The 117,523-nt window shown below is 44.2% G+C and overlaps 1 protein-coding gene across 3 annotated transcripts; it reads right to left on the bottom strand.

Moving 5' to 3' along the window:
* Positions 1–41,671: 41,671 nt before the first annotated feature.
* PACS1 (phosphofurin acidic cluster sorting protein 1) lies at positions 41,672–95,454 on the bottom strand. Of its 3 annotated transcripts, none has more exons than XM_075281593.1 (24): positions 95,252–95,454; positions 92,169–92,256; positions 90,332–90,421; positions 86,898–87,023; positions 85,844–85,988; positions 81,538–81,629; positions 79,103–79,183; positions 76,792–76,851; positions 75,297–75,451; positions 75,109–75,202; positions 73,560–73,613; positions 73,166–73,260; positions 72,948–73,068; positions 72,762–72,863; positions 69,256–69,362; positions 58,870–59,024; positions 58,425–58,535; positions 57,877–57,982; positions 55,092–55,134; positions 52,389–52,431; positions 52,112–52,253; positions 50,851–51,047; positions 47,441–47,560; positions 41,672–45,501 (listed from the first exon to the last, which is right to left on the bottom strand). In XM_075281593.1, the coding sequence occupies exons 1-24, from the start codon at positions 95,431–95,433 to the stop codon at positions 45,386–45,388; spliced, it is 2,625 nt and encodes an 874-aa protein (XP_075137694.1). In that variant the 5' UTR covers positions 95,434–95,454; the 3' UTR covers positions 41,672–45,385. The 3 variants fall into 3 exon arrangements, with proteins under 3 accessions (XP_075137694.1, XP_075137693.1, XP_075137692.1); XM_075281592.1 differs by having other exon boundaries at positions 52,118–52,253; positions 73,551–73,613; XM_075281591.1 differs by having other exon boundaries at positions 73,551–73,613.
* Between the last annotated feature and the right edge of the window lie 22,069 nt (positions 95,455–117,523).

Genomic DNA, 117,523 nt, shown 5'->3' on the forward strand with positions numbered 1-117,523 from the left:
TTCTCCGCTCCTTTCATTGTCCCTCAACCTGCCTCTCCACGTCACGATTCCACGAACCTAACAGAGGAGCATCTGTGTCCAGATGCTCAAACACTAGAGTCTCCTCCATCTCCGTTCGATTTGGTGGTGGATGACCAGCAACCCACCCTCATCGACGATGATGTGACGCAGTTGCCGTCAGGGCATCCAGTTGACTGGCGCATTGTGCGGGAGGAGGAGATGAGACAGGAGTTGGAAGAGGAAGTGGTGGATGATGAGGACACTGACCCGACCTGGACAGGGGGGATGTCAAGCGGGGAAAGTAGTGTGGATGTTGAGGCAGGTGCAGCACCAAAAAGGGTAGCTAGAGGCAGAGGCAGAGGTCAGCAGCTTAGGCGAAGCCAGGCCACACCCGGAATCTCCCAAGATGTTCCAGTTCGTACCCAGCCCCGAAAAACTCCCACCTCGAGGGCACGTTTCTCGAAGGTGTGGAGTTTTTTCAAGGAATGCGCCGAGGACAGATATAGTGTTGTCTGCACAATTTGCCTCTCGAAATTGATTAGGGGCTCTGAGAAGAGCAACCTGTCCACCACTTCAATGCGCCGTCATTTGGAATCCAAGCACTGGAATCAGTGGCAGGCAGCAACGGCAGGACAAAGGCCGCCTGCCGTTCACGCCACTGCCACTGCCTCTGCCTCTGCCTCTGCCACTGCCACTGCTGACTGTGCTGGCGATGCACTCCAGAGGACGAGCCAGGACACCACTTCATCTGCCTCCGCCACTTTGTTGACTTCTACCTCATCCTCCCCTGGTCCTGTCTTATCTCCTTCTCCTGCACCATCAAAGGCACCATCAGGCGTTTCTTTACAACAACCCACCATCTCTCAGACATTGGAGCGGCGGCAGAAATACACTGCTAACCACCCACACGCGCAAGCCTTGAACGCCAACATCGCTAAACTGCTGGCCCAGGAGATGTTGGCGTTCCGGCTTGTTGAAACTCCCGCCTTCCTGGACCTGATGGCAACTGCGGCACCTCGCTATGCCGTCCCTAGCCGTCACTACTTCTCCCGGTGTGCCGTCCCCGCCTTGCACCAGCACGTGTCACTCAACATCAGGCGGGCCCTTAGTTCCGCGCTTTGCACAAAGGTCCACTTGACCACCGACGCGTGGACAAGTGCATGCGGACAGGGACGCTACATTTCACTGACGGCACACTGGGTGAATGTAGTTGAGGCTGGGACTGCTTCCCAAACTGGCCCGGTGTACCTCGTCTCCCCGCCTAACATTCCTGGCAGGGACACGAGAAGAACACCCCCCTCCTCCTCCTCCTCTACCGCCTCCTCCTCCGCCACCGCCTCCTCCTCCGCCACCGCCTCCTCCTCCGCTGTTAGATTGACCCCAGCTACGAGTTGGAAACGTTGCAGCACTGGCGTTGGTAGACGTCAGCAGGCTGTGCTGAAGCTGATCAGCTTGGGGGACAGACAGCACACTGCCTCCGAGGTGAGGGATGCCCTCCTCGATGAGACGGCAATATGGTTTGAGCCGCTGCACCTGGGCCCAGGCATGGTCGTTTGTGATAACGGCCGGAACCTGGTAGCAGCTCTGGAGCTTGCCGGACTCCAACATGTTCCATGCCTGGCCCACGTCTTCAACCTAGTGGTGCAACGTTTCCTAAAGAGCTACCCCAATGTTCCAGAGCTACTGGTGAAAGTGCGGCGCATGTGCGCCCACTTTCGCAAGTCGACAGTAGCCGCTGCTAGCTTAAAATCTCTCCAGCAACGCCTGCATGTGCCACAACACCGGCTTTTGTGCGACGTCCCCACACGCTGGAACTCAACGTTTCAGATGTTGAATAGAGTGGTTGAGCAGCAGAGACCTTTGATGGAATACCAGCTACAAAACCCTAGGGTGCCACAAAGTCAGCTGCCTCAGTTTCACATCCATGAGTGGCCATGGATGAGAGACCTTTGTGACATCCTACGGGTCTTTGAGGAGTCCACAAGGAGGGTGAGCTCTGAGGATGCGATGGTGAGCCTTACAATCCCGCTCTTGTGTGTTCTGAGAGAATCCCTGATTGACATCAGGGATAACTCAGATCACACAGAGGAGTTAGGGATAGCATCCGATCCGTCACAGCTGGAGAGTAGGTCCACACATCTGTCCGCTTCACTGCGTTTAATGGAGGAGGAGGAGGAGGAGGAGGAGGAGGAAGAAGAGTTGTCCGATGATGTGATGGTGATACAGGAGGCTTCCGGGCAACTTCGAATCGTCCCATTGTTGCAGCGCGGATGGGTAGACATGGAGGATGAGGAGGAAATGGAGATTGAACTTTCCGGTGGGGCCAGAGGAGTCATGCCAACTAACACTGTGGCAGACATGGCTGAGTTCATGTTGGGGTGCTTTACAACCGACAAGCGTATTGTCAAAATCATGGAGGACAACCAGTACTGGATCTTTGCTATCCTTGACCCCCGGTATAAAAACAACATCTCGTCTTTTATTCCGGTAGAGGGGAGGGCCAATCGCATCAATGCTTGCCACAGGCAATTGGTGCAGAATATGATGGAGATGTTTCCAGCATGTGACAGTGGCGGCAGGGAGGGCAGTTCCTCCAGTAGGCAACCAAGTTCTCACCGGTCCACACAAACGAGGGGCACACTGTCTAAGGTCTGGGACACCTTGATGGCACCCCCTCGCCAAAGTGCCGCCACGGAGGGTCCTAGTGTCACCAGGCGTGAGAAGTATAGGCGCATGTTGCGGGAATACCTTTCCGACCACAGCCCTGTCCTCTCCGACCCCTCTGCGCCCTACACGTATTGGGTGTCGAAGTTGGACCTGTGGCTTGAACTTGCCCTATATGCCTTGGAGGTGCTGTCCTGTCCTGCCGCCAGCGTCCTATCTGAGAGGGTGTTCAGTGCAGCCGGTGGCATCATCACTGACAAGCGCACCCGTCTGTCAGCTGAGAGTGCCGACCGGCTCACTTTGATAAAAATGAACCACCACTGGGTAGAGCCGTCATTTTTGTGCCCACCTGTGTAAAGCACCCCAACATGAAACTCCATGTCTGTACTCAACCTCTCCAATTCCTCCGCATCCTCATACTCATCCACCATAAGCGTTGCACAATTCTGCTAATACTAGGCTCCCTCCAACATGATTTCCCCCAACTCTGCTGGTTAGAGGCTCCCTCCACCCTGATTTCCACCAACTCTGCTGGTTAGAGGCTCCCTCCACCCTGCTTTCCCACAACTCTGCTGGTTAGAGGCTCCTTCCACCATGAATTTGCCCAAACTGGGCTGTTTAGAGGCTCCCTCCACCATGAATTGGTCCAAACTGGGCTGGTTAGAGGCTCCCTCCACCATTAATTGGTCCAAACTGGGCTGGTTAGAGGCTCCCTCCACAATTAATTGGTCCAAACTGGGCTAATTAGAGGCTCCCTCCACCATGAATTGGTCCAAACTGGGTTTTTTAGAGGCTCCCTCCACCATGAATTGGTCCAAACTGGGCTGGTTAGAGGCTCCCTCCACCATTAATTGGTCCAAACTGGGCTGGTTAGAGGCTCCCTCCACAATTAATTGGTCCAAACTGGGCTAATTAGAGGCTCCCTCCACCATGAATTGGTCCAAACTGGGTTTTTTAGAGGCTCCCTCCACCATGAATTTGCCCAAACTGGGCTGTTTAGAGGCTCCCTCCACCATGAATTGGTCCAAACTGGGCTGGTTAGAGGCTCCCTCCACCATGAATTTCCCAAAACTTGGCTGTTTAGAGGCTCCCTCCACCATGAATTGGTCCAAACTGGGCTGGTTAGAGGCTCCCTCCACCATGAATTGGTCCAAACTGGGCTGGTTAGAGGCTCCCTCCACCATTAATTGGTCCAAACTGGGCTGGTTAGAGGCTCCCTCCACCATGAATTTGCCCAAACTGGGCTGTTTAGAGGCTCCCTCCACCATGAATTGGTCCAAACTGGGTTTTTTAGAGGCTCCCTCCACCATGAATTGGTCCAAACTGGGCTGGTTAGAGGCTCCCTCCACCATGAATTTCCCAAAACTTGGCTGTTTAGAGGCTCCCTCCACCATGAATTGGTCCAAACTGGGCTGGTTAGAGGCTCCCTCCACCATTAATTGGTCCAAACTGGGCTGGTTAGAGGCTCCCTCCACCATGAATTTGCCCAAACTGGGCTGTTTAGAGGCTCCCTCCACCATGAATTGGTCCAAACTGGGTTTTTTAGAGGCTCCCTCCACCATGAATTGGTCCAAACTGGGCTGGTTAGAGGCTCCCTCCACCATGAATTTCCCAAAACTTGGCTGTTTAGAGGCTCCCTCCACCATGAATTGGTCCAAACTGGGCTGGTTAGAGGCTCCCTCCACCATTAATTGGTCCAAACTGGGCTGGTTAGAGGCTCCCTCCACCATGAATTTGCCCAAACTGGGCTGTTTAGAGGCTCCCTCCACCATGAATTTGCCCAAACTGGGCTGGTTAGAGGCTCCCTCCACCATGAATTGGTCCAAACGGGTTTTTAGAGGCTCCCTTCACCATGAATTGGTCCAAACTTGGCTGTTTAGAGGCTCCCTCCACCATGAATTGGTCCAAACTGGGGTGGTTAGAGGCTCCCTCCACCATTAATTGGTCCAAACTGGGCTGGTTAGAGGCTCCCTCCACCATGAATTTGCCCAAACTGGGCTGTTTAGAGGCTCCCTCCACCATGAATTTGCCCAAACTGGGCTGGTTAGAGGCTCCCTCCACCATGAATTGGTCCAAACGGGTTTTTAGAGGCTCCCTTCACCATGAATTGGTCCAAACTTGGCTGTTTAGAGGCTCCCTCCACCATGAATTGGTCCAAACTGGGGTGGTTAGAGGCTCCCTCCACCATTAATTGGTCCAAACTGGGCTGGTTAGAGGCTCCCTCCACCATGAATTTGCCCAAACTGGGCTGGTTAGAGGCTCCCTCCACCATGAATTGGTCCAAACTGGGGTGGTTAGAGGCTCCCTCCACCATTAATTGGTCCAAACTGGGCTGGTTAGAGGCTCCCTCCACCATTAATTGGTCCAAACTGGGCTGGTTAGAGGCTCCCTCCACCATGAATTTGCCCAAACTGGGCTGTTTAGAGGCTCCCTCCACCATGAATTTGCCCAAACTGGGCTGGTTAGAGGCTCCCTCCACCATGAATTGGTCCAAACGGGTTTTTAGAGGCTCCCTTCACCATGAATTGGTCCAAACTTGGCTGTTTAGAGGCTCCCTCCACCATGAATTGGTCCAAACTGGGGTGGTTAGAGGCTCCCTCCACCATTAATTGGTCCAAACTGGGCTGGTTAGAGGCTCCCTCCACCATGAATTTGCCCAAACTGGGCTGGTTAGAGGCTCCCTCCACCATGAATTGGTCCAAACTGGGGTGGTTAGAGGCTCCCTCCACCATTAATTGGTCCAAACTGGGCTGGTTAGAGGCTCCCTCCACCATTAATTGGTCCAAACTGGGCTGGTTAGAGGCTCCCTCCACCATGAATTTGCCCAAACTGGACTGGTTAGAGGCTCCCTCCACCATTAATTGGTCCAAACTGGGCTGGTTAGAGGCTCCCTCCACCATGAATTTGCCCAAACTGGGCTGTTTAGAGGCTCCCTCCACCATGAATTGGTCCAAACTGGGTTTTTTAGAGGCTCCCTCCACCATGAATTGGTCCAAACTGGGCTGGTTAGAGGCTCCCTCCACCATGAATTTCCCAAAACTTGGCTGTTTAGAGGCTCCCTCCACCATGAATTGGTCCAAACTGGGCTGGTTAGAGGCTCCCTCCACCATTAATTGGTCCAAACTGGGCTGGTTAGAGGCTCCCTCCACCATGAATTTGCCCAAACTGGGCTGTTTAGAGGCTCCCTCCACCATGAATTGGTCCAAACTGGGTTTTTTAGAGGCTCCCTCCACCATGAATTGGTCCAAACTGGGCTGGTTAGAGGCTCCCTCCACCATGAATTTCCCAAAACTTGGCTGTTTAGAGGCTCCCTCCACCATGAATTGGTCCAAACTGGGCTGGTTAGAGGCTCCCTCCACCATTAATTGGTCCAAACTGGGCTGGTTAGAGGCTCCCTCCACCATGAATTTGCCCAAACTGGGCTGTTTAGAGGCTCCCTCCACCATGAATTGGTCCAAACTGGGGTGGTTAGAGGCTCCCTCCACCATTAATTGGTCCAAACTGGGCTGGTTAGAGGCTCCCTCCACCATTAATTGGTCCAAACTGGGCTGGTTAGAGGCTCCCTCCACCATGAATTTGCCCAAACTGGGCTGGTTAGAGGCTCCCTCCACCATGAATTGGTCCAAACTGGGCTGGTTAGAGGCTCCCTCCACCATGAATTTGCCCAAACTGGGCTGTTTAGAGGCTCCCTCCACCATGAATTGGTCCAAACTGGGCTGGTTAGAGGCTCCCTCCACCATGAATTTCCCAAAACTTGGCTGTTTAGAGGCTCCCTCCACCATTAATTGGTCCAAACTGGGCTGGTTAGAGGCTCCCTCCACCATGAATTGGTCCAAACTGGGCTGGTTAGAGGCTCCCTCCACCATTAATTGGTCCAAACTGGGCTGGTTAGAGGCTCCCTCCACCATGAATTTGCCCAAACTGGGCTGTTTAGAGGCTCCCTCCACCATGAATTGGTCCAAACTGGGTTTTTTAGAGGCTCCCTCCACCATGAATTGGTCCAAACTGGGCTGGTTAGAGGCTCCCTCCACCATGAATTTCCCAAAACTTGGCTGTTTAGAGGCTCCCTCCACCATGAATTGGTCCAAACTGGGCTGGTTAGAGGCTCCCTCCACCATTAATTGGTCCAAACTGGGCTGGTTAGAGGCTCCCTCCACCATGAATTTGCCCAAACTGGGCTGTTTAGAGGCTCCCTCCACCATGAATTGGTCCAAACTGGGTTTTTTAGAGGCTCCCTCCACCATGAATTGGTCCAAACTGGGCTGGTTAGAGGCTCCCTCCACCATGAATTTCCCAAAACTTGGCTGTTTAGAGGCTCCCTCCACCATGAATTGGTCCAAACTGGGCTGGTTAGAGGCTCCCTCCACCATTAATTGGTCCAAACTGGGCTGGTTAGAGGCTCCCTCCACCATGAATTTGCCCAAACTGGGCTGTTTAGAGGCTCCCTCCACCATGAATTTGCCCAAACTGGGCTGGTTAGAGGCTCCCTCCACCATGAATTGGTCCAAACGGGTTTTTAGAGGCTCCCTTCACCATGAATTGGTCCAAACTTGGCTGTTTAGAGGCTCCCTCCACCATGAATTGGTCCAAACTGGGGTGGTTAGAGGCTCCCTCCACCATTAATTGGTCCAAACTGGGCTGGTTAGAGGCTCCCTCCACCATGAATTTGCCCAAACTGGGCTGTTTAGAGGCTCCCTCCACCATGAATTTGCCCAAACTGGGCTGGTTAGAGGCTCCCTCCACCATGAATTGGTCCAAACGGGTTTTTAGAGGCTCCCTTCACCATGAATTGGTCCAAACTTGGCTGTTTAGAGGCTCCCTCCACCATGAATTGGTCCAAACTGGGGTGGTTAGAGGCTCCCTCCACCATTAATTGGTCCAAACTGGGCTGGTTAGAGGCTCCCTCCACCATGAATTTGCCCAAACTGGGCTGGTTAGAGGCTCCCTCCACCATGAATTGGTCCAAACTGGGGTGGTTAGAGGCTCCCTCCACCATTAATTGGTCCAAACTGGGCTGGTTAGAGGCTCCCTCCACCATTAATTGGTCCAAACTGGGCTGGTTAGAGGCTCCCTCCACCATGAATTTGCCCAAACTGGGCTGTTTAGAGGCTCCCTCCACCATGAATTTGCCCAAACTGGGCTGGTTAGAGGCTCCCTCCACCATGAATTGGTCCAAACGGGTTTTTAGAGGCTCCCTTCACCATGAATTGGTCCAAACTTGGCTGTTTAGAGGCTCCCTCCACCATGAATTGGTCCAAACTGGGGTGGTTAGAGGCTCCCTCCACCATTAATTGGTCCAAACTGGGCTGGTTAGAGGCTCCCTCCACCATGAATTTGCCCAAACTGGGCTGGTTAGAGGCTCCCTCCACCATGAATTGGTCCAAACTGGGGTGGTTAGAGGCTCCCTCCACCATTAATTGGTCCAAACTGGGCTGGTTAGAGGCTCCCTCCACCATTAATTGGTCCAAACTGGGCTGGTTAGAGGCTCCCTCCACCATGAATTTGCCCAAACTGGACTGGTTAGAGGCTCCCTCCACCATTAATTGGTCCAAACTGGGCTGGTTAGAGGCTCCCTCCACCATGAATTTGCCCAAACTGGGCTGTTTAGAGGCTCCCTCCACCATGAATTGGTCCAAACTGGGTTTTTTAGAGGCTCCCTCCACCATGAATTGGTCCAAACTGGGCTGGTTAGAGGCTCCCTCCACCATGAATTTCCCAAAACTTGGCTGTTTAGAGGCTCCCTCCACCATGAATTGGTCCAAACTGGGCTGGTTAGAGGCTCCCTCCACCATTAATTGGTCCAAACTGGGCTGGTTAGAGGCTCCCTCCACCATGAATTTGCCCAAACTGGGCTGTTTAGAGGCTCCCTCCACCATGAATTGGTCCAAACTGGGTTTTTTAGAGGCTCCCTCCACCATGAATTGGTCCAAACTGGGCTGGTTAGAGGCTCCCTCCACCATGAATTTCCCAAAACTTGGCTGTTTAGAGGCTCCCTCCACCATGAATTGGTCCAAACTGGGCTGGTTAGAGGCTCCCTCCACCATTAATTGGTCCAAACTGGGCTGGTTAGAGGCTCCCTCCACCATGAATTTGCCCAAACTGGGCTGTTTAGAGGCTCCCTCCACCATGAATTGGTCCAAACTGGGGTGGTTAGAGGCTCCCTCCACCATTAATTGGTCCAAACTGGGCTGGTTAGAGGCTCCCTCCACCATTAATTGGTCCAAACTGGGCTGGTTAGAGGCTCCCTCCACCATGAATTTGCCCAAACTGGGCTGGTTAGAGGCTCCCTCCACCATGAATTGGTCCAAACTGGGCTGGTTAGAGGCTCCCTCCACCATGAATTTGCCCAAACTGGGCTGTTTAGAGGCTCCCTCCACCATGAATTGGTCCAAACTGGGCTGGTTAGAGGCTCCCTCCACCATGAATTTCCCAAAACTTGGCTGTTTAGAGGCTCCCTCCACCATTAATTGGTCCAAACTGGGCTGGTTAGAGGCTCCCTCCACCATGAATTGGTCCAAACTGGGCTGGTTAGAGGCTCCCTCCACCATTAATTGGTCCAAACTGGGCTGGTTAGAGGCTCCCTCCACCATGAATTTGCCCAAACTGGGCTGTTTAGAGGCTCCCTCCACCATGAATTGGTCCAAACTGGGTTTTTTAGAGGCTCCCTCCACCATGAATTGGTCCAAACTGGGCTGGTTAGAGGCTCCCTCCACCATGAATTTCCCAAAACTTGGCTGTTTAGAGGCTCCCTCCACCATGAATTGGTCCAAACTGGGCTGGTTAGAGGCTCCCTCCACCATTAATTGGTCCAAACTGGGCTGGTTAGAGGCTCCCTCCACCATGAATTTGCCCAAACTGGGCTGTTTAGAGGCTCCCTCCACCATGAATTGGTCCAAACTGGGTTTTTTAGAGGCTCCCTCCACCATGAATTGGTCCAAACTGGGCTGGTTAGAGGCTCCCTCCACCATGAATTTCCCAAAACTTGGCTGTTTAGAGGCTCCCTCCACCATGAATTGGTCCAAACTGGGCTGGTTAGAGGCTCCCTCCACCATTAATTGGTCCAAACTGGGCTGGTTAGAGGCTCCCTCCACCATGAATTTGCCCAAACTGGGCTGTTTAGAGGCTCCCTCCACCATGAATTTGCCCAAACTGGGCTGGTTAGAGGCTCCCTCCACCATGAATTGGTCCAAACGGGTTTTTAGAGGCTCCCTTCACCATGAATTGGTCCAAACTTGGCTGTTTAGAGGCTCCCTCCACCATGAATTGGTCCAAACTGGGGTGGTTAGAGGCTCCCTCCACCATTAATTGGTCCAAACTGGGCTGGTTAGAGGCTCCCTCCACCATGAATTTGCCCAAACTGGGCTGTTTAGAGGCTCCCTCCACCATGAATTTGCCCAAACTGGGCTGGTTAGAGGCTCCCTCCACCATGAATTGGTCCAAACGGGTTTTTAGAGGCTCCCTTCACCATGAATTGGTCCAAACTTGGCTGTTTAGAGGCTCCCTCCACCATGAATTGGTCCAAACTGGGGTGGTTAGAGGCTCCCTCCACCATTAATTGGTCCAAACTGGGCTGGTTAGAGGCTCCCTCCACCATGAATTTGCCCAAACTGGGCTGGTTAGAGGCTCCCTCCACCATGAATTGGTCCAAACTGGGGTGGTTAGAGGCTCCCTCCACCATTAATTGGTCCAAACTGGGCTGGTTAGAGGCTCCCTCCACCATTAATTGGTCCAAACTGGGCTGGTTAGAGGCTCCCTCCACCATGAATTTGCCCAAACTGGGCTGGTTAGAGGCTCCCTCCACCATTAATTGGTCCAAACTGGGCTGGTTAGAGGCTCCCTCCACCATGAATTTGCCCAAACTGGGCTGTTTAGAGGCTCCCTCCACCATGAATTGGTCCAAACTGGGTTTTTTAGAGGCTCCCTCCACCATGAATTGGTCCAAACTGGGCTGGTTAGAGGCTCCCTCCACCATGAATTTCCCAAAACTTGGCTGTTTAGAGGCTCCCTCCACCATGAATTGGTCCAAACTGGGCTGGTTAGAGGCTCCCTCCACCATTAATTGGTCCAAACTGGGCTGGTTAGAGGCTCCCTCCACCATGAATTTGCCCAAACTGGGCTGTTTAGAGGCTCCCTCCACCATGAATTGGTCCAAACTGGGTTTTTTAGAGGCTCCCTCCACCATGAATTGGTCCAAACTGGGCTGGTTAGAGGCTCCCTCCACCATGAATTTCCCAAAACTTGGCTGTTTAGAGGCTCCCTCCACCATGAATTGGTCCAAACTGGGCTGGTTAGAGGCTCCCTCCACCATTAATTGGTCCAAACTGGGCTGGTTAGAGGCTCCCTCCACCATGAATTTGCCCAAACTGGGCTGTTTAGAGGCTCCCTCCACCATGAATTGGTCCAAACTGGGGTGGTTAGAGGCTCCCTCCACCATTAATTGGTCCAAACTGGGCTGGTTAGAGGCTCCCTCCACCATTAATTGGTCCAAACTGGGCTGGTTAGAGGCTCCCTCCACCATGAATTTGCCCAAACTGGGCTGGTTAGAGGCTTCCTCCACCATTAATTGGTCCAAACTGGGCTGGTTAGAGGCTCCCTCCACCATGAATTTGCCCAAACTGGGCTGTTTAGAGGCTCCCTCCACCATGAATTGGTCCAAACTGGGTTTTTTAGAGGCTCCCTCCACCATGAATTGGTCCAAACTGGGCTGGTTAGAGGCTCCCTCCACCATGAATTTCCCAAAACTTGGCTGTTTAGAGGCTCCCTCCACCATGAATTGGTCCAAACTGGGCTGGTTAGAGGCTCCCTCCACCATGAATTGGTCCAAACTGGGCTGGTTAGAGGCTCCCTCCACCATGAATTTGCCCAAACTGGGCTGTTTAGAGGCTCCCTCCACCATGAATTGGTCCAAACTGGGTTTTTTAGAGGCTCCCTCCACCATGAATTGGTCCAAACTGGGCTGGTTAGAGGCTCCCTCCACCATGAATTTCCCAAAACTTGGCTGTTTAGAGGCTCCCTCCACCATGAATTGGTCCAAACTGGGCTGGTTAGAGGCTCCCTCCACCATTAATTGGTCCAAACTGGGCTGGTTAGAGGCTCCCTCCACCATGAATTTGCCCAAACTGGGCTGTTTAGAGGCTCCCTCCACCATGAATTTGCCCAAACTGGGCTGGTTAGAGGCTCCCTCCACCATGAATTGGTCCAAACGGGTTTTTAGAGGCTCCCTTCACCATGAATTGGTCCAAACTTGGCTGTTTAGAGGCTCCCTCCACCATGAATTGGTCCAAACTGGGGTGGTTAGAGGCTCCCTCCACCATTAATTGGTCCAAACTGGGCTGGTTAGAGGCTCCCTCCACCATGAATTTGCCCAAACTGGGCTGTTTAGAGGCTCCCTCCACCATGAATTTGCCCAAACTGGGCTGGTTAGAGGCTCCCTCCACCATGAATTGGTCCAAACGGGTTTTTAGAGGCTCCCTTCACCATGAATTGGTCCAAACTTGGCTGTTTAGAGGCTCCCTCCACCATGAATTGGTCCAAACTGGGGTGGTTAGAGGCTCCCTCCACCATTAATTGGTCCAAACTGGGCTGGTTAGAGGCTCCCTCCACCATGAATTTGCCCAAACTGGGCTGGTTAGAGGCTCCCTCCACCATGAATTGGTCCAAACTGGGGTGGTTAGAGGCTCCCTCCACCATTAATTGGTCCAAACTGGGCTGGTTAGAGGCTCCCTCCACCATTAATTGGTCCAAACTGGGCTGGTTAGAGGCTCCCTCCACCATGAATTTGCCCAAACTGGGCTGGTTAGAGGCTCCCTCCACCATGAATTGGTCCAAACTGGGTTTTTTAGAGGCTCCCTCCACCATGAATTTGCCCAAACTGGGCTGGTTAGAGGCTCCCTCCACCATGAATTGGTCCAAACTGGGGTTTTTAGAGGCTCCCTCCACCATGAATTTGCCCAAACTCTGCTGGTTAGAGGCTCAATCCACCCTGATTTTCAAAACAAATGTTGGTGCCAACCTCAACTTACTACAAGGGCCAAATTCACTGCTGGTGACAAGCTCTCCTCACTGCAAGTGCCAAATACACATGTTTCAAGGTGTTTTCCTACTGTCAGAGAGGTGGTATTGAGTGTGTAAAGTGTGTAGTTGTTAGGCTGTGATGTTGGGGTAATAGAGGGTCTTTGGTGTGTTAGATGCCCCCAGACATGCTTCCCCTGCTGTCCCAGTGTCATTCCAGAGGTGTTGGCATCATTTCCTGGGGTGTCATAGTGGACTTGGTGACCCTCCAGACACGGATTTGGGTTTCCCCCTTAACGAGTATCTGTTCCCCATAGACTATAATGGGGTTCGAAACCCGTTCGAACACACGAACATTGAGCGGCTGTTCGAATCGAATTTCGAACCTCGAACATTTTAGTGTTCGCTCATCTCTAGTCATGATGTCCAAAAACCAAACCGTCCAAGTCTGTGCTCCAAAAACCAAATAGTGCTTCATCCCTTCAGTCCCCCGCTGTGCCCAAACAGCAATTTATACTCACAAATGACATTAAGTATGTTATCCTGGGTACACATGAGTCATACATGTGGCATAAACTGCAGTTTGGGGACACAGCAGGGTGCAGAAGGGAAGGTTTGCTATGCAGCTTTTGGAGTACATATTCAGATGTTTAGTATCTGGACGTCATGTCATCTTTGTAGTGCCTGTAAGGTACCAGAACAGTGGATTCCCCAAAGGAGCGACCCTATTTTGAAAACTGCACCCCTCAAAGAATTTATCAGGGGGTGTAGTCAGGGGCGTAACTACCATAGAAGCAGCGGAGGCGGCTGCCACAGGGCCCAGGCCATTAGGGGGTCCGGTGACACCCGCTACCGCTGTGATTTTTTTTAAATAGGCCGTTACCGGCCTTATTCACTTGCCGATCCTGGCTGGGCCGGGATCGGCAAGTGAAACCAGGGGCCCCACAAACACTATCATTATACTCGGGGGTCTTTGCAGACCCCCGAGTATAATGATCAGCGGACCGGGAGAGGTAAGAAACATAAAAAACTGTTACTTACCTCTCCGCGATCCTGCCAGGCCTCTGTCCTACTTTGTCCGACGTCACTGACGTCACATGAACTCGGCATGCTTCCCAGGTCATGTGATGTCCGACGTCATTAAAGAAGGACGTGAGCGGCGGTCGACAGCATAGGAGCCGGGGACAGGTAAGCAACAGTGGTTTGGTTTTTTTTAATGTTTTTATTCCCCGGGTCTCCGATTACTATACTCTGGGGTCTGAAAAGACCCAGAGTATAATAATTGTTTATGGGTGTTCACAGTGGGACATAATACTGTGTGCAGGGGCCACTATGGGGCATAATACTGTGTGCAGGGGCCACTATGGGACATAATACTGTGTGCAGGGGTCACTATGGGGGATAATACTGTGTGCAGGGGACACTATTGGGGATAATACTGTTTGCAGGGGCCACTAAGGGACGTAATACTGTGTGCAGGGGCCACTATGGGGGATAATACTGTGTGTGCAGGGGACACTATTGGGGATAATACTGTGTGCAGGGCTTACTAAGGGACATAATAGAGTGCGGAGGAGGGGGTCAGTCGAGGTCTTCAGCGTCAGTTGGGATGGGGGGGGGCCCATGTCAAAAGTTCGCCACGGGGCCCACGCCATGCCTAGTTACACCACTGGGTGTAGTAATCATCAGTATCCCAGACATAAATGCACGGCGAATGGTGAAGAGGGAATATGCAAACTGTACGCAGTATATTGGGAGCACCAAATTCCCTTCTATATCTGGTTTATATTCTTTCATAAGCTCTAAATCTCGGGTGTCTCCTGGTCTCAGCTTTCAGGAGACGGAAAAGTGTCCGCCCGTGATAATCTTCTGGTCTCTACGGCGAAACCATTTTTTTTTAACCGGACACAAAATCGGACATACAGGACTTTGTGTCGGTTAAAAAAAAACAAAACAGTTTCGCCGCGGAGACCACAAAACGCTCACGGGCGGACACTGACTGCCAGGTTTCTGTCTCCTGCCGGCAGAAGACGGAAACCCACAAAGCGGAGACCAGGCGCAGGTGTGAACCCGCCCTAACATGTTACCTTTATTCTTTGGGTTGGTACAATTACAGCAATACCTCATTTATTTTGTTTTTTATGCGTTAGTAATTCAGATCAAAAAATCACTTGGGGACATAAATCAATGATTTTTGCATCGCCATTTTCTGAGATATGTAATATTTTTATTTCTCGGTTGACAGTTATTTGGGGCTTATTTTATGCAGGACAACCTGTGCTTATTATTGGTACTGTTTTGGGGTACATAAGACTTTTTGATCAATTTTTATAGCATATTCTGTAAGGTGAGATGGCCAAAAATCATTACATTTGGTGGGTTTTTGCCGGGTTTTTTTTCCAATATTCACCATGAACTTTAAATATTGTTTCAGTGTTATTGTACAGGTTGTTACAGATGCGAAGATACCAAATATGTATTGTTATATATATATATATATATATATATATATATATATATATATATATATAATTAATTTTCTGTAGAAAAAAAGGAGATTTGGAGCTTTATAACTTTTTTCAAATTCTTTTTTTTTTTCACTTTTTTTTACTTTTTCATGTGTCCCTTTAGGACACTTGATTCAGCAATCATGTTATTGCTGATATAGTATTATACACTGCAAGACACAGCATGCTTGTTTATTGCATTCTATACAGGAAGTCAGCCTATGCAGACACATAGGAGGATTTCCTGAGGGCCTGGCAGGATTATCAGGTAATGTGGGGCTACAGGCAGCCTGGGGTCACTGGCCAGACTCCGGGCTGCATATTACAGATACCAGCACCCCCCAATCTTGCCTCTGAGGGAGCCAGCAACATCGCGGAAACCCCTTGGATGCCGGTGGATCAGATACGGCAGACCTGTGCTGTGGCCCCTCACTCGCCTGATTTAACCCCACTTGATTTTTTTTATTGTGGAAACATGTCAAGTCCTTTATGTACGCAACTAGAGATGAGCGAGTAGTGTTCGATCGAATAGGTGTTCGATCGAATACTACGGTATTCGAAATACTCGTACTCGATCGAACACTACTAGCTGTTCGAAGTTTAAGGTTCGATGCAGAACCAGCGTTGATTGGCAGAATGCTATACATTCTGCCAATCAACGCTGGTTCTTCTCTTACCTTTCCAAAGTCTTCTCCACACTGCATCCTCGCATCTTCTTCCGGGTGGAATTCACTCTGCCTAGGCATCCGGCCTAGGCAGAGCCGACTGCGCATGCGCGGGCATGCCCGCGCATACGCAGTCGGCTCTGTTCAGGTGTCGGGCTGGGCAGAGCCGACCGCGCATGCGCAGTCGGCTCTGCCTAGGCCCTGATGCCTAGGCAGAGTGAATTCCAGCCGGAAGACGCCGCGGGGGTGCTGCGCCGGGAGAAGACTTCAAGGGGAATGCAGCCCGACCGTCACTCGTGGACTTGGTAAGTATAATTGTATCGAATTTTGCCTACCCCTGAAATGAGCATTTCCCCCCATCCGTGTGCGGTCTTCAGCCTCCCCAGCCTTACCTGAGTCCTGCTCCTGTACCACTAGTGTTGTGACACATTTGTAATGTCTCTTTTTGTTGGAACCCTACTAAATTGCTGTGGAATATTTTGGCACTTTATAAATAAAATATATTATTATTATTAGATGAAGGATATCTTTCTAGTTTTCGATGTTTTTTGAAGGTCTTAAGACAACTTTACTTATCATCATCACATCTCATAACAATTGCTTTCCCTCCTTTATCTGCCATCTTTCTAATAATTGCTTTATTACATCAGACAACGATCTAGCCTCCTTTCTACTAAGATTAGGAAACATGACAGAATCTTTTGATACATTTAATAAAGCTTTGATATCCTTTTCAACTAGCATTTGAAATTGACCCAAAGCTGACACCCTAAATTGTATCAGGAAAAAACAAAAGTCCCTAAACTCATTAAGCATTGTTTTCTTCCAAATCATAATCTCTTCCTTCAGTACTTCAGGGTTTCTGCTTGGACTCATTCAACCTCAGTTCCAAAAATGTTGTCTAACTTGTAAAGAAAGTAAGAATGCAATGATTTGGAAATCTCTTATAGCCATATAATATTCACTGTAGAACATACAGCACATATCAGAAGATGAAAATTAGACATTTTTCAATTTCTTTTGAAAAAACTCATTTAGAAATGGATGGCTGGGATAAGATTATGTCAGCTATAGTGTAACATTTTAGAGAAATAGAGATGGGCTAACCTCTGGAAATTCATTTTATTTCATGTTTTGGTGGTTTGGTCCAAAGATTACTTTTGGATCAAACAAAGTTGGTAACATTTTTGGTGGTTCTATCCAAAGATTACTTTCAGATCAAATAAATTTCTAACTCTCTAGTCAAAACACAGCTGAAGTTATGTCAAAGAGGAAGTGACACGTATGTCTATGGAAAAATGAATGGTAAGCAGAGGATACAAAATGCTCCTTTAACCATACACTTCACTGCCTCTTGCTTTTTTTGTATGTTAACAATTAAAGCACTTAAAAAAATTATGAGGTGCATTCCGAGGTTTTTTTATATACACATGGTGGTTATAAAGGAAAATATGATTATCGCCGACTGTGCATGTGCAGCAGCCATTTTCCTGTGGCCGAACAGACACAAGAGCAGTTGGCGCTTTCGGTAGAAGACAAGACCATTTTTTTGTGGCCGAATGGACAATTGCATAAGAGACCACAGGAAAATGGCCGCTGCACATGCGCAGCCAGCGCTTTTGGTTCAAGACGCGGAGAAGAGGCTGTCTCAAGAAGAAGATGGAGGGCTTCCCTGAAGAGTCTGCAGGCAGCACAGGGGATGCCCCCAGTGCTGTCTGGAGACTCATTTGCATACAGTGAAAACCAGGAATATCACTTGAACGGAGGTGCAGAGAAGACATCTAAAGGTAGGGGAAGAATAGCCTTTCTTAAGGCTATTCCGACATGGTAGGCCTGAAAAAAGGGATTCTAATGATAGAATCGTTTTAAATGGAACACGATACAGGAAGACAGACACAATGGCAGATCTATTCAGTGGCATGAATCAGAGGTATGTGAAAATCCTTATGAATCCATGCTTGATTCATTAGAAAGAGGGTAAGTTTTTTTCCACACTTGCTGGTGGACAATTTGGTCTGCCAAGGTGTCACTGCATTACTGAACACCTTTTCTGTCATTACATTTATGGTTGGACAAGATAAAACCCCCATGGCAAACTGAGCCAGCTCCATCCACTGCTCTGACCATGGTTCCATGGGGTCAAAGTTTTCTGCTGGAATATAGGAGCACTCTGGGTTTGACTGTGTAGCCAACCAGTAACCTGCTGTGGATAATGTCAGGCCTGATTTAGTGTCATTTGGTTAAATAGTCTGGCTTGTGTAACACATGTAAAATAACTTAAAGGGGTTTGCCAGGCAAAAAAAAAAAATTTTCTTTAAAAAAAAAATAAATCTGTTAGTGCTGTTAACAGGTTAATAAGTGCAACCAAATACCTTTGGCAGTGTTTTGAGTGGTCTCTGGGTTTCTCTGGGAGCTCCTGGCATCTTCTGTATTTGTTTACATGATTATCTTCCAGTTCTGTTTTCCTATCACTACCATGATGCATTATGCTTCACTCAGAGCTGACTCACACCACCTCCCTCCCTCCCTCTATTTCTCACTTCCTTACACCTCCTCCCTGTTTCCATAGCAAGCCAACCCACTGCTAGCCCTTCTCAACTAACTAACTCAATTCATCCCCCTACCCCATCATACTTACTTGTCTTACTGTCCGGATCTTCTGGGCATGGAACATCACTTTCTCTGGGTGGCCGGCTCCTCCTCCTCTTGACGTCTGCTGGCACCCAGCAAGGAGTGCCCAGAAAGGAGTGATGTCCCGTGGTCAGAAGACCCAGACAGGAAGGCAGGTAAGTATGATGGGGTTTGATGTGGTTATAGGTGACTTTCCACTTCCAGAAATGAGGAAACAGAAAATATGGAAATGTGCCTGGGGCAGTCACATGACCGACTAGGTAAATATAGATTTTTTTGTGAATGAAATAAGTTAGAAGATAGGCGGGGGGGGGGGGGGGGGGGTGCTTAGATTAGAGAAGAAATTTAATTTTATCCCGGACAACCCTTTAAACTCCAAACAAAATTATACCTAACACTCACCTAACACCTCAAGCGCAAGTCATTTCGATTGTTCACATACTTCACATTTCTCACCAATATTTATTTTAAAAAAAAAGTCATATAATTTACATATATATATATATATATATATATATAGCTTTGGGGGGGGCATTTTGTCTTTTTTCTCCATTATGTCAGTTCCACTTACAATGCTAATGATGTATTTGTTGTTTGGGATAATTAGGACAATATCTAAAAGTGTCGTTTTCTTAGTAATAACCCCAGGGACCGTAAAATATGTTTTTGCTATCCATGTATAGAAACAAACGTTGTTATCTGGGTGTTGGAAACATTTAAAAGCCGGGTCGGAGTCAAAGCGAATCATAAGCAATGTCACAAGCGCATGAGCTAAGTAAAATATCGATTTGAGGTTTGGAAATTGAATAAGGGAGCGTTCACACTACCGTCGGTGTCTAAGAGCAAGAAATATTAAAACTCCAGTAAACATTTGCGTGGTAAGTAGAAAATTCTAATAATAATCATTTCTTTTTCAACCCTTTCTTATATTAAGCTCAGTGATTGAATAATATTACTTTCTATTAGTAGCAGTTATGTCTTTATGCTGAATTTTGTCTTACAAACAATGTAGAGGGACAATAAAATTTCTTTACAGAACTGGAAGCTAGAAGAGAAAGGCATAGAAAATAGTGAAGAAATAAATCAAATGAAATCAAATCAAGCAGGCTTTAATGGCACGTCCGAATAGATATTTTAGTAAAGTGGGGGGGGGGGGGCTGGAGTGGAGGGGGAGAGTATGAGGAGGTGGGGGGGTTGATTTGGGGTATAACAGTCCGTGGAGTCTCATATTCCTCTTAGTTGGTGGCTGCTATATGGAGAGGTGGGGTGAGGTGGGTCCGTGGGGTCTCATCTTCTTCTTAGTTGGTGACAGCTGGACACGTATTGGGCAGTGATCTCCATAGTGGCCTCTTCTTCTCCCAGTACGATGTAGAGTTTCCTCTTCTCGTCTGCAGATATGAAGTCAGGGATGTGGGCAGAGAGTCTTTGGAAGTAGACGGCCCTCACAGCTGAGTATTTGGTGCAGTGTAGCAGGAAGTGGGTCTCATCTTCTAGGGCTCCCTGGTCACAGTGCTGGCACAGTCTGTACTCCCGTGGCTTGTACGTCTGCCTGTGTTGCCCCGTCTCCATTTCCAGGTTGTGGGCGCTCAGTCTATACCGGCTCAGGGTCTGTGTGTGTTTGGGGTGGCGTATTCTCTCCAGGTAGGTGGCCATGGTGTAGTCCCTTTGCAATGACTGGTACACGGTGAGTTTCTTGGAGTTATTTATTAATACAAAAAACAGAATACAAAAACCAAAAATTTATGTATATACTAGAGTTGGGATAAGTACTCAAATGTACAGTATGCTTGAAATGAAGCTTTGTGGATACACATTTTTCTAAGTGTTCACTAATTATCTAGATGTTTTCACTTAATTTGTACGAGAAATGCTTACGCAAATATTTGCAAAGGCTTGCCATACAGTTGCCTATGTCTCCTTGTTCGCTCCCGTTATGTAGTGTACCACTCGATTACCTATGCTTTAAAAAGTTGCCCTTGGGATACTATACAAAAACCGCAAATACAGATGTGGAAAAGTTTAGGTTGACTTTCTGCAGCATTATAACCTATTGCAGCTTATTCACTTGAATGGGACTGAGTTTCAGGTGAAGCACATGATCAATAAGATGGGGTCCATGTGAAACAGCCATTCAGCTGATGGAGGGAGTGCTGGGAGTCGGACTACTATCCATCAATATTAATGAGTTATACAAATGCTAGGCTGAAGCCCCACGTTGCGGAAATGTAGCTTTTTTTGGTTGCAAATTTTGCTGCGGTTTCTTTGGATTAAATGATTGGAGTGGATTGAGGAGAAGGTAAAAATATAAGTACTTGCTTTAGATTTCACAATCCTTGCTTAGCCATTCTTGGCTCAAAAAAATCACAGAAAAACCTGAAACCTAAAAAGACACGTTTCTGTAAAGTGGGGCCTCAGCGGAGCAGAGATCAGGGGAGGGGCTTCCTAGCTGTGTTATTTGTAGCTCCGCCTCCAGCCCAGCAGGGGGCGCAGGAGCAGTCCTGACCTGCACATTACTTAGCATACAGACAATGTCTCCCGCCTCAGTCCTTAGCATACAGACAATGTCTCCCGCCTCAGTCTATCTTACTGTAGTTGAACAACGTGAAATGGCAGCTATTAGCTTTACAGCCAGCAAATACAGGTCAGTCTGCTGCAGCCAGGTGTTGTCAGTAGCAGATAAAGGGGTTTTCCCCCTAAAGCAAGTTATCCTTTATACATAGAATAGGGGATAACTTGCAGGTCAGTGGGGATCACTGAATGGAGCAATGATTCTGGGCAGCACATGTGGCTTCATTCATTTCAATAGGAGTGCCAAAGATAGCACTGCACTTCAGCCATCACCAGCACTCCCATTAAAATGAATGGAGCGGTGCGCATACTGCCAACCATCACTCCATTCAGCATTCTCCTGATCTATATGGGTCAGATCCCCACTGACCTGCAAGTTATCCCCCTATTCTATGTATAGGAGATGACGAAAACCCCTTTAGGCCGGGACCCCACAGGCCGGAAATGCTGTGATTTGCCCGCGGCGAAGAATGTGAATGTGAATCCCATGTCAACTTTGCCTTTAAAACCACAGCACAGACACTGTGATTTCCAAAACCGGCACGGTTTTGGAAATCACAGCATGACAATTATATCTATGGAAACGCCGGTGGTTTTCCCGTAGATATAATTGTAACAGAAAGTCAGCGGAGGAAAACTCTGTGAACTTTCTGTTGAAAGCGCTGCGGGAAGAATTGTGACGCATCCCGCCGCCTTTTTCCTGCAGGACTTTAGCGCTGCTTATTGTCCTGTGGGGCCTTAGCTTTAGATAATTATAGTAATGTGATGTCCCCTGCACTTAAAGCATCTTAAATGGTTAATATATAACACGTTGAGTCCACAGCCAGCAACAAATAAACAATATAATGTAGGATCTCCTGATGCACGGGTACTGCCTCCCGGGTAAGGACAAATATACAATGTACAAAATAGTAGATGTATCCAGCAACCACGGAACGATCCACATGTAGATAAAACTTAGCTTTATTCATTTCAAAATACAGTCCATAAAAACATTATGAGATACTGAGTGTGAGATAAAAAGATTATTTACAAAAACATACCAAGATGGAAAAACGGACCAACATGTGCATGGTTAATCGCTGACGCGTTTTATGGACTTATTTTAGCGGAAACCAGGGCATGTTCAACCTTTGAGTCCTAAGGCCTGGTTCACATCTGTTTGGTATTCCGTTCAGGGAGTCCACTTGGGGAACCCTTGAACAGAAACCTATACACATTAAAAAGTTGTGAGCAATGAAAGCACGCAAACCCCATAGACTATAATGGGATCCGTGTGTTTTCTGCGTGATGTGCGCACAAATCATGCGTAGAGTAAAGTACTTCATAGTGATTATGTGTTTTAGATTACTCCTTGGAATTTAGGGCCCCACTTGTAAACTTGCCCAGGGCCCCACTTTGTCTAAAATCGGCCCTGTGTCCAGATGCTAAAAAAAATGTCAATGAGAAAGGTAAAATTCTTAATTATAAAATTTGTTCTTGAAAACTGAACATTTCAGCAGCTTTTAGAAAACCATAAATGTCCATGTATTACTGTGATCTATCATCACTGACCTGAGCACAGTTCTCTGTTTCACATGTGATATTATGATCATTATTATGAGACCTTGATGGGACTTGTCAGCACTGTAAGTGACCGTCTGCTCCACCCCAAGTGTGAGAAGGAGCTATCGCAAGTCCTTCCTTCCAACCGTGACCAGGCTGTATAATCTACATCAGTCCAAGTGATGATCACTCCGCACAGAGAACTAATGATTCTGAAGTCTTCCTTCTTTCTCTTCTGTTCCTTAGCTGCTATGGACTCCTAGTATATCTTCTCTTCTCAGTATATGTGTGTCTACGTCTGTAATATATTACTGTGTATTATCCTGTATCTGTATTACTATGCTGCTGTAACATGCTAAAATTTCCCACTATGGGACTATTAAAGGATTATCTTATCTTATCTTGTTTTCTACAGAAACAGTTTTCATTTCTTTTCTCAGTTATTTTCATTGGTGACATTTTTAGAGACTGTTAGCAATGCAAAATCTGAACGTAGCCTTTACTGTTATTGGCGGTTTATGAAACTGTGATTATATAAAATACAAAAAAGCTGAAATTTCTAGAACTGAAGTTTTGCCACAGCTTGTACAGATCCTCCAGTCATAATACAATTTATATTCCAGGGTACCTAGAAACAAAGCTCAGTAAACTGTATCATTGAAGATCTACTTCTCACTGAATCCCTTATGTCTCCAGATTCAGCTCTTTTCAATGTGAAGAACAAAAAGATAATCTTATCAAACAAATTAATGAAATAATAATTGAATGTGGTGTGGAATTGTTACCACTCATTACTCTACCAACACGTCTATGACATCTGACATTGTAGTTTTACCAGACCTGATGGAAATTAACTCACGGAATTACCAGACTTGATTCTCACCCAGACATTGGATATATGTCTCTACTCCATTGGTGTTTCCAGGTAAAATGCTTCCAGACATAATAATAATAATAATAATAATAATAATAAATGTTATTTATATAGCGCCAACATATTCTGCAGCGCTGTACAATTTGTAGGCTTCAAATACAGACAGATACATAACAAAGAACGTCATTTCACACAATGGGACTGAGGGCCCTGCTCGCAAGAGCTTGCAATCTATGAGGTAGAGGGGGTGACACAAGAGGTAGCAGGGGCGGCATTGCTTATACAGAGGTCGGACAATGTTGTAATAGAGATTACTGGTCATTACACAAACATAAAACTTTATGAGCCGTCACTAGTGGTGTCCTGTAACATGTGGATGGAGCTTGGACATATAAAGTTAGCCTGAAATGGCATCATATCATGTGGGGAAATGTGGGAGCGGGGACAGAGGAGGGTAAAATTTTGGGGATTCTAATTATAGTACGGAAGGGTTTACATTAGGAATTGTGATAGGCTTGTCTGAAAAGATGCGTCTTTAGTTTGCGTTTGAAACTGTAGAAATTGGGAGTCAATCTGATTGCATACATACAGTATCTATTAAGATATAAGGAATGAAAATAGATTTACGTCACACATTGTCCATAATACAAACAGGGTGGCTCACAATGAGTATGATAAAATAACAGTATTACATATTAATCGTGAAAATCCTACCCTACTTAGTAAGAGGGATATCATACTTCAGTACTCAAGACCATATAACACACAATAATGCTAAAATATATAAACCAATAAATAAAATAGCATCTAGTAGTGTATACCCATATGAAAATATGCAGGTAAGAAACTGTATGCAGTTAGTAGCCAAGTACAAGTTCATACTAGGTATTGTATAATGACAACTAGAGATAAGCGAACACTATTCAGATCAGCTGTTCCGAATAGCACGCTCCCATAGAAATGAATGGAAGCAGCCGGAACGCAGACTTTGCCGGCGGCCGGCTGCTTAACCCCCCACGTGCCGGCTACGTCCATTCATTTCTATGGGAGCCTGCTATTCGAAACAGCTGTTTCGAATAGTGTTCGCTCATCTCTAATGACAACCTCAGGAACAAATGTCTAGACCTGCATTTTGTGGCTTTTAAACATCATCATCCTTGTTACTATATGCTTATAAGGTGCAATTTCATGCTGTCTCTGTTCACATCTGCATTGTGTAGTCTGATGTTCAGATCTGATGAAAGACCAGGACAATGGACAGGTGTAGCATTAAAACAGCAGACAACAACAGTGCCTGGTAGACCCCATCAACTACAGTGGGATCCATCAGGTGTCCGTTCTGTTTAACCGAAACCATCTAATGAAAAAGTCAGCAGCACTTTTTCATCCAGTGCTTTTTGAGCACACTGTGACAGAGTCTCTAAACCCAGCCTTATCTTATCTATATGGGTATATAGTTTGGAATGACACTTTTTATTTAATCCATATAGGGGTTTGTTCATATCCAGCGAGTCCTTTATTTGTCTATTTGTTTAAGAATCTGATATTTTGCATGAATTAAAGGGATATTCACACAAACAGAACCATATTTAAATTTATCGAAAACACAATATTCTCTAAACATCATAATGCTGTAAGTCTTGTATGGATTACTTACTAATGGATATGTCTATGGCAGGAACTTTCTGTGGGCTAGCAGTCATTATTTTCTTATTGTCAGGGACACTACATGTATGTATTGTAGCCGGAAACCGGCTACAATAAGGAACTCCTGGCTTGTTTTCTGACAAGTCTCAGACCATAGAAAGTTCCTTCTTTCATGGTCATATGATTGGCAATTATTAATAATTGCAGAAATGCTTACAATTTGCCATATGGTTGTCTTTGTAGGAAAACCCACACACATAACCCTATAAGCATTTTCCCATAATTGGTGAGTATTGCTTTCCTTCTTTCTTCTTTTGTTGGGTAAGGGTCCATTGTACTCTGATCCTAAGTTCTCGTAAAGGCCTTTTCAGATTATATTGTATGATGTCATGTTCACAATACACCAAAGTGTCCAGAGATAGAAACAGGAACCCCCAAGTGTTCAAAATATCCTGGGGATTCTTCCATATTAATAAGGTTGGAAACCACCCTTGTATTGAGTTCAGTTTCTTGTAATAGTACTGTAATTCTTTGTTACATTGTGTCAAAATTTCTTCCATACTGTCATTGTTTATCCTTGAATCTCATATGGGTTTTATATTGTTTCATCCTATAATAGGATCTGAAATATTGAAGTCCAGCCAGTATGTGTGAGGACAATCACACCGCTGTCGGTAAAGTGTTACTCCTTGGGTTCCAAAACCTTCAAAGCTTCAAGATCCCGCTGTTTGTGATATTACTATTTATTTATATCTTCATATTACTAGGGAATCTTCTGATAGTCCTGACAGTGCTCACTGCTAAAAGTCTTAGACACCCCATGTACATTTTCATCCAAAATCTCGCCCTTAGCGACATTCTCTTTTCATCTGTCACTGTTCCACAGTTGCTGTATGTTATTTTGTGGGAGAAGGGACAGATATTGTTAGTGGGTTGTATTTGTCAGTTTTATATGTACAGTTTCCTGGGGATAATTCAATCCTTCCTCTTAACTGTTATGGCCTATGACCGATATTTGGCCATATGTGACCCGTTACGCTATTCTTCTCTTCTAAGCGTCGGACATTGCTATCAGTTGGTCTATCTGTCATGGGCACTCGCCTTCATACTTGATTCGGCTGAAGTGGTTTTTATTTTTCAGTTGAAGTTTTGTGACTCAAACATTATCGATCATTTCTTTTGTGACTTATCACCTATTCTTCAACTATCATCTTCTGATCCTTTCATCATAATATGGCAAGATCTTGTTTTATCAGTTGTTACTATTTTGTTGCCATTTTTGTTTGTGCTGATATCTTACATATGTATCATCATCACCATTATCAATATTCCATCAAGTATTGGAAGGAAAAAAGCCTTTTCAACATGCAGCACTCATCTACTCCTTGTCTTCATATACTATGGAACTCTCATCGCTTTATATGTCGCCCCTTCAGGGGATAATTCTCACAATGAAAACAAGTTGAAATCTCTGATAAATACTGTGCTGACTCCATTCAGCAATCCTCTGATATACAGCATAAGAAACAAGAAGTTAGTAGGGGGATTCAAAAAACTAATTCAGAAACGAAAATGGGCTCAGTAAAGTGAATCTCCACCACTTACGGCTGGGCCCCACGTGGCAAAAACGTAGCTTTTTTGGCCACTGCTTTTCACAGTACCGGCAAAGTGGCTGGGATCCTGGATACGTGCGTATCACATTGAAAGCAATAGGTAAAAAAGCCTCCCATTGATTTCAATGGGTAGCGTGCGTATGCAGGCTCCCATTGAAGTCAATGGGATCTGTTTTTTACACCGCACACTCTAAACGAGTTTACGTTCAGAATGAGCGGAGCGTAAACTCCATGTGAAGGCTCCCTAAATCATATCGTGGTCAGGAATAGAGTTGATCCTCATAAACACATACAGCAACTTATCTTGAAAAGTCATATAAGAAGACCAGTAAAGAGCTTACGGCATACGGTCTTATTATTGAGCTCAATGTTGCAGTAAGTAACATTATTTAGTAAGTTTCTAAACACCTCTTAGTAGATATTGCAGGCTGCCAACATATTATCTACATGGAACTGTGTAGCAGAAAAATGGAGCTTCAACTGCTATGAGAAAGAGAAATTACCTAGTACACAGAATTACATGCAAAAGCTAAGATCACACCGCACATTGGGTCAACTTTCTGCCTATTCACTGTGAAATTCTCGCAATATATATTATATTATATTATTATTATTATTATTATTATTACTATTATTATTTATTATTGTTTATTTACATAGCACCATTAATTCCATGGTGCTTTACATTTGGGGGTTTACATACAATACACAAAATATACAGGTAGATATGATACTAACAGTGACCGACTGGCACAGTGGGGTAGAGGGCCCTGCCCACGAGGACTTACAATCTATATATGTCATATGGTAATGGTGATGGCAGATATTATAACCACATGTTGCGTACGTCTGGAACATCCATTTGCCAGACATGTGAACTAATCATAAATCATTGTAGACCTTTCCCCTATGGCAACCTTCCATTATTATGCAGACAGTTCGGCATTACAGGGGAAATATATGTGAGTTTAAAAAACACTATTAAAAATTCCGAAAAGACACTTGTTGAAACCAGTCTATTAACCTGTATATTTTGTTGTTTTTTTGTTGCAGATTTAGCTGAATGTTTTGTTACCAATGTCCGGAGTAGATTATGCAGGAAGTAGGGTTGAGCGATCAGTATTGGAAAAGATCGGATTCCGATCGCCGATCGAGTAAATTTCACGATTGCGATTGGAATTCCGATCCCAATCTTTTCCAGCAGGATCGAGGTTGGAGGTTATCTCAAGATCGGCTCAACCCAATAAGTGACTTTTCCCATAGAGAAGCATTGACTAGGGTTGAGCGATTGGGATCTTAAAGATCAGATTCCAATCAGCGATCGAGCAAATTTCACGATCGGGATCAGCTTCAAAATGATCAGAAATCGGTTTTAAAAACGATCCTGAAATCTCAAGATCTGCTCAAACCTAGCAGGAAGGAAAAGTCCCTCATTTATATTTCTCATTCCTATTGACTTCACCCCTGGGCTTTGGTTTTCAAAAATGTGCAAAATTTGCAACAAAAAAGCAAGAAAAACTCTGTCTGTCTTCAGCAAAATGCAACTATAAACATTACAGAAAAAACTCAAAACTGGAAATGCAGCCTCAAAAATGCTTGTGATTTAAACAATCTTTCAGCTGTGTTTTGCACTTTTGCATCCCCTTGTATAAATCAATAAGGAAAACGCAGCATTTTTTCATAATGTTGGGATAAGATTAAAAAAAATATCTAATTCACTTTTCTGGGACTGCAAAATACAACATATTTTCAGGTTCCATTTCTGCAACAGCCAAAACACTAAAACACTTCCTTTTCAAGGTAGTTTGTTTTTGCCTCAAAGTCCCATTTGTATGAGATGACTACAGCAACTCCTCACAGGCTCTTCACAAACAGTACATAACTGCATACCTCCCAACTTTTGAACAACAGAAAGAGGGACAAATGTGTGGCAAATGTAGTTCCGCCTACAGCCAAATTGAAAAATGGGGGGGCCCGGTTTTGGCCTGCCACCGTGTGCCGGCCCCCTGGCGCCCGCAGCAGTCATTGTATGTCCTATTTCAACTCAGATCTGCGTCCAAAACTGGGGGAAGATGAAGGAGAGGACGGCATGACACTGGGGGCAGAGATGTGGGAACATGAATCTGGGGACAGAGATGTGGAGACATGAATCTGGGGGCAGAGATGGAGGGGACATGAATCTGGCGGCAGAGATGGAGAGGACGGCATGACACTGGGGGCAGAGATGGAGGGACATGAATCTGGGGGCAGAGATGGAGGGACATGAATCTTGGGGAAGAGATGGAGAGGACATGAATCTGGGGGAAGAGATGGAGAGGACATGAATCTGGGGGCAGAGATGGAGAGGAAATGAATCTGGGGGCAGAGATGGAGGGGACATGAATCTGGGGGCAGAGATGGAGAGGACATGAATCTGGGGGCAGAGATGGAGAGGACATGAATCTGGGGGCAGAGATGGAGAGGACATGAATCTGGGGGCAGAGATGGAGGGGACATGAATCTGGGGGCAGAGATGGGGGACATGAATCTGGGGGCAGAGATGGGGGGCATGAATCTGGGGGAAGAGATGGAGGGGACATGAATCTGGGAGCAGAGATGGAGAGGACATGAATCTGGGGGCAGAGATGGAGGGGACATGAATCTGGGGGCAGAGATGGGGGACATGAATCTGGGGGCAGAGATGGAGGGGGCATGAACCTGGGGGCAGAGATGGAGGGGACATGAATCTGGGGGTTAGAGATGGAGGGGACATGAATCTGGGGGCAGAGATGGGGGACATGAATCTGGGGGCAGAGATGGGGGACATGAATCTGGGAGCAGAGATGGGGGGACATGAATCTGGGGGCAGAGATGTGGGGACATGAATCTGGGGGCAGAGATGGAGGGGACATGAATCTGGGGCAGAGATGGGGGGGACATGAAACTGGGGCAGAGATGGGGGCATGAATCTGGGGGTAGAGATGGGGGACATGAAACTGGGCAGAAATGGGGGGACATAAATCTGGGGGCAGAGATGTGGGAGGCATGAATTTGGTGACAGAGATGGAGGGGACATGAAACTGGGGGCAGAGATGTGGGGACATGAATCTGGGGGCAGAGATGGGGGGACATGAAACTGGGGGCAGAGATGGGGGGGACATGAAACTGGGACAGAGATGGGGGGACATGAATCTGGAGGCAGAGATGGGGGGACATGAAACTGGGGACAGAGATGTGGGGACATGAATCTGGGGCAGAGATGGGGGCATGAATCTGGGGCAGAGATGGGGGGACATGAATCTGGGGGCAGAGATGTGGGGACATGAAACTGGGGCAGAAATGGGGGACATGAAACTGGGGGCAGAGATGGAGGGACATGAATCTGGGGGCAGAGATGGATGGGGAGACATGAAGCTGGGGGCAGATGAAGGGTGTATATGAAGCTGGGAGAGAGATAGAGGGGGGACATATAATTTACGGGTGACTGTAGGAGGATTATACTGTGTGCGGGCAAATTAAAAATTAATGAGAATGGGCGGACTCAACATAACAATGGGCGGGGCTAAATTTGCAGCGCCGCACATTTTGTCCCTCTTTTGGTTCTTCAAAAGTTGGGAGGTATGGGTACAGGGGGCAATGGAAAGATGTTAGAAGGTGGACGGGGGGGGGGGGATTGATGGGGCATCGGGTCTGCGAAACTGTGGAGAGGGAACTGGGGCAATAATATATAATATATAAGTTTTTAGCTGGAGAACTACAAAGCACACAATACCTCCAAAGGTATGTGTGCTTTTTTATTAATAATGATGTAGGCTCCTATGCTACTAGCATAGCAGCCTGTTTGGGGGTGGGACTTTCACTTTAAAGGAGTGTTCACATTGCGTGTTTGGCCTCCCTTGCCGGGATACGTTGGTAACCAGTCACAATCAGCTACCCACATATCCCTGCATGGAGAACTGCAGGCCCCCATTTTTTTAATGGCCAGTTCTTCATGCAGGGATAAGTTGACAGCTGATTCTGACTGGTTACCAACGTATCCCGACAAGGGAGGCCAAAAACGCAATGTGAAAAAGCCCTGAGGATTTATTAGGAGGGCTCTTATAGATGGTGTTGGCTCTCTATAGGTGCTTTCACACGTAGCAGATTTTACCTGCAAATAGAATCTGATTAAGCCTTGTAATGCTGCTAAATAATAATAGGTAAATTTAATACATAATTGGTATGGCGCAAAATAAAGTAGTTTTAAAATGGCGCGGGGGGGGGGGGGGGACAGATACTTAGGCTGTATGGGGCCCCAAAATTCCTGATGGCGGCCCTGACCGCGGGACAGGGGTAGAAAAGCATGAGTGTCCGGCAAATACGATATGCGGAACTGACTGACCTCAACAGTGGCGTACTGTTTGTGAGGACAATGCAGCAGATTTATTTAACCTGTTAAGGACCAGGTCTAAAAGTGCCTTAAGAACCAGGCCTCATTTTTCTAAACTGACATATGTCACTTTGTATGACAATAACTTTGAGACGCTATAACTTACACAAGTGATTTTGAGGCTTAAAACAGAAAAAGACAGGACCCCGAGCGACCCCATTGCGTAATTCAATTAGAAAAACAAGATTGGTGAAAATATACGGAAGTCTCACCTGGTGGGGTTGTGGAAAACGACAACACCTCTGTGTGCATCAGAACCAATGTATCAGAGGGCATCAGGGGCGGATCCAGGGCCGGGCGAGCCGGGCAACCGCCCGGGGCCCCGCGCTTAGCGGGGCCCCGCGGCGCGGCCGGGACCTAACAAAATGGTCCCGGTCGGCATGTCCCGACTTCTACTGAGCTCAGCGTTAAAGCAGGAGCTGAGCTCACAGCTCCTGCTTTAAACGCCTATGTATTCGGCTCATCGGTGGTAGGACGCCGATGAGCCGAATGCATAGGCGTTTAAAGCCGGAGCTGTCACAGCTCAGCTCCTGCTTTAACGCTGAGCTCCGGCCTCCGGCATTTGTAGCCGCGATGTGATGACGTCATCAGATCGCGGCTACAATATGTGTATGAGGGAGAGAGCTGCGAGGGAACGAGGAATGGTGAGTGTGTGTGAGAACGGCATGACACTGGGGCAGATGGAGGGGCAGAACGGCATGGCACTGGGGCAGATGGAGGGGGAGAACAGCATGACACTGGGGCAGATGGAGGGGCAGAACGGCATGGCACTGGGGCAGATGGAGGGGGAGAACAGCATGACACTGGGGCAGATGGAGGGGGAGAACGGCATGACACTGGGGCAGATGAAGAGGGGGAGAGAACAGCATGACACTGGGGCAGATGAAGGGGGGAAGAACAGCATGACACTAGGGCAGATGGAGGGGGGAGAATGGCATGACACTGGGGCAGATGAAGGGGGGAAGAACAGCATGACACTGGGGCAGATGGAGGGGGAGAATGGCATGACACTGGGGCAGATGGAGGGGGGAGAATGGCATGACACTGGGGCAGATGGAGGGGGGAGAATGGCATGACACTGGGGCAGATAGAGGGGGAGAGAACAGCATGACACTGGGGCAGATGGAGGGGGGAGAACGGCATGACACTGGGGCAGATGGAGGGGGGAGAACGGCATGACACTGGGGTAGATGGAGGGGGGAGAACGGCATGACACTGGGGCAGATGGAGGGGGGGAGAACAGCATGACACTGGGGCAGATGGAGGGGGGGAGAACAGCATGACACTGGGGCAGATGAAGGGGGGAGAACAGCATGACACTGGGGCAGATGGAGATGGAGAACGGCATGACACTAGGGCAGATGGAGGGGGAGAACAGCATGACACTGGGGCAGATGAAGGGGGGGAATGGCATGACACTGGGGACAGAGATAGAGGGGGGACATGAAACTAGGGGTAGATGAAGGGTGTATATGAAAATGGGGGGGAGATATAATTTACGGGTGACTGTTGGAGGATTATACTGTGTGGAATCACATGAAAATTGAATGAGAATGGGTGGAGTCAACATAAAAGTGGGCGGGGCCTGATTTGCTGCGGCGCGCTGCGCGCGCCGCACGTTTTGTTCCCTCTTTCTAGTCTTCAACAGTTGGGAAGTACAGGTTAGAAGTGCGAGACCCCCAGTAAGTAGGGCCCCGCCAAAGTCAATTGCCCAGGGCCCCACAAACCCTGGATCCGCCACTGGAGGGCATGCAGCTGATTCTTTAACACCCGGAGGTGAACTAATGATAAATGGTGATGACAGAGCTGATTAACCTGTCTGAGCTGGTAAGGAAACAAATAAGAAAAAATAGAAAAAAAAATGACAGAAGAATTGGAACTATCAGGTTATGTTTGATTTGAAAACAGACAGTAGATGAACAGGTTTGAACTGTTTAGAACAGAACAAATACACAGTGATGATAAGACTGATGAAAGTTCTATCAGGTCAGTAAAATGGTAAGTGTATAATGCTACGTCTTGGGCCTATTTGTATCTCTCTGTAACTATGTATATGAATCTATGATCAGTATGCAGTGTACATGGCAAGGCTGGATTGTGTAAATAAGTTACCTGTTCTGTTGAGCCAGATGCATACTAGCCCAGCGGAAAACATACGGAGGCCATTCATTTGGCCGTTCAGACCACACTGTGCAGGGAAGCAGCTATGGCGTAACAAGGATTTGGGAACCTAATCCATGTTGCAGAGTGTGAGTGCTGGATGCAGCAGAGTCAAATCCAGATAGACATTCGTAATATAACAGGAACTGACTCTACTGGAACATGAGTGTAGTAAGTGAAGGTCTCCTCAATTCACATTTAACACTAAACACATAGGACGGACTATACCAACATAGCCCAGAAGCACAATAGACAAATACATTAAACAGAAACCCTTCTGGGATGCTGAATACTGACTATTTATCAGATCACTATTTATCTGGACATTGTGTAGAGTATTTCATTGACCATGTACAACACAATTTTTCTGTATGTTACTATCTCTGCACTGTTTATCTGAAGGCTGTATGTAACCTGGCTGGTATATGACTAATGATTTGGACACCGCATTGCAAATTTTATATGGCAGACCATAGCTTTTCTGAGAAAATCCCCAGTTTGTTTGGGTTTAACAAACGAGTATGTAAGGGATTGTTCATATCATGAATTCCCAGCGAAACAATATTTAGCGTGTAGAAACAAAAGCTTAACCACTTCCGGACCGCCCATAGACTATATACGTCCGGGAAGTGGTTGCCTAGTTCTGCCAGGACGTACCTGTACGTCCATCAGAACACAGCAGCTGCACGGAGATCGTGTAGCTGCTTTCACTAGGAGCTGGCTGTAACTTCAGCCGGAGCTCCCAGAGAGATGGCAGGAAAGATTTATTACCTCCCCTGCCTTCTCGATCGCTGTGTATACAGCGCTCAATGAGCGCTGTACACACAGGTATGGACGCAGCCATAATTCAGCTGCCCTCTGACCCGGCGGACACGTGATCCGCCGGTAGCAGAGTCTTACCAGAGCTGCTGGGTCCTACAGGATCCCAGATCAGCTCAGTAAGCTGTATATACAGCATGCAGGAGGCTGTATTCCTCCTGTATCTGAGGTTAAATGTAGCAGCCCCAGTTATAGGAGAAATCAGCCTCCAGTACAAAAAAATAAGTGCTCAAATGTCCCCAAAGGTCTCTTATCACCTTATGGGGACACAATGAAAAAAAATAAATAAAAATATAATAAAAAAGTTTTTAAAAAATGTAAATAAAATAATAAAAAATAAATAAATAATACGCTAATAAAACGCCGTTATTAAAGGTTATAGCCCCACCCCCAATGACTCCATGCAAAATAAAAATTAGCATAACGGAGAGGAAAAACTATATTATAAAGTTTTTCAGTGACACTTTGTGTTATTAAATTTAAAAAATAAAAAAAAAATGAAAACCAGACACAATTTCCCTCCTATTTTGTTTATATTTTCCTGGATATAAAAAAAATTAAAACACATCGAAAATAAAGATAACATAAAAATAAAGCCCTATGTGTCCCCGAAAAAAGATGCAAAAATTAGTTGACTGAGACATACGGGAAAAATGTTACAGCCCTCAAAACCGCACATACAAAATAAACCTAAAATGTGTCTGGTCCTGGACCACAAATTGGCCCAGTACTGAAGTGGTTAAAGGGATTCTACCATTAAAACTTTTTTTTGTGGATAAAACGTCGGAATAGCCTTTAGAAAAGCTATTCGTCTCTTACCTTTAGACGTGGTCTCCGCCACGCCGTTCCTCCAAAATACAGGTTTTTGCCGGTATGCAAATTAGTTCTATCGCAGCGATGGGGGCGGGCCCCAGCGCTCAAACAGCGATGAGGGCGTCCCCACCGCTGCCAGAAAAGTGTCTCCAAGCGCCACCTCCTTCTTCGTCCGCCGCGTCATGTTCAATGTCTTCTTCCGGCGCAGGCTCGTAACCTAGCAGAGCAGAGCAGACTGCGCAGGCGCACAGGCCACGGGAAAATGGCCGCTAACAATACTGTGCAAGCAGCCTTTTTCCCGTGACCTGTGCGCCTGCGAAGTGCTCTGCTCTGCTAGAAGTTACGAGTCTGCGCCGGAAGACATTGAAGATGACGCGGTGGACGAAGAAGGAGGCGGCGCTTGGAGACACTTCTCTGGCAGCGGTGGGGAGGCCCTCATCACTGTTTGAGTGCTGGGGCCGCCCCCATCGCTGCGGGAGAACTCATTTTCATACTGGTAAAACCCGGTATTTCTAAGAAACGGCGCGGCGGAGACCACGTCCAAAGGTAAGAGACGTATAGCCTTTCTAAAAGCTATTCCGACTTCTTATCCACAAAAAAAAGTTTTAATGGTAGAATCCCTTTAAGTAGAATATATGGTTGTGTTTTACTCAATAGTAATTGAATCATGGGCAATTATAATCTTGAACTAATTTAGTATCTTGAGACATCTGTTTACATTCATCATAATTTGTATATTGCTCCCAAGAGACCAATTATTTCACTACTACATACACTTTCTATATATTATTCCAAAGGAATATAGAAAATATTAATGATGAGAGATATGAGAAAGAAAAGCAATGGTAAGATAATTTAGGAAATAAACAGTGAATGAAATACAGTTCCTTCAAAGTTATCATCTGATGACGCCATTTAGCACATTCATTTTTGGGGATTTATGTTATTACGTATATATCATGTTACTCTATGTAAAAGTAAGCCTAAAGGCTGTTTCACACAGACATGACCTGACCCAGAGAAACAGTCCATGTAGTTCACCTGATGGACGCCTGCTGCTTTTTTTTTTTTTTTTTTTTTTTAAATGCCGCTACTTGCTGGTAACCCCAGCAGGTAATGGCCCTATTTACTTACCTATCCCTGTCCCTGCAGGGTAAGTAAGACAGCCGGCCCATGTCAAGAGTATTTGTTGGGTGAATCCCAAGAAATACTGGTATTATTGTACTCTGATGTCTCTTCAGACCCCAAAGTATAGTAATCAGAGGCCCAGAGAAGGTGAGCAAACATAAAAACCAGTGTTACTTACCTCTCCTGGGCTCCATGCTGTTTTGGGGCCTTTGTAGAGATCCGCCACCAATAAAACAATAGAAAAAAGCTGGAGAGAGGGGGGTGGTTGAGGATGTTGGCTGGGGAGAGGGGGGGGGGGGTTAGGGATCCGGGTTTGGGAAGGGGGGAATTGCTTGGGGAGGGGGGCGCAGGAGAGTAAGGGGGTGCCACGGGAGAGAAGGCTGGGGAGGCAGAGTCGGGGTGCAGCAGGAGAGACGGGGGGCCCTGTGAGGTTGGAGTCGCCATGGGGGTGCTGTGGTGGGAGGGGGCCCGGCCCATGCAAGACGGAGGGAGGATGGGGCCGCCAGGGCGGGAAGGAGCATCAGCCCAGGAGTAGAAGGGGACAGGTGCGTGGAATGGGAGTCAGAGGCAAGCGGTAGGTAGAGAGACCACGATGCCAAGCGAGGGGCAATGGGGGCTGGGGGCATGCAGGGGTAGGCACGTGTGCGCACCGCGAATCACTAGTGACAGCGATTGGCTAAATATAAGCGGCACAGTGCCACCGCCAACCCGCAGACGAAGTTGCGGGCAGATGCTAGTCTATAATAATTAGAAATCGCCACTCAGGCAAGAGCTCCAAGCTGACTTTTCATTGACTTTGTTGTCTTCTGTGATAAGCTATGACACTTCAGCTACAGTCCTATGAAAAAGTTTGGGCACCCCTATTAATCTTAATCATTTTTAGTTCTAAATATTTTGGTGTTTATAACAGCCATTTCAGTTTGATATATCTAATAACTGATGGACACAGTAATATTTCAGGATTGAAATGAGGTTTATTGTACTAACAGAAAATGTGCAATATGCATTAAACCAAAATTTGACCGGTGCAAAAGTATGGGCACCTCAACAGAAAAGTGACATTAATATTTAGTAGATCCTCCTTTTGCAAAGATAACAGCCTCTAGTCGCTTCCTGTAGCTTTTAATCAGTTCCTGGATCCTGGATAAAGGTATTTTGGACAAACAATTCAAGTTCAGTTAAGTTAGATGGTCGCCGAGCATGGACAGCCCGCTTCAAATCATCCCACAGATGTTCAATGATATTCAGGTCTGGGGACTGGGATGGCCATTCCAGAACATTGTAATTGTTCCTCTGCATGAATGCCTGAGTTGATTTGGAGCAGTGTTTTGGATCATTGTCTTGCTGAAATATCCATCCCCGGCGTAACTTCAACTTCGTCACTGATTCTTGAACATTATTCTCAAGAATCTGCTGATACTGAGTGGAATCCATGCGACCCTCAACTTTAACAAGATTCCCGATGCCGGCATTGGCCACACAGCCCCAAAGCATGATGGAACCTCCACCAAATTTTACAGTGGGTAGCAAGTGTTTTTCTTGGAATGCTGTTTCTTTTTGGACGCCATGCATAACGCCTTTTTTTTATAACCAAACAACTCAATCTTTGTTTCCAAAATGAAGTTGGCTTCTCCAAATGTGCTTTTGCATACCTCAGGCAACTCTATTTGTGGCGTACGTGCAGAAATGGCTTCTTTCTCATCACTCTCCCATACAGCTTCTCCTTGTGCAAAGTGCGGTGTATTGTTGATCGTTGCACAGTGACACCATCTGCAGCAAGATGATGCTGCAGCTCTTTGGAGGTGGTCTGTGGATTGTCCTTGACTGTTCTCACCATTCTTCTTCTCTGCCTTTCTGATATTTTTCTTGGCCTGCCACTTCTGGGCTTAACAAGAACTGTCCCTGTGGTCTTCCATTTCCTTACTATGTTCCTCACAGTGGAAACTGACAGGTTAAATCTCTGAGACAACGTTTTGTATCCTTCCCCTGAACAACTATGTTGAACAATCTTTGTTTTCAGATCATTTGAGAGCGGGCTGTCCATGTTCGGCGACCATCAAACTTAACTGAACTTGAATTGTTTTGTAAAGAGGAATGGTCCAAAATACCTTCATCCAGGATCCAGGAACTGATTAAAAGCTACAGGAAGCGACTAGAGGCTGTTATCTTTGCAAAAGGAGGATGTACTAAATATTAATGTCACTTTTCAGTTGAGGTGCCCATACTTTTGCACCGGTCAAATTTTGGTTTAATGCATATTGCGCATTTTCTGTTAGTACAATAAACCTCATTTCAATCTTGAAATATTACTGTGTCCATCAGTTATTAGATATATCAAACTGAAATGGCTGTTGCAAACACCAAAATATTTAGAACTAAAAATGATTAAGATTAATAGGGGTGCCCAAACTTTTTCATAGGACTGTATTTATCTTGCTGCATAAAGTCAGGTAAAATTTGCTTCATCTGAAAGCAGGGACTTCTGATTTATGCTTTCATATTCATATTATTTTTACCTTTTACCAAACTTTCATTAAACAGTATTACCTTTAGGGTGGAAAATGAGGAACGTTCTTTAATCCTTTTAAAACAATGTGAGGTGGAACTGCTCCGGAATTGGGGGCGGATTTCATGGCAAATTCCTCCATGTACACACCCTTATAGACTTCACTGTCTTATATATGCAATGTATAAAGATTAATAATAAATAAGGATATGTATAGGTGTGTATACTACACACAATAGAAAACAAACGATCCCTGCATAAACATCTTTTTTTTTTTTTTATTGTATTTTGCTTTTTCAGATACTTAACATTCTCTCTCTTTTGTAACCAAACACTTATAATCATGAAATAGTTGCAGGGTCATATATTGCAAATATTTCTCCAGGGAAATATACCTTGGTTTGTGTTTTTATACAGGCCACCATGATTCCTTAGGGGCTGATTTAGCTTTGCAGTTGGCACAACTTTATGTGTAAAGGGAATTGAGAACTCTCCCGGTTAGAGGAGAGTAAATAATAAATGTTTACCAGCACAGAAGTTGCCGGCAAGAAAGCATTTTGTGCACAAAGCTGCAATTGTGTTTAATTGTTGAATGAGCATACAAAGCAAATTTAAGGGGATTAGGTAGAATTAAAGTATAAAATTAGCGAGGACTGGATTTCTACATGTACATTCTACATACAATTATACATTCCTGACCCAGACTTTATGGCAGAGCCCTATGTTTCAAATCTGTTGTGTATGACTTGGTAATGATTTGGAGATTGCTTTTTCATGACATGGTATCGTCTAGTCCTTTACTCACCTAATCCACCCACTTCCCAGAAATAACGACACAATACAACAAGGTGGATTTTAAATGGCCACAGCAGCCATATTTATTAACAAACAAATAATAAATAATCCTGGTCACGTTCCTGAGCCACCAGTAGAACTAGGGAGATCCTCGGAGCCCACAATCCGGCCTAGAGTCCGCTCTTGTATTTACCTCCAGCCGTCCGCCCAGCTCAGAGGCAGAAACTCACCATAGCCAGGTGAGATAGGGGAATTAAACTATTCCCCAAATCTAGGCCCTTTCAATCCTTTATTAACGATGACATTAATTGGGGAGTCCAGAGCCCCCATGGCTCCCACCCCAACCAGATCACCATATCCAGCCATCCAACTCCGAGGAGCTCCCGCCAGGCTGCCGTGACAAATCATTGGCCACGACGGAAATCCCTCCTCTCCAAGCGACTCCTTCAGAAGTACCTGAAACAAAGATAAAGAACACAGGCCAAACAAACACACATCAATCACAGACAAAAAACTTAAGGGGGGAGGGTGGGAGATTCACCCACAATGCTTCCTCACGGCGACTCCCGTTACAGTTCCCAGGCCTTTCATTATATATGGGTGTCACTGCAACCAAACTATGTGACACCCATGATTATATTTGATCCCACCAATGGCTGCTGTCCAGACGAGCCAACGTCATGTGGGGCCTCCCCTTAAAGCTGCGCTCAGTCCGGCCCCCTCTTGACACAAGCACTGTTCCTAAAGCACAAGGTCCATGAGGTCCTCTTTGGTGGTGACAGACTCGCAATCCATCCACTGCCAGAACCACACGAACAGCTGGACCGCCACATCCTCATGGGTCTCCATAGGTTTTCTCTGCAGACCCCGTAACTTCAGACGATACACCTCAGACGTGAGCTGGTATCTCAGAATTCACTTCGCTTTGACGGTCTCATAGTCTTGGTTCTTTTCAGCTGGTAAAATTGTATCCGTATCTAAAGCTTTTCCCCTCAGCCGGGGAGTCAGGTATCAGACCCAGCCGGACCAAAAGTCCCTGTTTGGTTCTAAGACAGGAAAGAACTCGCATCGGAGCTTCAGTGTTTGGGCTCCTGGAGTTTGTGAAGGGGAAGAGTGCGCCTGCTGCAAGCCCTCCAGCTTTTTTAGCTCAAGCTTGTTCTCCCACTCTGCATGGCGCTCTGCAGCTTCCCTCTCCGTCTGATGTTCTGCAGCAGCAGCTCGTTGATATTCAAGGATCAACTGTAGGCGAGCGTTAGCGTTACTGGGGCCCAGTCTTTTCCCTAGAGGGCTTGGGCTGATTGTCACACCAGGCGAAATAATCTCTGGGACAAGGTCAACGGCTGGACTTTCTGTAGTGGTGATGGTTTCTTGCCCCAACACTTCAAGGCTTTCCAATAAAATGTCACTTTTGCCTCAAATATTTCCTTTTCACAAGGAGTTAGAACAGGAAAAGCAGGCCACAGTTTTTAACCAATTTCTGCTGAATAATACAATATCCCATATGTTGCTGTAAACTGCTTTATGGCACCAAGCAGAGCTCAGAAGGAATAGAATACCAATACCCTTCTGATGGCAGATTTTGTTAGAATAGTTTATAAGTGCCATGTTGCCTTTGTACAGCCCCTAAAGTACCAATGAGAGAAAAAAAAATTTTTTTTTCTTCCAATAAAATGTTGCCATAGTTCTAAATTTAAAATTGCACACCCAGAATTTGCTACAATATTTCTACAGAGTGGAAGGAGAACTATTAAGGTCCATTCACGTGGAGGAAAATGGAGAGGAATTTGGTGTGGAATTACAGCACGCTCCCATAGACATAAATGGAAGCACCTGGCACGCAGACACTGCTGGCGGCCGGCCGCTTAATACTTACCTCTTTTTCCTGAAAAGAGCAGATGTTGCGCCCGGCTGTGCATCTCTTCTATTATTCTGGCGGTTACCCAGTCACCTGTATTATGCAATGCCACGGAGCGGGAGACAGCATAGCCGGAAAATACATTAAACAAGGTGCACAGCCAAGCGCCGCATCAGTGCTTTGTAGGAAGAAGAGGTAACTAGAAAACACCCTACACCCTGGAGACTGTGTAGAGAGGGGGCCTATGAAGCCTCGTGGTACAGCAGTTAGCTCTCTCTTTGGCTGGAAGGACCACAGCACTCCCAAGTTATAGAGTTCACCTCATTGCAGCCGCTGGTATATTGTTTGATACCTGTGGTATAGATCATAGTCAAAGTAGAACACCTCTCTATGTAAACCACAAAAACTTTAATGAAAACAATAATTAAAAAAAACAACAATATAAAACATAATAAGCTGTGAAGCAAATTATATACATTTGTGCAACACCAGACAAATGGTATAAGAGGTCATCGAACAACATCAGAAATTAGGAAAAAGGATGCAAGACTGTGGAGTAGGCCTTGGACAATACTCCACTGAGTTGAACTATATTGTGCTTTACAAGTAGTAGAATTGATCACCACATATTAAGACAGTAAAAAGAAGTCAAGCAATAAAAGCTGACCGACCAAGAAGGCAGTGTATAAATACAGGACTGCGGAGTGTATGTAGGACTCTAGAACCTGGAGTGTAACGTAGTTTATGACTTTATATACTCATCTCTTTAACTGGTTTATTGGTGATATGATGTAGTAGGCCTTCTTCATCATTTTGACCTGCTGGATACACCAACAATTTATGGCAATTGTGATAAGGTAACAGCATACATGTTGCAGGAAATCACAGGGCACAGTAAATATACAAAGGCATATGTAACAGTGGTATATCGTATGCAACATATAGCATGTAACATATCTGTGCACATTGCAACAGTGTGCGTCTGCAATCTGACAGTGAATGAATGGCCACTATTTTTAGACATATCCCACACACAAAACACACGACAAATATTACATGTAACAGTTCATGTCAGGCAAGTATATTCGTGTAACAGGGTCTGAATTGTTTGTATAGATGTAACAATATATGTGAAGTATATTTATACATGTCACTTAATTTAGCTTTTGCTATATCCCACCCAAAGAAGCATCTAAACCATAAACCTATCTTGCGCCTCTAGTTACATACTGAATACCAAGTTATACAATTTCTATAAAGTGGAAATAGTATAGCATTGCTTGCTAATGAAAGCGGATGGGGCCGTGTGCAGAAATCAGCATTATATCGTCTGTAAGTACAGTAGTCTTTTACTTTGGTAACAAAGTTAGGCACAACGCATTTCCAATTTACCACCATCATATTTATCAAACCGGTCTGTTGCCCATGGCAACCAATTACAGTACATCTTCAGTTTGAAAAAGAATGCTCCGATGGGTTGTCACAGCATTGTTTTTGTTGCGGCTTTTTGAGCCAAAGCCAAGAATGGCTTCAAAACGAACGAGCAATATTTAGGAAGCTCTCATACTTCTATCTTCTGCTCACTCCACTTCTGGCTTTGGCTCAAAAATAAAAAAAATAAAAAAAATCTGTGTTTCCACAACGTGGGGCCTCAGCCTAAAATGGTTTCATAAGTGATGGCCCTATGTATAGCTTGTAGGTCCGAATGTATTCATTATATGTGCATAGGACTTTTACGACTTCTCACTTGCAAAGATTCCATCATTTTAACATGAGCCCATTCATTACTACTTATGTGTCCCATACCTAACTAATAGGGGGCCCTATACCTACTTGTAACTTAGTTGCATCTAGGGCTTTGTGCACATCTTACATTACAAATAAACACAGCTTTTTTTTTTTCTTTTATGAGCTGGCTCACAGTTTATCACATTTGGCCATGTCTGAAGAACTGGGCTCAAGTACTGCAAAGCAATTATAGTGCTCCGCAAAGAGAATGAAGTGAAAGAAAGTATTTTCTAACTGGGGTGGTTAGATGCAATTACTCACAAGGGTGGAGGGCTGGGGGAACTGCGCTACTGGAAATCGTGATCCACAGTGGGCAGTCTAGTACAATGTCATGTATGTCAGTGAGGGAAAACTGAGGATGGTAGTTGGGAATTTTAATGTATACGGAAGGAGGACCAAAGAGTAACTGATCTTAGCTGTAAAGTTTGGCAAGTTAAAGAAGTATATATGACACAGTAATACAGCTAAAGTATCTGCAGGACAGGCTCTTTCCAAAGGATCTTTCAATACATTCACCAACTCCAGTCCTTAGCATCTGTTAATAGATTCCATGTATTCCAACATAGTTGAAATGTTTTCTGTAGCTCCCACCATTCCTGAGCAATAAAGGTACAGTTCATTTTGTTGCCCGGTAGGCTTAGTCTCTGTACTGTTAAACTGGGGGTAATTCAGAGCTCCAATCAGAAGTGGAAAGTGTCAGAACTAGGAATCACACCCCTTACCTGCTCCTGCCTGACATGGCCCTCCTGACAGTACAGAGCCTACATAGCATCAAAACAAACTGCACTTATTGCTCAGGAATCGTGGGAGCCAATGAAAAAAATGTCAAGTGTGCTGGAACCAATGCCCATTAAATTATGCAAAGAGTTGGCTTGCCAGATTTAGTGAAAAGGGTCCTCTTTAATTTGCCATCCTGCAGTCCCTGCAACAACCAGTTGTTTTAGGCAGCTGATAAGAATAAAGGGTCGCCACTAGCTGCTAAATTTCTGGAAAAGGCAACACGAAGCCAACACTAGGTAGAGAAAAAGAGAAAAGCAGGCACAGGAGGTGGTTTTTTTTATGAAATCACATTCCATGGTTTGAATAAAAAGGAATGGGGCATAAATTCATTAAGGACACATTTTTACTGAATGGGAGGGGGCATAAATGTATTCATAAAAGCCACTTACATTTAAGAAGGACAGAGAGAACATGGATGTCAGATTTGGCAGAGCTGTGGTGTGGATATTGTACTAAAAATCCACACCATAAGGATAATCTTTTGAAAACTCTATCCACGTGTAGCAGAAAAAGTGCACAAATAAATATGAAATATACAGCATGTTCGTTATGTTGTGCAAAAGCTGCATTTTCTTTTATCACAGTCTACCCTTTCAATGTACAGGGTAGAATTAGCAGTAAATATGTGTTAAGGTGAAAGTCAGGCATAATCTTTTTGGGTCTAATGAGCAGAGAATAGGTGGTCCATAGAGATGAGCGAATACTGTTCGAAACAACCGTTTCGAATACCACGCTCCCACAGGAATGAATGGGAGCGGCCAGCGCGCAGGGGGCCAGGCGGCATCCATTCATTCCTATGCAGCGAGGTATTCGAAACGGCCGTTTCGAATACTATTTGCTCATCTCTATTGGTCCAGAGTTTGTTCTGGAGCCCATAGGACTTTAGTTAGATCAGTGGTACAATATCAGCATAGATTTTACTTCATACCATAAAGCAGCAGCTTGTTGGGTCATAAACAAAAACTATGGACTAAGAGAAAGCTTCCCCCACACAACAGCAGCAGGAAAGAAAGCAGGAGCACAGAAAAATGTAAGGTAAAATAAGAGGCTTTCTCCATAGAGACGCTCATCAAGCGGAGATTACAAAGCAGCAGAGACAGCAGGAATGAAATAGACAAGACACACTATGTAGAGCAGATTAATAACAGACACTGTACAGAAGTTACACTACACTGGGGACTTACATAAGATATAGATCTGGCACATAAATAGATGAGCTGGCAATATGGCTAAGATAACGCATCTTCAGAACTAAACATCTAATAAAGTGTTTATATGCAAGTATGTCTGCGGAGGACACAAACACCTTCTTTGAGTTCAATTTGCTTTCCCTACTTGAAGTTTGTTGGCTAGACTGAAAAAACACATAATATTTTAGACATATTGTATATGTAACATATGCCAAGTGTTGGTCAATACCCCGATGTTCACACAGGTACAATGTAACAGATGGTGTCATTACCAACATGTCTAGTCAGATGTCATGAAAATGTTAGTAGGCACAAAAATACAATACATCATCACAGTTTACTAGAATTGCATGTGTAGAAGTCAATGTTAAAGAGTGAGTAGCTAGCGCCTCCTTGTGATGACTTTAGGGAAGAACAATCAGGGTTTTCCGGCGGGACTGAACACACCGACAGGAAAGTATTTGACGTGAGTCGGCCACTGAGAAGCCACCTGGAAAAACTTCACATCACTGAAGAGTCGCCCGTCAACTGTGACTGAAAGACAAGAATAAAAGCACAAAAAAAATGCAATATAAGGTTAAAAAGAAAGGACTAGCTGAAGCTTGGAGAGTTTGACAGAAAGAGATCATTATTAGTTATGTTTTATGTTGATTTGTGACTATAAAAAGTTTTCCCACAAAAACAAGTTATGCATAGGATAAGAGATAACCTGCATATAATTGGGTGTCAAACTACTGCTCAGACCCCCACTCAGCAGAACAGGGGACTTATTGCTCACCATCTTCTTCTGAGTGGACTTCAGAATTAGGTCCAGAGAGAAATTAAAAATGTATGAGTCATGAAACAATGAATAGGATTTAAAAAAAAAAAAAAAAAATTAATGGTCATATTGTTTGCACTGTAATAGAAAGAAATAGCTGCAGTTTTGCGTTTAACTCATTAGGTATTTGATATGGTAATCACAAAATTTTTATTGTTTTTTTTTTTTTTTTGGACACATGTATGTTAAAGAGGACCTTTCATCAGATCAGGCACATGCAGTTTTATATACTGCTGGAAAGCTGACAGTGCGCTGAATTCAGCGCACTATCGGCTTTCCCGATCTGTGCCCGGTGTAAAGCGCTATCGGTCCTGGGACCGTAGCGCTTTAGTGTCAGAAGGGCGTTTCTGAAACTTAGCCAGGAACGTCCTTCTGCCTCGCTGCGCCTATCGCGCTGTACTGTGGAGCGGGGAGGAACGCCCCCTCCCTCTCCTGATAATACTCGTCTATGGACAAGCAGTGTGAGCAGAGGGAGGGGGCGTTCCTCCCCGCTCACACTGTACAGCGCGATAGGCGCCGCGAGGCAGAAGGACGTTCCTGGCTAACTGTCAGAAACACCCTTCTGACACTAAAGCGCTACGGTCCCAGGACCGATAGCGCTTTACACCGGGCACAGATCGGGAAAGCCGACAGTGTGCTGAATTCAGCGCACTGTCAGCTTTCCAGCAGTATATAGAACTGCATGTGTCCGGTCTAATGAAAGGTCCTCTTTAAAATATACTTCTATAGACGACATTGTAAGAATTATTATTTTCCACCAGTACGTGTAAATTTTGAACACTCGATACTCTCGAGCAAGTGACATAAAGCTGACTATGTGAGAAGCAAGGAAGCCCCAAATGAATTCCTGCCACTTTCAGCGTTTGTCCCTGAGACTTATTATCTATGTGGCAAATTTCATGCCAATCCGTTCAGTCGTTTTCAAGCTCTGCTACATCTGTACATACACAGCTCTGCTACATCTGGCAATTTGGATTAAAGGGGTTTTCCTATCTCAGTGTCTGAGCAGCTTCTGTGTTTTCTATGTGTTTACATAGAGAGATAGAGCAGGCTTTATCAGCAAAACTGCAAATAGCCGAAATCTCCTGCTGTTTAAGATAGTATGTGAACATAAATTCATAACAATTGTGAAGCCATGTCATTTACCAGGATAAAAAGTAGCCTGTGTGTTAATCCAGGTTACAAACTATCTATTTGGCAAACTTCATCCAAATCTGTTCAGTCGTTTTTACGTGAAAGAGTAACACACACACAAACCCACAAGTTTCACATTTATAATATTAGTAGGAAGGATTCTGAATGGTGCGGTGATCAGGCAGCATGCGCTGCTTCATTTATATCAACAGGAGCACCAAAGATAGCTGGAACCAGAGCACCATTCGCACCCTCTCTGATCTACAAGTTATCCATTATCCTATGGAAAAGGAATAACTTGCTCTCATAGGAAAACCCCCTGAAGACCAACATGGCTGCACTTTCTGCTCTCTTGCACACATTTCCTTATCCTTTTGTTCATAACACAACAATTAGATAACAACTGTATAAAATATATAGACATTTTATTTTATTTACTTTCTCTTAAATGTATGGAATACGGCTAAAGAATATACTGAATAAATAACTCCTATTTATACGCCTAGCTCACTATCTTACCTCGCAGCATAGTCTGTTGCTGTCGAGCAGAACAAATAAGTCTTGTGATTCCTTCTATTATCTGACTTTTGGCATCAGTTTCTTTTTCCTTTGGTTTCTTACTAAGAAAAATTGTTGGCACTGCAATAGAAAAGCAAAGTAAATATCATACTGCATTACCTATATCAAACCTCCAACTAACCGAACACTACAGACCAAAATAGCCACCAAATTATATATACACACGCATATGTCTGTATCTAGCAAGTGGTACAAAGGTAAGGAGACCCCGGAATAAATGAAAAATGGTGGTTAGGAATGCTGTCCTGTGTATGACATGTTGCTAGGGTTATGTAGATGTACGTATCTTTATTACATGCATAAGTCACATGCACCTCTTCCATTTAAAAAAAAACAAAACAAACCTAAACTATGTTCTAAGATGGCAGCTTTCAAAATGGCCACCGTGTTAGACAATATCCCCATATAGATTTGCCCCACTTCCCTTAGGAACATGCCAAACACAGGGTGTCGTTCCCAACCACCATTTTCTATTTATTCAGATGTCTCCTTACCTTTGAACCACCATATGCTAATAAGTTCTGCTTCGTGTAAAAACATACTTTAAACAAGATAGCTTTCTATAGATCAATATCTGGCTTTCCAGGCAACTAGTGGAAAGACCAGTCATTCCAGAACTTCTCCTCGAAAAGGAAGAAGGGTTATTGACTGTCATACTGGTGAAGCAGGGTATTAGCTGGCTAGAGGAGAGGTCAAAGACGTGGGTCAGAAGGGGTATGTCTCCTTTAAGCTAAGGCCCCATGGGCCGTAAACGCAGCGCTAAAGCACTGCGGAAAGAATCGCTGCGTGAACGCATTGCGGTTCTTCCCGCAGCACTTTAAAAAGAAAGTTCACAGAGTTTTCCTCCGCGGACTTTCTCTTACAATTATATCTACGGGGAAGCCGCCGGCGTTTCCGTAGATAAAATTGATATGCTGCAATTTTCAAAACCGCAACGGTTTTCCCCATTTCACTATTTCAGCAGCTTGCCTGTTGTCTCTTCTTCTCACTTCCTGTATTTCTCCCCCTCTTGCTGAACGAGACATGAAGTATCACAATACTTATGCAGGTCAGATAATATGCACATGCTTGTAGAGAACAGCCTCAGTGTTATCTGTGTGTTTACATAGAGAGATAACAGACTCGGCTTTATCAGCAAACTGCAAATAGCTGAACTGATTGTCCTGCTGGGAGAGCAGTAAGTGACATAACTTGTCCTATCTCACAAGTCTGTGGTTATGGTAATGCTGTGTCAACAATGGGAGGCATTAGTTGACATAACAGGCAAACAAAGCAAAGCAATATATTTAGGAAAAGACTTCAATTTAAATAAGCTAATACTATAGACAGGATCCTTGATATGAGAATATCGCTTTAAGAAGACTGCCTTTGCAAGCCACCTTTCAGTGTATAGAGCAGGGGTCCTCAAACTACGGCCCGCGGGCAACATGCAGCCAGCCGAGGACATTTATCCGACCCGCCGTATGTGTCCCGCGCGCAATCGCCTGGGTCGCTCACTAACGGGGAATCCAAATCCCCGATAGTGAGCGGATCGCTGCACATACAATTGAAAGCTGTCAGTGTAGGCCGTGCAAGCGCGGCCTACACTGACTGCAGAGAGTAACCTCTGCCCCAATGACGTCATCGTGCTTGCAGTCTGAAGGAGAAGGACGCTCTTCATGGGCAAGTATAATAGAGTGGTTGTAAGTCTGTGTTTGTTGTACTAAGGAGCATATAATACAGTAGGGTGGGGGATCGTACTGAGGAGCAGATAATACAGTGGGGTGCATAATGAGGCGCATATAATACAGTGGAGTGGGGGATCGTACTGAGGAGCATATAATACTGTGGTGGGTGCGCTACTGTGGAGTATATAATCTTAATTTTTATTTTTTAAACTATATTTCGGCCCTCCACTGGTTTGAGGGACAGTGAACTGGCCCCCTGTTTGAAAAGTTTGAGGACCCCTGGTATAGAGACTTAGATAATAAGAAAAGTGGCCTGCAATGGTAGTATTGACTCACGGGACAGGGATATATTAATTACCATTTTGTAAATCATTGGTGCAGCCCTATCTGGATTATGCAGTTCAGTCCAGGGCACCAGTACATATAAAGAATGCCCTAAAGTTGGAAAAAGTTCAATGGAGGACCACAAAACTGATGCGGCACATGGAGAACCTCAGTTATGTGGAGGGAATAAAAGGAGTTCAATAACTCTACTGCAAGCTAAAAAGATTTAAGGGGGGGGGGGGGAATATAATAAATCTGTATAAATATATAAATATCCAATACAAGAAATAAGGGGGGGGGGGGGGAACACACCTGTTCCCTATAAAATTCCCTCAAAAGACAAGGAGACAATCTCTCAGTCTGGAGAAAAAAAAAAAAGGTTTAATCTCAAGAACCGACAAGGCTTTTTCACTGTAAAAACTGTGAAATTGTGAAATAGCCTACCCCCAGAAGTTGGAACCAGCTTCGAGAAAGGATTAGATGCCTTTTCATAGAAAAAAGGCATTGATCGTTATGGAAATATATAGAATGCCATGTCCTTTCCCCGTCCCCTGGTTGAAATTGATGAACATATGTCACATAGTTAGCATGTTTGAGAGAAAAAAAAAAAAAGACATATTAGCTCTTCTGACCCACGTCTGTGACCTGTCATCACACATGTGACCCCCAAAACAGATTTCTCCAGTTGGCCTCCTTTTGAAACAGATATTTTAGCGTGAATTGCTCTATAGGGAGATAACTCCCACTTCAGTAGGTTTTCCATGTTTCACCAAAGAATGCTGAAATCTTTAGCAGGGCATATATGAACTTTAAGTCCTTGCACCAGCTTACAGCACTCAATAAAGAAATAGAGAAAGTTTATTTTGCAGCTATACAAACTGCAAAATGTCAAAAAGATAAACTGGATATGCTGCTGACAGCAACCAATCACAGAATAGCTGTTTCCAGAACCGTTTAAGATACAAACTATGCGCTGCCACTGGTTGGTGTGGGACAGTTTTTATGTTTAGTTTAGATTAAATCAGGCTTCGTACATACGCATTAGGTAGGAATGTATGAATTCTGGCCTTGTCTACTCTTGTGTAAGCTATACGCAAGTTGCCTCGCTACAGAATATATATTCATTAGAAGGATTAACTAAAGCAGTGTTACCAAATCTAAAACCTCATGATTTTAAATTCAAAAGATATTAGAGCCATGACCCCCCTCCTACATTACAAAGAGTGCCAATACTGAGGATCTGTCCACATCTGCCTTGGAAGTGCCGACTCGGTCAAAGATTCTATTAAGAACGCAGTATGCTGGGACCTAGACATTGAGCAGAAAAAGAGGTTCTTGAAGAACATAAGCAGAACTTACCCTTCTTGTTTCGTGACTCAGTAGTGACCACACTTAGGCTCATACTACCAGGCGGTGTATCTGGCCCTGGCAAACGTGACACAACCACAGAACGGAAAATACTGCGCAGCGTGTTCTTCCCTCCTCCTTCTCTTTCTTTTCTCCGGTCACAAGTTAGCCAATAATCAACCTGCAATCCTAAAGCATCTGAAGTGGTCCTACATAAAGAGAAGCCTCAGATTAGTCTCTTTTCTAGAAGAACACACCTTAGATTTCATGTTGTTTGGTTTGATATTTTAATACAATAAGACAAATCCAATAAAACATATAACCAAAACATAAAACTGATTGTGCATTTTAGATTTTTTTTTTAATTTTCAAACATCTCTACACTTTCTGATTTTATCTTCTTTTTCTTGCTCCTGTGAGTGCACAATGCGTTTCGAGCTCCACAAGCTCTTCTTCAGGTGCACAATTACTTGTCAGGTGAGGGGTCACCTGAAGAAGAGCTTGTGGAGCTCAAAACGCGTTGTGCAGTACATTTTTGGCCTATAAAGGTCATATATTTTATTCACTTTGTCAACATTCCATTCTGTGGACCAGAGAGCGCAGACGTCCATCTCTAGCCGCTGGCCTCCTTCCTTCCATTGCCGTCTGGTCCTCGGTGACCAGTCTGTGGATTCTGCAGCCACCTCAACCTCTATGCTTCCATTGGTGTTGTGACTCATTCACGACACCTGAAGGCCAGGGACCAACTGGTCCATGACTTTGTATATTTTTATTTTCAACATCCATTGCAAACTCATCTACACTATAAGCACACTCTGCGTTCTCCCCCCTTTTTGCACAATGATCTGTTTGGGACACACTTTTTGCACCCGTTATAATTTTTTTTTTAATTTTTCATTAAGAAATACATATTGAATCAAAATTGCCTGTGTGTATGAGTGGCATTTTGACATGTGCCAGATGTCTACTTTAAGAAAATATATGGGTATGGTAGTTTAATATTTTAAATTGTAGTTTTGATTTTATTTGTTAAAAATTTGATAATAGTCTTGGTTGACAAAAGATACCGAATATTCAAAACCTGGCAGCAAAAGAGATAACCTTAAAAATGCAGAAATTTTTTTGAGATGACCATATAAAATTGGACAGAAGAGGGATTTTATAGAGGGATGGTCCTCTAACAGAGGTGGGTCTTAATGAGGTTTCACTGTACATTTTACATATTCTATTTCAGAATATACAGCTACACATGTAAAAGTAAAACAAAATGGACGCTAACCCCGTGCTTCCTTGCAGACTAGCACTTAAAGATGGAGAAGACGGAGGAGTTGCTGAACCATCACGAAGGACCCCAGCTGATGAAGGTGGAGAAGTAGAAGGGAGACCAACACCAAGAGAAACAGAATCCTCTGCATCTGAGGGAAAACAAGTAGCAACCATTTAGGGAAGTTTGGAAGACTCATATATACATTGGACAGGCAGAGAATGGGATATTTGTTAGGAATGAAAGGCTGGTGGTATAGATTAGGGAACTCTTCTTCCTCACATACCAGTATTTGGGGGGGACGTCTCCACCAGTCCGACTTTCACCACCTGCAGGGGGACATGAGGGCCAGTGAGAGGAAGGAAACCCCAGAGGAGATTAGAACAGGAAAGCACAAGGAGAAAAGGAAAAAAAAAAGTCTCACCTTCTTAACAAAAGGAAAAATGGATTGGAACAAGAAGCATTCATTCAAATTAAGTTGCTGACCCAAGTTTAACAGGATTCCCCATCCACAGTCAGGAGGCAGACTGAGGGGGGCTGTGCTTAGATAAGGTGGTGAGATTTAGACTACATGCACATGAATGGCACCAATGACACATGAATGATATTTGTGTGCCATGCCTTCCACTGGCCCCTTCATTTAATTAATGAGAATAGGCCCAAAATGAACAGGGAGAGGACTTATCCAGACACCTGGCTGAAAGTGACTTACAAGTTGGTGGCACCCGTCAACGGTAATGGAGGGGGCTTGCAGCCCTTGTTGTTTTGCGTGGCACTATCACAGCACAGGCCTACATTGATGTTTTAAACACCTTCTTGCTTCCCACTGTTGAAGAGCAATTCGGGGAGGGCAATTGCATCTATCAACACGATGGAGCACCTGTACATACTGCACGGCCTGTGGCGGAGTGGTTACACGACAATAACATTTCTGTAATGGACTGGCCTGCACAGAGTCCTGTCTTGAATCCCATAGAACACCTTTGGGATGTTTTGGAACGCCGACTTGGTACCAGGCCTCACCAACCTACATCGATACCTCTCCTCAGTGCAGCACTCTGTGAAGAATGGGCTGCCATTCCCCAAGAAATCTTCCAGCACCCGATTGAACGTATGACTGCGAGAGTGGAAGCGTCATCAAGGCTAAGGGTGGCCCAACACCATATTGTATCCAGCATTACCAATGGAGGGCGCCACAAACTTGTAAGTAATTTTCAGTGTGTGTGTGTGTGTGTGTGTGTGTGTGTGTGTGTGTGTGTGTGTAATGGTTTCGTGTGCTTGCCATTAAAAACTTGGCTACCATACTGACCAAGCACACGTTTATGGAACCTTAAACTTTCTGTCCTTCTGCAGACAGAGCACAGCAGGGAAGCCCCAGCTAATTCTCTTACAGGCAGACACAGGAGAGGAGCTGGATCGGGACATAGCTATTCTAAAGATACACAAATAATACTTTTTATATATTTCTAGTTCTAAGTTCACATTAATGTCGGCCTATCTGTTGTATTGGTCATTTGGAGGACCAGAATAACAGAAAAGCAAACTTCTACAACAGCGGTCACATAAGGAGTCTAACAAACCCCATTGACAATACTGGGATCCATTGGGGGTCTTTTCTTTGAAACTGAAACCAGACGCATTATTTCTGTCTGGCATTTTAAACACACAATGTGGGGGAGTCTGAAACGCAGAGGAGAATCTATTATATAAATTGTAATCTAAAATAAAATAGGATTAAAGCACAACTAAAGCAGGAGCTCAATGAGAATTCTATTGTATTGCTGCAGCACTAGTTAGGGTAGCAAAAGTATACACATATAAAATTTGACATACAGGACATACAGATTACAGGTATATCAGTTTAAAGCTATTAACTTGGCTGGGTTTGGCTGACCGTCTAATGTGTACGGGGATCTACCGACTCTTTCCCATTTGTGGCTGTCAGGGAGATAAGGATCGGCAGCTGTAAATGTATTGCCTGATCCACCATTAGAGAAGTCTAGCTGCAGCTTCTTCCCTTTCCATAGTTCAGTACATATGCACAGCTTGGCTAAACCGAGCATGCATGTGTATGGAGAAACAAGAGAGCTGTCAGCTGATTAAAGCCAGCTACATAGACGGATGCATGCTCAGTCTCAGTATGTCTCCACCCTGTCACCCTATGGTCTCTGACCACTGATAATGTGTATTACTTTTTGGAGACTATAGTGGTCTATTGGACTTCTCTATGACCCTCAATTACCATTTATTGCATCTACAATAAAATACAAACACTCCGCGTGTATCTCAAGACATAGTGCCATACTTTTCAGAAGTCTTGCAATGACTTATAGGGAGCTGCCTTCCAGTAGGTGGAGCTAGAGGCACAGTTTTCTTTTTTTGAGCGCAGCTTTTCCCTTCTGAGCACTACTGCACATGCCCAAGTGCCATTTACTTGTGGACAGTGGAAAAAAGCGCACAAGAAAATGGTGCTCGAGCATGTGCAGTAGTGCTCAGAATGGACCATTACTGCGCATGCCCAACATTTCAATGTACAGCAGCGAACTCAAGCAAAAGAGGGGGCGGTTTGAAGGTATGACGCAGGGGGTGCACGGTGGCCTGGAGGAACGCCCAGGGTGCACGGACAGGCTCATTTACATATCGTTTTACCGGTATGTAATAAAAACGAGAGCCCCTTTAAGTTCTTTCCACATCATGCTTTGACAGTTATTTGCCCCGTAAACATACAAACTTATGCACCGTACATATGGCCAAAGTATATCAGTATCTGTTTTACAAGACAGGGGTAGATTTATGAAGACCTTTGTCTTTATATTTCCTGTGCTGGCAGAACATTTGCTTAATTTTGCGGTATATTGGGATGCAGATCACTGAAATCTACACCAGTGTACTGAATGCATTCATGTGAAGTCTCAAAAACAATTTTTTTTTTTTCAGTAAGTGTTATAAAAGCTAACTTGCAAAAAAGTATTCACTTGTGGTCACTTACCCCAATGAATGGTATGAACTTTTGATAAGAATCATCCTCCTGACTGAGAAAAGAGAGAGTTATGTCATTGACCATACTACATTAATCACTAAATCTAATATATATTTTATTTTACGTCACTGATACATAAATGAAATTCCCTTGCCCTTAAGTTTACTTAGACATGGAAATTCACCACTCCTGACTTGTTTAACCCCTTAAATAAACACTAATTTTTCAGACAACTTAGTCTCCATTTAATGGAGCACCAAATTCTGAACCACAATGTACTGCACTTTGTTTAAAGAGGACCTTTCACCACTTTTGGGCACAGGCAGTGCTATATACTGCTGGAAAGCTGACAGTGCGCTGAATTCAGCGCACTGTCGGCTTTCCCGATCCGTGCCCGGTGTAAAGAGCTTACGGTGCCGGTACCGTAGTGCTCTATGGTCAGAAGGGCATTTCTGACCATTAGCCAGAGACGTCCTTCTGCCTCGCGGCGCCTATCGCGCTGTACTGTGGAGCCGGGAGGAACGCCCCCTCCCTCTGCTCACACAGCTCGTCTATAGACGAGCATTATCAGGAGCGGGAGGGGGCGTTCCTCCCGGCTCCAAAGCACAGCGCGATAGGCGCCGTGAGGCAGAAGGACGTCTCTGGCTAATGGTCAGAAACGCCCTTCTGACCATAGAGCACTACGGTACCGGCACCGTAAGCTCTTTACACCGGGCACGGATCGGGAAAGCCGACAGTGCGCTGAATTCAGCGCACTGTCAGCTTTCCAGCAGTATATAACACTACCTGTGCCCAAAAGTGGTGAAAGGTCCTCTTTAACAATGCAGCAGCTTTCTGCTTGAATAAACACTCTAAAAGTTCCTGCCACTAGGTGTCTCACTTCTGGCTAATTTGCTGTTTATTCTCCGTTGCAAGTTTAAAGGGGTTGTCCCATCACAAGGATCCTATCTATACTGCTGGTTAATGTGGATGTAAGACTTTTCCTAAATACACTGCTTCAGCAAAACTGCTTTGTTTGTCCACTATCTTACTTTATTCAATTCATTGATGACACAGCCCTTGACTTAGCTGCTCAAAAGATAGGGGAGAGGAGCTGCTTTCATTTCTGAACTGTCTTCTGTTCTCCCAGTTATCAGGCTAGCTAATTCAATTGTGTTCATTATGGCAGAGACAGGAAGTCTCTGTATGTAACACAGAAAGGAGTTGCTGCTGCCTGTACTTCATAGTCCAATATGGGTGGGCAGAGCTACACACGGATTTGGGGGCGGAGCTAAACGGCAGGTTGCATGTGAAACCCCGCCCACCAAATGATGCAAGAAACCAGGAAGAAGGAAGATTTTACAGCAGTGAAGACTGCTGAGTATGCGACGTGGGAATGCCCCTTTAAGTTCTGTCCAAGATACATCAGACTTAAAGGGATCCTATCATTCACACACTAATTTTTTCTAGGTACCACGTTGAAATAGCCTTAAGAAAGGCTATTTGTCTCCTACCTTCCATTGTCTTCTCTGTGTCGCCATTCGCCTACAATACCGGTTCTTGTTTGTATGCAAATTAGCTCTCTCGCAGCACTGGGGGTGGGCCCCAGTGCTCAAACAGAACTGGGGGCTTCCCCAATGCTGCGAGAGAACTCTCTCCAGCGCCGCCTCCATCTCCGTCAAGAGCATCCTGTTCAGCCTCTTTTTCCGCCGGCGGCTTGTAACTTCTAGGCCTTAAGCCTTGGGCAGAGCAGACTGGGCATGCCCACAGGCCACGAGAAAATGGCCGCTTGCACAGTATTGTAAACAGCCATTTTCTCGTGACTTGTGGGCATGCGCAGTCTGCTCTGCCCAAGGCCCGAGGCTTAGAAGTTACAAGCCACCGCCGGAAGAAGAGGCTGAACAAGATGCTCTTGACGAGATGGAGGCGGCGCTGGAGAGAGTTCTCTCTGTGTGCTGTTTGAGCGCTGGGTCCAGCCTCCAGTGCTGCGAGAGACCTAATTTGCATACCGACAAGAACCGGGATTGTAGGCGAACTGCGGTACGGAGAAGACAACGAAAGGTAGGAGATGAATAGCCTTTCTTAAGGCTATTCCGACATGTTACAGAGAAAAAAAATAGTGTGTGAATGATAGGATCCCTTTAAGGCAGCTTTGCAGCTTTGAGTAGAAAGAGGAGAAACTGTTCAGTCTTCACACAGTGAATAGAAAGGGGAAGGGTTGACTTTTAACACAGCATGTCTGCAAAAAACCTCTCTCTAGACTGGACTGAATATTCTGCACAACTCGCAGCTTAGGGAGCGTTCACACTACCGTCGGTGTCCGACATGTAGTGTCCGCTCCTAGTGTCCGCTCAAAATCTGTCACGGACACTAGATGTGTCCGTGACACCTGTCATTCACTTTAATGGGCATCGGGTGCGTTCTTTTGCACTCCGTGCCCGTCCTTTCCTGTCCGCAAGAGAAGATGTCCGACTTCTCAAGCGGACAGAAAAACCCTGCATGCAGGGTTCCTCTGTCCGCTTGAGAAGTCGGACATCTTCTCTTGCGGACAGGAAAGGACGGGCACGGAGTGCAAAAGAACGCACCCGATGTCCATTAAAGTGAATGACAGGTGTCACGGACACATCTAGTGTCCGCTCCTAGTGTCCGTGACAGATTTTGAGCGGACACTAGGAGCGGACACTACATGTCGGACACCGACGGTAGTGTGAACGCCCCCTTACAATGAAAGAAAAGTCTTATATACACCTACAAAACAAAAAACTCCACCCATTTTGCAAAAAGTAGATGTTAGTGCAGCATTCTGACTACTTACAGTTTATGCTTGCAGGTTAACATGGCTTCTGCAATTGGCAGCTGCTGGGAGTTGTTGGCGCCATTTACATATTGCATGATACGTCCAATAATGTCAAATGCTGGTTCTTTATAGAGAACAAAGTGAAATAGATCATATTTCAGTTCGCTGAGTGAAATGTAGTCATTTTATGTACTATGATTTGATCACTTGATAAATGGATTATTCCGTTACTTATATTTCAATCTAACCACTGCTTACTTTAAGTACTGACTGATGCTGCGACAGTATGCAACTCTGATGGCAAAGATTGGAGAGAGCTATACAAGTAGGCAACTACCTCTTTATCCTCTGTCTGCCACGGCTAGTGGCCCCCTAATCAGACACAGATCGACGGGGTAAATAAAATAAAAAATAAATAAATTTAAAAAAAAAAAAAAACACACTAATGTAGGGGAGTTATAAAGTGTCTTAATTACGTGACCATTTAATAGATTGTAGTTAATATCAAGCTCATAGCCACTTGATGTGCTTGTTCTTGTGAATATGAGACATATAACAGGACTTACCTACAGATGGAACCTCAGATTTACTGAACAAGTCTCTCCAGGAAGGATCAAAGAACAAAGATGCATATCGAGAATCTAACGAGGATATATATTTACATACAGGATGGGAACCTGGAAGAAATTAAAAAGGCAAGTGAATATCAATTCACATAATATATTTTTTATAAAATTACAGACATATATAACATTTAAAACAAAATGTTATAAAAGGTCAAGTGATCAAAGTTATATTCACTGATAGGTAGGAAATATAAAAAAAACAAAAAAAACTTGAGTCTTCAGTAGTTGATACCTTTTTTAATGGCTAACTAATAATGATGACAGATTACAACGTTAAGAAGCTCTGGGCTTCATCTTCAGGTATATCTAAAAACAATTTCTGAAAGGTAGCTCATATAGATTATAATATTTCTATATCCGTAATTGCAACCATAAATTTACTCACCTAGGGGAACTAAAAGGAAACGCAGGTACCCCAACCAGTCAGGGGTTCGTCCTGCTAAGTTTGTAACATATGCTCCAAGCAGAAAGCTAAGAAAGGCGTGCCCTCCAACGCACACAACTTTTAAAGGACGTGGTGGCCCTGGTGCCATATGACAGCTGTAAACCAAAAACACAATTTTGTAGAATATCTTACAATGTTTGTAAGCCAACATTAGGAAAACAAATTCATTTTGGTCTAAAGGATAAATACCGTATATATTTTTTCAAAAGTGTCATTTTGGTTTCAATTTTTTTTTTTTGCTATTGTATACAGAGGGGGTTTGCTGAACATTTTGCAATATACTTTAAAGGGGCTCTATCAGCAAAATCATGCTGCTAGAGCCCCACATATGCGTGAATAGCCTTTAAAGGCTATTCAGGCACCGTAAATGTTATATTAAACTACCCCCCATCCCCCCCGGTTTAAAATAAAACCCTAAGAAAGAATGTTATCTACTTACGGATCGTGCACGCTGGGCGGGCATTCAGGGTGTGTCTTCATCTTCATCCCCGCCTCTACTTCCTCCGACGTCCTCCGGTCCCGTCCTCCTCCGGCACTCGCAAGCGGACACTGATATAAAAAAAAATGGCCTGGGCGCCTGCGCAGTAGCCATAGTAGAAGCCACATGCTACTGCTACTGCGCATGGGCCCAGGCCACTTTTTTATATCAGTGTCCACTCGCGAGCGCCGGAGGAGGACGGGACCGGAGGAAGAGGAGGCGTGGATGAAGAAGACGACACACCCTGAATGCCCGCCCAGCGTGCACGATCCGTAAGTAGATCACATTCTTTTTTTAGGGTTTTATTTTAAAACCGGGGGGGGGGGGGGGGGGATGGGGGGTAGTTTAATATAACTTTTACGGTGCCTGAATAGCCTTCACGCATATGTGGGGCTCTATCAGCATGATTTTGCTGATAGAGCCCCTTTAACGTACTTTACTATCCTTTAGCAGAAAACAGATTCTAAAGTTCTCCCTCGTAACGCTCTAAAATCAGGTCTGTCCTGTATTCATTCTGTATTGCCATTGAGAGCTGTCTAGACATATTCTCTGATCTGTACAGAAATTATTATACAGTGAAGGGCAGGAGACGAGATGTGACTATGACCTTCAGTATTAAGAATAGCATGATCTTGTGTTATGTATCTATAGAGGACACCTTATTGTAATCCTGCCCGTTTTGATAAAGAGGAGAGTCTAATAATGAAATTCTCTACACGGAACACAAAGTGACAGACTATTTATTACGCTTAATGGACAAAATGAAAAAAACTGCTAAAACTTTTAAATAAAAGGATTTTCACATGGAAAACTTAAAACAAAAAAATCTACAATAATCACATTGAATGTGAAGCCTTGATTTAAAATGGTAGGCAATGCTCTGATAAAACATTCCTTTTAACCCCTTCCCCAACACTTGTTGTACTACAATGGAAGATGTTGGAACGTTATAAATAGGAGCCGAGCAGGAGCCATAGCTCATGTTTATAGACCCTTTAATCCCCTCGTGCCTTGATCTGATGTGCCTCGGGGACTCTGGTGCTCTCTCGGTTTTCCACTTCTCAACAGATCCAGCACATGGAGATCGCAGGAGTCATTCAGGTGCTTATGGCGGTCAGGAGCCTTCAGAAGGCTTCTTGGCGTGCCACAGCAATATAACTATGAAGCAGATGTCAATAGTTATACAGTAGTATTGCAGTTTATGATACAATTTGTCCCACAGAAAATACGCAATCATATGGTATAGTGAACTGAAAACTAATAAAAAGTTTTGGATTTTCAAAGGTGGGGAGAAAAAAAATGGCTGCCGTGAAATAGGATTAAAACACTCGACTTAGCCAAGCATTAGAGATGAGCGAGTACTGCACCCATAGGAATGAATGGAAGCGTCCATTCATTCCAATGGGTGCGTGCTATTGGAAACTGGAGTTCCGAATAGTACTCGCTCATCTCTACCAAGCATACATTTTGTATTTGTGAGGCAAAACCATTCAAGATTTTTTTCATTATGTCCAACAAAAAGTTGAGCTTTTTGCCTGTCTGCTCCTCTCACTACTAAATGATGAGAATAATTTACTATAACTAGAATGAATGACAGTGCAATTCACTATGTAATAAGACAAGTGCAACAGAATGTTCTTTTATTATATACATGCGAAGTAAGGGAGAAAGCCACCTTGCAAAAATGTCGTTCCTTCATCTTGCCCTTTTTCTGTTGGTGGAGTCTCTAGTATTTTATTTGGGACTTCTAGATGGCTACTGTATTTTACACCCGTTTTGTACTCATACTTTTTAAGACTTTTGACAGCATAATATAAATGCACTTGTATTGGCATAAATTAATGCACTATCATACTGTAGGTCTGTAGTAGGCTGTCCATTAGTTAGCATTTAATCAAACTCCATTGTGTAACTCAAGGCACAATACTACTGCACAGCGCAAGCTTCAAATACACAAGTACATGCTCTGCACTGCAGAATTTGTGCTTGGCTTGAGAGTATGGAAAATTATTTGACACTTTCCAAACATCCTCCCTCACTCCAAGACAAATCCAAGATGGATTTTGCGTCAAAATCCGCCTGCAAAAAAATTCTGTGTGAACATGCCCTATCACAGTTTTTCTTGCAGCAATTCTTACAGAAAGTCCACAGAGTTTTCCTCTGCAGACTTTCTGCTTCAATTATACCCGAACCAGAAACCTCCAACCTTTCCCTTAGGTATAGCTGGCATGCTGCCATGTCCAAAAATGCAAGAATTTTGGAAATTGAAGCATTTCCATTGCGGGTATTTCTGCAATGTGTGGATTCGCTATGTGCGGCTTCAGCCTAAAGTTTTCTAGGTTCTAGGTTTCCAGCGCGCTTTCCTGTAAAGAACATCATGACCGTACTGCGCATGCACAGCACACTTGCGTAGTTCTCAGGGGAACTGAGTTCTCTACACAAAAATGGCGCAGGAGAATGCGCAGTAGCACTACCCTGCATGCGTGAGATATCAATCGAAACCGCCAGGCTGAAGGCGGTGAATCGCAAGGAGGAGGAAGTCAAAGAAGAGAAGAGGGTGTGAACAAGCTATGGGGGGGCTTGCACGGAACGCCCAGCAGCACCTGAATTCTTAAAAGCACCTGAATTTTTTAAGGCTATTTAGGCATATGTTTATCTAAAAAACGGAAACTCTAATGATAGAGCCCCTTTAAGATACTGATGGCCCATTAACGAAATAGCAGAAAATAAAATCCAAGGCAATTTCTTTTGCCTGGAATGTAATGGTTAAAAAGTGGTCATAGGAAGGACAACTGATGAATTGATACTAGACACAAAAGATCTAGGAAGCACCGAGCTACTGAAGAAACTCCAGTTACAGGTCTCAAGGAGTGGCCGCTGAGTGGGGGGGGAGACAACACAATCTTGCAATGACGGTCAGATGTCATACAGCAGCAGCCTATGCTTCCCACATGGGGATGAGTGTAAAATAGATAGGGTTTCACAAAAAGGCGCTGCGCTAAATCCAACAAAGTAGAGAATAGACTTTATTGGAATTCATCCACCGGGATGGGCTCACTGTGGTCATTTGGGACAAACTGATGAATTGCTGACAGGGTAGTGGGAGGCAAAGGTTATTACACCTGGCCCAATCCTACAGAGGAGTTGCCTTAAAAAAGCTGCCTTAAGCCAGGGCCCCAGGTGGCGGGAATAATTGTGGCGTTTTACAGTCAGAGTAAAGTGGATGGGACTCTAGAAAATCCCATGTCCACTGTGTGGAAATCACAGCAAGTCAAATATACCGACAGAAACGCCGGCGGTTTCTCCATAGGTATAATTGAAACAGAAAGTCTGCTAAGGAAACAGCTGCGAACCTTCGGTCTAAAGTGCTGCGGGAAAAACAGTGATGCGTTGCCGGCATGGTTTTTCCTGTGGGACGCCACCTGGGGCTATAACCTTAGACTGAAAGGTGTCTGGACAGATGTGCATCACAGATTGCTGTTCAGTTACAAACTGATGACCACTGCTGCAAGCACCTATAACGGATAAGTGACTATCGGAAGAAGGTGTCCGGCCTGATAAATAAAATATTCCTTAAACATACTGTGGACAGCAAGGTACATTTACCAGAAGAGAAGATACCAGGATGCTAATACAATAAGAGGGCAAGCTGCTGGAGGAAATCTGATGCTCTGGGAAAGGTTTTGCTGGTAAATCTTGGGTTCCGACATTGATATGGAGGTTACTTAGAGATATACCACTTACATAACATCTTGTCAAGTCCATGCCTTGAAATATTTGAGCTCTTTTGGTGGCATGAGGGGAACCTATATAACATTAGGCAGTTGTTTCATAGATTTATCTATGCTATATGGACTTTACATACAAAATGCAAAGATTTTTGGTGTACCATGAAATTAAATTTATAGAGAAACACTTATAGGAACATTTTTTTTTTTTTTTTTATAACCATCCATAGCAGCAAAAATGCATACCTTTCATACCTTTATACAATTTTTCACCGCATCTTTTCAACCATTTATATTTAACACCAAATTATTGTGTGTACAGCTGTATCAAATACAATATGTGCACCAGCATGCAATGACTGAAATAGTAGTAACATCCAAGCTTTAATGCAGCCATATTAGTTTTAATCATGGTATGACACCAAAAATGATAATCATCATCTCAGAAAGGGTCATTTGTCCACTATTTTCTATTCTAGACAGAATGGGGGGAATTTATTAACCCATCTATGCCAGTTTTCTAGCATTTAAAGGCTTAATTGTGGTCCATCTTTGGCGCACGACCCTTCATTGCACCACAGATGTGCCACCTTATTCACTCTGCACCTCACTTGACAATTTTTGCAAAAGTGGATGTAGCGGGGCAGCGAGTAAGGTGGAGATACCTCGGCCCAACAGATTTATTACAAATCACATAGAAAACTGGCATGTACAGTATATGAAATCTATGGCAGTTCCTGCCTGGCATAGATTTCTATTCTGCCACATGAGAGTGTTGAGGACTTTATTTATTCTGATATAGGAAACATCAGTCTTAATAAATTCCCCCCAAGGTCCACATCTAAACTTCCCAGTCTTCCATCACAACTAAAGATGAGCGAGTACTGTTCGGATCAGCCGATCCGAACAGCGCGCTCGCATAGAAATGAATGGACGTAGCCGGCACGCGGGGGGTTAAGCGGCCGGCCGCTGTCAAAGCGGAAGTACCAGGTGCATCCATTCATTTCTATGGAGCGTGCTGTTCAGATCGGCTGATCCAAACAGTACTCGCTCATCTCTAATCACAACCTATCAAGGGCAAAATGGATGTGAATCGCTCTTTATGGACAGGGAGTAAAGTTGCTTATATTGCTTCTAGACAATCTCCCCATGAAAGAGAGTCACAGCACACAGCAAAGGGTCATGCATATCCATAGGTGCAAATTCTTGAATTGTGATTGCTTCTGATGATAGAATTCCTTAAGGTTAAAGCTAACTATGCATGTGAATAGGCAAGTAGGGTTTATTTCCACAAGTGACTATACAGACACTGTAATAAAGCAAGATCTGACAAGTGTCAGTGTAATCTTTCGCTTTCTTAGCCAAAATTTTTTGTCTTACAGAGCAAACAACTATAATCCGAATGGGTCACGTCCTTTGAGATATTTCCTCCTAACCTACGTAAAACACACACTCTAGTCCCCTTCATTCCTGATCAATCGGGGCAGTTATTTTTGGAGCCCAATATGCTAATTAGTCTCTTTCTCTTGCCAGAAGCAGATAGTCTGAGAGAAGAGAACCTCAGCACCGATTGCTCAGTAACGGTAGGGACTTGAGAAAAATTCCAACTGTGCCAGAATCAGTGATGAGGCACGATTAATGGAAGGGTTTGAGTTAGTGCACGTGGTGAAAAGTTCTTTTTAAGTGCAGTGTATAAAGTGTGTGAGATGCTAGAACATGTACAGGTTTGTCTTTTCTACTGGGTTCCAGAGGTCACTAATAACTAGGAACCCATCCAGCACTTTACAATTACTGCAGCTGCCATTCTTTACAGCATTGCAAATAAATACGGTTAATAGTCAACCACATATTTTTCTAAGGTGGCTGTCAACAGGAAAAGCATTATCAGACTAATGGCCGTTTCTTGTAGGGCGGCTTCTACACTTTCCAAAGATGCCTTTCTTATGGTCTTTAGGGGTGTGCCCTCTCCTGCTGGAGCCTCTCTCTCTGTTCTAGATGCTTGCCCCTACATGCCACCCATTGCTTTGTCTGCAGCTCGGAGCAGTTATCTGGGGTACAGAGTAGAGTTGAGTGAACACTGTTCGAAACGGCCGTTTCGAACAGCACGCACCCATAGGAATGAATGGAGCCGGCTGGCACGCAGACCTTGCCGGCGGCCAGCCGCTTAACCCCCTGTGTGCAGGCTACCTCTATTCATTCCTATGGATGCGTGCTATTCGAAACGGCCGTTTCGAACAGTGTTCGCTCATCTCTAGTAGAGAGCAATTGCCTAGAAGGAGAATGTACACTCCTAAAGCCCTTTTCAGCTAATCTGTGTAAGAATAACATGGTTTTAATGAAAATGGAGCCGGTTGAAGAATAAGAAAAGCATCTTCAGAAAGTGTAGAAGCCGCCCTTCAAGGCACGGTCATTAGCTTCATGCCAATTTTCCTGCTGACAGGCTCCTTTTAATGTGACAGAAAAAAAAAACATCAGAACATGGGGACTTCAAATGGCTAAATGAACAGGCAGCAGAACAATTGCATTGCATTACTGTCAAGTAAAAAACATAAGTGGAACTAAATAGAGCAACTGACCTTTATAATTGTACAAGAAAATCAACAGGGAGTGTACTCATTCTCCTTAGGAAGAGCACCAGGTAGGCATAAGTAGTCTACATATACAACCAACCATGTTACAGAGAACATTACAGTGAAAAACAACAGACCCTTGCTATGTATATCAGTTTTGTAGCTTTGCTTAAAGAGAACCTTTCACCATTTTGCCCATAGGCAGTTCTATATGAGTTCAGCGCACCGTCGGCTTTCCCGATCTGGGCCCGGTGTGAAGAGCTTACGGTCCGGTACCGTAGCTCTTCTATGGTCAGAAGGGCGTTTCTGACAGTCAGAGACATCCTTCTTCACAGCACAGCCAATCGCGCTGTGAGAGCCGGGAGGAACGCCCCCTCCCTCCCTGATAATGCTCGTCTATGGACGAGTACTGCGAGCAGATGGAGGGGGCGTTCCTCCCGGCTCTCACAGCACAGCGCGATTGGCTGTGCTGTGAAGAAGGACGTCTCTGACTGAGTGTCAGAAACGCCCTTCTGACCATAGAAGAGCTACGGTACCGGACCGTAAGCTCTTCACACCGGGCCCAGATCGGGAAAGCCGACAGTGCGCTGAACTCAGCGCACTGTCAGCTTTCCGGCAGTATATAGAACTGCCTATGGGCAAAATGGTGAAAGGTCCTCTTTAAAAACAACTTTGAAGTCTTTTACAAATGAGACAGTAGGTGCACTGAGGGCGGGCCCTCTCTGGAGCACTGCTCTTGCCACCCTAGACCCGTCTGAGTTGATCCCCCCCTTCATCCTACTGTAGCACCAAGAGCAGTGTTCTCAGGGCTGAAGGCCAGAAGACTCCAAAGTTCTTTTTCTCTAAATATACAATAGTGACATATTTAACAATGGTATGCTGTTGATATGTCCCATGTTGTGTGATCCTTCTCCGTAATATACTGACCTGTTTTTTAAAGTGCGTAAATGTTTTAATTCTTGCTTAAGGAAGTTTATCATCAGATAATATATGCACTAAATATGATGCAACACTGGTTCAAACTCTTACCTTACATATCAAGTATACTGTAATAAATACTGTGTAAAATGTAAAGTAAAACAATCATATTGATTATCTGGACACCGGATCAAATAAACTGAGACATGAATAAGCCAAGTAATTTGGGGAAGAAACCATGCACACATTATACAAAAGTACTTCTACAAACCTGAAAATAAGGAGGGGTTATCAAACTTATTTTCTTGAGTATTTTCTGGCAGCTCACTTGCAATATATAGGATGAAAAAATTCTAAAGAGCATATGTATACTCCAAAGCTCCAATAACTTAGACTTACACAGAATCTGGACAGAGGCAGCAGGAAAAATCTTACAAATTGGCTTATTAATAAATTGTTCACTGAGATCTGTGTGTTTATATGAGGTTTCTGGAGAGGAAGGGAGCACTTGTTCACAAACCGCTATGAAAAAATTGTTAGATTATTCCTAAAAAAGGATTGGGATACCTAGCTCATCCAGCAGGCTCATTTTTTGGGGAAATAATAATTACTTTTGAAGAGATACAGTCAACATATGGTATACCTAAGAAAGTTACTTTTAAGTGTACCATGCGTATAGGAAGGAGGTAAGAAATGTGTGTGTCAAATTACGTCATACCCGGAGTCGAATATGGTTGTTCATGAAAAACAGGGTAACGCTAGGTTCACACTAGAGACAAGCGGAATGGTGGATAGCATCCACGAATGGTCACCCAACACAAGTGTGACTAAAGCTCAAGAAAAACACTTTAAGGCCAGGGCCCCACTTGGAAAAGTTTTACAGTCAGAGCAAAGTGGATGGGATTCTAGTGAATCCCATGCCCACTTTGCAGTACAAGCCGTGCTACTGACACACTGTAATTTCCAAAAATCCTTGCAGTTTTGGAAATCATAGCATGCCAATTATACCTACAGAAAACGCCACCGGTTTCCCCATAGGTATAATTGAAACAGAGTCCGCAGAAGAAACCTCTGCAAACTTTCTATCTAAAGCACTGCAGAAAGAACCGTAATGCGTTGCTGATGCGGTTTTTCTCACCATGCTTTTTTGCTGTGCTTTTTGGAGCCAAAGCCAGGAATGGATTAAGCAAAAAGTAGAAGTATAAGAGCTTCCTATAAATTTTCCTTTCCTTTTGTAGCCTTTCTTGGCTTTGGTTCATAAAAGCAGCAAAATCTGCAACGCCTCAGCCCATGTTAGTAAATAGGACAGGGATTTAGAATATCTAGATCCCAGTCCTATAGGACAATATTAAATTTGATGTTTCACAGAATGGTGCTATGCATCTTAGTATACAGAATATACTGTATTATATCCCTATGCACTGAATGAGGCTTAGAAAGGGGTTGAGAAACAAATGTTCTTATTTGTATACTCAATAATATAGAATTTTCCAATATACTTTCTTTATCAATTCCTCCAAGATTTCTAGATCCCATAGAATGGGCATCTCTAGTATCGAAATAGGTGAATATAGTTAGTAAGGTAAAATATTTTTTCCCCTTTTGACCAGGTGCAGGATGTAGAGGGGATTGAAAGGGTACAATAATGCTCACAATTTTAATAGATTTTTTAAGGGACAGTGACTTCTTTCTCGCCTTCACATCTCATTACCTATGACTTTTATAAATGTTCATAATCCTGTTTCTTTGTAAAAATTTGTCTAGCACTCAACAATACAAACTAGACAGAAGGAGGGGGGGGATGCAGCTTCAGTCTCTTCATCTGACGTGAGTCATCACGAAGAGAAGAAGCGCAAGTGAACAGCAGGAGGGAAACTTTTTGTCTCAGAACATACAGTACAGCGCATATAATAAAAGGAAGCTTCTCTGACCCCACAAGCATGGCTGGCTACAGAAGATTTATTTATTTATATGCATTATTGTCTCTGTTATAAATGATTTAAAAGAGTTAAGTGGGACACCAGCTCCAACCAACACTAATGCTAGGGCCCCATATTGCAGAAACGCAGCTTTCTTTGTTGCAGATTCTGTTGCGGTTTTTTGAGCCAAGGCCAGGAGTAGATTGAGCAGAAGTATTGAAGTGTAAGAACTTCCTATATATTTCCCATTATTTTTGTAGCGTTCTTGGCTTTGGCTCAAAAAAACACCACAAAAAAGGCTGCGTTTTCGAAACATGAGGCCTTAGCCTAAAGGTATTATCCGGTGAGAAATAAAACTTAACCAGTGAGGGAGGGGAGCAGAATTCTAGTTTCTGTCTCCCCAGAAGCTACTCGGGCTCTGAGGCTTAGGTAAAATAATGTAGCCAAAATGCAAGAAAGAAAAAAAAAAAAAGTGTGCAGCTAAAAGTAAAGAAGATGTATTTGCAGTGTAGGGTGCTAGAATTATCAATTCATGTTGCATTACTCTTGCCATCAAACGCGCTGGTGATAAAACCCACGAACAGATTTGCTGAACGACAATGTGAGTAAAGCATCGTATAACTGCTATAGTAAAAAGGCAGCTTATGTTGATCAAGTTCATATGTAAATGTACACTATTAAGACCTAAAAACATACATCTAAAACATACTCACTGTCTCTGTATTCGAGTAAGTACCGCAGTCAGAGCGCACTGCACATCGGAAGAACATGTTATACATACACATGGTTTGTGCTGCTGCTGAAAAAGACTTGAAATAAACTGCAATAAAGAAAAAAAAAGAAAGAAAAGTGATCCACAACACAACTAAGAACTTAAGTAAACACGAAATTTAAAAAAAATATATACAAAGCACCAATGACAGGCTTCAATCTCTATCTGTTTTAAAGGGGTTATTCGTACGTAATTACTCTTTTATATTCAGTTGTAAAGGTTATAAATTGCTTTAATCAGAAATGCAGCCCCCATGGCTAACCACAGATGCAGAGGCGTACATTGCCTGCCTCTTCTCCACACAAAGCCCAAGAGTTGCAGAAATGGATTGGTAATGTACAGGTGGAAGTTGCACTGCTTATACTAAATCACATTAACAAATACATTACAGCATTTATTTATTTGTATTAAAGAGGATATATTTGTATTAAAAGAGGATAGGTTGGCGCAACCCTTGTAGAGGCTGAGGTGTTGCGTATTGACTTGTCCCCAGTGCTCTGTTAACCACTGCAATGATGCCGGAAGTTCTCAGCCTCATGAGAACCCCTAAATCCAATCAGCGGCTTCAGCGGTCACCGGGGAGGATCGCTGGTTCCTTGCTAGTAGCCGCTGATTTCGGTGGTGACGTAAGGCTGAATACTTCTGGCATTGATGCACCAGCATGAGACTGAATTGCCAAATGGATACAGGTGCGATCAATGGAGTGTGTTTTAATAATAATAATACATTTTATTTATATAGCACCAACATATTCTGCAGCACTGTACAATTTGTAGGGTTCAAATACAGACAGAAAGATACATTACACAGAAAGTCATTTCACACAATGGGACTGAGGGCCCTGCTCGCAAGAGCTTACAATGTGTTTTTGTTTTGTTTTTTAATTTTACACTCCCTCCTCTTTACCTCTTTGTCAGATTTTTTTTTTCTCTTAGAGAGAAAAAAAAAAAAAAGCAGCAGAGCCGAGTGCACATGCCGGCTGGCGGCCATTTTTGGGAAGCCGCTACTGTATTGAACTACAAGAGCAAGAACAGCCTCCCAAAAATGGCCGCCGGCCAGCATGCGCAGTCGGCTCTACTAGTGTCTCACTGGCAGAGCCAACTGTGCAGGCGTCGGAGGTGACGCAGGAGAAAGACGACGAAAGAAGGGGAGGATCCAGCCGAAGATGGAGGCGTCGCTGGATCGTGTTCTCGAGCAGCAGTGGGGACGCCCCCATTGCATTTTCAGCGCTGGGGCCCGACCCCATCGCTTCGAGGGAACTAATTTGCATACTGGTAAAAATCTGCATTTCTAAGGAACGGCGCGGCGGAGATCATGTCTAAAGGTAAGAGACGAATAGTCTTTCTAAAGGCTATTCTGACGTGTGATCGCCAAAAAAATTCATTTCAATGGTAGAATTGCTTTAAAAAAGCCAGTGCAGTAGTAATGCAAAATACCCAGTAATGTAAAATCAACTATCCCTAGTGTAATGAAACCCTCCATAAATCCTCTGTAGGACCATCACACTTGCTCATCTTGAGGAAAAATAAATCTTACATGTATAAATATACGTATGTGGCTAGCACAGAGTAAAGGCAGACTTACTCTATAAAGGACCAGGGGACAAGCTTTACGTGTGAAGGAAAGTTGATTTAGGCATCAACATAGGAAAGAGCTTTAGCTAAACTATGGAAACCCTAAAGGGAGTCCTGGCAGATCTCAGCATATAAAACACTAGATCATTCTCTAATAACAGATGGCAGTGAGGGTTATAAATAATTGAGCATTGAACAATGTATTATTGATCTAATACAGATTGATGGATGGGGCTGATTTTCAAACTATGTAGGGTTGCTATTAATACAGTCAAAAGAAATACAAATCATTTGAAAGCATTTTTAAAACCTCAAAATCATAACATTCTATGCCAAAATATTGCTACCATATTAACAGTTCCTAATCTCAATATTATCAGGCAGCACAACTGGCTTCTGTAGTGACATTGAGACCATACTGGGTTAAAATTATACAAAAGGTTAGATTTATTACGAGAACCTATCAGGAGTATTGGTTGTCATTTTTAAAAATGACTAAATATTATATATAACAGCTAAACATGAGAATACTTTGTGTCTTTACTTCAAAACTCGCAACATTTCAAGACGAGAAAAGCTTTTTCTAAATGTGCGGTTTGTGTGTGGTCGCCAACCTTGGCTAGAAGTCTGTACAGTAGCGTAAGGCGGGTTCACACTTGCGCCCGTGCACGCTTTAAGCAATCCTGCTGAGGTTTCGTCTTCTGCCCCGAGAAACTGGACGGGGGACGGAAACCCGGCAGTCAGTTTTCAAACCCATTCAAGTGAAAGGATTTGAAAAATGAGCATTTTGTACCTCTCCACAGCGAAAGTGTTTTTTTTTTTTTTGTTTTTTTTTTTTAAACCGGACAAAGTCCTGCATGTCCGACAGGTACAAACCGCTCACTTTTCAAACCCTTTCCACTTGAATGGGGTTGAAAACTGACTGCTGGGTTTCCGTCCCCTGTCCAGTTTCTCGGAGCAGAAGACGGAAACCCAGCAGGATTGCTTAAAGCGTGCACAGGCGCAGATATGAACCCGCCCTAAGTTAAACACATCAAGCATTGGATTGTAATTTACATGTTTGTTTTCATCTCTCCATGTTTTCTTCACGCATACCTACTTATTTCTGGAGGGGGCATGTTTCACTTGCAGGCAAATTAGGCAATTTTTTTTTTTTTTTTCCTAGCAGAGACTAGAGGTTAACGGTGTCAATCTCTTATAGCCAATAGTGGAACTCGAGTCATCTGCATCTAGGTTTGTAATAGAGGCTTTTTTTGCCTGTAAGGGGCGGTTCACATGGTGGAAAACAGAGAGGAATTCCTCTTCATTTTCTGGATGCCAGCTCCCTGCAGGTGAATTTCATTGCATCGTTTCACTGCTGAGTGGGTCCAGATGGAGAATCAAGCCACAAACTCCGCAACATCTGTAACAAGATCAAGCAGGATGCTTATTTGTTATAGCATCCTGCTGCGATCTCTGCCTCCCTTTGAAAGCACAATATGAGTGGAATCAGTCGCTAATCTGGGGGTGATATCCACCCCTCGAAATCAGTGTCAAATTTATATATGTGAACATCCCCTAACCCTGACTCCAGATGCAATCTCTAGAACACAGTGTCATATTATTGTGAGGACTCAGTGGCTAGGGTGAAAACTGCAAGACCTCAGAAATGTATTTTAAATACATACAAGTAATACTTGAGCCATTCCCTTTAAGTTGGGCAACTCTAAATAGTTTTTTGTTGGTTTGTAAAGTGCTGCAAAATGTGCTGGTGTTAAATAAATGTAAAAAAAAAATTATAATAATAATAATTATATCATCACCTCAAGAATAATCTGAAAAGGAGATCAAGATAGTTGAAAAAGAGTCAAATAGGTAAATTGTGATTTATCACCTGTCCTTGCCAATCGGAGGTATGCACAATAAATATAGTTTCTGGAAGAGACTGATCGGAGAGGTTTTGATTTAACTGGTCTAGTAATATCTTCCGTGGAACCTGAGAGAAAATAAGAAACATTTTCAGACTGTCCAAAGAAAAAGAAACCGAATGAGCACTGACAATGAAGTAACCAACTAATACCTGTGAGATCTGTCCTGTCTCTGCTGCCCTGTCACTCTCAGTACTTTGAGTTCTCTCAGAGAGTCCTTTGTTAGGGGGTCTTTCTTTGACGGAGACGCTCCTCTTACTTTGAGGTGTCACGCTTAATAGAGAAATGGCATCACAAGTTATTTACAAGAAAACGCAGATAGGTTGTGAACTTTGCTCTAAATAGTCCGTATTATAAAGTATTGTTTTACCTCGGACTCTTTATGGATTTTGATTTTTCAGGAACTGAAAACGTGATGGATTCAGAAAGTGTGTCTACGTCTTGTGAGATATCCAAAGATACGTCCTGTAAAAATGAGCAAGAAATAATGAAAATTAACAGTATTAAACCTAACAGGGACAGCACAGAAAGAAATGTTTATATGACTAAACAAAGAGGGGATTATATTTTTCTAAAGTTAAAATGAGATGCTTCATAATTGATCTGAAAAAGACTGGTGCATTTATGCCACATGCATTCACCTTTAAGAGCTCAACATGGATATATCACACAAACATTTATTTAAGCAGCTACAACCCCTTTTACACAATTCCAATCTAAGAAGGAAGAAATGAGCACTGTTCGGTCAACTCTACCTGACTTACTGTGTCCATTGAATCGTCCTGACGGGGGATTTTGACATCAACTGAAAGATCTCCCTATAAAATGACAACAAAATTTTTATAAAGCCTGCAGACCTGCAACAAAGTCTATAACTGAAATCTTAGGTTATCGAATTTCTTCAAATTTTAGGCATCTCTGTGTGTAGAGATGGTCCTAAAATATCAAGGCTGCCCGTAATGTAAGCCCCTCGATGAGGTGCCATCTTCACAAGAATGACAAAAGATGCTGACTCGAAAGTTTTTATACAGTAATGGAAATCAAAGAACAGATATATTAACCCCTGATAAGACCAAGGTAGTCAGATGGCTTAATGTCCGAAAACACTTATTGGCATGCGTTCTAGTGAATCCCATGAACACATTAAAATAAAAAAAAAAAACACACAACGTTGCATGTTGTCAATTATACATATAAGGAAAACACCAGCATTTCCATAGGTATAATGGAAGGAAAAGGACTTCAGTGTAAAATGGGTCCTTAGTCTTAAAGAGGACCATTCACGTCCTCAGTGCACTATTCTGTGCCCCCGCTGAAGAGCTATTGGTGCCATTACCGTACCTCTTCAGTGTCAGAAGGGCGTTTCTGACAGTCTGTCTGGAATGCCCCTCCTCACAGTAGCATGTATTGTGCTGTACTGTGTTCCTTCCCACCTAGTGATGACGCTGAGCAGTGAGGAACACCCCCCAGTCCTCATCCATGGACAAGTACTCAGGAGTAAGGGAGCCATTCCTCATCATCGCTGGGCGATATGACTGACTGTCATAAACGTCCTTCTGACACTGAAGAGCTATGGTAACGGCACCGATAGCTCTTCACCAGGGGGCAGAGAACGTGAAAGCCAATAGTGCGCTGAATTCAGCACACTGTCGGCTTTCTATCGGTGTATTACACTGCATGTGCCCCAGGAGGTGAAAGGCCCTCTAACTTTCATTCTTCTGTTCAGAGGTTCAGTATACAACGGACAGCAGTGTTGTCTGCAGTAGCTGAGCTGATGTCACATCACAGAGGCAGTCGCTCTGTAAGCAGAGCAGAGGACAGGAATGCCAGCCCAACACAAGAACAGACGGGAAGATGCAGGCAAATACAAATGCATATTTATTTTATAGACCCCCCCCCTCCTGATTGCTTGCAATGTTTTAATCCCAGACAATACCTTTAAAGTTTGATAAAATGCAATTTAAACTCCTAACATTTTTTTTAGTGAATAATTGTATTCTCAATGAAGACAGAATTCTAGCGCATCTTTTATCTCTGCATTGTGCTATTCCTCAGTTATTCCTCCTAGAATGAATAAACTGACAAATTGTGAGTTACTAATCGAAATGATGTGTCATAATATGTAGAAACACTCCCCCAACTGGTAACACACAGTTATCAATTTTAATCTTAAATTTCTAGTAGAATAAAAGAAGAATGGTACAACTAAGGAGATCTGAATTGTTCTATTATTAGCAATACAAGCAGTTACATAACAGGAAAATTAGGCATTATGACAGATCCTCTAGAACTTCTCTTTAGCCAGATGCTCACCGGGCTGCTCATGTCTCTTCCTTGGCTTCCTTTGCTATTTAGACTTCCAATTTCGGTCTGTGAACTGGACTGAGAAACCCCCTCGAAGAATGGTCTAAGTCAAACAAAGACAGAGTGTCAATTGAATCGAATGGACAGGATACTGAACACTCATATCACAACACAAAAAAAATCAGCCCGGTCTCTACCTAAGCTTTGGTTTAGGAGTACTCAGGACACTCTCACTTTCCTCCAACTCTGGGCAGCTATCACTTGGGTTAAACATTTCTAGACTGTCATATAAATCATCCAAATCTTCTTCCCGAATCTCATCACGTGAAACATGATCCAGGCTAAATCCAACCTTAAAAAGAAAATGACAAAAATGACCACTACATATTAAAAAGAGGAAAAAAAAAAAAGGAGGAGATTAACAAGCAAAAAGGTTTAGCAAACAAGCACAAGCTATAACCTAGATTTAGACAGAACATCATTTCGGAAACTCATACAAAAAGTAAACCTGCAAAATAATCCAGTCATGATCAACGCTCAAATAACAATATAAAAGATGATGTGGCCACGTGACATGATATCACGCACTTCCGGAAAATAAGTATTGGTAATAAAAGTAAATGGATCACATTTTGGTTGAAGCCAGAATTCTTAAGGCTAGTTCACACGGAGCTATGGAGGCTGATTTTGACAGCGGATTTCACCTCAAAATCCGCTTCCATACAATGGTGGTCTATGTAGACTGCCAGCAGGAAAAAAAAAAGCGACATGACCTCTCGACATGACCTCTCTTCAGGCGTTTTTTCTCTTCACCTGAGAAAAGGCAATAGAAGTGAATGGGAGGTGGAAAACGCCTAGCTTTTTTTTTTTTTTTTTTTTTTGCAAAAATTCACTTTAGGGGGAGGGAAAAAAAAAAAAAAAAAAAAACACCTGGCTTTTTTTTTTAAGCGGTTTTTACCAAAAAACGCGGCAAGGTCCAAAAACCACTTCATAATTAGGAAACAGGTTTTTTTTTATCTGGACCAAAATACATGTGAACTAGTCCTTACAATTGGCTAAAATTATGTTCATAGGCAAAAAGTGACAGTGTCACCCTAGCCTTACCGGACGGCTTGTAGGAGGAAAAAAAAAAACGAAAAAAAAAAAAAAAAAAAAAAACACACTAACTACAATAAGCATGAGCAAATCACATATATGCAACTGCTTGTCTTTGAGACGGATAACAAAGACTAGACAATTCAGTTACATATAACAGATAACGTGCAGGATTCAACAAACTTATTAGGCCTTGTTTCCGGCACACAATTGGCTGACTTCATTCTCCTACCAGCTCGCCACTTTTGACAACTGAAGCCATTAACAATACATTTTTAGCAATGAATATGAAATCAAAGTGACACCCACTACTCGGCTTCCACCCCATGAGACCCTACCCATATAAATGCATTGAACATCTACCACTGATCTCAGAAAGGCTGATGTTTTGTTCAACTCAAGTAGGTATGCAATATGGATGTGATGGACTGGATGTTTGCATGCAGTTTGTCAGGTTACTCAGAGCACTTTTTTTTTTTTTTTTTTTTTTTTTTACACATCTCATGACTTCCATTTTGATGCAGGTTATAATCTGTTTAACAGATCATAGAGATATACATGGATAAAACAACTCTACATAATCGAATGTACATTTACCTCCTCGGATACTTTAAATCTATTCAACAGTGACTTAAGCTTCTGCTTTATATTTGGTTGCTAGAATGAAAGTAAAATTCAGTTAGATGACTTGCTGTAGAAAAAAGTAAGACAGAATATTAATAATAACTAAGTAAATAATATCAAATTCTATAAAGGCAAGCCTGGCGTACCGCTTATTACTCCGGTTCATGGCCTCAGCATCTGTGATCATCTTTTGTATTCTTTATAGTAAACTGAATTGCCTGCAACTGCCTATAGCAGTATCCTGGAAATGACAAGTAATAACTCATAGGGGTCATATGCCTGGAGAAACAGGTTGAGCAGGTTAGCTCCAACCCCACTGATCTCTTCTGACTGCTAGAGACAGCCGAGCACAGATCTCAAATAAGTGAGAAGGCAGCGCACACTGTCAAACTACAGGTTCATTCAGATAGGGGAATGGGATCACCATTCTCATGATTAGTAGGGTTGGTCCCCTGCCAAACAGAAAATTATCCCTTATCGGGGCAACGTAGTGGCTCAGTGGCTAGCACTGCAGCCTTGCAGCGATGGAGTCCTGGGTTCGAATCCCACCAGGAACAACATCTGCAAGGATTTTTATGTTCTCCCTGTGTTTGCCTGGATTTCCTCCCATTCTATAAAGACATACTGATAGGACAAAAAAAAAAAAAAAAAGTACATTGTGATTACCATATGGGACTCACAATCTACATTTAAAAAAAAACCAAAGGAATACCCTTCTGACTGATGCAAAGCAGTCTGAATTTTATACACTGAACGCAACACTTACACCATCCAAACATGCTGCTTTAGTACCAAAATACTAAGGAAACAACTAAAAGGTGTACCCCATGCAGGACCTTCATCAAAGAACCAGTAGAGAGCAGGAGGTGCAACGTGCAGAAACTGTCTATAGCTTATGGGCTATAATAGAATTGTGTTATTCGTCATTTCCATCATAACCATTGCTGCCTGTGCACGGTCAACGTCTACAGTTAATCCCAGGGGCTGTCAGTAGTGGGACGCAAGGTATTCATCTTATCAGGGGTGTTTGTCTAAAGCAGTGATGGCAAACCTTTTAGAGACTGAGTGCCCAAACTGCAACCCAAAACTCACTGAATTATTGCAAAGTCCTAACAGATCAATTTAAAGAGGACCTTTCACCATATCTGGGCACAGGCAGTGTTATATACTGCCAGAAAGCTGACAGTGCGCTGAATTCAGCGCACTGTCGGCTTTTCCGATCCGTGCCCGGTGTAAAGCGCTATCGGTCCCGGTACCGTAGCGCTTTACAGTCAGAAGGGCGTTTCTGACCATTAGCCAGAGACGTCCTTCTGCCTCGCGGCGCCAATCGCGCTGTGCTGTGGAGCCGGGAGGAACGCCTCCTCCCTCTCCTGATAATGCTCGTCTACGGACAAGCTGTGTGAGCAGAGGGAGGGGGCGTTCCTCCCCGCTCCACAGCACAGCGCGATTGGCGCCGCGAGGCAGAAGGACGTCTCTGGCTAATGGTCAGAAACGCCCTTCTGACCATAGAAGAGCTACGGTACCGGACCGTAAGCTCTTTACACCGGGCACAGATCGGGAAAGCCGACAGTGCTCTGAATTCAGCGCACTGTCAGCTTTCTGGCAGTATATAGAACTGCCTGTGCCCGGATATGGTGAAAGGTCCTCTTTAACCTTAATACTGTGCGGATCCCCAAATGTGGAAAATTACGGACCCGCAAAATACAGTTGTGTGAATGGGGCCTTACCGAGCTTTCAATTATAGATATAAATTTTGTACCACATTTGGTATAATTTTGAACAATTAATGTTCACTATTTATATTGCACAGATTTGTTTTATAATGACCATGCAATGTTATTATGACCTATAATATCACGTCTGCTATAAAACGGATACTGTGTGATATAAATAGTGAAGGGCCCCCACTCAGTCCAATCTGCTTCACAGTGGCCCCCACACAGTCCAATCTGCTTCACAGTGGCCCCCACACAGTCCAATCTGCATCACAGTGGCCCCCACACAGTCCAATCTGCATCACAGTGGCCCCCACACAGTCCAATCTGCATCACAGTGGCCCCCACACTGTCCAATCTGCTTCACAGTGACCCCCACACAGTATGATCTGTGCCACAGATGGGTGCCCACAGAGATGTCTCTGAGTGCTACCTCTGGCACCCATGCCATAGGATCGCCATCACTGGTCTAAAGCATAAACAGTTACCAAGTATATTGGAATATGACATCTCCTGGACATCGCAGAAAAATTAATTGTATGATAATTTCATAAAAAATAAATATTCACTCTAGTTATAGCTGATGAGGCTTGAATTTTTCTACGTGACTTCTTCACTTTTCGGACTTCTTCATCCTCATAATAAAAATCCTGAAGAAAAAATAAATAAATAAAAACACATTATTAAATCTGTTTAAGTTTTGTACAGATAAAAGCAGATGCTGTGAAGTACTCAAATCATAGGAATATTAGACGTCAGTCTCCCCATTGTATCTTCAAGGCTTCATTCCATAAATATAAAATCCCAATACACCACTTTATGCAGGATAATATAGATATTACATATTCATCTTAATCACCTGCGCTATAGAAATATAAAACTACTAGGTTCTGCCCGCGACTTCGTCTGGGGGTTGTTGGCGTCAGTGATCCGCCTATATACAGCAAATTGCTGCCGTCGATGGTTTGCCTGCTCCAGCATTTTGGCAGCTCGCAAGCTGTCCTGCTGCTGACCTTGTTCCTTACACCTTGCCTGCGATTGTTCCGGCATCTCAGCAGCTCGCAGGGACCTCATATAACGAGCGTGTTGTTGGTGTTGATGATCCGCCTGCTGCAGCGTTTTGACAGCTGTCCAGCTGCTGAACTTGTTCCTCGCGCTGTGCCCGTGATTGTTCCAGTATCTCAGCAGCTCGCTGGGATGCCATGTGACTTCTGGCTTCCTTCATAGTTGTCATTGTTTGCGACAAATTAGAATCTCTTTTTCCAGGCATGTTGAAAATTGGCAAACTGCAAATTTGTATTAAAGGTGTTTGCCCATGTCAGTTTGTCTGCAGTGCCTGGAGCAGATCAGATAATATGCAAAGGTGTCTACACACTGAGGGTTAGTGTATGTTTACACAGAAAGATAGCCCTGGCTTTCTCAGGAGGAGAGATAAGAGCAGTGTAAGGGTTCCTTCACATCTGCGCCCGGTCTCCGTTCATACAGGTTTCCGTTTCCTGCACAAAACATAGCAGGAGACGGAAAGCTGCAGGACTCTTTCATACCCATTCATTTGAATGGGTTTGAAAGGTGTCCGGCCGTAAGCGTTTTATGCTCTCCGCCGCGAAACCAATTTTTTTTTTTTTAAACCAGACACAGAGTCGGACATGCAGTACCCCGTGTCTGGTTTAAAAAAAAACTTTCGCGGTGGAGAGCATAAAACGCTCACCGGCGCTCACGGCCAGACCTGGTCTGACAGGTTTCCATCTTCTGCATGCAGAAGACGGAAACCTGAAAATGGAGTCCGGGCACTAGTGTAAACCCAGCGTAAGAGTGCTTTCACATCACGTTTTGTAGGTCCGCCTGACTGACACATTTTTACAGCTGTTTACCTTATAAAAATGTGTCAGTCAGTGGACCCATTGACTTCAATGAAAAAAAAATAAAAACAACTCCGTTGTGGCTTGAAAATGTCCCTCTCCGTTATTTCAAACGGACAGAAAAGCGTGTACTACTACACTTTTCTGTCCTTTACCCACAACAGATCCGTAACGGATCGTTCTCATTCTCCTTCACTTCTCTATGTGAACGGCAGGCAGACATCTGCAGCAGCTTATGCATCCTGTTATACAGTCCGTTTACTCCTCTGAAGAGCGAGCCCGCCCTGTCCCCATTAACTACAACTCTGCCCTTTGTGCATGGCCGAAAGAAGAATGAGAAGCTGGAGGAGAGGAAGTTTTCAAAAGGTAAGCACGAACTCCTTCTCCTCTATCCTCTCCTCCCTTCCCTGGTCACAGCACTAGAGATTCTGCCATTTTGATCCCCTTAGGGAATGTCTGCCCCTCCCTTACCTGGTCCTAGTAGGAATCACTCTGCCATTTAGTGACATCTCCATGGTATGGTTTCTTTTATCAGCTGCTAGTCCCTGAACCATGGAGATGTCACAAACGGCAGAGTGATTCCTACTGGGACAAGGTAAGGGAGGGGGCAAACATTTACTTTAAGGGGATCACAATGGCAGAATCTCTAGTGCTGGGACCAGGGGTGGGGGAAGGGGTAGCAGCCATTAGGGGCAGCACATGTGGCTGCTCCTCCCCCACATGCTACCCCTAATGGTACTATGTGAAGTACTTGTAGGGGGTAGCAGAGGAGCTGTCCCCCAAACACAAGTCACAGCACAATTTTTTTCGTTATTTGTGCTGTGACTTGTAGTGCTTGGGGGACAGCTCATCTAGCCCCCCCCCCCCCCCCCCTTCGGTTTTTGCGTGATTGAAATGCAAACATACAAATTTTCACATTTACAATAGTAGTAGTAGGATGGATAGGATAGGTAGGAATAGGTAGTAGTATAGGATAGGTAGTAGTAGTAGGGAGGATAGGAAGGATAGGATGGTATGATAGAATAGGATGCACAGGGAAAGTGATAAGGAGAATTTCCTTAGTGAGAAATTACTATTGAGCTTCAGCAGAAAAAAAGAAATTGGAATAATGAAATGGAAACCCAGATGTGGCTCACATTACTCACCTGCCCATGTAAAGGGTCATCGCTTCCCTCTTGTTCTGAAGAGAAACTTTCATCCTCATCTTCTGAATAATTTTCGATATCTGGAGAGCGATCTAAAGACAAAGTTAGAACACGTCTTAAAGTGCTCTGCTTGCCCGGCCTTTGGCGTTTGATCTAGTTCCCTGGGAAAAGCACTTGTGTGAGAATAAAACTTAATATTTACATGAAAAATGGGGCCCCGAAGCTGAATAACAAACATATTTGGAAACTGTAGAATCTCCTCTGCAAAGTATTGTGATTAGTAGTATGATAAATGTACTACTGATAGACTCCCTTTAAAGCTACCTGCAGTCCAAAGCACCCCATCTGCTCCAGTCCCTGCTGAGCTCCGCCCTCTTAAAGAAGGTCAAGTGCAATCAAAGTACATTGAAAATGGGGTACAGGGCGGCACCCGACGCTAAAAGACTCAAAATGAATTTGGGTGCATGGTCACTGGGGAACCAACCAGCTCCAAAGTGGAAACCATGTAAAAAAATGTGACGGCACTCCATTTATTTCTGCAAAAAGGGTTTATTCACAATTCATAGTAGGGTGCGTTTTGGGAACTTGTCCCTTTAACAGGCATTGGTTGAGACTGGTAGGCTAATCAGCTGAGGTCATATGGTAGTATGGGAAGAACTGATGGTGGGTATTGAGAATTGTATGCACGGCACCACCCACCATCAGTTCTTCCCATAGTACTGTATAACATCACCTGAGTAGCCTACCAGTCTCTCGACCAATGCCTTGTTGAAGGGACAAGTTCCCGAAACTCACCTTGCAGAAAAAAACAACAACAACAAAAACAGAGTGCCCTCACATTTTTTTTCCATGGTTTCCACTTAGCAGTTGGTCAGTTCCCAAGTGACCGTGCACCTGAATAAATTTAGAGGTAGACTGAAGGGCTGCTACTTGGACCTTCAGAGTGGCAGGGCTAAGATCTTTGTCTAAGCCGTCCTGTAAGAAGCAGAGTAAAACTCCACTAGAAGAGTTGGCCCAGTTTGCTCCTTGTTTGGAGCACCAATCCCTGAAGAAGTTTCTTACCTTGGCATAACTTCTATTTGTGGATTTAACTCTCAAGAGTAAGAGGGTGTTCAGGACACCCTCTTACAGTCCTCCAGATCTCCAGGCTGTCAGGTTGAATCTCCTCAGATCCTGGCAAAACACAGTTCCTCGAGAAACCAGCCTCCACCCAATTCCTCAACTCATCTCCCTCAACTTCACCAGAATAGTACAGTGGCTGTTACTGTGACCTTCGTCAATACCTTCAGTATCATGGAAAGTGGAGTGTATATATATGCAAGCCTGAACCTCCAAAAGATGGTCAGGGCATCCATTGCCAAGGGATTGTCCTCCCGATACAGGGAACAAAACATCTCCACCTTGGCATGGGGTCTGGTTGCCATGAGATCCATCTCCAGGAGACCCCACCTCAAAGTAATTTCAAGGAGAGACCATTCTCCATAAACCGCTTCCACTACCTGTCCCACCACAGGAAATAGAGAGTAAAAAAAAACCAAAAAAAAAAAAAAAAACACACATACACACCACAGTGCGGGAAGTCTTATTTGTCTTCTTATATAGTGGGTAATACCCAATTATCCAAAGTTAAAAAGTTTGCCTGTCCTACCAGCACACAAGAGCAGACTTATTCCATACTGTGCTGCTGGTTGGATGTAAGGAAAGTGTTGTTGAGAGTCTGGCTACTTTGATCCACTAGTATGCAGAGGGCTATTGGTTAGAGAGGAGTGAACAGTAAAATATTCGATATTCGTTATTCGTTTCAAATAGCCACTCAATATTTGACTATTCGATCGAAAATCAAACCCCATTATAGTCTATGGGAAAAATGCTTCGTTTCAGAGGAACCCACCATTCGACTCAGGAGGGTCACCAAGTCCACTATGACACCCCAGGAAATGATGCCAACACCTCTGGAATGCAACTGGGACAGCAGGGGAAGCATGTCTGGGGGCATCTAACAAGCCCAAGTCACTGTTTTACCCCACCATCACAGCCCATCAACTACACACTTTCCACACTCAAAAAACCTCTATCAAAGTGGGAAAATACCTGGAAACCTTCTTTTTCTACAACTGGATGGACAGAAACCCAAATTTAAGCTAAAGAAACATTAACAAGCACCCCTTAAAATCATGTTGCCCATGACAACCACAGATGGAATAGACAATGGGAAATCCAACAGTATCTACCCTGAACGTTCAGTGTGTGTGTGTGTTGTGGTAAGACCTTCCAAAATTCACTTTTATGGCCCTTAACGTGAGCCCTTCCAAATTAAGTTACAGGCCCTTAAACTGAGCTACCAGCAGAGATTGAGGCCCTTCCGGTGACTTCAGCTTTCTACCTGCAGAGTTTTTTGCCCTTTGGGTGAGTTCAGCCTTGCACCAGCAGAGTGTTAGCCCCTTTAAAATTCTTAGCCCCTAAAACAGTGGTTCCAGAACCATCACTCTCATTGTGTGGGATTGATGCAGTGGATTGGACTGAGGACCCAGACATGGACCTTGATTTTGATTGTGAAATTGATAAAATTTTGGCATCAAATCCTGTGGGTAACTTTTATTTAGAGGAACGCAAAGGTGGAAAATTAGCTGCAACCACTACTAGCGGTAATGGTCCTCTAATATGGGACTCTACATTACCTCTACAGGGTTCTGATCAGGTGTTAATAGTCCAAACAACATGCTCCAGTACTTTAGATGTAGATCAGAAACCCCTTTCCCTTCCGAAACCAGATTTAACAAAGTTTCACCATCATCATTCTGCTGAGATGGAGCCACTAAAGGAAACCTTGCCTTCCAAGGCATGTAGTGGAGCTGCGACTGAGCCAAATCTAAACAGAGTCCTTTGGAACTGAACAAAATTCACCATCAGTGTTTTTGGCCCTGATTCCTGCTATTTTGTGGGGGGACACCCCTAACAAAAGCTGGTGTGCACATATATAGCAACAAGTAACTGTTCTGTATCCCTGTTTTCCACTGTTCGTGGACTCCTGTCCCTGCAGTGTATAGCTCTAAGAAGAGCTGTTGTTCTTTGGATTTTTCCCTGCCTATCTGAAGCTAATCGCTATCTAGCCCTCAGCAGATATGTTTCTCTCCCTATCTCTGACCGAAAATCTGGTGAATATGGCGGCGGCCGTTCTTATAAATGGGAGGCCACATGTTTTCGGCAGCCAATAGGTTTTTTCAATTTTTTCACTGCCTCCGTTGTCGTAGTTCCTGTCCCACCTCTCCTGCACAGTTATTGGTGCAAAAAACACGCCAGGGAAGGTGGGAGGGGGATCCGAATTTTTACTGCGTATGCCACGTGGTATTCGATTGGGAACGAATACCTCGAACGGCCTGATATTCGATCAAACGGTGTTCGCTCATCTCTACTATTGGTCTTAGAGAAAAGATGAGTGATTTGTACGCAAAGGCATTAGATACAGGGAGCAGGTCAAATGAAAAGGAAATCTCATTTTAGAACCTTTACCACTTCAGTCAGCAAAGCAACACTAGTAATCTCTATACGGACGCACTGACTTTCAAGCTCTACTATTTGTTGAAGCAAGAATATTTCTCCATCAAAGACAAGATGGATTTATGGGCATTTTGAGAAACTGGTAATATTTTATACATGTACAATATATTTATAATACCGAGGCCCTTCAGTTAAGGAATATCCACTCTCCCATATGTTTTATTTATCAAAGGAGGATTGGATCTTGGCACAAGGGCAAGGAAAAACACTGCTAAAGGAAATGTTAGAGAATACTTTCTCTCGCCCATGTACTGTACCAAGATTGAATCTCTCTTTTGATCTAAAACATATACACGAGAATGAATGCCCTAAAGGGCCAAACACATGCAAAGAGGATTAATCTTTTTTTTTCTTGTACAATTTCTCTATCCTGCCTGGCTGTAAACCTTACAAAGACACGCTCAGTCTGGACGGCAGCAAACCATTTAGGGGAGAATACAGCAAAGTCTAAAGCTACGGAATTAGAATATTGTGAAAGGCCATGGACACTTTTGACAAAGAGGCTAGTGATTATACTGAATTTAAAAAAAAAAAATGTATATTTTGCACTAGGTCTCAGGCTGGAATTCCCTCATTTATCCCCAGACCTCCGATATGCAGAATGCATCCTTCCCATAGTTTAAGACTTTGCTCATTTTACTAGTTCTAATTCATCAATGCAATGTTACCATCAATAGAGAACTGCTGACTGCTACTATGACTGCTAACTGCTGCGCTGACATTGACAGAATTTTGTATTTATTCCTACCGGATAATTTGGCTTTCGGGCCCTCATGATCAATTGGCTGACTGGAGAGTGAATGGATATTTATCTCCGCAACAGGCAAAGAAACATCCTTGGCATGGCTATGAAGAGACAGAACAAGGCCACTTTCACTGGGAAACTGCAAAACCTGGAGAAAAAAAAACAAAAAAACAAGAAGGTGCCAAAATTGAAAATGAGAAATATTCTACAAATGTACTAACTCGTGTATGCTTAGCTGATTTTTTTTTAATGCAACTCAATATGACCGATAGAAGCAGAAAACATCAGACTCAGGACAATACAGAGATTATTTGTAAAATGGCCTCCAGCTTCTCAGACTGCTCTATATGATCTTGGTAGTCAGCAGCGGCCCTCATCTGGGTAGCGTTTCAGGCTACCAAAGAACAGTGCGCATATCTGGACTCTTTATAGCATAACTAAAACTTTCAGACCACTTTTGCTTTTATGGCAGTATAAATTTTGAAATATATTTGATAAACCAATTTTGGATCCTCTCTGAATATCCTAATCCCGGCTGAGTTTTCAAGCAGTGAAATCCCTGGAAATAATTTAGATGAAAGAAGAGACTACCCGATTTCATGACGAAAGAAGCAAGTTTGTACGTTTTAGATCATCTGAGATAGAACGGTTTGAAGTGATCCTCCCCCTCCTCATTTTCTGTACCTCTTACACAGCCCCCTACCCCATACACAGTATCATTCAGTGAGGCAGAAACAGCTGTCAATCCAGAAACAAGGGGTAGAGTGAACAATGCAGAATTTCACAGAAAGGATCCAAAATATGTTAAGGATCCAAAATATGTTATAATACAAAATTAATGACACAAATACTGACAGAAAACCAAAAGTTGTCCAGAGGTTTAGTAACAGTTTAAATGACCTATAAGAAGATTTTCCAAAAAAAAACTTCCCTTTTTTTGGTTACACGAGTCAAAATGCAATATCTCGCAGTGGATTTGCTCCCTTAGTGCCCATTCTCTGCTGCCATTTAAAAGTAAATGCCTATTCTTTCGTATAGATCAATATTTCTGTCTTACCTCTGCCATATTTATAACTCCCACAGCCAGACTTTTATAACCCAGGATAGTACGATTCTTGTACCTCTTCCGTCGCTGTAACATGATTTGTAAACGATTTGCATTTCTCTTTAAAAAGTGCGGATACTAAAGGGAAAAAAAACACAACAGAAGTTATATATATATATATATATATATATATATATATATATATATACACACACATATATATACACATATACACACGCACACACACACACACACTGACATAATTTTCAACTGGTTCAGTGATAGAAAACAAGAAAACAGAGAGCACATCCTCAGACTGGGTCACAGATATCAGTAGAGAGCCACAGGAGTTAGTATTGGGGTCTCTTATTTTTTAATAATTTTTATAAGTGGTCTTGTAGTGTGATTAGAAATGTATATGAATATGAATATTTGCAGATGATACTAAGCTCTGTAAAGTAGTCACCACATAGGAAGAAAATGTAATGTTACAGAGGGATTTGGGAAGCTGGAAGCTAAAGTGGAGAAAGGGCAAATTGAAGTTTAATGTGGATAAATATAAGGTTATGCATTTGGGCCAAGAAAAGAAAAAAATAGTTATGTATTAAATATTAGGTAAACCGAGGACTGGAAAAAAAAAATAAAAAAATTATAAAGAAGACTTTGGGATATTGGTGCACAGTAAATTCAGTGCCAGGCATCTGCTTCCAGGGAAAATAAAATCATTGGATTTATCAAAAGGCGGCACACATGCTTCTAACAACCGAGTTTTGCCTCTACACAAATCACTAGTCACTCCACACTAGGACTATTCTGTATAATTTTGGAAATCAGTATATAAGAAAGACATAGCTAAGTAAGGAAGAATGCAGAGGCGAGCGGCTAATGTAATTCAGAGAATGTGGGGATTAGAGTACCAAGAATGGTTATTAATCTTAGGGTCGTTCTATTTGGATAAAAGATACTTACAGGGGAGATCTTATTACAATGTATATATTAATGGACAGTAAACTGATATTGTAGGAATCATGTATGTCCACAGGTAGAAAGATTTACCATCTTCGTCGACAGGGAACCTTTACTAGAAGAGCAGTGATAATAGAATTTTTTTCTGCCACAATGCTGTTAAAGGGGTTGCCTGGAATAAATTAATTAAAAACCTTTACCACTAAGGGCTCGTTCACATCTGCGCCCGGTCTCCGTTCTGCAGGTTTCCGTTTCCTGCACAAAACAGAGGAGACGGAAACCTGCAGGACTCTTTCATACCCATTCATTTGAATGGGTTTGAAAGATGTCCGGCCATAAGCGGTGTTGAGTGTTTTATGCTCTCCGCCGCGAAATCGATTCTTTAAAATCGGAGACAGAGTCGGATATGCAGTACTCTGTGTCCGGTTTTAAAAAAAAACAAAAAAAAAAAACGGTATTGCGGCGGAGAGCATAAAACGCTCACGGACCTGCTTTGACAGCTTTCCGTCTTCTGCCGGCAGAAGACGGAAAGCTGAGAACGCTAGTGTGAACCTAGCGTCAGCTAAACCCTGTTTAAAAAAAAAAAAAAAAAAATATAGGGGGAATCTGAGTGAACTGCAATGCATCATGGAAGTTGTAGACTCAGACAACAGGAAGCTACCCATGTAAACAAATGCAGAGAACACCATGAGCTCCCACAGAAAGCCAGAAATCACTCAAAACACTGCTGAAGGTATTTGGGTGCACTTATTAACCCATTGATGGCTCAAACAGACCTTTTTCTGGGCAAAAATATTTTTTTGAAAAACCCCTTTAATTCATTGAACAAGTTTAAAAGAGTTCTGAATGTCTTGATAAATATAATATTACAAGCTATATGTACTAGATTTGGGGATTGGATGATGAACCAGTGATTTATTCTGTATTGCAATTTCTGAAAGAATGTTCCCCTAATATGGGGGAATTTGATTCTTTCTCTAGCACAAAACTGTAGGATTATAGGTTGGACTTAGTGAAATTGTGTATTCTTTCAACCCTATTAACTATGTAATAACAGGATAATAACATTGCAATGGTTTATAATCTGTAAGCTCTTGTGATATGACTGCTTTAATAAATAGGGCTCACTGTACATAAGGGAATAAGGCAACCAAATGTAGCTTTTCATGAAGAACCTCAAAGTCGAGGTAATCTAACACTTGGGCTGTGCAATTGAAAGAATTTATTTCATTAGAAATTTAGAAAGAAGTTATCCGGTTTCTAACATTGATAGCCTATCTTAGGGCTAGTTCAAACAGGGCACGTAATGGCGTATTTTGGTCCCGATTTTGACACAGGAAGCCGCGTCAGAATAGAACCAAAATGCACCTTCCGCAACAGTCGCAGCTTCCCGCTCCGGAGTAGGCCCAAATGAATGGGCCTAGTCTGGAGGGTGCTGCTGTGCGGTGGATGCCGGGGCTGAATTAGCTGTGGAATCCGCTTGAACAAAGGGCAGCTCGGTTCTTTTTTCTGTGAGCGGGAACATACTGCTCACGGAAAAAAGGAAGCTAGCGGTCTATATAGACCTCTATTGTGAGGGGGCAGATTATGACGTGGATACAGCGCCAAAATCCACCCCCCTCTTGCCCTGTGTGAACGAGCCCTTATGCATCAATATCAGATCTGCAGGGGTCTCAGGTGCCTCACAGATTTCAATGGAACAGCGCTGCAATACCTACACTATTATACCCCAAAGTATAATTGCAGTTTTGGTTTGGCCGTGTCTGGTTTGAAGGAAATCACCAGGCAAACTTCATGAGATGAACTTCACGAGGTTCGCTCAACACATACTCATCCTGTAAAAGGGGTATGACCTAAATTATCGCTATTATTATTAAAACGCCTGATCAATTGTCATTTTCATTTAGGTCTTGATCACCTGGCCTTAATCCGAGGTCTAATGCGAATATATCGGGTCTGAATATATGTAGCTATCCACTTTTGTAAAGGCCAAGAGGAGGACGCTTTAATTTTTCTGTGTCTGCCATGATGTCATTATATGAGAAGAGCGAGAGAGAGAACCAGGCTGTCACATAAGGACTAGAGATGAGCGAGTGCTATTCGAAACTCCCGTTTCGAATAGCACGCACCCATAGGAATGAATGGACGCAGCCAGCACCCAGGGGGTTAAGCGGCCGGACGCCGGCAAAGTCTGCGTGCCGGCCGCTTCCATTCATTCCTATGGGTGCGTGCTATTCGTAACGGCCGTTTCAAATAGTACTCGCTCATCTCTAATAAGGACAACTCCTGGGAAAGGTAGTCTGGCACTGATTATTGGCGTGCTAGCTACACTGCAGAAGAGGGGGTGTCTCTGCGAGAAAACTTTTTAAAAAGAAATAAGTGAAAAATAGGGAAAACTAGACAAAAATAACAGAAAATTACATATAAAAAACATATTTATAGATACAATAAAAATTCTTAAAAGAGCGTTGGAAACTCACCTGCAGCGAGAATGTTAGCTGTAACTCTGTCTCTGAAACGCCACTACTTGGAAGAGAGATTTCATTTGAACGCAAAATTCGTTTTGAGCCCTGTAGTCAAACAAAAAAAAAAAGTCGTCGCATTAACTAGAAGACCAGGCCATTTTTCCCAGTTCATAACACACTTATAATATAATAATACTGTATAATTTTTGCTTGGTTATTCAAATATTTTTCTGTATTTTATTGACACCCAAAGAGCTTTATTTTAGGTCATTTTTAGTTATTTTTTTTATTCTTCTAAGGGGGTGTTCACACTACCGTCTGTGTCCGACAGGTAGTGTCCGCTCCTAGTGTCCGTTCAAAATCTGGCACGGATATTAGGAGCGGACACTAGCTGTGTCCGTGACACCTGTCATTTATTTAAATGGCGATCGGGTGCGTTCTTTTGCACTCCATGCCTTTCCTTCACTGTCCGCATGTAAAGATGTCCGACTTTTCAAGCGGACAGAAAAACCCTAGTGTCCGCTCCTAATGTCCGTGCCAGATTTTGAACGGACACTAGGAGTGGATACTACCTGTCGGACACAGACGGTAGTGTGAACGCCCCCTAATATTCAAGAAAATGAAAAAGTGAAAGTGTTTTTGTTTTTTGTTTTTTTAAATAGAACAAAAAGACTCTTTCAAATTGTTCCCCTTTCTGTTACAGCATCTTTAATATAGGGGTTGCACACCATAGGGCATACCACAAAGAAATATTGGCCTCTTATACTTATCAGAGACTCGCTGTAATACACATACGATCTCCAGCATAACCGGAAAAAAATGTCTTTGTTAAACAACGGGATGTCATGCATGTGAAATAAAAAGACAAACAAGTTCTGCTCGCATTATTATAACAGAATGCTATCCCAAAACACATGCATGGCTCCACCAAAACACATGCACAACTCGGAACAAACTTCCAGTACTATGGCCAGGTCAGGTTGGTAATGTGCTGAGTAGCACAAGGGGAATTCAGCTTCTCTATCAAGACAGCAATATGACATTGAGGGATGGGGGAAACATGGACTTGAAGTCATATTAATCAGAACCCAGACGTTTACCAGCGCCTGGATCATGGGGTCAAAAAAACTGCACCTAACACTTGTGCGACATCCACACTACAGCTGCAATAACTTATCACTAGTAAGGAATGTCTGATACAGTTTGGGCAGATGGAAAAAAATTCCATTAGTCAGAAAAGACGTTTTCACTCACTGAATGTTGTATTTTGCCACTGTAAGGAGGAAGCAATGCAACTGCTTTTCCCCAGTCATATAAGACACAATAACTCCAGTTCTGATCACCCATAGATTCAGTTTTTATGCCAGCATTGCAACCCCCTGACAATAACCCATGTTATCACACTACTTAAGTTTAGAAATTTATAATTATTAAATAGGGAATTATTGTTTGTCTCAGCAACCTTCGGCCCTCCAGCTGCTGTGTAACTACAACTCTGAACATGCTCCATTCACTTCCACAGGCGTTCCTATGGGAGAATGCACGCTGGGAGTTGTAGTTTTCCAATAGCTGGAGTGCCAAAGGTTGCCTAACCCTGGTCTGCAGGAATGGGAAATTAGATACAATGTTGTGCAAAAGTTTTAGACAGGTTTAGACGGCAAAGTAAATCCATTTAAATGAATGCAAAATGTCACGGACACAGCTAGTGTCCGATGCTAATGTCCGTACAAGATTTTGAACGGACATTAGCTGTCGGACACAGATGGTAGTCTGAACGCTCCCTTAGTTACGCTTAAAATAGTTTTTAATAATATTGCTTGTATGTTTATGATACATAAAGCAGACATATTACCTGAAGCTTCACAGCAATAACAACGGATGGTAAATCTTTATCCAGATCCTTCAGCATAACAAGCTTCCGCAACGTCAGAGAAAACAGCCTGGAATCAAAATAGATATTGATTCAATACATCAAACTCTATTGCTGCGTAAAGAAAGATGACCAAAGAGCTCTTTATGAATTTTACACATTAAAGCACAAGATAGTAGGCGTCTTTTCACATTAAAGGGATTCTACCACTAAAACACTTTTTTTTCTAGTTACCACGTCGGAATAGCCTTTAAAAAGGCTATTCGTCTCTTACCTGTGGAAGTGCTCTCCGCCGCGCCGTTCGTTCAAAATACCGGTTTGTACCGGTATGCTAATTAGTTCTCTCGCAGCGATGGTGGCGTCTCCATTGCAGCTCGAAAACCGACCGCAGCGCCGCCTCTCTGGTCTTCGGTGTCCTCCCCTTGCTTCTTCAGCGTACTGTCGGACGCCTGCGCAGTACGCTCTGTTCGGCGAAGATTGCCGAACGTACTGCGCATGCACGAAATTGCGGTCCCAGCCATAGTGCGGGCACCGCACTTTCACACATGCGCAGTACGTTCGGCAATCTTCGCCGAACAGAGAGCATACTGCGCAGGCGTCCGACAGACGCTGAAGAGGCAAGGGGAGGACACCGAAGACCAGAGAGGCGGCGCTGCGGTCGGTTTTCGAGCTGCAATGGGGACGCCCCCATCGCTGCGAGAGAACTAATTAGCATACCGGTCCAAACCGGTATTTTGAACGAACGGCGCGGCGGAGAGCACTTCCACAGGTAAGAGACGAATAGCCTTTGTAAAGGCTATTCCGACGTGGTAACTAGAAAAAAAAGTGTTTTAGTGGTAGAATCCCTTTAAATTTTTTAAAGCCAAAATCAAAAGTGGATTTAATAACAAGACAAGTAATATCTGTCAGATATAGGTTCTCACACATTATGATCCTTGGCTTTACAAACTACATAAAAAACCCTGAATATAGAGTTCCATTAGGAAACTTTGTAATGTACATTATGCACCGTTGCAGCCTCAGGCCAAGATCTCAGGAACCAAATGTTCTTCCTTAAAGGAAGTTTGACAGGTCCAAAATGCCTCCCATATCAATAATAGAGTTGTGTAGGGGCCAGGTGACTGATGTGACGTGTCTTTTGTGAAGAGGCCACCAAAGTCAGTCTGTAATTGGCTGCAACAGTGATCTGGCACAAACAGGTAGTCACGGCTGTTGTCAGTCAGGGCTCCTGTACACTGAGCAGAGCTGTCTTTTCTGTTACTAGCCCATCAGCTGCCCTATTAAATCTCCCTATTAAAGGGGTTGTCCCATCACAAGGATCCTATCTATACTGCTAGTTTGTGTGGATTTAAGACTTTTCCTAAATACACTGCTTTATCAAAACGGCTTTGTTTGGCCGCTATCTTAATTTATTCACTTCATTGTTTACACTATGTTTCTATGGACCTTGGGATTATCTGCTCATTTGTCTAGTGATGTCACTGCCTGCTCTCAGGGGGGGAGGGAGGGGCTGGGAGCAGCTCTGAGCTGTTTGTGTCTGATAAGTAGCGGAGCTTCTCAGATAGGGGAGGTGAGAGATCCGGGATTTCTGAGCTCTTATCAGTCAGTTTAATTGAATTTGGCTGATAAGGGCTGAGATAGGGAGTCCCTTACCTCTGTATGTAATGCAAACTGACTCAAATCCAGCTCTGCTACATCAGCTTCACACTGTGGTAATTCATTTACAACCAATCCCGTGCAAGTGAAACCCCGCCCACCTATGTGCCGAAAATAGCAGGAAGTGAAGAGAGCACAACAGCCTGCAGGTTAGTGAACAAGCGTCATGGGAATACCCCTTTAAGTCCCACTATTAATTCCCCGGCTCTTCTGATCAGTAATAAAAGCTCTCTTATGCTTTAACCACTATTATGGCAGATGTCAGATCTTCAGAAGCCGCCGGGTCTCTGCTGCAGTACATAGGCATTAACCCTGCTAAAGCCTCAGGCAAACATGACAGAGACACCATGTTCCCATTACTGTTTCATTATGGGGTGGATCGCCAGCCCTGAAGTGAGATCCAGGAGCAGCAATCGATTACTATGGCAGCTATTAAAAGCTCTCAGGTTCTAGACAGCATGTAATAGAAGTATAGGTATTTCTCAATACATTGCAATGCATTACATAGCATTGTACAGCATTAGGGATCAGACCCCCTGGGGTACAAAACCCCTATAGGGTCCAAAAATGAGGCTAGGACTACGCAGCAACGTGAAAATTCTCACACGATTTTAATGCAATGCGATTTCACAGAAATGTTGCACAATGCTGCAATATGCACTGTTTACAGCTGTACAAGCAGCATGAATAAAAAAAAAAAATACATGCAAAAATTATAAAGTAACTGTAGTAGAGCGCGAGTCGCTGTCACATGCAACACATTTGAGGTCTATAGAAGTGATGTCGCATGCAACAAAGTAGAGCAAGGTTTGATTGTTTGCAATGGTCAAGTTTCCTGTGACACCATAGAAATGTGTTGTAGCGCAGTCGAACTACAAATATCATATAGCCCTATCCTAAAAGTGATTTTTTAAAACACAGCTTTTCTGCTGTACGTTTTTTTTTTCCGTAATGTGTGGATGGGATTGGTCAGAATCTCTCCACTTTGCAGGTACTGTAAAACATTGCACTACCGTATGCTTACCGATAGATCTCCACAGGGATCATGTGGACAGGAAAGTAGTTCACAATCTACTTTCCTGTTTGCATGATTCGTGCGGGCATTGCACGGCCAGCACACGGACCCCATTATAGTCTATGGGGTCCGTGTGCTTTTACTGCACACCGCTTGCAGTTGCGTTCGGTATTAGGACACACCTGCAATGCTAGTTCTGATGTTCCCTCACTACTATGGCTAAACTTCCCACTAATGTCTGACATATGCAAATGCTCGGCCATTCCCCACAGGGTCGGGTCTTTCCGCCGCCAGGTAACCTCAGCCAAAGCGAATTACATAATGTCACCTTCCCATAACCATTGTACATTATGTGCAGGTGTGAATGACATCATGTTACGTGCTTACGTCATACCTAGGTACGCAGGCCGCACTGCCTCGGTCTGTCTCCCAGGTCGCGTATAAATTCATGCGGACCGGACCTCCAGCTGTCGGGGCGGGCCCGGTAACAGGCAAGTCGCCACCAAGTGTGGAGCCCCCTGGTGGTGCCATGACAGTGGCCCCCGAGGGCCCCGTTGACACAGAGCGCTCGGACATGGCGCAGGGAGCAGAGCAAACTGAGGCAACGTCCAATCATATGATGAGCAGGGAACCTCGTGACAGGGCGAGGCGCGGCCAATCACAGACTTACGTCACCAGCTCGTCAGGCGTGCACCAATCAGCGCTGAGAAGCAATGTTTACGGGCGAGGCTTCCTTCCTTGACGTCATTGCTTCTCTGTCCAATGAGTGTGCGATAAGAGCATGGTCGCTTCACGTCCGCTGTGTCTCGTTACCTGGAGGCGGATAATGTTATTACCGGGGGCGGGAGGCGGTGCTGTATAGGTAGAGACAGAGGGCGGCAGGAGTAATGGCTGCCTGTAGTGTGCCGGCTGTCTAAGGTTATTGCCTCATCTAGGATTATGAAGCGGAGTGTTGTTCACTGGACAGTTGCATATAGGACAATTCCATAATATGGAGAATCTCCTACACACTAGAGCAGTCCAATAATAACACGTCTGTGCCCTGCACCAAAGCAAAATGACTCCATGTACTGCAGGCTCAGTGTAGCCGTATAGAGGGCAATGGGATCTGCACTGACTCTTGTTTCATACGTCACTTTGGGGCACTTGCATTAAGGGATTTACACCCAGAGATCAGCTGCACACACTCACAACGTCTGGTGGGTCAGCATTTAAAGGGCTCACCCACCTTTGAAATATTAGTGGCCTATCCTTAGCATTTAAAGGGCTCACCCACCTTTGAAATATTAGTGGCCTATCGTTCGCATACCTCACCATATTGGATCTGGGGGGTCTGACATCCAAGTGCGCTGCAGATTAGCTGCTCTGGAATAGCTCAGGTCCAGGTAATGTTTACATATAGAGATGAGCAAGTACTGTTCGGATCATTCATTTCTATGGAGCGTGCTGTTCGGATCAGCTGAACCAAACAGTACTCGCTCATCTCTATTTACATACTGTTAGCCATACCCCACCCCCATCCCAATCGTCATACAAAGAGTAGCTGCCGCTTTAGGTACTGCCCTATATATCAATCACTGATACGATATTTAGCCACCTGTGGCCCCTGGCATGTAAATATTACTGGAGCGACTGATGTGCAGGAGCTCAGCTGTTGGACATATACATAGGTTATTGATATTAAAACAAGTGGTTAACCCCTTTAAGGCTCCACGTAGCAAGCCGTAGCCAAAAAAGTCCTGAGGGAAATTATTGTTTTTTGTGTTTTCACAATGTGGGGCCACGGCCTAACTTTGCAAGTACACAGTAGATTCTAAAATATCCTTTCAAACTTGGCAGCTGCTGGACTGAAAAGATGTGACAGCCAGATCTCCCAAAGACAAGGCATAGACCAGAGGCGTAAAAAAAAAAAAACCCAAAAAACCCAAAGGTTCTGCTGCAGAAGCTCAATTTGGACTCCCTTGCGCAACTACTCACAACCTTAAGCCACTTCCAATGTGTACATGAAGGCCATACCCCTCCTCACCTTATGCAGCAGAGACTGGGCTCAATTTTTGGTATATAAGGTTGCAGCACTACAGAACAGAATACCGAACACATTGACAAGCAGTGAGCTTATGGAAACACTCAGACCTCATAGACTATAATGGGATCTGTGTGTTTTCCGCGCAGTCTCCACACAAGTCATGGGGAGAGAAGAGAACTTCATGAACTACTTTCCTCTCTGCATGACTCGTGCGGACAGCACATGGAAAACAAGCTTCCATAAGCTCACCGCTTGTCAATGCGTTCGGTATTCTGTTTGGGGGTTCCCATGTGGACTCCCGGAACAGAATACTGAATGCAGATGTGAACCAGGCCTAAGCGGACAATTTATATGTAGTAAGACCTGCCCACTTTCACTTTGGCTCCGCCTATTACTATCAATGTCATTTTGTGACCCATGCAGTGTAATGCCTGTACAGTGGCCCCCTCTAGCTTCTCCCACAGTATATAGCCCCCCTGCAGTTGCCCCCACAGTACACAGTCCTCCAGTTGTCCCCAAAGTATACAGTCCTCTTCCAGTTGCCCCCAGTATACAGTCTTTTTCAGTTGCCTCCCCCAGTATACAGTTATAGATTGTAAGCCCTTGCGGGCAGGGCCCTATACCCCATTATGCCAGTCAGTCATTGTTAGTATCATATCTGTTTGTATATTTTGTGTATTGTATGTGAACCCTCAAATGTAAAGCACCCTGGAATTAATGGTGCTATATAAATAAACAATACTAATAATAATACAGTCCACCTCCAATTTCCTTAGCAGTATACAGTCCACCTCAAGTTGCCCGCAAAGTATACAGTCCACCTCCAATTGCCTGCACAGTATACGGTCCTTCTCCAGTTGCCCCCCACCAGTCGGGATCCAGCTGGGTCGTAAATCGCCACCGGTATAACAGTCATATTTCAACCCTGCCCCAAATGTTGTGTTCCAAAGAGAGGGGTGACCCTAGCCTCTTTGCTGCCTGAGTTAAAACTATAGAAAGTCACCCCCCCCAAAAAAAAAAAAAAAAATACCCACCAGCTATTTTTAGTTTTGTGATGGCGCCCCCCTAATTAGGACCCCCCCCATTGGCAAATCAACAAATGCCCTTATCTGGTTCCCACATAGTATAACACCCCCTTGATTTGGCCCCCACACAATAAACAACCCCCTTTTTCTCGGCCCACCACACAATACTTAATCTCCTTTTTTTGGCCCACAACTTGACACATGACCCCTTTTTCTGGCCCCTCACTCGGTATATGACCCCCTATATCTGGCTCCCAACCACCAGAGTGTTCAGAGGATTTTATAAAAGGCGACACCACACAATAAAGAAGACACAGACACAATGAATAAATTAATCTAAGCTTTATTACTATAATAAATCTAAAATAATTATAAACCATCCAGTATAATTTATAGGATTTATTGCATAAAATAGTGTGAACCAGAGGAAGGTGAAAAGAACCCCCATATAAGGGGGAGAAAATTCCTTCCTGACCCCAAGTCCTGGTGATCGGCTACTCCCTGGTTCACTGCAGTGATGAGACTGGATGGGGCCCTGTCACACATATATATTATGTATATGCAATAACTATATAATATTTGACTTATTCTGTACTTTTTTATGATATTTTTTTCCATATTTTTTCATCTTTTATTTTTTTATTTCACAATTTATTATTACTTTATTCATAAATATACTATGCACAGTATATTTATTGAATCACCAATACCACTAATTTTGTATAATATTTTTGTATTTACTATTTTTGTAGCAGCTTTAGTATTTTATTAGCTGCGTTTCTTTTCTTGCTTGTACAAGCACTTTTTATGGTCTTACACTTTTGATATTCACATTCTGTTCAGTATATTTTTATTTTTTTATTGTTGCCTAATCATATTTGACTCTCATTCCAGTCAATCATCCTCGTGTTTATTATCTACACACACTTTTCACGCATTTGCACCTTGTTCACTCACACTTACGCTTTTGTCCTAGTACGTTTTGATTCTTCATGCAAGCCTACCTTTAGATCGCTGCATGCCTACGATGTGTGCATGCTCACGCGACTGGTCGGATCACGGGGCCTCGTTCTCGGCTCGCGGTCACGTGACCACACCAAGTATTGTATGTAGAGCATGTGCCGTAAGTAGTGCCGGCAGTGGGTCCTTTAGTATTTGGATATTCATACACGCCTCCGGTTTGTCTTCCAATAGAATTTCTCATTCCTTTACACCTTCATTCTGTCACCCACGATACGATTGGCCATAACACCTTGAGGAGTCATATTCATACCCCTGCTCACCTACACAACCCCATTCCCCAAATGGTTCTTAGGCTATTGCTGGACACCTCCTGCTTGGCCTGAAGAAGACACCCACCCGGTGTCGAAACACGTAGCCATTTTAAACTTTTGTTCATGTCCTTGGAGCAATAAACAGAACCAATTCATCTAAACCATCCACATCGTGATTTTTATACTGAAGTCTATTTTGAATTTGCTGCCATTAGCGCTCTGTCCTTTCCCAGGTTTTCTATATATCCTTTCCAATTTGCCACACCACCCACTGTGTGAGACGGTGTCTGGGTACAATTGGCCTGGAGGGCTCCTTATTGGAGTCTACTATTTCCACCAGACGGGCGCCAAGTCACCATTTTTATATTTCTCTCGAATCACAGAATAAGAAGAATCTGCAGAATTATAGACTCTGAGATCTTCTGGGCTGTGGGTCACATGTATGTATTACAGTCTATTCTTTACAAGGCTCTTATCCCGTCCTCAGGAATCTTCATCGTCATCTTCATCCTTGGAGAAGTAAAGAGACAAAATATCTTATTAAATATAGAGTTCTGGATCCAACCAAGTACAACATGTGCATAGAGTTTGTCTGTTCTCCTGGTTTTTACATGAGTTTCCTCTACACTCCATAATATACTGATATTCCTATAAAACTGACCCTACTGTATATGTGTGTGATATAGGGACATTATATATTGAGCCCCATTGTGGGCAGTGACTGATGTGTATGATGACAATCTCTATAGAGCACTACAATACAGCACAATAACTAACACAATTGTATGATATTGTCTTATGTGGGGAGGGGGCAGTGATGCAGATTTTCTGTAATATCAGATGTGACAAATATGAATATTATATGATATGTCCTATGTTCTAATGATTTGCTGATATCACTTACGTAACGCTCGATAATCAGGATTCCGATGAGTATTGCCTGGAAAAATATAGAAATGAAAATAACATGAAACACTGGCGAGGTCATTTACTTCCAATGTGAACAGAGTCTTAACCCATCATTTCTCTTTGCTGTTCATATTGGAAGTAAATGATCTCGCAGTATGTTAGAGAGTAGGATTATATAATACAGAATGATGTATAAAGTGATGCTTTATATAGTTTTTTCTCTCTTCTCAGATTGTCTATGTGTGATGATAATGTGGTCACGTGTCTCTAGTGTAGTGTTGTGTCCACTGGTGTCTCTTACATATTCCTCGGCCCTCCTCAGGATGTGCTCCGTGACGAAAACTTGGTAATGCTGCAAGAAAACTTCTTAGATTTAGTTGTCCTGAGTTACATTTGCAAAAATGGCCACAATTATATAAAGTTCTGGTCATCAAAAAAATATTATATGTTTTATGTTTATTAAAAGGATTGTCCCCTAAAATAAACCCCCTCCTCCGGCTAACTCCTAATTTACTTCAATTAAAAAAATAGTATAATTACCTATATCCCTGGGGCAGTCACATGAATGCTCCAGGGACACTTTCTGATAATGCAGTGACATTCCGTTTCACTGCTTCCAAAACATAACGCCACCATTACTCTCCTCCCCCCAATTCCATCAATACTTACCAAGCCTAGTGCCCACATAAATCACTGAACCACCTTCTGTCTCTGTCCATGTTACTCCTCCTAGCTGCTGGGGACATCTCTCCTAACCCCGGCCCTCCTTCCTTCACTAACTCTTCTTCCTGCACACATAGAAGGCCTACAAACCTCATCAATATTTACCGTGTTCCTTCTCCTCATCTCCCTCTGTCTCTTTTAACTGCTCTCTCTGGAACGCCCGCTCAGTGTGTAACAAACTAGAATACATTAATGACTTATTCCTTAGTAAATCCGTCAGCCTGCTCGCCCTTACTGAAACTTGGATCCAGCAGGCAGATATGGCCTCCCCTGCTGCTCTGTCTCATGGTGGCCTACAATTCTCACACACCTCTAGGCCTGATAATAGGCAGGGTGGTGGGGTAGGCTTACTTCTGTCACCACAGTGCATTTTTCAGTCCATTCCTCCAGTACCCTCACTCACATTCTCCTCATTTGAAGTCCATGCTATCAGACTTTTCCGTCCACTCTCCTTACATGTAGCCGTGATCTACTGTCCACCTGGCTCACCCTACCAATTTTTGGACCACTTTGCTTCTTGGCTTCCCCACTTTTTATCCAGTGAAATTCCTACCCTCATCATGGGTGACTTTAACATCCCTATTGACACCCCTGTCTCCCCAGCTGCCTCACAATTTCTCTCATTAACCACTTGTCTTGGTCTTTCACACTGTTCTTCTTCCACCACACATATAGATGGCAACACAATTGATCTTGTCTTCCATTGACTCCTCACAGTTTCTAAATTTACGAACTCTTCTCTGCCGCTCTCTGATCATAATCTTCTGTCTCTCACTATCAGTGCTCTCTCCCCTTCACAAGATACCCCCACCCATCACACATATAGGAATTTGCGTGCTATCGACACCCAGCACCTCTCAGATACTTTACAGTCCTCTCTGTCCCCTATCTCCTCAATCTCCTGTCCCAATCTGGCCACCAGTCACTATAATGAAACCCTTAAAAATGCATTGGATGAGGTGGCTCCCCCCTCCACTCATAAAGTCCCACATAGGACGCAGCAACCCTGGCACACGCCACAGACACGATTTCTTCAGCGGTGCTCTAGGTGTGCCGAATGTCTCTGGAGAAAATCACGTTCACCTGCAGATTTCCTCCACTTCAAATTTATGCTTAAAACATATACAGTCCTATGAAAAAGTTTGGGCACCCCTATTAATCTTAATCATTTTTTGTTCTAAATATTTTGGTGTTTGCAACAGCCATTTCAGTTTGATATATCTAATAACTGATGGACACAGTAATATTTCAGGATTGAAATGAGGTTTATTGTACTAACAGAAAATGCGCAATATGCATTAAACCAAAATTTGACCGGTGCAAAAATATGGGCACCTCAACAGAAAAGTGACATTAATATTTAGTACATCCTCCTTTTGCAAAGATAACAGCCTCTAGTCGCTTCCTGTAGCTTTTAATCAGTTCCTGGATCCTGGATGAAGGTATTTTGGACCATTTCTTTCTACAAAACAATTCAAGTTCAGTTCAGTTTGATGGTGGCCGAACATGGACAGCCCGCTCTCAAATGATCTGAAAACAAAGATTGTTCAACATAGTTGTTCAGGGGAAGGATACAAAAAGTTGTCTCAGAGATTTAACCTGTCAGTTTCCACTGTGAGGAACATAGTAAGGAAATGGAAGACCACAGGGACAGTTCTTGTTAAGCCCAGAAGTGGCAGGCCAAGAAAAATATCAGAAAGGCAGAGAAGAAGAATGGTGAGAACAGTCAAGGACAATCCACAGACCACCTCCAAAGAGCTGCAGCATCATCTTGCTGCAGATGGTGTCACTGTGCATCGGTCAACAATACAGCGCACTTTGCACAAGGAGAAGCTGTATGGGAGAGTGATGAGAAAGAAGCCGTTTCTGCAACCACGCCACAAATAGAGTTGCCTGAGGTATGAAAAAGCACATTTGGAGAAGCCAACTTCATTTTGGAAACAAAGATTGAGTTGTTTGGTTATAAAAAAAGGCGTTATGCATGGCGTCCAAAAAGAAACAGCATTCCAAGAAAAACACTTGCTACCCACTGTAAAATTTGGTGGAGGTTCCATCATGCTTTGGGGCTGTGTGGCCAATGCCGGCATCGGGAATCTTGTTAAAGTTGAGGGTCGCATGGATTCCACTCAGTATCAGCAGATTCTTGAGAATAATGTTCAAGAATCAGTGACGAAGTTGAAGTTACGCCGGGGATGGATATTTCAGCAAGACAATGATCCAAAACACCGCTCCAAATCAACTCAGGCATTCATGCAGAGGAACAATTACAATGTTCTGGAATGGCCATCCCAGTCCCCAGACCTGAATATCATTGAACATCTGTGGGATGATTTGAAGCGGGCTGTCCATGCTCGGCGACCATCTAACTTAACTGAACTTGAATTGTTTGTCCAAAATACCTTTATCCAGGATCCAGGAACTGATTAAAAGCTACAGGAAGCGACTAGAGGCTGTTATCTTTGTAAAAGGAGGATCTACTAAATATTAATGTCACTTTTCTGTTGAGGTGCCCATACTTTTGCACCGGTCAAATTTTGGTTTAATGCATATTGCACATTTTCTGTTAGTACAATAAACCTCATTTCAATCCTGAAATATTACTGTGTCCATCAGTTATTAGATATATCAAACTGAAATGGCTGTTGCAAATACCAAAATATTTAGAACTAAAAATGATTAAGATTAATAGGGGTGCCCAAACTTTTTCATAGGACTGTAGTTCTGCCCTTTACCTCACCAAACAAGACTATTTCATCGCCCTCATCTCTTCTCTCTCCAGCAGCCCCAAAAGACTTTTTGAAACTTTTCACTCCTTACCCACACCCAAAGTGCAGACGCCATTCACAGACCTTAGTGCAGATGACCTGGCCACTTATTTCCATGATAAAATTGATAAGATCCGTCGGGAAATAACTGCCCAATCTCCAGGTGGCATTGATTCCCACACCTACCATAGTACTGATCCCCTCACCAACCGCACTTCAGACGGTCCATTCTCATCTTTTGAACCTGTTACAGAAGAGGAAGTCTCCCAGGTACTTTCTTCTACAAATAGTACAGCGCTGCGGAATATGTTGGCGCTTTATAAATAAAATTTATTATAATTTCTTATTATTATTATTATTATTATTAAGCCTACCTGTGCCCGGGAACAGCTCCTCCCCTCTTCCTCTCTGCCAGTAGTGGGCGTAATAGGTTAGCTTGGGGGAAGGGCTAGTAATGGGCGGGATCTCTAAGTTAGGGAGGCAGGGGAGGGTGGAAGGGGCTAGTAATAGTTAGGATCGCTAGGCTATGGAGACAGGGAGTGAGAGTGTAATGGAGTGAGAGAGTTGGGGGGGGCTGAGTGAGAGGGAACTAGTGTAGAAGTTACACAGGAAGCTGCACCATAGGAAGCTAACACCATGTAAACAAACGCAGTAGATGCCAACAGCTTCCAGAGACACCCAGAAATCACTCCAAACACTGCTAAAAGTATATGGGTGTACTTATTAAGCTATTACTAGCACTAACAGACCTTTAAAAAAAAAAAAAATTCTGCCCGGAAAACCCCAAAGACCACCTCTTAGAGAAGACCACCACTTTACTCAAACCAGACTTCTTCAGGCCATCTTCTAATGTAGAAGACCACTTTTCAGTGCACTTTGTGTTGTTGTCTGAAAGAGGTTTGCTTGTATTTCTCAATTTCGTGTAGTGTAGACTTGTATGTGTTCAATATTACAATATAGACAAAGTAACAACTACAGATAAAAGGCCCCGACACCGACATTGAAGGTGAATCTGGCCAGCACTGTCATTGCCATCATCGTCGTAGGTCTCCTCGTCCTCTGGAAGGTGCTCCATGTCTCCTTGGCTTGGCTGGCTCCTGAACAGAAAGATATTGTATAAGGATTAGAGATGAGCGAACACTAAAATGTTCGAGGTTCGAAATTCGATTCGAACAGCCGCTCACTGTTCGAGTGTTCGAATGGGTTTCGAACCCCATTATAGTCTATGGGGAACATAAACTCGTTAAGGGGGAAACCCAAATTCGTGTCTGGAGGGTCACCAAGTCCACTATGACACCCCAGGAAATGATACCAACACCCTGGAATGACACTGGGACAGCAGGGGAAGCATGTCTGGGGGCATAAAAGTCACTTTATTTCATGGAAATCCCTGTCAGTTTGCGATTTTCGCAAGCTAACTTTTCCCCATAGAAATGCATTGGCCAGTGCTGATTGGCCAGAGTACGGAACTCGACCAATCAGCGCTGGCTCTGCTGGAGGAGGCGGAGTCTAAGATCGCTCCACACCAGTCTCCATTCAGGTCCGACCTTAGACTCCGCCTCCTCCGGCAGAGCCAGCGCTGATTGGCCGAAGGCTGGCCAATGCATTCCTATGCGAATGCAGAGACTTAGCAGTGCTGAGTCAGTTTTGCTCAACTACACATCTGATGCACACTCGGCACTGCTACATCAGATGTAGCAATCTGATGTAGCAGAGCCGAGGGTGCACTAGAACCCCTGTGCAAACTCAGTTCACGCTAATAGAATGCATTGGCCAGCGCTGATTGGCCAATGCATTCTATTAGCCCGATGAAGTAGAGCTGAATGTGTGTGCTAAGCACACTCATTCAGCACTGCTTCATCACGCCAATACAATGCATTAGCCAGTGCTGATTGGCCAGAGTACGGAATTCGGCCAATCAGCGCTGGCCAATGCATTCTATTAGCCCGATGAAGTAGAGCTGAATGTGTGTGCTAAGCACACACATTCAGCACTGCTTCATCACGCCAATACAATGCATTAGCCAGTGCTGATTGGCCAGAGTACGGAATTCGGCCAATCAGCGCTGGCTCTGCTGGAGGAGGCGGAGTCTAAGGTCGGACCTGAATGGAGACTGGTGTGGAGCGATCTTAGACTCCGACTCCTCCAGCAGAGCCAGTGCTGATTGGCCGAATTCCGTACTCTGGCCAATCAGCGCTGGCCAATGCATTCTATTAGCCCGATGAAGTAGAGCTGAATGTGTGTGCTAAGCACACACATTCAGCACTGCTTCATCACGCCAATACAATGCATTAGCCAGTGCTGATTGGCCAGAGTACGGAATTCGGCCAATCAGCGCTGGCCAATGCATTCTATTAGCCCGATGAAGTAGAGCTGAATGTGTGTGCTAAGCACACACATTCAGCACTGCTTCATCACGCCAATACAATGCATTAGCCAGTGCTGATTGGCCAGAGTACGGAATTCGGCCAATCAGCGCTGGCCAATGCATTCTATTAGCCCGATGAAGTAGAGCTGAATGTGTGTGCTAAGCACACACATTCAGCACTGCTTCATCACGCCAATACAATGCATTAGCCAGTGCTGATTGGCCAGAGTACGGAATTCGGCCAATCAGCGCTGGCTCTGCTGGAGGAGGCGGAGTCTAAGATCGCTCCACACCAGTCTCCATTCAGGTCCGACCTTAGACTCCGCCTCCTCCGGCAGAGCCAGCGCTGATTGGCCGAAGGCTGGCCAATGCATTCCTATGCGAATGCAGACTTAGCAGTGCTGAGTCAGTTTTGCTCAACTACACATCTGATGCACACTCGGCACTGCTACATCAGATGTAGCAATCTGATGTAGCAGAGCCGAGGGTGCACTAGAACCCCTGTGCAAACTCAGTTCACGCTAATAGAATGCATTGGCCAGCGCTGATTGGCCAATGCATTCTATTAGCCCGATGAAGTAGAGCTGAATGTGTGTGCTAAGCACACACATTCAGCACTGCTTCATCACGCCAATACAATGCATTAGCCAGTGCTGATTGGCCAGAGTACGGAATTCGGCCAATCAGCGCTGGCCAATGCATTCTATTAGCCCGATGAAGTAGAGCTGAATGTGTGTGCTAAGCACACACATTCAGCACTGCTTCATCACGCCAATACAATGCATTGGCCAGTGCTGATTGGCCAGAGTACGGAACTCGACCAATCAGCGCTGGCTCTGCTGGAGGAGGCGGAGTCTAAGATCGCTCCACACCAGTCTCCATTCAGGTCCGACCTTAGACTCCGCCTCCTCCAGCAGAGCCAGCGCTGATTGGCCGAATTCCGTACTCTAGCCAATCAGCACTGGCTAATGCATTGTATTGGCGTGATGAAGCAGTGCTGAATGTGTGTGCTTAGCACACACATTCAGCTCTACTTCATCGGGCTAATAGAATGCATTGGCCAATCAGTGCTGGCCAATGCATTCTATTAGCGTGAACTGAGTTTGCACAGGGGTTCTAGTGCACCCTCGGCTCTGCTACATCAGATTGCTACATCTGATGTAGCAGTGCCGAGTGTGCATCAGATGTGTAGTTGAGCAAAACTGACTCAGCACTGCTAAGTCTCTGCATTCGCATAGGAATGCATTGGCCAGCCTTCGGCCAATCAGCGCTGGCTCTGCCGGAGGAGGCGGAGTCTAAGGTCGGACCTGAATGGAGACTGGTGTGGAGCGATCTTAGACTCCGCCTCCTCCAGCAGAGCCAGCGCTGATTGGTCGAGTTCCGTACTCTGGCCAATCAGCGCTGGCCAATGCATTCTATTAGCCCGATGAAGTAGAGCTGAATGTGTGTGCTTAGCACACACATTCAGCTCTACTTCATCAGGCTAATAGAATACATTGGCCAATCAGCGCTGGCCAATGCATTCTATTAGCTTGATGAAGCAGAGTGTGCACAAGGGTTCAAGCGCACCCTCGGCTCTGATGTAGCAGAGCTGAGGGTGCACAAGGGTTCAAGTGCACCCTCGGCTCTCCTACATCAGAGCCGAGGGTGCGCTTGAACCCTTGTGCAGCCTCGGCTCTGCTACATCAGAGCCGAGGGTGCGCTTGAACCCTTGTGCACACTCTGCTTCATCAAGCTAATAGAATGCATTGGCCAGCACTGATTGGCCAGAGTACGGAATTCGGCCAATCAGCGCTGGCCAATGCATCCCTATGGGAAAAAGTTTATCTCACAAAAATCACAATTACACACCCGATAGAGCCCCAAAAAGTTATTTTTAATAACATTCCCCCCTAAATAAAGGTTATCCCTAGCTATCCCTGCCTGTACAGCTATCCCTGTCTCATAGTCACAAAGTTCACATTCTCATATGACCCGGATTTGAAATCCACTATTCGTCTAAAATGGAGGTCACCTGATTTCGGCAGCCAATGACTTTTTCCAATTTTTTTCAATGCCCCCGGTGTCGTAGTTCCTGTCCCACCTCCCCTGCGCTGTTATTGGTGCAAAAAAGGCGCCAGGGAAGGTGGGAGGGGAATCGAATTTTGGCGCACTTTACCACGCGGTGTTCGATTCGATTCGAACATGGCGAACACCCTGATATCCGATCGAACATGTGTTCGATAGAACACTGTTCGCTCATCTCTAATAAGGATATATAAGGGTGAGATTTCAGCATCGCTATCCCTGTCACTCATAGAGAGGTGGGGGCGTACTAGAGCTATGTGGGGGGCAGCAGTTTGGAACAACAGAGCCGCCCTCAGTAGTCCAGTTTGGTCAATTGCATATTGTAAAATAAATGAATATCTTAGCAATGGAGACAGAAATTTCCAAGGACCTCAAAGTGGTTCTACTATGTGACTTGTTCCAGTACAACAAGCTGACCTGCAGCAATGCTAGGAAATAAAGATGTTATTTCTCTGCTAATGCGGAGATACAAAAAATAACTATTCTATTTAAAAAACGGTTTTTATTGCACAAAAGTGAAAAACATAGAAATGCTACAGGTCTGTAACGCTGTAATAGAATAAAGGTGGCAGATTATTTATAACACATGGTGAACGGAGTAGCGCAAAAAACCCCCCAAAATAATGAACCCCCAGTGGTGAGACTTCCCCCCCCCCCCCAATGATCAGATACCTGTAACCCCCCTGTAGATAGGGAATAAGGGGTAATTGTGGGAAAACCTCTCTAAGATCCTGTTCACATTATAATATGCCAGTACCATAGATGTGCCAGGTAGTGCCCAGTACATGCCCATCACATACCAGTCACATGACCTCGTCACTGTAACCAATTAATATCCCAGACACATGGAAAATTGGAACAAAAAAAAGGAGTGTGAACTCGGATGTGTAAAATATGTTGGCAATTTTAGCCAAACTGTAACAAATGAGCTGGAAACATCATTTGCTGATATACTGTAATAAACCCAGCATTGTGGTTGTCCTCTGAGCAGTGCTGCCCCCTTGTGGGATACAGACAGCTTCCCTGTTATGGAGGAGTACATACCCAGATCTTTCCATTAGCGCCCTCTATTGAATAACCCTGTGCATGATGCTGTACATGTGCTAGTTATCTATAGTGTGATGGACAGATCTATAGAGGCCAAACTGGACACAAGTCACCTCTGCTTATATACATTGTGTGCTATGGATGTATTACCCTGTGTGTAGTGTATATATTGTGTGGTTTACCAATAGGTGATGAAGATCGTGCGGTATAACCTGCAAGAAAAATAACAGAAAGACACAAAACTACTCACAGACACACACAGAACAACAGACAATAATACACAGAACAATAATGTGCCTAAGGCGGCTCCAAAATCCAATACAACCAAATCGCTCCTCGTAATACACAAGATGCTCTGATCCTGCTACAACACTGACTGGCAGCTGAGCAGCAGGTGAGCCGAGAATTCAAATCACAACAAGTCATAACAGTCTGTGCAGGTGCCGGAGCTGATCAGCCGCATGCCAGTCACATGAGCCATGTATCCAGGTGGTCTGCGAGTATTCCAATGCCAAGTATAGATATAGAATTTGTATATACAGCAGATATATATATATATATATATATATATATATATATATATATATATATATATCTTTATTTTTTCTGACATTATATTTCTTTCTTTGCATATTTATATATATTTTTCGAATATTTAAAAAATTTGCCTCTTCATGGAACTCTAGTAGTAGCTGGTAGTGTTGCAGGCCATTAATCCGGCTGAAGACAATTTTCATCATTTTAGGGGAAAACTCCATCTTGACTCCAATCTGTCAATCAGAATAAATCTTCAACATCAAAAATCTACTGTGTCCTGTTGTGGCAGGCAGGGTTGGACTGGGGTGTCTAGGGACCACCTGTGGAATTGTTGTTAGGGGCCCACCACCAGGACCCCTGTAGATGAGCTGTACAGAGACAGGGCGGCTAAAGGTAATAACATATCAGGAGCCATGCTGCTCACCTGCCACACAATGTATACCACTGCAAAATCTAAACCCACTACTACATCCTCTATGGCAAGAGACCAACATGGCTCCTAGAGTTGTCATCATTACTTGTAGCTGCACTGTCCCGGAAAAACTCATCTGCAGAGGTCCTAGCTGTCAGACTCCTGCAGACTATAATGGGGTCTGTGTGTTTTCTACGCGGTGTTTGCACAAATCATGTGGAGAGAACTCCTTCTTGAGCAGCAACTCCGCCTCTTCTGTCTTCTGATACGGTCCAACTTCCGACGCCTGCACAGTAGGCTCTTGTATTGAACAACAAGAGCGGCCTCCCAAAAATGGCCGCTATTGCTCTTGTAATTCAATACAGGAGCGTACTGCGCAGGTGTCGGAAGTTGAACCAACAGAAGTAGACAGAAGAGACAGGGTTGCAGCTGAAGATGGAGGCGGCGCTGGAGTGAGCTCTCGGGCAGCAGTGGGGACGCTCCTATTGCCGTTTGAGCGCTGGGGCCCGCCCTCATTGCTGCGGGGAACTAATTTGCATACCGGTTAAAACCGGTATTTCTAAGGAACGGTGCCACGGAGACCACGTCTAAAGGTAAGAAACGAATAGCCTTTCTAAAGGCTATTCCGACGTCTAAAGCAGAAAAAAACACGTTTTAGTGGTAGAATCCCTTTAAGGGATCTTCTAAAAGGAACCTGATGCAGGACACTCCGCTTTCGATTGCAGGACTAGCCCCATTCACACAGCAGCAATCTCCAGCAATCATACATTGATCACCTATCCTAGGTACAAAACATGTTACAGGTAAAAAAATGATAAAGGGAGTCCCTTAAAGAGGACCTTTCATCAGATTGGGCACAGGCAGTTTTATATACTGCTGGAAAGCTGACAGTGCGCTGAATTCAGCGCACTTTCGGCTTTCCCGATCCGTGCCCGGTGTAAAGCGCTATCGGTCCCGGGACCGTAGCGCTTTAGTGTCAGAAGGGCATTTCTGACAGTTAGCCAGGGACGTCCTTCTGCCGTGCGGCGCCTATCGCGCTGTAGAGTGTGAGCGGGGAGGAACGCCCCCTCCCTCTGCTTACACAGCTCGTCCATAGACCAGTATTATAAGGAGAGGGAGGGGGGCGTTCCTCCCCGCACCACAGTACAGCGCGATAGGCGCCGCGAGGCAGAAGGACGTTCCTGGCTAACTGTCAGAAACGCCCTTCTGACACTAAAGCGCTACGGTCCCGGGACTTGCGCAGTAGGCTCTTGTATTGAACAACAAGAGCGGCCTCCCAAAAATGGCCACCGGGTGGCCGCTGTATGCTCCTGTATTAAACTACAAGAGCAAGAGCTCTTGTAGTTCAATACAGGAGCCTACTGCGCAGGCGTCGGAAGTTGGACTGCATCAGAAGACAGAAGAGTCGGAGTTGCTGCTCAAGAAGGAGGCGGCACTGGAAACAGCTCTCGGGCAGCAATGGGGACGCGCTCACCGGCATTTCAGCACTGGGGCCCGCCCTCATTGCTGCGGAGAGCCATTTGCATACCGGTTAAAACCGGTATTTCTACGGAACGGCGCGGCGGAGACCACATCTAAAGGTAGGAGACAAATAGCCTTTCTTAAGGCTATTCCGACGTGGTAATTAGAAAAAAATGTTAGTTTAGTGGTAGAATCCCTTTAAAGCCCATGGCACTCTGGCTAACCTCCTTAGATGTGGACAGAAAAGAAACATTGACAAGAGATTTCAACGCAAGATTGTGCAGATGGTGGATAAAGAACCTCGACTAACATCCAAACAAGTTCAAGCTGCCCTGCAGTCTGAGGGTACAACAGTGTCACCCCGTACTATCCATCAGCATCTGAATGAAAAGGGACTGTATGGTAGGATACCCAGGAAGACCCCACTTCTTACCCAGAGACATAAAAAAGCTAGGCTGGAGTTTGCCAAAACTTACCTGGGAAAGCCAAAAATGTTTTGGAAGAATGTTCTGTGGTCAGATGAGACAAAAGTAGAGCTTTTTGGGAAAAGGCATCAACATAGAGTTTACAGGGAAAAAAAAAAGAGGCCTTCAAAGAAAAGAACACGGTCCCTACAGTCAGACATGGCGGAGGTTCCCTGATGTTTTGGGGTTGCTTTGCTGCCTCTGGCACTGGACTGCTTGACCGTGTGCATGGCATTATGAAGTCTGAAGACTACCAACAAATTTTGCAGCATAATGTAGGGCCCAGTGTGAGAAAGCTGGGTCTCCCTCAGAGGTCATGGGTCTTCCAGCAGGACAATGACCCAAAATACACTTCAAAAGGCACTAGAAAATGGTTTGAGAGAAAGCACTGGAGACTTCTAAAGTGGCCAGCAATGAGTCCCTGAATCCCATAGAACACCTGTGGAAAGATCTCTTGATGGCAGTTTGGAGAAGGCCCCCTTCACATCTCAGGGACCTGGAGCAGTTTGCCACAGAAGAATGGTCTAAAATTCCAGCAGAGCAGTGTAAGAAACTCATTGCTGGTTACCGGAAGCGGTTGTGCTACCAAGTATTAGGCTGAGGGTGCCAATACTTTTGTCTGGCCCATTTTTGGAGTTTTGTGTAAAATGATCAATGATTTGACTTTTTTTTCATTCTCTTTTGTGTTTTTTTTTCATTGCAAGCAAAATAAATGAAGATATTAATACCAAAGAGTTTGTGCTTGCAATCATTGTCTGGAAGAAACTGAGTATTATCTGACAGAATTGCAGGGGGGCCAATACTTTTGGCCAACACTGTAGGCCTTCCTGAATAGGTGAGTCTTCAGGGCCTTCTTGAAGCCTGTGATTGTGGGGGTCAGTCTTATGTGTCTTGGTAAGGAGTTCCAGAGTATGGGGGACGCACGGGAGAAATCTTGTGAGGAGCGGATGAGAGCAGAGTGTAGTAGGACTTTGGAGGATCTGAGGTTACGTGTGGGCAGGTAGCGGGAGATTAGGTCAGAGATATATGGAGGGGACAGGTTGTGGATGGTTTTGTATGTTAACATTAGTAACTTGAACTCAATTCGCTGGGCAACGGACCACCAGTGAAGGGTTTGGCAAAGGGAAGCGGTCGATGAATAATGGGGGGGGGGGGGGGGGGGTATTAAGCAAGCAGCACAGTTTAAGGTGGTCTGGACGGGGGTGAGAATGTTCGCTGGGAGTCCATGGAGAAGGGTGTTGCAGTAACCTAAGCGGAAGATTATGAGGACATGGACTAGCAACTTTGCGATTTCTGGGGTGAGGAAGGAGCGGATTCGATGGATGTTTTTGAGTTGAAGGTGTTGAATATTTGAACGTGCGACTTGAAGGATAGGTAGGAGTCCAGGGCTATCCCAAGGCAACGGACCTGTGGGACAGGGGTAAGCGTGGTTCCATTAACTTTGATTGATGGGTTAGGTAGAGGGGCCGTACGAGGTGGGGTAAAGATGATGAACTGTGTTTTCTCCATGTTGAATTTGAGAAAGCGGGAGGAGAGAAAGGAGGCTATGGCCGCTAAGCAATCTGGAACTCTGGCCCAGATATATTTGAGTGTCATTGTATAATAGCAATGGTATTGAAAACCATGAGATTCTATGAGTTTGGCCCACAGGATGGAAAACAGGAGGGGTCCTAGGACAGAGCCTTGGGGGGACATCTACAGAGAGAGGGTGTGGTGAGGAGGTGGTGTGCGAGTGGGAGACACTGAATGTGCGGTCGGTGAGGTATGAGGAGATCTAGGAATGGGCCAGGTCTGAGATGCCAAGGGATGAGTTTTTAACGAGGGAGCGGTCGACTGCGTCAAAGGCAGAGGAAAGGTCAAGGAGGAGGAGGACAGAGTAGTGACACTTGGCTTTGGCAGTTAGAAGGTCATTAGCGACTTTGGTTAGGGCAGTTTCAGTGGAGTGACGGGATCTGAAGTCTGTCAAAGTTCAAAGAGGGCCTGGATGCCTTTCTTGAAGAGAAAAATATAACAGGTTATGGACTCTAGATTTTAAGGACACGTTGATCCAGGGTTTTTATACTGACTGCCAGATTTGGAGTCGGGAAGGAATTTTTCCCCCTGAAATAGGGCAATTGGCATGAGCCTCATGGGGTTTTCTGTCTTCCCCTGGATCAACACTGTAGGGATTGTAGGGTTATAGGTTGGACTTGATGGACTGATGTCTTTATCCAACCTCATCAACTATGTAGATAAAGCTGAGGCTTTTCATTGGGTTGTATCATATGTTACCATGAGAATGGTCCTAGTTATTATAAGTAGTCGCAATATACATGAAGGTTTATGCTGTACCCTTATAAAAGGTTGATTTTTACACATATTATTGATATTATGGATATGCGATATGATCACTCATATTATGGCATATTCTTTTTATACACATTTTATTTCATGTATATTATTGTTGTATATTTACTGTTTTTGAGATGGATCCTTATTAGAGATGAGTGAACAGTAAAATGTTCGAGGTTCGATATTCGTTTCGAGTAGCCCCTCAATATTCAACTACTCGAATCGAATATCGAACCCCATTATAGTCTATGGGGGAAAATGCTCGTTTCAGGGGTAGGCAACATTCGATCAAATTACACTTACCAAGTCCACAAGTGAGGGTCGGGCTGTATCCTCCGAGAAGTCTTCTCCGTGCAGCGTCCCCGCGGCATCTTCCGCCTCTGAATTCACTCTGCCAGGCATCGGGCCTGGGGAGAGCAGACTGCGCATGCCCACACTACAAGCTGTCATGCGCAGTCGGCTCTGCCCAGGCCTGATGCCTGGCAGAGTGAATTCAGAGCCGGAAGACGCCGCACGGAGAAGACTTCTAAAGGTAGGAGAAGAACCAGCGTTGATTGGCCGACTGTATAGCATTCGGCCAATCAATGCTGGTTCTGCATCGAACTTTTACATTCGAACAGCGAGTGGTACTTTTGAATACCGTAGTATTTGATCAAATACCTACTCGATCGAGTACTACTCGCTCATCTCTAATCCTTATATGTTCTATTGTAGGATCCTTTGGTTGTTTCTTGTCACATATCGCTTGAGAAAGGGGAACAATTACCTGAAACACTCTGACAAGCGTCGTGCGTGAAATTTTTTGGTGTGTTTCCAATAAAGTGTTGTTTTAATTTGAATATCGGATTCAGCGCAGTACTGTTTTGCATAACCGATCCAGCATTGGAGAAGTTATTTGCAGTCGTCAATTGGGACATGTAGTCTGTCAAAGAGCAGGTTGAACAAGAGGTAGGAGGAGAGTTTGGAGTGGAGAACAGAATATGAAAAGAGAACACTAATGGTATTGCTTCTAGAAAACATGAGAATCATTTTTCACTATTGACTTCAGAAGAGAGCAAAGCCTCAAGAAAACAATCTTGTGTTAGAAACTGAAAATTACATTTTAATTCTCTCCAGTAAATTTCTTGCTCAGGCAGAACATCAGATGAGCAGATCTAGCATTTCAATAATGAAGGTGAGGGGGAACAAACTGGGAAACCAGAATATTTTCTTGCTGGCGTTTGTCCAGGCCTAACATAGATGTGCGATGGTTCAACCATACAGTGCCTTTGAATTACTAAATAGTTTGGTATCCACAGGGTTAATATTCTACATCATCACAGAAATGGTTTGGTGGGGTCTTCAGTTGGAACCAGATCCAAATTAACATTCATTAAGATGAAACTGCAGCTTTCTATTAGAACAGAAGACCTTTTATTCAGTTTATGGGCTTGCTCAAATCTTTCTACAGACTCACTTTATCATCACTTCCAGGACTCTTCCTCCAAAGCTCATACCAACTATCGATGTGATTTAGATTTCTCTTTCATTCATTTGCTTAATTACGATAATTGACGAAAATAAACTATTAACACTTCTATTTATGGGAGCATTCGATATGTGCAGCATCTTTTCTACACCTCCCTAAAATGTTCACACCATACAGTATTTTGACACAGGTCTCGTCTTATGCACTGCAAAGCGTTTAATCCACAATGGAAATCTGCAAAAAGAATTGACGTAGAGCAGATTTCAACATTTGTACTCTTGGTCAGTTTTCATATAGCAATGGTTACGCAAGACCTTGAAAGTTTGATTGACTTTTATTGATAAATTCACATAATGTGAGTACTTGTCTTTAAAGGGAGTCTGTCACCAGAAGCCAGTATATGAAGCTAGCATATAAGCATATAGATTGGTTAGAATCACCCGATTCTAAAGGTCTTTTTCCCCTGTGTATCTGTGCCTCTGTTGTAGAGCTCTCTCTGATTCAATATGCAAATTAACTCGTTGGGCAGTGGAGGCACTGATTTATAAGAGGAAAACACTTAAGAGACTCCCTTTATCATTTTTTACCTGTAACATGTTTTGTAGCTAGGATAGGTGATCAATGTATGATTGCTGGAGATTGCTGCTGTGTGAATGGGGCTAGTCCTGCAATCAAAAGCGGAGTGTCCTGCATCAGGTTCCTTTTAGAAGATCCCTTAAAGGGATTCTACCACTAAAACGTGTTTTTTTCTGCTTTAGATGTCGGAATAGCCTTTAGAAAGGCTATTCGTCTCTTACCTTTAAACGTGGTCTCCACCACGCTGTTCCTTAGAAATACCGATTTTAACCGGTATGCAAATGAGTTCTCTGCAGCAATGAGGGCGGGCCCCAGCGCTCAAACAGCATTGGGAGCGTCCCCACTGCTGCCCGAGAGCTCACTCCAGCTCCGCCTCCATCTTCAGCTGCAACCCCGCCTCTTCTGTCTACTTCTGTTGGTCCAACTTCCGACGCCTGCGCAATACGCTCCTGTATTGAATTACAAGAGCAAGAGCGGCCATTTTTGGGAGGCCGCTCTTGCTCTTGTAGTTCAATACAGGAGCGTACTGAGCAGGCGTCGGAAGTTGGACCGAGACGGAAGACAGAAGAGGCAGGGTTGCAGCTGAAGATGGAGACGTCGCTGGAGTGAGCTCTTGGGCAGCAGTAGGGACGCTCCCATCGCTGTTTGAGCACTGGGGCCCCCCTCATTGCTGCGGAGAACTCATTTACATACAGGTTAAAACCGATATTTCTAAGGAACGGAGCCGCGGAGACCACGTGTAAAGGTAAGAGACGAATAGCCTTTCTTAAGGTTATTCCGATGTGGTAATTATAAAAAATGTTGCTTTAGTGGTAGAAACCCGTTAATTACCCACCTTTTTTTTTTATTTATTTTTTTATTTTTAAGGGAGCCTTCACATGGAGTTTACGCTCCACTCATTCTGAAAGTAAACTCATTCAGAGTGAGCGGCGTTAAAATAGATCCCACTGATTTCTATGGATGCCGGCATATCACATTGAAAGCAATAAAAAATCCTCCCATTGATTTCAATGGAGAGCGCACATATGCCGGCACCCAGAGAAATCAATGGGATGTGTTTTAACGCCGCTCATTCTGAACGAGTTTACGTTCAGAATGAGCGGGGCGTAAACTCCGTGTGAAGGCTCCCTAATGCCATGTCACAAGGCTCCTTGTAATTTTTTCCTATTAAAAAAAGCATACTTTTGTAGGCACCGGAGAGTATGTTGAATAA

The sequence above is a fragment of the Leptodactylus fuscus genome, chromosome 7, assembly GCF_031893055.1.
Source record: "Leptodactylus fuscus isolate aLepFus1 chromosome 7, aLepFus1.hap2, whole genome shotgun sequence".
Classification (NCBI taxonomy): Eukaryota; Metazoa; Chordata; class Amphibia; order Anura; family Leptodactylidae; genus Leptodactylus; species Leptodactylus fuscus.

Bases quoted from the DNA above. Each gene is read 5' to 3' on its own strand.
- PACS1 (XM_075281591.1), bottom strand. From the start codon at position 95,433: ATGTCCGAGCGCTCTGTGTCAACGGGGCCCTCGGGGGCCACTGTCATG. The intron at 79,184-81,537 runs GTGAGTAATGTG...TTTTTTCTTCAG, and splicing joins ATGACCCTTTACATGGGCAG to GATTTTTATTATGAGGATGA. The intron at 73,614-75,108 runs GTGAGCATCTGG...GTCATTTTATAG, and splicing joins GAAGAGACATGAGCAGCCCG to GGAGATCTTTCAGTTGATGT.